We start from the raw sequence: 144,179 nt of genomic DNA, 5'->3' as shown, positions 1-144,179 counted from the left end.
CATGGACGATAAATAGTTTGGACAAGAAGAGAATAGAAGTTTTCAAAATGTGGTGCTACAGAAGAGTGTTGAATATTAGTTGAGTAGATCACACAGCTAATGAGGAAGTATTGAATAGAATTGTGGAGAAGAGGAGTTTGTGGCACAACTGGACGAGAAGAAGGGACCGGTTGGTAGGACATGTTCTGAGGCATCAAGGGGTCACAAACTTAGCATTGGAGGGCAGCGTGGAGGGTAAAAATCATAGAGGAAGACCAAGAGGTGAATACACTAACCAGATTCAGAAGGGTACACGTTGCAGTAGGTACTGGGAGATGAAGAAACTTGCACAGGATAGGGTAGCACGGACAGCTGCATCAAACCAGTCTCAGGACTGAAGACCAGAACAACAACAAAAACAACATCATCATCATCTTATAGCTGGTATGCCCACCTTTGTCATAGCCAACAGTGGCAACACATTGTGGCATGGAAGCAATGACACCTTGCTAATTCGCTGGATGGGGTTGGCATCACATCTGTACACACATCATAAATTCGGGGAGGGAGATGATGATCTCTGACGCCATATCTCAAATGTGATCGATTGGGTTCAGATCTGGTGAGTTGGGGGACCTGCACATCAAGTGGAATTCACCACTCTGTTCCTCGAACCACTCCATCACACTCTCGTTCTTGTGGCATGGCACATTATCGTGTTAAAAAGTGCCACTGCTCTCAGTAAGGACTCGTGGATGCCCATGTGAATGTTCCCCAGGGCATAATGGAGCCACCGCCAGCTTGTCTCCGTGTCTCAGTACAGGTGGCAAAGAACTGTTCCCTGGAAGATGGTGGATTTGCACCCTCCTATTGTCATGACAAAGAAGGTGTTGGGATTTGTCAGACCGTGCAACACACTGCCACTGCACCAGCGTCCAGTGCCACTGGTCACCTGCCCATTTCAGTAGTAGTTGCCGATGTTGTCGTGTTATCATTGGCATAAGCACGGGTCGTCGGCTGTGGATGCACCGTCTGTCTGGTGTGAGAATTGGCAATTGACCCCAAATAATGAAAAGTGTGAGGTCATCCACAAAAGTGCTAAAAGGAATCCGTTAAACCTTGGTTACACAATAAATCAGTCAAATCTAAAGGCCATAAATTCAGCTAAATACCTAGGAATTACAGTTTCGTACAACTTATATTCGAAGGAGCACATAGAACACGTTATGGGGAAGGCAAACAAAAGATGGCATTTTATTGCCAAAACACTTATATAAAATGTAGCAGGTCTGCTAAAAAGACGGCATACACTACACTTGTCCATTCTCTTCCGAAGTACTGGTGCGCAGTCTGGGATCCTTACCAGATAGGATTTTATTATTGCAAAATCGGGGAGAGAGTACCATTGACATGATACAGGATTTGGGGTGGACACCATTAAAGCAAAAGTGATTTTCGTTGCGGTGGCATCTTCTCAAGAAATTTCAATCACCAACTTTCTCCTCCGAATGTGAAAATATTTTGTTGGTTCCAACTTACATAGGGAGAAACCATGATAATAAAATAAGGGAAATCAGAGCTCACACAGAAAAATATAGGTGTTCATTTTTTCCAGCACTGAGAATTATTGTGAAGGTGGTTCGATGAATCCTCTGCCAGGCACTTAAGTGTGTTTTCAGAGTATCCACGTAGATGTAGATTAGGGTGCAGCCTGCAACCTCTGACATCTGTGATGAGGGTGGCCACGCAACCCCACGACATCTGGACGTGGTTTCAACTTGGTTTCTCCATGTGTTTAAAACACTCACCGCAGCACGCACTTCAAACCCCCCCCCCCCCCCCCCCAACATGTCATGCAGTTTCTGAAATGCTCGTGCTGAGCCTCTGGGCCATCACAATCTTCCCTGCGTCAGACACAGATAATCGATTGGATTTCTCGTTCTACATACAGACAGCATGCTCACTGATAGATACTACACTCATCATGCGTGTATCTGACAAGCAGTCATTCCTCACCAAGTGATGTTGCTATCACCAGGATGGGTTTATATCAATAGTATGTCAGTGGTTGTAATGTTCTGGCTGATCAGTGCACAAGCAAGCCACATAAAGCTGCTCTTGGGAGGAACAGCCCTGCCTCATGTCAACTCGTGATTTTTCAGTGTGTGTTATTGTAATTTATTTATCATCACTGCAGTGTACATTATGGGGGGTCTGCAGTCTCCTGAAATTAGATGTTAGGTCACTGGAGATCAATGAAACCCATGGAAGACACACTGTTTCTCAAATAGAACTGAAGAAAAAAAACTACAACCAACCATGTTTTTAAGGAATGATTAATTTCACCATAACCATTATGCAAATATGTAAGAGCTTTTGTAAACAGGAAAATCACAAATATTCTGTTATATTATTAAAAAACTAAAAACTTCTCCCGAACAGGCCATGAAGGCCCAACGGTACTGACCAGCCACCGTGTCATCCTCAGCCCACAGGCATCACTGGATGTGAGTATGGAGGGGCATGTGGTCAGCACATCGCTCTCCCTGTTATATTATCGGACAATAAGAAATTTGTACAAAAAATCTTTGTTGTTGTCTGATGTGTCCAGGCCTGAAACTAGATGACATGAAATAAATCATTCTTTCAAAAAGTGTGACCGGTTGTAGTTTTTCATCAGTGATGTTTACAAAAACAGTCACAGTGTTCTCAAATCATAATATGTGAAATAACACAGTTCCTCTCTTATCGGACTTGGTTTAACACAATGGGCAGCATTACATTACAAGTGAAATTGCACCCTATTGCCATTATAGTGTATCAGTGACTTCAAAATTTTCAGCAAAAACACAAGTGTGAGGATAGAAACTATAAATAAGTGGTGTGGGAAACCTGCAGAATCTAGTGTTCAAAAATTCTAAAGTAATGAACTACTTTCTCTGTGCTTGCAGCTGTATTGGTTAGTTTGTACATCATTTCAGGTGCTTTGTAGATTTCAGCAGCATTGCATAACAGCTGCTTGGTTGTTTTTCTGTACTCGAGGTAAGAATGTCTACATTTCACAATCATTTCATAGGCTTGTCCTTAATGTGTGCAATGCCTGGATCAGTCGTTGGTATCAGATGTGGTCTCTGCAGCGCACAATCTGCTCTGGATAGTTATCACACTGTTTATTTCTCAAAGATCAGTGCTTCCAATCTTGACCAGAATATGTGGAAGATGAACAGCTGATATGTCACTTTTCAGATGTCCTCTTTCCACAGTTTTGGTAAGCACAATAATATTAACTGAGACCCCAAAGAAGAATGCAAGGCATATGTTTATTTCATCAGTTCACATTCCGCTTGTGCAAAAATCTCCTGCTAGTAACACTATGGCACCGCCTATCAAGTTATAGTTACTTTAATTTTCTGCAGAGTACTGCTCAAAACTTCTAGTGGGTTTGCAATATTGCCTAAATAAAGGGGAAGCTGTCGTCAACCTGAACATCAGTCGGAACTCCATAATATGCTGCGAGATGGATTCCTACTGAGGGTGGTATGCTCTTGCCTCGCTCTGACCTGTTAGCCGATTATTGTTGAACTTACAATGTAACATTGACTCAGAACCATGATGTAACTTCACATACACAAACCACTGCCAGAGGTGAAAGAAGTGAAAAGTGACAAAATAATGCCTTGGCTGACTGAGGATTGAACCATAGGTAAAGGATGTCTCGTGTGCCACGAGCTTCACTTCGAAAGTATGGCATACACTGTGATGTAAAATGTGTTCATATCCTTCCAAATTTAGTATTTTCTTACATGCAATAAGAGGACCACACACTAATCACAGAAAACACCCCCATATTTTAAGAGCACCTGCTCCACTGCACATGATGACAGGCAATGTTCTCTAGCCATTCATTCACTAAATCCAGACCCTACTGTTGGACTACCACATTGTATAGAGCGATGCATCACTCCAAATCACTAGTTTCCAGGGGCATCAACTTTACACTACCTCAAATGTCGCTTAACATTAACTGCAGAAATTTGTGATTTACGGAGAACTGTTTACCCATTGTCACACGGTCTGCATGTTAACTGGACTGCTGGCAGTACTGGTCAATAATCTGCAGCAGAACTAAAATCACAATCATTTTCTTCACGACAATCAAAGTAAGCTACGTTATAACTATCACTGGTTACCTGAAACTACACTCACGCAAGCTAAACAAGCTGCCATGTTACTAACCGATGAGCAGTCTTCCTTTGGCATTTGGTTGCAGATTATAGACAACACTGGCATATTCCAAATTGAAAAAGAACGATATGCAGAAAAATGAAAGCAAATAAAGTCAGTACGATGACAAAACTGACGTGGCATAGAATTAAAAAAAAAAAAAAAAAAAAAAAATTGGTATTTTCATTTAGTTAATTGGTTGAAATGTAATCAAAATCTTGTGATTCAACATACAAATTAAAAAAAAAAAGAAGTTCTCTACAGTTGACACATTCTGAAATCACGACCTTTCACATATGAAGTAAATGTGCTAACCACTGCACTAAGCCACAAGACTGGAATAGCCCTCATATTTATGGTTGTCATGGGTTCAGTTGCAGTGATGAACTGCACACTTCAAATATCCAGCTTCTTATAATGTCGTACAAAGATTATCTAATGTAAGCCAGTCTCTGAAATTACGATAACTGTATATGTGGCGATGAATCATGTCTTCTGCGGAAGTATCCAGTATTATTTGGTTAGCACTGTGTATGGAATGTGTGTATTTCATAAGCATCATTTTGAGTGTGCACAATGTTTTCAGTGTGGTTATCCCTGACCCAGGATCCAAACACATCTAGAAATAATGCCGCACAAGGAAGTGAAACTGAAATTACCAACTGTTGCAGTAGTTTGGGAATGGCGAATAGTTCGCACGTGGCATTGAGCGCTCTGATTGGAGGAAACCAGGCAACAACATGTGAATTTTAACTGAATTATAGTGGTCAATTTCACATTACACAGGGATGTCTGGATACTTTTGATCAGATATTGTATAATGTTGTTCATATAGATCAGACAATGTTCCTGTTAAATCTAAAATCTTTATGATCATCATAAATTACATCAGTCTCCATGGTACACAGATTGTCGTGTGTGCATTGTATAAGATAGTAAAACAATAAATGGAATACAGCTGACCACTCTGTAAAATACATATAAATGTTCTATCATTTGTATGTGAAGTGCAATGTCACTTGTCTTAGCAGCCACACTTCCAGGTCATTACCATAATGTTTGTTAGATATGTAGTTTGATGTTCCATGAACCATTTCATGATGCATCCTAATATGGACTAAGCAGGATGTATACGACCCAGGACAACTGGGAGAAAAAAGGGAATTTTTTAGAATTCCGGGAATTTTTCATTGTTTAGCTAAATTTTCTGGTAAGAACAGATACTCTATCAAAGGACATTACTGTATCCCCTCTACAACAGAATAATGGTGCAGCAATAAAACATGAATGAAAGAAAAAACGAAAATAAAGCTTAAATTGCAAATGAAATGCGCCATATATATATAAAAAAAGAGTGCTCGTACAAGCGTCTGACAACAGCAAAATGTTTCAAAGACTTTAGGAAGACTATGCAATGCTTCATAATAAAAAACTGCCTCCGATGAGCGTGACGTCATAACTGTTTATATTAGATTCATTTGAGCAGTTACAAGCGGCCTCATGAGCTTGCGCAGTTAGTCGCGTATGAGTAGTATCTTCTCCTGCTTCTGGCTACAGAAATGTGGCTGTTGGCTGTGTAGGCAGTAGCAGTAAGCAGCAACATGCTACCCGTAGAAATTGGGACATCACACAAATTATGGAAGAATGACGATTCCAAATTTATAGAAACATTTCGTACTACTACTTTTCGATCTCATGCTTGAGAAACTGGAGCGTATGAATGAAATGTGAAACTATTTTCTAACACAAAGCTTTCTGTAAACCAAATAAGCCTTTCATATTGGTACTTCGTGAATCATATTCTGTCGTGTTATAAAAGTGGCCATTGTTGCCAAAAAAAGTCTCGCTTATTTGATGTGTGTTACAGCTGCTGAAATATTAGAAAGACCTATTTTGTTTTATCTAGCAGACTGTGACAAAATAGACGTAGTCAGATCGATAAACCACACCAGTCTTGGGTACTATTTGTATTAACAGCTTTTCCCGTATTAGACAACGACATTTTGATTTTTCATGTAGCAAAACGTTTGACGAACTTTGATGAGGTAATAGATTCTTTTGCAGAAAGGAAAGCACGCTATTTAAAGCTGTCGCCGGATTAGAGAGAAGAAAACACTAGGGCTTAGAGATTGAAGAAATGTTTGTCTTGCTTGTCTCTTATCTTTAATGATTTTATGTATCATATATTTAATTTTATGTCACACAGAACAGCAAGTTATTAGCTAATATGCAATAAAGAGTGAAAATTTTCTGAAGAGTTCTTGTCCTCCTGGTTACAAATAATCCTATTCAGTATTAACTGCGAGATTTTTTTAAAGAGGGGCAGGATGTCAAACCGGCCGACAGGGAAGCAGGAGAGGCACCACAGGACATTTTAATCTGTACTGTCCTGAATATAGTTTGATGACATCCATTACAAAATATACACGTTTGAGTTCCACAGAGCGAAATACAGTGACGTGAGGTAGAAGAATGCTGTGTGAAGAGCGTGGCACTGCACTTTGGAACACGTAAGACCAAATAACATGCCTTACATTTCCTCGAAGATATATGTGTTTTTTTTTAAAGCAGACTCTTCAGAAAGATGTGCGCTACAAAATGAACATATTTTTGTAAAGCCATTTCCTTTTAAATTTTTGACGTCCTGTCTCAAATGGCCAAGCGATGAGTGGCAGGAAGGGGCAGGGGGAGGAGCTAGTCTCCATGTGATCCGTGTTTACATTGTGTGATTTTGCTGTTTCCTCTTCGTTTACTGCTCTCACGTCAAATGAAAACAAAATAGATTTCTTTGCCTGGGAGCTATCGAATGAACACATTCACATAATTACGGAAGGCTAAAATATGTTATTAGTTTCAGATTTTATTTTATTTCCAACTGTCTGACAGTCAAGCATTAATTGCCTTGCAGAACAATGAAGTTAATATTTGTCAGTTTGCTTAATAAATTTGCCTTTTCTTAGTCTTTCCCGCTGAGACAGTCAATTGATTTGAAACGAAGCGTTTATTTCCACACTATTGGCTAGTTTCAACCGTCCGCTGTATTTCAAGAGCACGTTTTCGTATTCTAGCACGTGTGGCATTGCTATAATAAAGAACCAAACATGAGGTAATACAGTACTGGTACTCCAAGAAAATTTACATCCCGAAAACGACAGTGAAAAGCTTAATATCAGGTCAAGGCCTACTTCATTGGGAATCTGGACGTATGAATGTGCACTTTAAGGCGAATTGTGCTTTTTAATATGGTTCACGAAATTCCGACGGTCTTTGAGTATCCTCTGATGTCTTGTTTCTTTTATGACATAATGTAAGATCTTTTAATGTCTTACACGTACGAACATAAGGCCTTCGTACGTCATCGTAGCTGCGCAAGCGCGGTGACGCCTCATATCTGGTGCTCTCTGGAAACTACTGCAAGAATCTATTTCTGACAGGTCGCAGGAAAATATTGCAAATTGTGGAATGAAAAGCGTTATTTTCAAAATAAATTTCCTTTTCCACAAGATGAACTATTTTCGAGAATTTACGATGAATTTCTTAAATCACATAGCGTTTGACTCTCGTTTAAAAATCAACTCTTTCATGACTAGCTATTTAGAAGAATTTCGAGCCCAGAACATCAGAGATTTATGTCGGCATTAAAAAAAAAATTAAAAAAAATATGGCCACATTTGTGTGTATCTTAAAGTGTAACACGCGCAAAAAAGATGAACATTATTTGTGAAAGCTTAGCTTCTCTTGTGGCTTATTATTCTTCGAGAGAAATATTATATGTGAAAACTTTGCTTTTCTTGTAGCAACATTGTGTATGTTAATTTAAACCATTAACTTTTCCTGTTCTGTGTTTTTCTCGCTACTTAACTGTGATGTTGCTGTTGGCTGACTACATCACGTGTCCTATGCTCTGAATATCCGCTGTCATCGGCTGAAGAGATCACGTGACATTAGCTATGACTGGCTTCCAAAAGCGCATGGAAACCTCGATTCCAATGCTTCGGAAAGTAACATGCGGTATCTGATGGAATTCAAATTTACACTTTCGCAATACGAAAATATGCAGCGTAGATGTTGCTGCACATCAAAGATCTTTCCAAAACTTGTTTTTCTTCACCTGTGTCTTACATTCTCTTTTATCTTACTGTTGACACCCGTCTTAATCTGTTACTGAGCGGCAGCTGAAGACCTTGCTGTCGTGCGCCCTTAAAACCCTCTCCATCTATCCATCCATCATCTTTTTCGTAAGTGCCGGGAAATTCTACACCCCTGTATGAAACCATAACAATTCAAATGACTGATAAGTTTTAAAGTTCCGAAGGAGAGTATACTGTCACTTATCAAGGAAAAAGTGTATTTTCACCCAAGAGAAAGTATATTTTTAACCGGAAAATACAGGAATTTTTTTTCCTTGTCCGCGTATACATCCTGATGGAGTCATTTTACATTCGAATAATAGATCAAATTGTAAACATGGCTACACGCTGACCATTGTTTTAATATACAGATGTAAGTTAGTAATTTCTACCCACCAGTAGAATAATAATAGAAATTCTTCTGCAGAGTGGGAGGAATTGTCAAGGAGATTTTTTTTTTTTTTACCATTTTATATGAATGGTTCGGCCCAAGTGACCAAAATTTTTGTTTGCAGCATTGTGCACCTCTTTTTGTTCTAAAGACAAACTTAATGTGGTGTGACGAATGTCATTTTTTTTTTTTTTTCTTCTGGTGTTGTAATTATGCACATCATTGTTCCTTTTGAACTGCAGTGGATTATTTACAACAAACTTCATGAGGGAATAAATGTACTGTGAAGCAGTAGTCCAAGTGTCCAATTACTTAAATGGATGTCTACAAGATGGTAGCAGGTGAGCATTCTGAATTATTTTTACATCACTTTTTGACCAATGAAGACTTTCTTCCTTAAAGATGAGTTAGCCCATAACATTAATCCACGTGACATTATTGAATGAAGATATGTAAAATATGTCAACTTACTGATATGTCTCTCACCAAGATTTGCAAAGATTCTAAGTACAAATAATGTTGAAGTCCGCGGACGTATATAAGGGGGGGGATCCGGACCCATCCCCACCCTTCCTTAGTTTACACAAAAAAACGCCAATATTAGAAGAATACCCGCTTTTGAAACCCGTGCATAAAAATAGTCGCGCACTGCGCTTGGTTGACGTAGTGACAAGCCATGGAGGACTGCAAAAAATAGCTGTGCTCTGCAGCGGGTTGTCTACCCCCACCCTCACTATGTGTCCAATGGAAGTGAGTGCAATCTTGCCAACTGTAGCGGAATTCCGCAAAAGACATTTCATGCCAAGAACAACTACCGTTATGTTTACGATATTTAGACAGCTCATCTGGAAAGTCGATTATCAGGGAGGATTTTCTTGACTTTACCTACGTGGAAGATGTTTCAGCGCAAGCATTGGCAAACTCGATCATAACACATCTCTTATCTTATAACTTGGATGTGGACAAATTGATAGGGCAAGGCTTTGATGGCGCTGCTGTAATGAGCGGCCGGTTACGAGGCATGAGAACAATAATTGCAGAACAATATCCGAGAGCACAATTTGTACACTGTGTGGCACACGTTCTTAATTTAGTTCTTACGCATTCATGTGGAATACCTATGATACGGAACTGTATTGGAACAATAAAAAGTATAGTAAAATTTTTCGACAATCTCCACTTCGGGACAACCTTTTGAAGAAAATTTCAGATCAAACTGACTCATCTCATTCAACGCTAATCTCCCTTTGTGAGAAGCGGTGGACCGAAAAGCATGTGGCTGTTGAGAGATTTGCAGAAATGCTTCCTGTAGTACGTGCAACACTTGAGGCCCTCCAAGACGCTGCTCGTAGGGATGTCGCCACTGAAGCATACCAACTGCAGACTGCCATGGAAAATAGCCAATTTATCATGTTGCTTGTTATATTACGAAAAGTTTTTTCATATACAGCGAGCCTGAATAAAGCAATGCAGAAGGTCAATGTTGACCTGATGAACACTTGCAGTTATGCGAAAACAGTTAAAACTACTCTACAAAATATTCGGAATGAAAGTGAGTTCTCAGTCCTTTTTGAGCAGGCAAAGCAGATGAGCTCAAGTGACATAACTGTTCCAAGGACGACTGGAAGGCAAACCCAGCACAGCAATGTACCAGGAGAAACTGCTGAAATATATTATCGTCGAAATGTATTTTATCCTTTTATTGAACATGTGATCACAGAACTTGATGCTCGTTTTAAACCACATGAAGAAACAATCAAAGGAATTCAGACGCTCCTGTATGGGAAAACCAATAATGACTCCAGCACAAAAGAAAATCTTAAGAAGATAGCACAAATATTTCTTGCTGAGAATGTAGGCACAACAATTCTGAGTGAATACGAGATATGGCACAATCACTGGAAATCTGTAGAGGAGAAACCTGTCACTGCAATAGAAGTTATTGATCAGTGTGATGAATTGTTTTTCCCTTCGATAAAAAAAAAAGCTTCTTATCATATTAGCCAACTCCCAGTGTCAACGGCGACCCCTGAAAGATGTTTCTCGACTATGAAGAGGCTAAAAACTTACATAAGGAATAAAATGGGAGGTGAAAGACTTACTGGTCTTGCTCTAATGAATGTTCATCGTGATCTGGCGGTGCAACTAGATTGTGAAGAAATTATTAGTAAGTTAGCAGCAAGACGCAAAAGGCTAAATATAATACTTTAAATTAAAGTAATTAATGTTTATTTTCAAATTAACTTACAACCTGAAGTTACAGCAAAATGCCAAAGTGTCACAATTTAATAAATAATATTATTGCCTAATCTAAATGATTAATAATGATTTTAAAAAATATATAATTACCTCAAATGTTAGCTTATGATTAATTGCTTTTTCATAAATAAATACCTCAACAGCTACAATACATATGTTTTATTTAAAGAAGCTTGGATCAATTAGTGTTTCTCTACAGTTTTACCCTCATGTACTATGAATGCTAACGTATTTGTGGGTTTTTTAATTTCTGCTTGATTGACTCTATTGGCGTTAACAGCAAAACCTTTTTAGGTGGTGGGCGAAGACAGGTTTACCTTCCTAAATGATAGTGTTGCCGCCGCCCCCCGCCCCCCCTCCATGAGCCACACTGAAATGTGTGGCGGTCCCAGTATTTAAGAGGCAGAGGTCGAATTGCGAGAGTAAAGTTTTGACATCTCTGCCTCGGCCAGTAAACATGGTACCACACCACATGGGGTTATGGGCATTAAAATCTCTCAGAAGTAGGAAAGGTTTAGGGAGTCTATCAATCAGTGCAGCTAATACATTCAGGGGTACTGCTACATCTGGAGGAAGATATACATTGCAGACAGTTATTTCCTGCATCATCCTTATTCTGACAGCCACAGCATCAAGAGGGATTTGAAGGGGCACATGTTCACTACAGATCAAGTTTAGGACATTAACGCAAACTCCACCTGACACTCGATTATAGTCGCTACGGTTCCTGTAACATCTCTTATAGCCACAAAGGGCAGGGGTCCGCATTGCTGGGAACCAGGTTTCCTGGAGGGCAATGCAGAGAGCAGGTGTAAAGCTTAACAGTTGCCGTGGTTCAGCCAGGCGGTGGAAAAACCGCCGCAATTCCACTGGAGGATGATCTCGTGAGACTGGGAAGGCATGGAACGTTCAATGAGGCAGTTTACGCCTCAGAGTCACCTGCTGCCACCGATTTATTGCCTGAGCAGTCTATATCCATTGTGTCTGAGGGTCTGGCGAGATCTAGGTCCTCAGTGGACGCCAACATCTCCACCCCATGCTCAAACGCAGAGCTTGTAGGTAGTGTTGGTGTGGGTGCCACCGCAGTTTCTTTGGTCTTAGGGGCTTTCTTTTTAGATATCTCTCACTGCTCCTTGGGTTTCCCTGGCTGGGAGGACTTCACTGGCTCAGTCTCTGGGACTGAGGATGAGTGTGAAGCCCTACGACCAGCTGCTTTTGGGCTCTTCAGCCACTGGCGGGTTTCGTCTTTCCCACTAGAAGGAACCTGGGAAGGGAGTGACCCAAGGGACCCCTTCCTAGTGAGAGAAGCCGAAGAAGACTTATGCTTCTCCAGCTCAGAAGTGGGGATGGATGTCCCCGATGGTTGGGGGGTTGTTGCTCCCGAAGTAGGTGGTGCAGGAGCAACAGTGAGGGAAATGGCCCCCACCATCAAGGGGGGCAGGTGCAGGCGTTCAAATTTTCTCTTAGCCTCAGTGTAGGCCAGTCTGTTCAGGGTCTTTTACTCCATAATTTTCCTTTCTTTTTGGAGAATCCTGCAGTCAGGCGAGCAAGATGAATGGTGCCCTCCGCAGTTGACACAAATGGGAGGTGGGGCACATGGAGTATTGGGATGTGATGGGCATCCACAATCTCGGCATGTGACACTGGAAGTACAGCAGGAAGACGTATGGCCAAACTTCCAGCACTTAAAGCACCGCATTGGGGGAGGGATATATGGCTTTACATCACACTGGTAGACCATCACCTTGACCTTCTCGGGCAATGTATCATCCTCAGAGCCCAAGATGAAGGCACCAGTGGCAACCTGATTATCTTTCAGACCCCAGTGGACACGTTGGACGAAATGTACACCTCACCGCTCTAAACTGTCACGCAGCTCATAGTCAGACTGCAAAAGAAGGTCTCTGTGAAATATGATACCTTGGACCATATTTAAGCTCTTATGGGGCGTGATGGTTACAGAAACATCCCCCAGCTTGTCACAAGTGAGTAACTCCCATGACTGGGCAGAGGATGCTGTTTTGATCAAGACTGACCCAGATCTGATTTTGAAGAAGCCCTCCACCTCCCCGAACTTGTCCTCTAAACGCTCAACCAAAAAACTGAGGCTTCATCATCATGAAATATTCCCCATCGGCTCTCGAACATACAAGGAACCGGGGCAAATAAGATCTGCTGCCATCCTTAGCCCGATGTTCCTCCCATGGTGTGGCCATGGAGGGGAACGAGTTGAGGTCGTACTTCTGTCCGTTAAAGTGAGCTCATGATCACTTAGAGACTGCTGGTGTTTCACCACCAGACTGCTGGTGTTTCACTACCAGCAGGACCTATTGGACTATGCTTCATTTACATGTCGTCCGCCCTGATGCCACCCACTTCAACCATTGGCACCACCCACCCGCAGCAAAGGCCACCTGGCAGGATGGCCATTGCAAGGAGTCCCGATGCCCTAGAGGGACGGGCATCTATCCCTTGGCATAAGTGGGGAGTTAACGGCGCAGGCATCAGGAGAGCGATCCCTGTGTGGTCAGGGGGCTGCAATGAACAAGGCAATTGGCGGCCCCACCACAACGGACTGGCTACCATGCTAGATATCAGGTGCAAAGAAGTCCATGGTCATCGTCGACGCAAAAATCTACACTGCATAGCGCATGGTGGAAAATGCATCCAAGAGATGGAGAATGGGCAGGACTGCAATGCGATGACGAGAAAGTGGTCTAAAGATCTCAATGCTCCTTGTAAGGCGCCCTTCCCCAACTGGCTTGCTCTTTGGGAAAATTTTGAAGAATGGAGGTCAAACCCTACAGGTGACCATTACATAAAGGCCGAAACATGTGAAAATCCTTTTAGTCACCTCGTACAACAGGCAGGAATACCTCGGCCCTATTCTAACCTCCGGACCCACAGGGGGTTGTGCAATATGGTTTGAAAATTTTCAACTCATGTGACAGAAGAACATGGTACACTTTGGGAATGGAAATCTATGTTGGGGAACAGCCAGAGGGTCCTCTGCACTGTCAAACTTGCCTAAGGAGATAGTAAATAGACTTGTACGGCCTATCGAAGGTACAGGACGCAATGTGACACTAGACAACTGGTTTTGTTCCATACCACTGGCTGAAGAGCTCCTGAAAAAGAAACTTACTGTAGCAGGAATTCTTAGAAAGACTAAGAGGGAGCTCACTCCAGACTTTGTCTGCACAAGAGGTTGTGAACTTAGAAGCAGCCTTTTTGGATTCAGAAAGGATATCACCATAGTTTCATATGTGCCAAAGAAGGGCAAAAAATGTTGTTCTCCTTTCATCTTTCCATCATGATGGTGCCATTGACACTAATACTGCAGAGGAAAAGATACCAGAAATTTTATCAATGTACAATAATACCAAAACAGGTGTGGACACAATAGATGAAATGTGTGCGACTTATTCAACCTCAGGAAAAACTAGACACTGGCCACTTGCCCTATTTTTCCGAATGATTGTCATTGCTCGCATTATCACCTTCATCATATACGCAAATAATAACAATGAGAGGATTTCCCAAAGAATGTATTTATGTGATGTCAGAAGGTCACTAGTATATCCTATAGTGTTCAAGAGAGCAGCCATTCCCTCGCTGCCTAAACAAGTCAGACAGAAAACCACTAAAATGCCAGGAATTGGAGACAGCAACAATGCACCACCTTCTGAACAAAGAATACTTAAACCCAGGTGCTGCACAGTTTGTCCTCAGAGTAAAGATATAAAAGTTAAATCACACTGTGCTCTATGTTTCAAAGTTATGTGTGTGAAACACATAAGAAATGAGTGTGAAAAGTGTTACGGTAAAGCACTCCTTGCAGCCAGCTATAGTGACTGATTTCATAAAATGTTTATACGAGTTGACTGAACAAATGTCTAATTATATGTATAATGTCTTATGCCTGTAATACAGTATGAAGAATAATAGAAATAAATAATCAAACAAAATATTTTAAGAAAATGGGAATTATTGCATATGTTTCAAATAACCCAATTTGATACTACAGTAATATTAAATAAAACAATAATGTACTGGGAAATAACATTATAAATAGTTATTTGTTAAGTAAACATATGAATACCAGTGATATGCTGCACAACAATGTAATAATAGCCACTTTTATTTGGGGTGTCAGCAACACCCCGCATGACTATTAACATTACAAAAAGTCGTGCGGCTGCATAAGTGCTAAATACAGACAAGCTGCAGAGCACCCAGCATATTAGATTTCGAGACCTCTGGCTCTGTAGTCTAACACTTATCCATGACACAACACTCTGATGTCATTGATAAAAAATTGACACTGTAAGGGAGAAAGTGTTCATTTTTTGCATGTAGTATTTCAGTTGCTGTTATAAACCAATACTGCATTAGTTACTAAAATATTTCCAAAATTGATGAAAACCTTTAAGTTGTATAAACTTCCTGCTTCAAAATTCCAATATATACATTTGTTCGTCATAGGTATATTCTCTGAAGACTGAGCTCTGTACAGGAGGCACAATACCACTATTATGTGCTGCATGAAATTATACACTGCCTGACAAAAAAGTGATGCATTCAGAGGACATGCTTGGATGTGAATCTTTGTACACATATACAACATTGGCAAGTACGTAAATGGTTGATTTGCAGAGGGGACCAAACAGTGAGGACATCAGTCCCATTGGATTAGGGAAGGATTGGGAATGGTTGGCCGTGTCCTTTCAAAGGAACCATCCCGGCATATGCCTGAAGTGTTTAGGGAAATCAGGGCAAACCTAAATCAGGATGACTGGATGCAGGTTTGAACCATTGTCCTCCCAAATATGGGTCCAGTGTGCTAACCACCATGCCACCTCGCTCGGTGCAATTCTCTATGACGGGTATAACGGCCACCAGAGTTCATTAGTGTTGTTACCAGGTATAGTAGGTATGTCAGGGGTGCAAACGGCGTCAGATGTTGAGTGATCACTGTGAAAGACATGGAGGCACTTCATACTCTCATGAAACAGCGTAGAAATGTGTTTGAAAGGGGACTCATTGTGGGTCCCCATTTGGCCAGCTGGTCAAATTGTGCAGTATCCATATTTATGGGGCATTTGGATGCATCGGACTGCACGGGAATGTGGATGTGAGAGCAAGTTTACTACTCATCCAGATTCTAGGTGACCACATCCAACTACTACAAGGGAGGATCGCCGTATTGTGCACCGAGAACATCGCAACCCCTTCGTGTCTGCACCTGCCATCACAGAGCAAGTACTGGACTCCTCGGAATGTTCTGTGTCATCTCTCACGATTTTTCGGAGACTAGCAATGCCAGACTGTGGATTACTGTCCCACGCATAGGCTGCCTGTAATAACCCCTACACAAATGGCTGTGCTTGAAGTGGTGCCATAACTGGGATGAACGGTCTGCCGGTGAATGGCACCATAGTGCGTTCAGCTATGAATCGCGGTTCTACACTACCCCAGGCGACCACCTTCAGCGAGTACGGTGCCAACCTTTGGAGATTTCTCATTCCTCCATTAGCAGTACAGTCCCATAGCTACTCCTGGTGGAGGTGGCCATCAGGTACGACTTCTGGTGACAGCTGGTAGTGATTGAGGAGACACTTATAACCAAATGGTATGTCACAGACACGCAAGTGTTACATCTCATGCAAGACTACTGTGGTGCCATTTTTCATTGGACAGTGCTCACCCATACATGGCATGAGTGTCTATGAATTTTCTGCATATTGTTGGGAGGTACTGCCACGAACACCAAAATCCCTAGATCAGTTCCCAATGGAACACGTGGGTCCAGCTCAGACGTCAATTCCGTTCCCTGGCCAATATCCGGGATATCAAAAACCAGTTTCAACAGTTGTAAGCAAGTTTGCTTCAGGAGAGGCTACAATGACTTTATGAAACCCTTCCCAATCAAATCAGTGCACGTAGCCAGGTCAGAGGTGCTGCATCATCATACTGATAAGTAGGATCATGCTGCAAAGATACACTACTGGCCATTAAAATTGCTACACCAAGAAGAAATGCAGATGATAAATGGATATTCATTGGACAAATATATTATACTAGAACTGACATGTGATTACATTTCCATGCAATTTGGGTGCATAGATCCTGACAAATCAGTACCCAGAACAACCACCTCTGGCCGTAATAACTGCCTTAATACGCCTGGGCATTGAGTCAAACAGAACTTGGATGCTGTGTACAGGTACAGCTGCCCATGCAGCTTCAACACGATACCACAGTTCATCAAGAGTAGTGACTGGCGTATTGTGACGAGCCAGTTGCTCGGCCACCATTGACCAGAAGTTTTCAATTGGTGAGAGATCTGGAGAATGTGCTGGCCAGGGCAGCAGTGGAACATTTTCTGTATCCAGAAAGGCCCGTACACGACCTGCAACATGTGGTCGTGCATTATCCTGCTGAAATGTAGAGTTTCGCAGGGATCGAATGAAGGGTAGAGCCACGGGTCGTAACACATCTGAAATGTAACGTCCACTGTTCAAAATGACGTCAATGCGAACAAGAGGTGACCGAGAGGTGTAACCAATGGCACCCCATACCATCACGCCAGTGTGGTGATCATGAATACACGCTTCCAATGTGCGTTCACTACGATGTCGCCAAACACGGATGCAACCATAATGATCCTGTAAACAGAACCTGGATTCATCCGCAAAAGTGACGTTTTGCCATTCGTGCACCCAGTTTCGTCGTTGAGTACACCATCGCAGGTGCTCCTGTCTGTGATGCAGCGTCAAGGGTAACCACAGCCACGGTTTCCGAGCTGATAGTCCATGCTGCTGCACGTCATCGAACTGTATGTGCAGATGGTTGTTGTCTTGCAAACGTCCCCATCTGCTGACTTGGGAATCGAGACATGGCTGCACGATCCGCTACAGCCATGCGGATAAGATGCCTGTCATCTCGACTGCTAATGATACGAGGCGGTTGGGATCCAGCACGGTATTCCGTATTATCCTCCTAAACCCACCGATTCCATATTCTGCTAACAGTCATTGGATCTCGACCAATGCAATCAGCAATGTCGCGATACGAAAACCGCAGTCACGATAGGGTACAATCCGATCTTTATAAAAGCCGGAAACGTGATTTCTCCTCCTTACACGAGGCATCACAACAACGTTTCACCTGGCAACGCCGGTTCACTGCTGTTATGGTATGAGAAATCGGTTGGAAACTTTCCTCATGTCAGAACGTTGTAGGTGTCGCCACAGGCGCCAACCTTGTGTGAATGCTCTGAAAAGCTCATCATTTGCATATCACAGCATCCTCTTCCTGTCGGTTAAATTTCACGTCTGTAGCACGTCATCTTCATGGTGTAGCAATTTTAATGGTCAGTAGTGTATTAGTAAATTTATCTTGATTTTTTTATCACTGAAATAACATCACATACCCATGCAAGCCATTAAGTTTCATTTCATTTCCTCCTCCCCTTCTTGGAGCTTCACTATGTTTGTCAGGCAGTGTATTATGATAGAACAAATGTAAAAAGTAAATGTGAGAACCTCCTGGCAAATTGCACCGTTGACTAGAAAATTACAGTTTCCTTATATTGCGAAATCTATATTGAAAAACTGATTCTACTACAGTTATGAAAAAAATCCATGTCCACACAATTTTTCAGACAGTTGTTCCTTGTGTTAGAGATAAGATGAAATATTTGTTTAGTAAATCCACTCAAAACTACTGACATGACACACTTTTACTATATTGTGACAATCTAAATGTCAAACACAGTTTACAGTAAACCAGTCTCATCCACTACAATTACTTAGCTATTCACGAATTAATATTCACTCCGCCAGGGAGTGTACATTGATATGAAACTTCTTAGCAGATTAAAACTGTGACATGACATAGGATCTTCGGTGTTACACAAGCACCATTCAGATTCCGTCTTCACAGTTATCCTCCTGCAAGTATCTCATTTCCTACCTTGCAAACTACACAGGAGTTCTATGTAATTTGTGGGACTAGCACTTCTGGAAGAAAGGGTATAGAGGAGACATGGCTTAGCCACAGCCTTGGAGATTGTTTCTAGAACAAATGTTCACTCACAGTGGAGTGTGCACTGATAGGAACCTACTCATTAAAGCCGTTTGCCGAACTGGGACTCAAAACTGAGACCTTTGTCTTTCGTGGGCACCTAAATCACAGAAAACAATATGCACAGATTGATATCTTTGATGACAAAACACATTGCTGGTATGTATAATATAACAACAACACGCTAAAAACCAACTTAAAAATCAAAGTAAAATCTCCTAACTGTGAACACATACCAAGTCCGAAAGTATTATGTGCTGTATTCTATAGCATGTACTGTGTTACTGTTTATCTTCTGTGGGACTGCTGGAAACGAGCATACTGTCCAATACCAGTCCAGTGCAAAATAAAAGTAAACCAGCAGTGCTGTGAATAATGTAACTCATCAACTACATTAAGGCTGCAGGACACTTAATACAAAAAATTTTTGTTCGTTAGATTTAAACCAATTGTATAATAGTTCAGCTATGATATGAACTGTTCCTTATTGTAATGCCATTAAAAAACTAAGCATTATAACTTACCTCCCTTTTTTGGATCCGGATTTGGTGCCCTGCTGCTTCTGTTCTGCAATTTTAATCCGGAATTTTCTGGGCTGCCCTCATTTCTTTCCACCTCCTCTCCATCTTCCTATCTGCCTTACATTCCAGCTTCTTATTTCAGAGGAAGAGAAAGGAAAATGGAAAAAGCTAAGGAGGAACACACATTTTTGTGTGTATTTTAATTCAGCAAGGAAGATGATATGTAATAGAAATGGCAGTATGACTTATTGATCCAGTCATCCAAATTTTTCAACATTTTCAAAATCATCTGTCAAAAATCCATGTTAGTACCTTCAGTAATAATCAAGTGTTGCATATGAATTAACTGTATCTACTGTGAAAATCTTTTTCCACACAACATAATTCTTATAATTCGGCTGTGGCATCTTACTTTTCTATTCTTTCTCCACAAACTAATTGGTTCCCTCATTTTGGCAACTGCCTGTTTCCAACAGCACTTTTATTAATTTTGAACACCACACTTCAGTCACTTTTCAGATAGTTCAATTCTTCCCTTGCTTAACAACATGTGTTGTTAGTCTGTTGCTCAGAATACAATTATCTTCAATATTTCAATGAAGTATTCCTCATTGTGCTCAGATTCTTGTTTCTATTTGGCAGTTATGGTTCCACTCTTCTATTACTTAACTTTTCGGACTTTAATTTGGAATTTGCAGAAATGTTATTTATTTTTCAGCACACTGCAGAAGACCTATCCCATGACACACGAGAAGGTTTTCCCTATTTTTCATCCATTTATGTACCATTCTTTACCATACCTCTTTTTTGAAAGGTATGCTATGTTGGAACAATTTACAGGTTACACAAAACAAATTCAGTAATCCCCATTTTACCTAATATTATCGAGTCTGTAATGAAATACCAGACATTAAGTTACTTTGAAGACTATAAACTCTACCAGGACACACAGCACAATTTTCACAGAGGAAAGACAATGGTTACAACAGTACTGGAATTAATTACAAAGATAAAGCAGGCATTTGAAGAAAAAGAAAGTGTGGCACTAACATACTGTGACCTAAGCAAAGCTTCTGACTGCATTTCACACAAGATACTGCTTAATAAGCTACAGTACTGTAATACTGAAGGTGGTGGTCTGGCAACACTGCAATCTGCATTTGGAGCTCAAAAAAGGTAGTCAGTCCACAGACCAATCTTCCGAGAACAAAAATTGGAGCATGCCATAACCCAGTGATCTGTCATAGGACCTCTCCTATGCCTTATCTATATCAATGTTGTAACAACCACACATTGCAGTTTGCTGATAACGCCACCATTATGGCTAAAGGAAAAAAACTGCTGCACAAGCTCTACTAATAACAGGTGTGCTCTCTGTAAATGTCAAGGTGTAGCTCATCAAAAATAAAATTAAAATGAACAAAGAAAACACACATCATCTGATACACAGCCTCAACAACATTGGGTGCCATGGTAATATGGAGGCTGCTAAACTGCTGTGCTTTATGACCAACAGCAAACTGTCAATGAATGAGTGCACTGGGCATGTGTGTGCCAATCTTTCCCATGTGATACAACTACTGAGAAAACTAAAGGCTGTATTAATTTACCAGTTACTCATAACAGTGTATTATGTGCTGCACTGTTGAAAGGAATTAGGGGAATGTGTGTATCAACATCCATTATGTTGAATCTATTTTGATACAGGTGGTACCTGTGGTCTCATTGTATGGCTTGAGATATTTGTTTTCAATGTAGGCAACAATTAAAATTATTTTTCACCTACTGGTTGTGTTGTGCATTACAGTGTCAGTTAACTCCTCACAAGAAACAGAGTACTGGTGTCCCTGTGTTTTCTAGTGAGATACAGAGATGGCAGTTCTCATTTGTGGACATTGTATGCAACCAAGCACATGCGATGCTGCAACATATTAATGCAGCGCAAATTGCAAGGGCAGTTAGTTTGATCCAAGGAGGACAGACTTTCGATCATGTTGCTGTAAATGCTAATGCCTCTCTATAGTCATCCATGGTTTGTGGACATGCTACAGGGAGACAAGACGAGTTGGACAAGGTCGCCGAAGCATTATGACACCCAGTGAAGACCAAAATCTTGCCATCTCTGCATTGTGGTGTCACACATATACCACCAGAGCACTGAAAGATAATCTAGACCCACTGTGACCGATCATACTATAATGAACAGATTACAAGAGAGACCCTTAAAATGCAGATGTCTTGTTTGAGTACTCCATCTGACATCTTGCAGCTCACCCTCAGTTCTGCTCTTCCATGTCAACAGGCAACTTCTTCACTGGTGAAACATGTTATTCATAGACGAGTCCAGATATCCTCTGATGCAAGGTCACGGCCATGTATGTGTGTGAGGTACTGTGATGGTGTGTGTAGGCTTCAGTGTTGACAGCCATATGGATCTTGTCATGGTCCACAGCTGAATTACCACCAGGCAGTACATTGAACAGATCCTTTTGGACCATATGGTGGCTGCTCCATACAGTGGTGGCCCTGAATTCCTTCTAATGCAAGGTTCCACGTGGTCGGTGATGCAGGGATTTCTTGCGAAGCCTGGACACTGAAACGATGGAGTGGCCCATGGTAAGTCCTACCTAAACCCCATTGTGGCAGTAGAATTATTTCGAAGTCAGCTTAAAATGCTGGTTCTCTAAATTATCTCAATAGTATTCCTGAAATTGCCTTCCCTCCAAGGATTCCCATTAGAGTTCCTGAAGCATCTCCATGACACTTACCTGTTGTTCGAACCTACTGGTAACAAATCTAGCAGTCCACCACTGAATTGTTTCAATGTCTTCCTCCAGACTGACTGGGTACAGATTCCAAAAACTTAAGCAGTACTCAAAAATAGGTAACACTAGCATCCTATATGCAGTTTCCTTTATACACTCCTGGAAATGGAAAAAAGAACACATTGACACCGGTTTGTCAGACCCACCATACTTGCTCCGGACACTGCGAGAGGGCTGTACAAGCAATGATCACACGCACGGCACAGCGGACACACCAGGAACTGCGGTGTTGGCCGTCGAATGGCGCTAGCTGCGCAGCATTTGTGCACCGCCGCCGTCAGTGTCAGCCAGTTTGCCGTGGCATACGGAGCTCCATCGTAGTCTTTAACACTGGTAGCATGCCGCGACAGCGTGGACGTGAACCGTATGTGCAGTTGACGGACTTTGAGCGAGGGCGTATAGTGGGCATGCGGGAGGCCGGGTGGACGTACCGCCGAATTGCTCAACACGTAGGGCGTGAGGTCTCCACAGTATATCGATGTTGTCGCCAGTGGTCGGCGGAAGGTGCACGTGCCCGTCGACCTGGGACCGGACCGCAGCGACGCACGGATGCACGCCAAGACCGTAGGATCCTACGCAGTGCCGTAGGGGACCGCACCGCCACTTCCCAGCAAATTAGGGACACTGTTGCTCCTGGGGTATCGGCGAGGACCATTCGCAACCGTCTCCATGACGCTGGGCTACGGTCCCGCACACCGTTAGGCCGTCTTCCGCTCACGCCCCAACATCGTGCAGCCCGCCTCCAGTGGTGTCGCGACAGGCGTGAATGGAGGGACGAATGGAGACGTGTCGTCTTCAGCGATGAGAGTCGCTTCTGCCTTGGTGCCAATGATGGTCGTATGCGTGTTTGGCGCCGTGCAGGTGAGCGCCACAATCAGGACTGCATACGACCGAGGCACACAGGGCCAACACCCGGCATCATGGTGTGGGGAGCGATCTCCTACACTGGCCGTACACCACTGGTGATCGTCAAGGAGACACTGAATAGTGCACGGTACATCCGAACCGTCATCGAACCCATCGTTCTACCATTCCTAGACCGGCAAGGGAACTTGCTGTTCCAACAGGACAATGCACGTCCGCATGTATCCCATGCCACCCAACGTGCTCTAGAAGGTGTAAGTCAACTACCCTGGCCAGCAATATCTCCGGATCTGTCCCCCATTGAGCATGTTTGGGACTGGATGAAGCGTCGTCTCACGCGGTCTGCACGTCCAGCACGAACGCTGGTCCAACTGAGGCGCCAGGTGGAAATGGCATGGCAAGCCGTTCCACAGGACTACATCCAGCATCTCTACGATTGTCTCCATGGGAGAATAGCAGCCTGCATTGCTGCGAAAGGTGGATATACACTGTACTAGTGCCGACATTGTGCATGCTCTGTTGCCTGTGTCTATGTGCCTGTGGTTCTGTCAGTGTGATCATGTGATGTATCTGACCCCAGGAATGTGTCAATAAAGTTTCCCCTTCCTGGGACAATGAATTCACGGTGTTCTTATTTCAATTTCCAGGAGTGTATGTTAGCCACACTTTCCTAAAATTCTCCCAATAAACTGAAGTCGACGATTCGCCTTCCTTAACAAGGTCCTCACATGTTCGTTCCATTTCATATCGCTTTCAATGTTATGCCCAGATATGTAAATGACTTCACTGTGTCCAGCAGGACACTACTAATACTGTATCCGAACATTATAGGTTTCTTCTTCCTATCCATCTGCACTAACTTACATTTTTCCACATTCAGAGCTAGCTGCTATTCATCACACCAACTAGAAATTTTGTCTAAGTCGTCTTGTATCTTCCTACAGTACCTCAACTTCAATGCCTCACCACATACTACAGCATCACCAGCAAACAACTGCAGATTGCTTTCCACTCTGTCCACCAAATCATTTATGTACACGGAGAACAACAGCGGTCCTATCACACTACTATGGGGAACTTCTGACGATACCCTTGTCTCTGATGAACACTTGCCACAAAGTACAACAGACTGGGTTCTATTACTTAAGAAGTTTTCGAGCCACTCCATATTTCTGAACATACTCCATATGCTCATACCTTTATTAACAACCTGCGATGGGGCACTGTGTCAAATGCTTTCCAGAAATGTAGAAATATCGAATCAGCCTGTTGCCCTTTATCCACAGTTCGCGGTTATTACGTGTGAGAAAAGGTCAAGCTGAATTTCACATGAGCAATGCTTTCTAAAACCATGTTGATTCGTGGACATAAGCTTCTCAGTCTCAAGAAAGTTTATTATATTTAAACTGAGAACATGTTCAAGAATTCTGCAGCAAACTTAAGTTAGGGATATTGATCTGTAATTTTGTGGGTCCGCTCTTTCACCCTTCTTATGTACACGAGTCACTTGCACTTTTTCCCAGTCACTTGGAAGTTTCTGCCGGGCGAGAGGTTCACGGTAAATGCAAGAAACTAAATTGGGATTCCATCTGTCTACGGGGCTCCATTACATGCCTAACATTGGAGCTCCCGATAACCAGTAATTCCCCCTGACGGCCTTGTGCCTGCTCAGACCCTGCTGAAGGAGCGGCCATTTGTCCACTCACAGGGTGAGGCCAGGTGGCCAGTTTCCATATCGGCCCTCCGCTTCGAGTGACGCAAATGCGCTACCACTCGCCACTCCCCGTGCTGTTGGGGCAGACCCACCAAGTCGGGTACACTAGGAGATGCCTCTGAAGCAACACAGGCAACACCTGAGGTGTCTCGTGCGACACACCAGATTCTCTGCCACCACCACGCCTCAAGACAGCAGCTCGAAGGTGACTGACCGTAGCCAGAATCACATTGCACAGAGTATAACTTAATCGTAGCTAACACTTGGTTCAAGAATCATGAAAGAAGGTTGTATACATGGAAGAAGCCTGGAGATACTGACAGGTTTCAGATAGATTATATAATGGTAAGACAGAGATTTAGGACCCAGGTTTTAAATTGTAAGGCATTTCCAGGGGCAGATGTGGACTCTGACCACAATCTATTAGTTATGAACTGTAGATTAAAACTGAATAAACTGCAAAAAGGTGGGAATTTAAGGAGATGGGACCTGGATAAACTGACTAAACCAGAGGTTGTATAGAGTTTCAAAGAGAGCGTAAGGGAACAATTGACAAGAATGGGGGAAAGAAATACCGTAGAAGAAGAATGGGTAGCTCTGAGGGATGAAGTAGTGAAGGCAGAAGAGGACCTAGTAGGTAAAAAGATGAGGGCTAGTAGAAACCCTTGGGCAACAGAAGAAATATTGAATTTAATTGATGAAAGGAGAAAATATAAAAATGCAGTAAATGAAGAAGGCAAAAAGGAATATAAACGTCTCAAAAATGAGATCAACAGGAAGTGCAAAATGGCTAAGCAGGCATGGCTAGAGGACAAATTTAAGGATGTAGAGGCTTATCTCACTAGGGGTAAGATAGATACTGCCTACAGGAAAATTAAAGAGACTTTTGGGGAAAAGAGAACCACTTGCATGAATATCAAGGGCTCAGATGGAAACCCAGTTCTAATCAAAGAAGGGAAAGCAGAAAGGTGGAAGGAGTATATAGAGGGTCTATACAAGGGCGATGTACTTGAGGACAATATCATGGAAATGGAAGAGGATGTAGATGAAGATGAAATGGGAGATACGATACTGCGTGAAGAGTTTGGTAGAGCACTGAAAGACCTGAGTCGAAACAAGGCCCCGGGAGTAGACAACATTTCATTAGAACTACTGACAGCCTTGGGAGAGCCAGTCCTGACAAAACTCTACCATCTGGTGAGCAAGATGTATGAGACAGGCGAAATACCCTCAGACTTCAAGAAGAATATAATAATTCCAATCCCAAAGAAAGCAGGTGTTGACAGATGTGAAAATTACTGAACTATCAGTTTAATAAGTCACGGCTGCAAAATACTAATGCGAATTCTTTACAGACGAATGGAAAAACTGGTAGAAGCCGACCTTGGCGAAGATCAGTTTGGATTCCGCAGAAATGTTGGAACACGTGAGGCAATACTGACACTACGACTTATCTTAGAAAATAGAGTAAGGAAAGGCAAACCTGTATTTCTGGCATATGTAGACTTAGAGAAAGCTTCTGACAATGTTGACTGGAATACTCTCTTTCAAATTCTAAAGGTGGCAGGGGTAAAATACAGGGAGCAAAAAGCTATTTACAATTTGTACAGAAAGCAGATGGCAGTTATAAGAGTCGAGGGGCATGAAAGGGAAGCAGCGATTGAGAAGGGAGTGAAACAGGGTTGTAGCCTGTCCCCGATGTTATTCATTCTGTATATTGAGCAAGCAATAAAGGAAACAAAAGAAAAATTCAGAGTAGGTATTAAAATCCATGGAGAAGGAATAAAAATGTTGAGGTTCGCCGATGACACTGTAATTCTGTCAGAGACAGCAAAGGACTTGGAAGAGCAGTTGAACGGAATGGACATTGTCTTGAAAGGAGGATATAAGGTGAACAACAACAAAAGCAAAATGAGGATAATGGAATGTAGTCGAATTAGATTGATGTTGAGGGAATTAGATTAGGAAATGAGACGCTTAAAGTAGTAAAGGAGTTTTGCTATTTGGGGAGCAAAATAACTGATGATGGTCAAAGGAGAGAGGATATAAAATGTAGACTGGCAATGGCAAGGAAAGCGTTTCTGAAGAAGAAAAATTTGTTAACATCGAGTACAGATTTAAATGTCAGGATGTCTGTCGTTTCTGAAAGTATTTGTATGAAGTGTAGCCATGTATGGAAGTGAAACATGGACGATAAATAGTTTGGACAAGAAGAGAATAGAAGCTTTTGAAATGTGGTGCTACAGAAGAATGCTGAAGATTAGACGGGTAGATCACATAACTAATGAGGAGGTATTGAATAGGATTGGGGAGAAGAGAAATTTGAGGCACAACTTGACTAGAAGAAGGGATCGGTTGGTAGGACATGTTCTGAGGCATCAAGAGATCACCAATTTAGTATTGGAGGGCAGCGTGGAGGGTAAAAATCGTAGAGGGAGACCAAGAGATGAATACACTAAGCAGATTCAGAAGGATGTAGGTTGCAGTAAGTACTGGGAGATGAAGAAGCTTGCACAGGATAGAGTAGCATGGAGAGCTGCATCAAACCAGTCTCAGGACTGAAGACGACAACGACAACAACAACAACAACGACGACAACAACGCCTTCCTTATGTGTCACCAATTGACACTGCTGTGTTAATTAGTTATGTAGCTGGATTCAGTGAGCAACTATTGCACTGCAGACTGTGTGAATTTACACTTACAAAGACATGAGATTAAACCACTTAAACACAAAAAACACGCACGAACTGTAATAAATATAATTTTTGAAAACACAGAAAAAGATAAACTTTAACTTGCCCCACTGTATATGTATGTCAGCTGAGAGCTGCGGTCTGACTGACTTACTAATGAAATGGACCGTTGTCTTCAAAAGCAGAACAAATGAGCAACAAGCGCACTACAGAGTTAATTTTATTTACACTTACAAAAACATGAGATTAAACCTCAAGTGAAAGACTGGAGCACTGCAAGCCAGGAATAATGACCATTTTCAGTCAATGTGTTTTATGCAACAGTGTAAAAGAAAACCAAGAGGCTTCCAAGCATGAGGAAAGAAATAGACAATAATGAACCTGCAACAAAAAGAAATAGATAGCTGCTGGCTATCTGGAACACAGGACAATTTTCTACAGGTTCTCTAAACATTTTCAATACACTGCCTCCAGAAGTGCAATGGTTTTGCATCTGTTTTATATATTCTTGTTGCACACAATTTCCTTCATATGTAAAATGATAAATTATTTATTTTGAAGCAGGCTGTCCCATCATAACCGGCAAACCAATGCAGAACTAGTAATAAAGTAATAGATGTTTCTCACTGTATTTTACATCTCTCTTCATGTGGGCATCTTAGTTAACTTACACTATCACTTTCCATCAAACAGATACCTATAACATTGTACAAGGCAACCACACCATGCTTGTCAAATACGCCTCATTAATTCTATGTAAGCCTGTCTTTAAGAAGCACTATGAAAGCATAAACAGAGAGAAGCTGGAGAAGTATCAACTAATTAAATATTTGATTCTTAACATCAACTATATATTTATTCATAAATATTTTACAAAAGTATACAGGTCTCACTGTACCTTAAAATAAACAAACCAACAACTGAAAACAGGATTGTAACTTACTTCTATGCGCATTACTGGTGCTTAAAGAACACAGAATGGCTAGCTGGTACACAATAACTCATATTGTTTTCTGCATTAGAAAAGTGACTAGAAATTTATATGAAGCACTTAATCTACTTCTAAGATTTTACGTAGCACTGTCTTCTGTCACGACACTGCCAACATACATTCAAACTAAACAGCTATTCAATCATACGTTGCACAGAGAACCACCATTACACACATAACATAAAATATTGACTTTTGACTAAAGGAAACCAGTAAAAAAACTGGCTCAAGTAACAAGTTCTTTGACATTCACAGTTCACAAATTATTAGACAATGGTGTATTGAAAAATATGCACCACTGTGAATTTCACAAACACTCTGATAAACACATGTTACTTGCATTGAAGTTAACATTTCTCATTCATATAAAAGCCCCATCTACCATTGGTGTTGTCATTTTTGGACATATATGTTTAGTTACTAAATCTGCAGAATGAATGACAGCTGCTAAGGTCACAGTACGCCTACACATCCAAAGACTGCCAACAGACTGTATTCTGGAAAATGGTTAAAATAACATTTTACAGACCTTCAACCCCACCAACTTTGCATGTACTTTCATGAACTCTTTTTCACAGTTCTTTTTTAACTTATAGGTTTACAGAACACAAACAGTTGGAAAGCATACACTACACTTCATTAAAGGTGAAGGAAAGAGGAGGATGGTTCAACTATGACAACATTAACTGGTGGCAGTTGATTCCTTTAGATGTATGCAACTGGGATCTTTTAAAATATTTTTCTTTCTCCGTCAGGTATACTGAAAAAGTGATATCTGATGTCTGTTCATTTATGACAATACTGTACACATATGTAAGTCACTGTCACTCCTTGACTTCTTGCCCATGTGATGCATAAAAGAACCCACTGAGAGATCAAAAATGAAAAACACATAGAAAATAATGTTGTACCATAATTGTATAACATGTGATGCTACAACTTGAGACCCTCTCCGAGCATCTCTTACATGACAAAAGCAGTCAGTATATTTTGGTCTACAAATAAATAAAACATTAACAGGGCAGTCATACTAACATAATTAGTTTTATAGCTTCGTGTGCTGCTGGATGACTGTATTGTGAACTTTGGTGAATGAGAAATAATATCTTCCAATGCTACATATATGGCTAACCACAACTTCTTTCATGGACATCTACAGTGATTCACCTACTTTCTCTCATAATACTCCAGAACTCGCAAAATTTGGTGCAAGTTACATATCTGAATAGCAGATCTTCCTCTGCTTTCATACAAACTGGTACATTAACAAGTTGTTCTGGTAGTTCCAAGAGAACAGAAGCATATATACACCACCATGTCATACGCAGAATGACATGGAAAACATTGATAGCTTGGTGACCAGATGAACACAATTTTGTGCTCATTGACTTCTCATTTTATATTTTTAAATAGCCAAGCTGAAACTCTACTACATAACTTAAAAGATTTGAGACACGCAATACATACTATTTTTTTTACAGTGCCAATGAATCATTATGTTAAACCAAATGTCTTTTTTACGCACATGCTAAGAAAAGACAACATTGCCAAGAGTCTCTTTCTGGAAGAGCAGATCAATATTTTATAAAAGATAGAATTTTGAAGACTATATTGAAGAAAATGACAAGGGGTGATCAGCTTCAATTTTATCAGTTTCAAACTGTTAAATCATTAACATATAATTAGTTCTATATGTCGCAATTTTTTGATTACATGTCTAACGTATTCTGGCACATGCATTTGAGAATAATGCACATTCAGCAAACTCAAACAAAAATCTCACATAATAATGTTGAACAGCACACTAAACACACAATTTTTTTTTTCCTTTTTTTTTTACCACACAGTATCATGTGAAAGACAGTCCCAAAGCAATGCCCGACGTGCACATTCATCATCCTGCATCAGTCTGTTAATGCAGCATTATAACATAAATACAGGAAACTAATCCATCATTTTGTGATGATATCTAATTTTATTCATCACCCACACTTTCTCTCTAGAAAATTTCCAAATCCACGTCATTTCTCCCTATATCCACAAGTAATACCATCATTGACGGACTCTCTCATTGCTAGAACGGTGTTGCTAACTATTTTCACTTGATGAATTCAGCAACACCCTGCAACATTGTTCACAGTAGAAAATATTAGTAAAGAATAACTCTTTAAGGCAATTTCAATAAAACTCAAATATACAGTTTTAATTATATTTGTTGTCCCCTACACCAATAAATAAATTAACACTCAAGTGAAATAACAGATAAGCATAACGACTTAAAAATTTATAAAATCAGCACAGTAAATTCGACAATAAAGAAACCCAAAGCAGATACTGAATGAATCACAACAATCAGTTTTTAGGAACTAAAATGGGAGAGGGGCTGGGTATTTATCATATAACATCACATGAGTAAGACTTAAATGTGATGAATATGACTAGAAATAAATGCACCACAAACACAGAAACAATCAAAAAGAAGACAGTAATTTTCAATAGTTTACACATTCACAAGTAACAGCTTGGGTTAAGAAACAGTATCAAAAGTTATTCAAAACACAAGATGACAATTCAATTTCTAACGGCCCCTAATACCCAACATAACAAAGTTTGCATTCATTCATAAAACCTGACAAATTTTTTTTGGCTTAAGTGAAGATTTATTGAGTAGTAGACGGGTCATAATAAAGTAGTACACACTGACAGTGAATGGAAGTTTGGAAGACAAACTACAGTTACTGCCACCTTCTCACATGTCATTCCACCACTTAGTGTCATCTTCTCACATTGAATGGAGGTCTTTCCTCGCGTCACTAATTATCTTCGGTCCAGCAGTTTTCCTTATTGTGCACAGAAGAGTACATACAAAAATATGAACTATTTAAGCAGCATCGATAGAAACATAAAGCATCAATTCCCTAATTTTTCAAATTGGCACAAAATAAATAAATAAAATAAAAAAGTAATACTGTTGAGCAATATGCAAGGTGCAAATAATCCAAATTTTTTTGTAATTGCACTGTCTTGCAGCAAAGAAACTGCCAGTTCCAAATATAAGATTTTTTTTTTTTTTTTTTGTTCTTCTGTATTTGCACTTCAATGGTGCATTTCTGCAAAATGGTTTGAGAGTCTGTGCTCCACGAACTGTGGATCTTGCCGAAGTGTGAGGATTTGCATGTCTCTACAAAACAAACAGCTATCCCATACCAGATGAGTATCTGTGGAGTGGTCAGAAAACCTATGGTTCCTGAAAATGGGGCGGCAACCTTTTCAGTAGTTGCAGAAGCAGCAGTCTGTATGATTGATCTGGCATTTTGACTTTAGCCAACGTGCCCTTGCATTGTTGCTACAGCAAATAGCTGAAAGCTAGTTGTTACATTTTCTGAGGTACAACTGTCTCCCATTCAGATCTCCAGGATGGGACAACTCAGGAGCATGCCATCAGGAGAAACAAAACTGGCATTCTACAGATGACAATCTGGAATGTTAAATGCTTTATCTGGGTGGATAGGTAAAGGAATTTAAAAAGAGAGAGGAATACACTGAAGTTAGCTATAAGAGGAATTTGTGAAGTGTGGTGGCAGGAAGAATAGGACCTCTGGTCAGGGCAGTACAGGGGGTCAAGGTCAGTACAGCACCAGAAATTTTCATGAAAATGTGTACCTTATACTTCTGCAAATATAGTAAGAAAGACTGACATTATTAATGATGCACACAAATGAAATTTTGTTAAAGCTGCCAAGTCACTTATTAGTGGTTATTCTGAGCTCAGCTAGAATTTACAGTTTTACAAACTATTCTGAAAGTTATAAGCTTGTGTCATCCCTGGAAATCCATTCATTACATCATTACATCCATCTGTCGCCCTTCTGTCCCGTGTAATGTGATTGTTCAGTTATCTCAAGAATACAAGAAATTCTCATAGTAGCATACTTCAAATTGTTTACACTGGAATGTAATATCAACAGCCTCTGGTACCAATGGTGCATCACATTTTAAAAAGTTTGGTTTTCTGTAAATGATAAATTCACAGTTACGCAACACACCCTCACACACGTTATATTCCATTGCACTCACAATCATGTGATGAGAAAGGAACCAGGCACCTGAGAATCCACAAACAATTACAAAGATTCCTCAAGACTGGCAAGTGTGCCACAGGTAGCTGTGATCTAGTAACAAACATTACAACAATGCAGTGCACTTCTTCACCTTTCCTTATGCGTCCCCACAGCCAATTCTTTCTGAAACAGAATCTCAATTTCATCCTGACAATGAATAGATCTACTCTCCCTAGAGTCTCTCAAAAGGCCCTGAGATTTCTCACTTTTCCAGTAAATTCAGTTCTCCTGAAAACCTGAAAATTCCCAATTTTCCAGACATGTTGCGACCTTGACACAGACTAGTTATCTACTCTGTCACACAATTGAATAGGACAATGAGCAATTATAATCTCATTTCAGTAATGTTATGTTCAAGTTTTACTAAGTATGTCTGCTACTTGCTTACCTTCCATCATTAGTATTCGCAGTAGTCTCCGGATGCACTGAGTTGGGTTTGTCTGTTGGCCCAGATACCCTAAAACCAGCAAAAATAGTTTCATAAATGGCTACAACAGGTTGTAACTAAAACACACACACACACGTATGAATGTGCAACAGGATACTATATTGGTGTATTATGAATGTTCAACAGCATCAAGTGATTGAAGACAGATGCTTCACTTGCACCACACTGGAGAAATACGAAAATAAGGAAAAGTCCTGGGTGAAATACAAATAATGAAGGGAGTAAAAATACACTCAATGTACAGTCAAGGCCCTGAATGGTTAACATGTACAAGTCACTAAACTTTCAAATAATTCACTATGTCAGAGCTAACAGACTCACAAAAACACCTAGATGTACATACCACTGTGTGTGTATGGGGGTGTTTTTGCTTGTCTGTTAGTTCTGACCAGAGAGACTGTCCAAAAGTTTAGTTTCTTTAGAATAACATTAATGTTAATGGGGAAACTCATGGTTTTCGGTTCCTATCACAATGGACAGTGTAAATGTCTTCAAGCATAGCTTAGTTTAGCGTTTCAAATAATGGAAAATTCATGTTGGAATTATGACAGTATTATGATAAGGGTAATTGATACTAACTATATAGAGGAGATGCCAAGACATAGATAGGCACAACAAAAAGAGTATCAAACAAAGATTTTGCCTAAACAGGCCTTCATCAGATACACACAGTGTGTGGCTACCAAGGCCAGAGAGAGAGAGAGAGAGAGAGAGAGAGAGAGAGAGAGAGAGAGAGAGTGTGTGCGTGCGTGTGTGTGTGTGTGTGTGTGTGTGTGTGGAGGGGGGAGGAGGAGGTGTCTAATTGTGATGAAGGCCTGTTTGGCTGAAAGCTTTGTTTGACAGATTGTGCACACCTGCGACCGACCATCTCTGCTATATGATGACTATATCTAAATCTACATCCATACTGCGCAAGCCACCTGACGGTGTGTGGCAGAGGGTACCTTGAGAACCTCTATTGGTTCTCCTCCTATTCCGGTCTCGTATTGTTCGTGGAAAGACAGACTGTCGGTATGCCTCTGTGTGGGCTCTAATCTCTCTGATTTTATTCTCATGATCTCTTCGCGAGATATACATAGGACGGAATAATATACTGCTTGACTCCTCAGTGAAAGTATGTTCTCGAAACTTCAACAAAAGCCCACATTGAGCTACTGAGTGTCTCTCTTGCAGAGCTGTAACGAAACAGGGTTGCCCACTGCTATCCTGTTTTGGTTTTACACCCCTTCAGCAACTTAGTTAAGCAATGAATTTTTTTGTTTTTCCCCATTTTCACTACTCAGATTCTGACTACAGATTCTGTGGCCTTCAGCCTAATAGCACAGAATTTAGAAATAGTTTAAATAAAATTCCCCTAGTAGAATATATTGTTTCAGAACATGCTAATGTCTATTCTGAAAGTAATGTGCTAATTAATTTTATTGGAAATGCATCCCATTAAAAGTTATGAACAATGACGTATATTGTGCAATACATATTAAGTAAAATTTGAGTGAGCTTATAGATCGAATTCAGCTATAAGACTGCATCCAAAAGAAAGCCTAAATTTTACTGATTCCAGCAAAGTGTTTAAATTAACCTAAAGTCTATTAGTTTAATAGATATTAAGACTTGAAATCTGTAGCCTGTATGACTTTCAGTGCCAATTGTGGCCAAACTACTGAATAATTCCGAGATCTGTTTTGATACTTTTGCTACCTTTATTTTTCTACGTAAAATTACTCCAGTCTCAACTTTATAAGTGCATTAATTAAGAATTAAGTAAATTTGAAAAAGTAAAAATTATTGTTCAAGAGGGCTGCCATGGTTATAAGTCGGGAATTCCCACTGCGGATGCATAAGTTAGTTCTGCGTATTTAAATTGATACAGCTCACTCATGTTTTTCAAGTAATAAAACCCAATAGTTAGCTTCAAAACCAATTAGAAAGGATCATTTTAACCCTGGGAAATTATAAACTATAATATATTAACAGAAATAGTCAAATATTCAAGCACTTGTCTATATAAGGTCCGAGGTGGTGCTGTTCTCGGTTAGTTCTCGGTCAGATTCTCATGGAGCAAAAGTGTGGCAAGTCGGTTAACTTTTCCGGTCAGTACAAAAAAAGTGTAATTGTATTCGGCTTTGAACAGTTAACGCATATTGTGGACATTGTTAAAGACTGGAAGTTTTTGACCTACCTAATGTGACGATTACTAAGTGTAAGAGCCCTGGTCACATGAATATTGTGTGTGTGAGTGATAACAAACAAATCGCACTGTGGTTGTCATAAGTATTCAACAATGAGTACGTTTTTGACTTTTGATTTCGGAAAACATAATCTAGGATCCCGGCTTCTTAATTGCAGTGTGATTTAGGTGAGACGGATGCAGCTACCGAGAAGACAATATTGAATAAGCACAGCAAGGTAGGTTAGGAACACTGCGCACTATCTACTGGGTGAGGAAATGTTTCAATACATCCGCTTGTTACGTGAACTTTAATAAGAGGCACTAATAAAAGGATTTAGCCCGGCACGTTACAGAGTCTTCCATTGGAGTTTATCTATCATATCCGTAACGCTTTCACGATTACTAAATGATCATGTAATGAAGCACGTTGCTCTCTGTTGGATCTTCTCTATCTCTTCTATCAACCCTATCTGGTATGGACCAGACAGCAGTTAGCAGTATTCATGCTGTGGGTGAACAAGTGTACTGTAACCTACATCCTTTGTTTTCGGACTGCATTTCCTTAGGATTCTTCCAATGAATCTCAGTCTGGCATCTGCTTTACCAATGATTAATTTTATGTGGTCATTCTAATTAAATCACTTCTAATGCCTACTCCAAGATAATTTATGGAATTAACTGCTTCCAGTTGCTGACCTGCTATATTGTAGCTACATGATAAAGGATCTTTCTTTCTATGTATTCGCAGCACATTACACTTGTCTACATTGAGATTCAATTGCCATTCCCTGCACCATGCGTCAATTTGTTGCAGATCCTCCCGCATTTCAATACAATTTTCCATCATTACAACCTCTTGATATACAGCATCATCCGCAAAAAGCCTCAGTGAACTTACAATGTTATCCACAAGGTCATTTATATATATTGTGAATAGCAACGGTCCTACGACACTCCCCTGTGGCACACTTGAAATCACTCTTACTTATAGTGTTTATGCTTTTCATAATATTGTCATTAGTTCAATGTTTCATGTTAGTGTGTTTTTGACAGGCTATGTGATAGCTGTTGTATGCAATTTGTAACAATAAGGAATGTGGATCAATTTTTTGCTGACCCTGTGACTGCATGGAGCTCAAAATCTTTTGGCTAACGGATAACAGTTCAGGCAGTTACTACCAAAATTGAGAAAAGGTCATTTGTTGTGCAATGACAAAATGCTTTAAAGTTTACTGTTCTGATAAGTTCAATGGCACAAAAAATTTACTAGTATCAATAAACTTTATACACTGAATAACTGCCAACTTTCAACAAAGGACATATGATGGCTGGTGACATTTAATCATAAATATTCTGGGACAAAAAATTCTGTAATTACAAACATTAAGAAATACATCCTTTTTAAACAATGGAATATCCAGAATGGAATGATGACAATATTATGAAAAGGAAAGATTGCTAGTCACCATATAGAGACGTTGAGTTGCAGACAGACAACAAAAGCACTGCCGTACATGTTGAGCTAACACACATTCACGTAAACACAACTTGCACACGTGTGACCGCTGAGAGGCTTCAGTGGCCAGAGACAGTAGTCGTGTGTGTGTGTGTATGTGTGTGTGTGTGTGTGTGTGTGTTGTCTACTTTAGAAAAAGGCCTTCTGGTCAAAAGCTCAATTTGTATGACCGTCTTTTTGTTGTGTCTTTCTGTGACTCAGCATCTCCTCTATATAGCGATTAGCAATCTTTCCTTTTCACAAAATTTGCATTAGTTTTTCTTTTCAATAAACAGAGCAATTGAAAATGAATATAGGAATTACAAATGGTATAAATATTTAATACACAGTGATAGTTTTATGAGAATTACAAAAAATGTAGAAGAAAGTTCAATATTTCATTTGCTGCACGAGTTCAGTGAATTGGAAGCTGGCACACATTTTTAAACTGATATCTTCTGAACATTTGCATCGGTCTTGCTGGACACGACAGCACTGTGTTCTGCTCTTGGCCAACCAGACCCCCAAACCTGACACTCACAGATTTCTTTTTTGAGTTACGTGAAAGACTTTGAGTATGTGCCTCCTTTGCCAGAAACAATCCCAGAACTCAAAATGGGCATTCCTAATGCACTTGCATGAGTGACTGCATATGCTTTGGAATATACAGCACAAAATGGATTTTTATTTTCATGTGGTCTGTGTGACCAAGGGGGGTCATGTAGAACATCTATGAACTATGAAAAACATTGAACTTCCTGCAGTTCTTATTGATGTATTACTATGCATTAAATAGTTACAACTGTTTGTAATCACCAATCATTTGGAATTGTCCCATATCTTTGTGGGTATGATCAGCACATATGAACAACCTTAGGATTTTACCTACTTTGAAAACTATAGCTTCATGCTACACATACCCGACACATCCAGCTTTTTGGTGTGATGCATCCTGGTTGTTCTGGAGAGGAGTTGTCTGCTGACCGATCTGAAACACAAAATATTTATATCACTGTAAACATCTTTCTTAGAGGTACTACCAAAAACATCAACTTCTCACACAAGCAATATGGTACCTTTAATTAAATGCTGAACATATGTGAAATCAGCAAAGGGATAATGTTGAAGCCAGAAGAGTTTGGCAAGAGCTGAATGATACGTTTTAAAGGCAGAATGATAAGTTTTAAATACTCCAAAGACTGAATGAATATACATAATGGATGATAATATTACACAAAGTACAACGAAATGATTAACAATGGAGTGCTGGAAGGAAGGAAAGATAAGTGGAGGAACTGAGTATTCAGTAGCCAGTTACGGCATGCAATATGGGTATCATCCTCTATACAATTCCAATACTATTTATTGCAGACAGGCATCAGAAGATCTGAAAAGCATTTACGATGGTAAAGGATTGGGTTGCAAATTAGACTCAGCAATCAGCGCCAACTGAAGATTACAGTTACTTGTGCATTTCTTATTTTGCAAGACCACATTATATTTTGATGATACACTGACTGAAATGGATGCTATGACCAAGTAATTAGAGGCCGGTGGGATGTGTTAATAAAACTTCATCTTTACGTGAGTTTATTTTCAGTACAGGTGAAACCCATTCCTAACGGATGTGTCTAATATTAATGAAACGTTTCAGATGGCACTCACAATGAAGCATGTCCACAGAACATGCATGTACAGCTTACTGTCATCTTTCAGATCCTGAAAGACCACAAATCATTGGTGTGAGGGACACACAAGTAGCACACTGACAGACTGCAATGACTGCAGAATGAGTGATGATGAGATGGACTGAAGACAACAGTGTGGCAACAACAGCATGCACAGGGTCCTTCCTGAAAGCCTATACTACAAGACTGTCTTGGTTGCAGATTTCTGGACCTGCTTTATCAGGTGGGGAATTGTAGGACTTCCCTTAACTCAAGGGTACACTACACAAAGGAAGCAGCTGCTCAGTTAGCAGAGTACTTGTGGAGAGCACACGCAGGTTTTTTAGGCTAGGTAGTAGTTTGAACTACTCTGATGAACACTCGCCAGTTGATACACAAATAGTGAAATCAGACTGCATTCAAGTAAAGACACTTCAACGGTCAAAATTTTAACAATAAATTGTCATTGTATTCGTATCAGAGTTTTGAATTTACTGCCATCCAGGAAAGTTCTCATATTCACATTATTCTTGGAACCGAGCTGCCTGAAGCCTGACATAGAAAGCTCTGATATATTAAGTGAGTCACTGAACGAAAGAGAGGTTAGATGGCATGGGAGGGGGAGTGTTCATTGCAGTTGACAAAAATATTGTCTCTATTGAAGTTGATTGTGACACTGAATTCAGGTGAATGCGTGTCACAGGTATGAGTGAAACCATGTGAACTGCTGGACGCTTTTACTGTTCACACGATTCAGCCGTGACAGCTCTCGAATCATCCGAAGGAAGTCTGCAGCCAGCAGCACGCCACCATAGCAACTGTGGTTACTAAAGTTAATAAATCACTCAAGAAGGCTAGGAGTGTGTTTCTGATAGAAACAGCAGATGTATCATTGCCAGCATCTCATTTACACAATGAACTGAAATGACTTCGTTCCATTATGAGGGACACACAGGAATCATTGCCAAAGTTTAAACAAATTTTAAATTGCGGTATGGAGAAGGATGTGCCTAGTAAGTGGATTAAGGACAGAAAAGCCCCATCGTGGTATAACATCAAAATTCAAAAAATGCTGAGGAAGCAAAAGCTATTGCAATCTCAATTCAAAAGAGAATGTACAAATCACAACTGGCAACGGTTAGTAGAGACTCGTGTGTCTCTGAAAAGATATATGCGCAAAGCATACAACTGATACAGTCCTGCCTTAGCAACGAATCTGGCGAAGAACCTAAGAAAATTCAGGACCTATGTTAAATCATTAAGCAGGTCCAAGGCTTCCATATAGTCATTCGTCAACCTGCCTAGAGAGGCAGCTGAAGATACCAAAATGAAAGCCGAAGTTTCAAATTTCATGTTTAAGGAACTGTTCACATTGGGAAATCTTACAAACATAGCATTGTTTGACTGACTCCCTTATGGGTGGCACAGGAATAAGCATCCTTGGCATACAGAAACAACTGAAAGAGTAGAAAACAAGTGAGTTGCCAGATCCGGACGGAATCCCAATTCGGTTTTACAATTAGCACTCTGCGCATTGGCCACTTACTTAGCTTCCATTTATGATGAATCTCTTGCCCAGTGCAAAATCCCAAGCAACTGTATATAAGAAGGGTAAAAGAATGGACCTGAAAAATTCTCCATGAAGAGGTTTGCAACAGTTGGAGCCAACGGGCTACCCATTGAGGATATTGCCACAGATACTGCGCCATTGAAGCCTAAGTGTTCCTTTCGATATGTTGACGACACGTTCGTCATTTGGCTACACGGACATGAGAAACTAGACGAGTTTTTGGAGCATCTCAATGGGATCAATATCCAGTTCACCATGGAGGTGGAAAAAGATAATGCACCGCACTTCCTCAACGCCCCTGTCCACCGTAAACGAAATGGGTGCCTTGGCCACAGCGTCTACAGAAAAACCATACACACAGACCTGTACCTGCACGCCACCAGCTATCATCGTCCAGCACAGAAGCGCGTAGTATTACAAACATTGGTGCATCGTGTAAGAGTAATATCGGATAATGATAACCTACCCCATGAACTGAGCCACCTACACAAGGTTTTCAGGAATAACGGCTACAGCGCCCATCAATCGAAAGTAGTGACTTCTGAGAAATATCAGAATAACACCACCGACGAAGAGCAGGAAAAGAAACTTGCTTTGCTGCCATTCTGTGGCTCTGTGTCAGGCAAGATAAGCCGCCTGTTGAAAAGACACAAGATCAAATAAATCTTCAGGCCTCCAACGAAAATGTGTCAATTACTGAGACCAGTTAAAGACGCAGTAGGTCTCAGAACACCTGGAGTCTACAAAATACCTTGTGAGTGTGGCCAGAAGTACATCGGACAAACAGTGTGCACTGTGGAACAACACAGGAAAGAACACGAGAGGTATTATCGCCTGCGCTATCCAGAGAAATCTGCATTAGCTGAGCAAGTGTTAGAAAATGGTTACCACATAAAATTTGACGATACCTCCGTCGTGGCTCACACTAACAGCTTCAGGGACAGTTTAATAAAGGAAGCTATTAAAATAAAAATTACTGCAAACACCCTGAATAGAGACAGTGGCTTGCAGCTCAGCCCTGCATGTGATCCAGCGATCGTGCAGTCGAAGAGGGCACATCGAACACCGACTCAAAATACACCCATATATGGCAATGACACGGGTACCAGTGACGTCACAGCCATCGGCTAGCGTATATAAGGGCGCACCAACAGCCCACTGGCAGCCATACCACTTGACAATGGCCAAGGAGTGCTTGGCCGAAAGCTTGTGTAGTTTTAAGCAATTGACACAATTCGAAACCCGAGAACATTTAATTCAGTATTATCACTGCGAGACTCTGCATTCATTCATCTTGCCCTTTTTTCACAATACACCATGAACTATGAATGAAGGACAACAGGGAGATTCCACATTTCTAGATTTACAAAAATGCTTCACCCTGTGCCCGGACTTAACGAAGGCACGAACATGTGAAATAGGTTCCCAGATATGTGAGTGGTTCAGAGACTTCTTAAATAATAAAATCCAGTATGTTGTTCTTGACGGTGAGTGTTCGTAAGAGTAGGGTATCATCACGAGTGCCCCGGGTATGTGTGATTTCCTATGTACATAAATGATCAGGTAGAAAGGGTGAGCAGCAATCTGCAGTTGTTTGTTAATGAAGCTGTGGTGCACGAGAAGGTGTCAAAGTTGAGTGATTGTAGGATGATACTAGAGGACTCAGACAAAATTTCTAGTTGGTATGATGAATGGCAGCTTATTCTATATGTGAAAAACTGTAAGTTAATGCAGATAAGCACAAAAAACAAACCCATAACGGTCAAGTACAACAGTAGTAGTGTCCAGCTTGACCGAGTCACATTGCAAAGTGATATAAAATGGAATGAGCATGTGAGGATTGTGGTAGAGAAGGCAAATGGTCGACTTCAGTTTATTGGTGAAATTTTGGGAAAGTGTGGTTTACCTGTGCAGGAGCCCGCACACAGGACATTAATGCGAACTATTCTTGAGTAATGTTCAAGTGATGGATCTGCACAAGGTCTGATTAAAGGAACAGATCATAGCAATTCAGAGGCAGCCTGCTACATTTGTTATTGGTAGGTTCGAACAACATGCAAGTATTATGGAGAAGCTTCGAGATTTCAAAAGGGAATACCTGGAGGGAAAGTGACATCCTTTTCGAGGAACACTATTGTGAAAATGCTGAGAACCGCAATTTGAAGCTGACTGCGATACAAATTTCGCCAGTGAACAAAAGATACAAGATATTAGGGCTTATTTGGAGGTATATCGACAGTCATTTTTATCTCGGTCTATCTGCGAGTGGAACAGGAAAGCGAATGAATAGTAGTGGCACAGGACACCCTCTGCCATGCACCATATGTTTGCAAGGTGGTGTCATATGGCTGTTGATACTGAGAACTGGAATTTGAAGCTGACTGCAGAAAGATTCTACTGCCTTCGATATAAATTTCACCTAAGGACAGTGAACAAAAGATACAAGAAATTAGGGCTTATTTGGAGGTATATCGACACTCATTTTTATCTCGGTCTATCTGCGAGTGGAACACGAAAGCGAATGAATAGTAGTTGTACAAGATACCCTCTGCCATGCACCATACGTTTGCAAGGTGGCGTCATACGGCTGTTGCTAAATTTGACTGACATTGACAATTACTTAACCAGCCCATGTCCCCTGGCCATGATGGATCAACAGAGGTTTTGTATTTAAATTGCTCATGCTGAGATAGGTACAGAAGGATTAGTTGTGGGCCATATATGCAGCGCAGTGTGGTTCGAACTGAAGTTTTCGTCTGCATGTCAGTAACCATATTGACAGCTAAATCAATTAAAATCTCGTGTGCTCTGTCAATGATAGGTGAGGTGCCAATTTGTACTGAAAAGTGAAAAAAAATAGTATTATTGTATTGGTTGCTATTTTTATCTGTGCACACTGTGCCATAATCAGGAGGTATCACTTCAAAAGGTTCGAGAAAGCACCCATTCTCAAGACCCAAACCTCTGTCTCTCAGAATCATGGTGTGGGGAACTATCGAATGTGACAACAGGATTGAATTGGTAGTGATCAAGGAGAAGCCGAACACTCAACAGTATGTGGCAAGAATATTTATCTCTACTGAAATACCCTTCAAACCCTTGGTGGGCACATTCTAGCAGGATAATGTGAAACCACATCAGTTCACACCGCAAATGCCTTGACGATTGTACATATCCTTGTACGTCACTTGATTTGCCACCCACAGAGAATGTTTGGGAAGCAATGTTAAAACATATTCTTTCACACCAGCCTCCAGCCAGAATTCTTCATGGACTGACATCATACGTTTCAGGAACATTTGGAGGCTGTTTGCTGCCAACACACACGGGAGTATTTGTCCCTGTAGGAGCTGATATTAATGGACAGACACCATTTCCAAATGGAATAAAAGCTTAACCACATTAGTACCCATTACGCGATAAGCATCTCCATGAAGTTTACTGATGCTTCACAGTGTAACACTTCCCATTTCCTTCAGCATATTTCAAACTTGGGCAAGAACATACTGAGAGTCAGCGATTACTTGTTGTGTGTACGTACTCCTCCTCTCATCACCCATACATTATGTTAATTCTCTCACTGTCATTTTTAATATGCCTCCTCATCACTTTCTATGAACCTATCTTGACATACCGAATCCTACTTTAGATTTTCTCATTTGTCTCCACTGCCAACTTTTATTTCACATTGTAGACTGTCAACTGTCATCTGTGTAGTTATTTAACTAACACAATTTATCTTTTTTGTAACAGATTCCAGTACTCTCCACTTCTAACACAGATCACTTTCTATTTCCTCATATTGTACCATCTTCTCTGGATAAGGTCTTTCCTCAGAGAAATAACAAAGCGCTCACTGTAAGAAAACTATTGATGAGGGGACTGAATCAAAATATGTCAAATGCCATCATCTAATATTGGTGCTGTGTTTATTGCTTTTATATCCACAAAAACAGGAGTGATAAGGGGTGTTAATGATTACTGAAATGTTACCTGTAATTGAATTTCAAATCATTTCATTTATTGACTGTTAGCACAGTGTTGGCCACTAACTGGAATTCTTGAAAATAAAAGAGCAATCAATACTGATCAGTACCAACTGATTGTTATCAATTTAACTGCTCCTATCAACCATTTCACCAAGAGCCTTCTTAGAGTGTGCATAATGCAATAATGACCATAAGACTAATGTAACTCTTTTGAACTTGATACCATACACAAAACTTGAATCTATATACATAACATCTGGACTGAAGTACAACTAAGAAGTCAAAGAATTGAAAAGGTGTCAGTTTATGGTAACTGAGTGCTATCTTCCATTGCAATTATAAAATTAACAAAAATACTAATGCCCCTAAATAAGTTGGAAGAAATCATTTAGGCTAATATATGACGTCCAAAAACAGTCAGTGAAAACATATGTTTAGGGAAAAGAAACAGCAGTAGGAAAGAAAAAGGGGAGAGGGGGCGGGGGGGGGGGGGGGGGGGGGGGGTGGCGGAGTAATACATGTTACAAATTTCCCATGTAATACACAGAAATCAGATTGATCCATTGTTCATTGTGAACCACGCCCTGCACTTCGGCTCCACAGCATTTAGCAAATGCATCTCAAATGTTGTCACTAGTGATTTATTAGCTCAGCAGTAATTTGCTAGCAGCATGCTGTGTCATGCCCACTTCTTACACTGACATTCCTGGTTTCTAAATACCAATTGAAATTAAAACTATTCTGGGTATCAAATTTAGCTGTTACTCTTCTCTTGCCTGTAACTATCATAACACTTCCTTCATAGACTACTGCTGCTAACCCTAGAATAACATCCTTTATTCATTCTTTTATAACACCATGTGACAAACAATGTCTAATACATTACGATTCCTCTGAACAGCATCAAATACGCCTTATTCCCATTCAGTTAACAAATGTTACTGGTATTCTGATTTTTTTGAGATAAAAATATCCCTGTACATCTAGGCACATTTAACATTCCAGATACCTTCCAAGTTTAGCATATGTGCTTTTCCCATATTTTCCCCCAAGTCCCTATGTTCATTAAAATAGACATGTACGTTTTTAAAGATACAAGTTTTCGCTAAGCACAACCCACTGTTCAACAAAGTGGACTGTTTGGTGCTTCCATTTGCTGGAGCTTGTGCATACTACATGAACAGCTGAGCTTCCATCTTAAAATTTCCTTGGAAGGCAAAAATGGCTGATGAGAGTGTATGGGTTATTAGCAAATAATGTTTTATACCCAAATAACTGGAAAATATTATCTTCTAAGAAGGCATAATTAATTTACTAACAAATTAATACAGTTTTTCACAGCTTGTCTTTGAGAGAAGTAGATGTCCATTTTAATGGACACTGGAATTCACTGCTAAAAAGAAACAAATCTTCACATAACCCAAAACTCATCAAACCGCCTAACACCAGAGTGTGTGAAATATTGTAAAGCATTGCAATTCTGATTAGATGCCTGTTTAAAATACGCTATATGTTTTACTATGAAAGAGGCCCTTACAGATTAATCACTAGTAGATTTGTTGGTGAATGGAGGATGTTCTGACCTGAGCGCTCTTGCAATCATGAGGAAGATGACCCTATAGATTGCAGTCATTAGCAGCAAGCAGTTGTGGATGAAATACATCAAGAGCCAAAACATGCAGACGATTCATCAAGTGATGATAGAGCTGAAGAAGAAGAAGAAAATGACGCCAATGATAATGATGCTAAAAGTATAGGTGATGGGATTCCGAATGGAAACATAGGCAATGATAGGAGGAAATTTTTGAAAAAATGTGAGAATATGTTCTTAGAAGTAAACCCACCCTTTATTTTAAGTAGAATGAGATTTAAAGAAATTGTTGATGGTATACAGTGACCAGCCACAAATTGTTTCTAGGTTACTTTATTCAAAAAATACCATTACCAATTTCATATTTTTCAAAATTCATTATCAGATAGTTTTTTTCTTTCATGTATAGTTTTTTTTCTTTAATGTTTTTATCAAAACAAATTATACATGGGTTTCCTGTGAGTTTCCCTAGGAGAAACAATAATTCACAATTACAAACGTGTAACCAAAATAGTTGCACTACAGATTTGTGCCGGAATACAACTTGTATGAAATTTCCATCTGGCGCATTTATTTTTGCAGTTTTCTTGAATTGAAATACACTCTCAAGAATGTTTTTTTACAGTCACAAATGTTGCAGTGCTTTTTAAACCACTTTCTTTTGGTCACAAAATGAATTTTCAATGTGCACAACATGTTTTGATTTGCAACATATCAAACAAAATACACAGTTTAAAAAGTAGAGGAGTGTCAAAGATGCTGCAATGCAATGATACCAAGATACTCCATTATTTTTGGGGAAAGGCAGCCTAAATTACTGTTATGTTAGGTTGAAAAAGTACTTTACTTTAAATCTAGCACATTAAATCCAAACAGAAATGATAAATATGTGGGATTTTGTGAATTATATCATATTTTATATAATGATAGAGATACAAATGTGGGCAAGAAGTGAATGAAAACTGTATGTACTATTTGAACATTGATGATGATAATACATTAAAATTTATTAGTATTTAGTGCCATAAAGAATACTGACTATTGTAGGAACATGCAATATTATAAGATCAGGTACTTGATCTCCAAATAGGTGTACAAATATTATTTATATTGGAGTACAGAAAGCACTTTCTGGAAGTTTTTCAGGAAAGGAGTGTTAGCCAATTCATTCTGCTCATTAATGACATTATCAGGGGAAGTGTTTTTGTGTGTATTTATTTCTATTTCCCTCCAACTTATCCGTAATGACTCCTTTTTCTGTTAAATATAATATTTTCTTGTTGCTTTCAGTGTTTTTTTACTGAATGGTTTTCTTCTGCAATGTGAGCTGCAACTGTAAATTTGTTCAAGTTCCCAAGCCTTAATGCATCAAAGTGTCATTCTGCCTCTTTGACTAATGTAGAATTTTGGGCATGAAACATGTTGGAGCTCATATTCTAATTTATTGTAGGGAGTCCTTGGAAAAATTTATGTCATTTTTTGTTGTAGTTTACTATTAGTAGAGAAGCTGATATTAGTATTTGTCTTTTTAGATAAGTTTGCAATTTGTTACGATATTGGGCCTATGTATGGGATAACTGTATATTTATGTTTGACTTCTGCAGGAAGCTGATGTCTTTTGGATTGAATACTGTGTAAACTGCTGTTCTGTGGTGCTGTGGCGTTTGTTTTTATTTTGTTGTGGAGTTTTTCTATTATGATACGATTATAGCCATTACTATACACAACTGTTTCAATTAAAGTGATTTAATCTGTGTGATCCAAAGGTACCTTTTACATTCAGTGTACCATGGCCTTGAAATATGACATTTTTTGTTGGCTGGGATGACATAAGGAGTTGTCGATGTTGACATCTGTGGTGGTGGGTTTCCTGTAAATGATAAACTGATGTTTATGGTTAATGCTACAGATTTTAAGATCAAGAAAATTTTTGCTCTTATTTGCTTCATGCTCAACAGTGAACTTAATATTTTTATGCCTTTTACTGAGATCTGTTGTCAGTGCATAAATTTCACTGTTTGTGCTATCAAAAAACAGGATTGTATCATCAACTTATCTTTTGCACTATAATACTTTCTTTGCGATTTATCGATTAGCTGAGAAATATTTCTGTTTCCAGAATGAGATTTTCACTTTGCAGCGGAGTGTGTGCTGATATGAAACTTCCTGGCAGATTAAAACTGGGTGCTGGACCGAGACTTGAACTCAGGACCTTTGCCTTTCACAGGCCAGTGGTAGAGCACTTGCCCGTGAAAGGCAAAGGTCCCGAGTTTGAGTCTTGGTCCGGCACACCATTTTAATCTGCCAGGAAGTTTAATATTTCTGTTCTTTGTGGTTGATGTAAATGTCAGCTATTATAGCAACTAAGCTGCTTCCCACTGTCAAGCCATCATGTTGTTAGTAAAACTTGTTGTTGAAGCTACGAAAACTGTGCTTCAGGATGAGTGTGAGTATTTCTATGAATTCATAGGTCTCTGCAGTACTAATTTTCTTATACCTAAGCAGATTTTTTTCTTATATTGTTAACAGTCTCTTTAACAGGAATGTTTGTGTACAGATTGACTATGTCAAGTGATGCGAATTTAGCTGTGGGTGGGATGCAGATGTCTTCAACAGAGGCTATGAGCACATGGGTGTTGTGTATGGTAGTGCTATTTTCAAAGTACAATATTTGGCAATGAGGTCTTCCAGCTTACGGCTTATAAAATATGCAGGTCTGCTACTTTAGTTAACTAAAGGGAGAATAGGACAGCTTTCTTTATGTATCTTTGGCTGCGCTCATACTTCTAGTGCTGAGGATTCATTGTTATACAGCTACACATTTCATATGCGTTCGGTAAAAAGTTACTGTTACTTAGAAGCGTACAAAGTTTGGTATGTAATTTCCTTGTGGGGTCAGACTTTATTTCGGTAATGTTGTTGCTATGGAAAAATTGTGTTTTCTCTATATATCCTTTTTATGTAATATGACAAATCAATAAATGCAACCCACATTGCAGAAGAAAACCATACAGTAACTAAACACTGAAAGTAACATGAAAATATTGCATTTAACAGAAATATGTTACAGAAAATAGAAATACACACACACAAAAACACTTTCTCTGATACTATCCTAAATGAGCAGACTGAATTGGCCAACACTAATTTCCTGAAAAACTTCCAGAAAGTACTTTCAATGCTCCAATATAAACACTTACCTGCAGATCAAGTAACTAATCATATTGTATGTTCCTACAATAGTCAATATTATTTATGGCACTAAATACTAATAAATTTTAATGTATTATAATCATCAATGTTCAAATATAACATAAGGATTTCACATGCTTCTTGACCACATCTGTATCTCTTATGTTATAAAAAATAAGACTGTAGTGCTGTAATAAAAAAAAAGAATGTATTTATCATTTCTGTCTGCATTTAATGCACTCAATTTAATTTAAAACACTTTTTCGATGTAACATAACAGTAACTTATGATTCATTTCCTAAAAAATATGCCTATCTTGGTATCATTGGATTGCAGCATCTTTGACACTCGTGTACTTTGTAAACCATGTATTTGGTTTCATATGTTGTAAATCAAAACATGTTGTGCACATTGAAAACTCATTTTGTGACTGAACAAAAGTGGTTAACAATGCAGTCCATTGTTTCTGACTGTGAAAATACAAACATCCTTGAGAATGCATTTCACTTAAAGAAAACTGCAAAAACAAATGTGCCAGGTGGGCACTGCATCTCAGTTGCATTCAATTACAAATCTGCACTGCAATCATTTTGATTACACATTTGTGACTGAATAACTGTTCACCCTAGAGCACCTCGCAAGAAACCAATGTATAGTTTGTTTTGGTGAAAGCATGGAAAAAAAAAAAAAAAACGTTCTGATGATGAGTTGTAAAAATTTAAAACCAGTAACGGCAGTTTTTCAGTAAAGCAACCTAAAATCATTTTGTGGCTGGTTGCTGTAAGCATCAACTATTTATTTCATGCAACAGTCACGGTCTCCAATCATGTCTTTGACAAAATTGCAGAAATAGATTTGTTTATTGGGCATTAATGGCAGCTTTTGCTATAATAGGTTTTTAATTGATTTCACATTTGCTGGCACCAGTATCCCTTCTTCTGCAGTGAAAGGATACATTCCATGTATGGGACATGTGGGTAGAATGGGACTATTTTTCGTAATATTTTATTGCTGATGATGGAAGGAAAAGACTTAATTTACTAACATGAGCTAAGCTGAAATTACTGGCAAGTCACTGCAATTGACTGAATGAAATGTATGTGTTTTTAAGAGTCATCAAACTAATGTATTGTTCTTTAATACTCAAGAATAACAACGTACTTGAAAAAAGCAGCATAGGTGGCAGCTATAGCCAACCAGTTTATACAAAATAGATATTTTGCTATCTAAAGTAATGAAAAAGTAGTCAATGACCACAGCACCTCAGAAGAAGAGGAAAACAAACTTTGGAAATTTACATCCTTAATGGACAGAGTGAAAGAAGGATGTATAAAACTACCACAAGAAACAACTTTGGCCATTGGAAAACAGATTATTTTGTTTACAGGCGTCTGCACTGTAAAGCAGTTTGCTCAAGGCAAGCCCAATCATTAGGGATTAAAGAAATTTGTTTTGGCTTCTCCTGTAGGATTTGTTATGGATTTGTAGGTGTACCTGGGAAAAGAACATTTCCTTGTTCTACAGATGACAATAATCTGGGTGTTCGAGTGTCCGCAGCACTTAGGCAATTTGAAACAGTCACTTATCTTCTTTGATAAGTATTTTATTTTACTGTCTACTGGAAACCCTAGAAGGAAAGGGCATTGCATGTTCAGAAACAATTATGAAATTTTGAGCACCACCAGAAACACACCTCACAGCAGATAAAATTTTAAGCAAAATGCCCAGGGGGCTCTTCAGTTTGTATGGCAAGACAATGTACTGTGTGTGATAAAATGGTACGACCTGAAGTCCATTCTGCTTGCATCTACAAAACTAAGTGTACAGCCTGAGAATGAACAATTAAAAATAAAATAAATAATTTAATTTAGATTCAGGTGACAAGAAATTACTTGTGTCTCAATACAATTTCAACATGGAAGGCATAAACCTTGCCGACAACATGATCAGCTATTACAGGGACAACACTCAAACAAAAAGGTGGACTGTAAGAAATATTTTTCATTCTCTTGATTAGTAATTGCAAACATCTTTGTGCAATATATGGTGAATATGATTAAACTAAATGAGCCTGAAAAGAATATTCTGCAGTTCATGGCTTGCAAGATAACTTTGGCAAAGGAATTCGTAGAAAAAGATTATGATACTTTCCTTGACACATATAACAGAGACAATGATAAATGAAAATGGAAGAGAAGTAATGACGATTGTACACCACCAAAGAGGAGGAAAAACAATCTTCCAGTCACAAAAAAAAATAAGTGTTCGTTGTGAGTACAGTGGTTGCAGAAAAATAAAAAATGTGTCAAACTTGTGAACCATATTTTTCTCTCTGCATACTGCATAAAAACTGTTTATCAGAGGTGCATGAGAGACTATTTTGGGAAAGAGTTAATGATCTGTAGTGTTGTGTTTAGTGTAACATATTTTTGATATATTTTTCTTAAGCTTAAAATATAAATGTTACATTTCCTTTACATTTTATTACTAATGACTTTCATACTGTGCAGGTAACAACTTACATTTACACAACAAAACAAAAATAAGTTAAAGATCTTGATAAAATATACAATCAATTCATTTTGGAAGAAATATAAGCAAGCCTACTCATCCCTGTAAGTCAAGGAAGAACTCTTTTTAAGTCCAGCAATATCTATCTATTCAAACCTAATGTCCACCACTTTAATCCTCCTCGTACCACTGGGCCCCACAAGCACACTGCAAATGCACATATCCTTGTTTTCAAAAATATTATTTTCAAAATGTATTATTTTCTCACTCTGAGTCCACTGTATCCAAAGATGATTTGTTCATTTTCATATTTACAACACATTAAAATTTATACATCATTTTTGCACTGAGTACCACTGGGGTCAATGTGACCCCATGTACACACTGGGAATATGTATCTCCCTTGTTTTCAAAGTTACTATTTTCAAAATATGCACAATGGAGATACATATCTCTTGTTTTCAGAGCACCTATTTTCGAAATATATGACTTTCTCCCTGTAACTCTGTTGTATCCAATAATGTTTTCTTCAGTTTTATATTTACAACATACTGTATTAAAATTTATTCATTGTTTATCACACTGAATACTGGGGAATTTTTTTTTTATTCTTGAATGTAACATTTATGAAAATACAATGATGACTGTTGCATTAAACAGTTGTAATGTATATTATTATGTTAGATCATTAAAATACTGCAAATACATCCAGTATAAATTACAATGGAACTCAGTGAAACAAAAAAATCTTGGCAGTACAACAGTTAATATGTCGTTTGTAATGATCTAACACAGTTCTGAGAATTTCATTATTAATACGTTGGCAAAATAGCTCTGCTCCTCAAGAGATTAAGTTCTCATGTAATGCTACTTCATTATTTTCATTCAATCATTAATTCATTCACACAAACTCTGATCTGAAAATTCCACCATCAACTGAGTCTTCCTTCTGACATGTGGACTAAGTGAAGTTATACATTAATAGGTGGAAGCAAATTTTCCTGGCTAAACCACAAACAAGTATGACTAGTGCTAATCTACTAAAACTGGTTATAATGAGAATTACTTCTAAATTACTTTATAGGCTCCCCATAAAATGTGAACCCTGGCAAGGTGGGGGTGGCTTATGTGCTTCAATGATACAAAAGCCATACTGTAGATACATCCACAACAGAAGGGTATCTGTGGAGGGGCCAGACTAACTCGTGGTTCCTATAAGCCTTCACAGTAGCTGCAGGGGTAACAGACTGGACAATTGACTGATCTGGCCTTGCAAAATTACCTAATATGGCCTTGATGTGCTTGATGCAAATGGCTGAAAGCAGGGGAAACTACACGTCTCCCTCCCCGAAGGCATGCAGTTCTAAAGCATGGCTTAATAGTGATGGCATCCACACACTCAGATCAAATATTCTGGAGGTAAAATAGTCATTCATTTGGATCCCTGGAAGGGGACTACTTATGAGGATACTGTCACGAGGAAAAACAAAACTGGGGTCCTGTAAGTATGTACGTTAGATAATTTAAATGGGGAAGTCAGATATAGTGGCAATTAGCAAAGTGTGGTGGCAAGAAGAACAAGACTTTTAGTCAGGTGAGTAGTACAGGATCAAATAGAGGTAATGTGGGAGTGGGTCTAATAATAGTGAGTCTAATAATAAATGATAAACTGCAGATGTGGGTAAAATGAAGCGAACACCCACCACAGTAACCCACGTAGTCTACTTGGCAGATGATGAAGAGTTTGAAAGCTGGAAGATGAAATAAAGGAAATTACTCAGACAGTTCAGAGACACGAAAATTTAATTGTGATGGGTAACTGGAGTTCAATAATAGGAGGAGATCTACGGGGACAAGGAATGGAAGAGGAAGCTACATGGTAGAATCATTGCTCTTTATCTGAGAACCATCTATGAAGGTTGAGTACAGAAAAGAAACCGGGAGAGACTGGAATGTTTTGGATCAACTGCGTAATAGTAAGACAGATTTTGAAACCAGACTTTAAACTGCAAACAAAATCCAAGGGCAGATGTGGTCTGACTATAATTTACTGGTTGTCAACTGAAAGATTGCAGAAACATAGGAAATTAAGGAGACAGGACATGGACAAGTTGAAAGAACCAAAGATTGTTGAGCATTTTGGAGGGAGCTTTAGGCAATGACTGACTGAAACTGGGGAGTGGAATGCAACAAAAGATGAATGGGTAACTTAAGAGACATGAAACTGTGGAGACAGCACAGGTTGAAATAGGTAAAAACAAGGCCTTGTAAGAATCCTTGGATAACTCAGGAAATACTTAATTTAATTGATGAAAGCAGAAAATATAAAACAATCTGAAAGGTGCTGTACCCGCAAGTTGCTGGATACCAGTGCACACGACATAGAAAGGGTGAGAAACAATGACCACGCAAGGCGGGAAGACCGTCTGGGGTTGGGACTCAAACCCACGCCAGAGTTGAGCAACGGGGCACATGAACGGTGGACCCAACACAATAAGAGCAAGTCAATAGCAATCTAGGATACAATAAAGTGCGACAAACTTTTGAAACAATGCTGTTGACAGATCAAGAACGAGCCACAATCCAAATCGAGACCAGAGTGGAAAACCAATATCAAGTGAAGTCACCAGCGAGCAGTCAGTAGTATAGTGGAGATATTAATGAATGCTGTCAGATGAAGTACACGACTGACAGAGTGGTCGAGAAGCGGCAGTATTTATGCCAGCCGCAAGGGACACTACTGGCTGGTGTATTCACGTTGCGGGATGGTGGCACACTCACTAGACATGTGCAGTGCCACGGTGACAGTGTCCTCTATCAGCCATCAAGATCCATTTGTTCCAGCAGACATTCAACTTCCGTGTGGCCCGATACCAGTTATGTATATTAGGTTTTATGGAAAGGAAACAACTTGTGGACAATATTAGTGTAACAGAAGAGTAAAAAGGTGACGACGAAATAAGAGATAGAATATGGTGTGAAGAATTTGACAGAGCACTGAAAGTGATAGAGGGGCTGGCCAGTACTTACCTCAGCTCAGTACAGCCGATAGATACACATAAAACAGAACTGAAATTTTCAGTTCTGTTTTATGTGTATCTATCGGCTGTACTGAGCTGAGGTAAGTACTGGCCAGCCCCTCTATCTCTTTGTTAGTATTTGTTTCATATCTTATATGAGATTTTCCATTAATCATTTAGAGCACTGAAAGTGCCTGTCAAAACACGATCCCTGGAGTAGATGGCATTTGGTCAGAAATATCGAGATCCTTGGGAGAGCCAGCCATGACAAAACTTTCTCACAAAGTGTCCAAGTTTTGGGTATGCAAGCAAAATGGATTTCTGGTCATAACACTTTATCACACACAATACATTGTCTTGCCTTACAGACTCATCAGAGATCCCCTGTGCATCCTGCTTAAAATTTTATCTGCTGTGAGATGTACTTCCAGTGGTGCTCAAGATTTCATAATTGTTCCTGAACCTGCAATGCCTTTTCTTGCTAGAATTTCCAGTAGAGATTGTGAAGTAAAATATCTATCATAGACGATAATGCCAAAAGTTTTGGAAACTTTTTTAAAGATGCTGTGGAAGGTAGAATGACACAGCAAGTACCCCACTTTTCAGTCAGAGACTTTTAAATAAACAGGAACATATTCACATTTCTGTGCTCTGATAGGAGCATTTTTCCGCTGGCTAATATATATTTTACGTGTTTGGAACCATTTTCTGGAATTGTGTACCCTTGTATGGTAGCGTAATGTGGACAAAAAGAAATGCTAAAAATTAGATGGGCAGATCCACTAGGTATTGAAGATGTACAGATTTAAACAGGGGGAAGAAAGACATTTTTGGCTAAATCTGACAAAGACAGGACAGGTTGACAAGACACATGATGCAACAAAGAATTGGTGATTTGGTAATGGGAGACTGTAGGAGGAGTAAAAATTGCAGAGGGACACCAAGGTACAAATAAAGAAAGCAGGTTCGAATGGATGTAGGTTGCAGCAGTTACATGGAGATGAAAAGGCTATTGTGGAGAGCTGTCTCAAACCCACCTATAAACCGAAGAAACAACAAACTTGTATATTATGACATAAAAATACCTACGCTGCTCAGGAGCTGTTTTTATCCAATCCTTCAAAGGAAACACTTATGTCACATACAAAGAACAGTAACAGCTGTCAGTATACTGACGAAGTGAAAAATCTATGTAATGCGAATAAATGTTAGGGATGTAAATTCTCTGTGACTTTAAGTCCATTATTTTGATAAATTTTATGAAAATGACTGGTGAGGCACTGTTCTACTTCATTTTTGAAAATCTGAGGATTTTCAATTTCTTGCCTGATGTCCACTGGTAAAAATCTATTAAATTTTTGCACCAAACTACAGTATGTGTAGTCTGTAGGGAAATTATTGTTACTTCTAATACTGTGGTTGTAAACTGCAGCTAATTTCATCCTAAATTCACTCTTATTATTAGTAATTGGAGTACGTGCATTGCCAAATCGGTTCTACTAGTACACTGGTTGACAACTGCCAAGAAACAGAGACTTTGTTGGGCAGGAATAATCACAGACACTGATGAAGGACATGAAACACAGTGCACAAGTAATTGAGATGGAGTGATACATTTATATAGATTTCACCACATGAGAAAATGTGATAATAGTCATGCATAATGTTCCTGTTTGATCCAGATACGACTCAATATAAAGGGACTCTCAGTTAGGAATATGCCCTCCTTGAGCAGTGATTCCCATTTTGCATCTGATATTCATGCTAGTTACCAAACTGTTGAAGAGTCGTTGGGGGGTATTGTCCCACTCCTCTCTCAAAGCAATTTTCAGTTCTTGTACAGTTTGGGGAGGGGGTGGTCGCTGAGGAACATGTCTGCCAATAGCATCCCAGGCATGATCTATAGTGTTCAGGTCCAAGCAGTAAACAGGTTATTCCATAAATTCCATATCTTCACTTTCTAGTGTTTCCGGCAGTGTGGGCGGGCACTGTCAGGACCTACTGCACCCCTGAACAGACGTGATCATAATCATTTGCCATGGTAAAGTGGCAGTCATTGGTGAACATCACTCTGGACCACTGTTGCTGAACCCACCCAACATGCTTCCTACACTAATGAACTATCTCTTGACAATGCTGTGGTTGAAATGGGGTGCATTTAACAGGTTTCCCAGAATACAACCCAATGAGATGTCTGTCCCTTGGTGTCACTAGGGTTGCATATATCGGTTCTCTTGCAGTATAGTGATCCATCTATGATCACCAGTTTGCTTTCACATAGCATTTCCACCTTCAGTGGCCTTTTCTAATCACGAGATGACACTTTTAGGCATACCAATTACTTTGGCTACAATAGTGATATCTGACCAGCTTCGAGCCATCCAACTGATAGTCCATGATTGCAAGCTCTCAAAGGATGTCTTGCAGGCTTGGTGTTGTATCAGATGGAATATTGCCCTAATTGGATCCACTACAACCTTCATTAAATACCACACCGCATGAATTGCCAAATGCATACAAGGCATTCATGCACAGGCTTCGATGTAGTTTTCCTTTTACTATCATTGGTCGCATGTTCCATAGCAATTGCAAGTTGTTCCCTAGCAAGTATCAGCTGTTCCCTCCCAGTGTCAAGCAGTGTATGTAGGCGCACAGACCTGTCTCCGTTCTGGGCGTGGCCGCTTGGCATCTGGTTCGCCACAGTCCGGTGTCCTTTTTGTCAGCTTCTGAACTTTCAGAACATGCTTTCTCGATGAATAATGTTGCTTCGCTTGAAATGGGGACCCAAACTGAAATATAAAAAACAACTGCTTCATTGTGTGCTTCCAATCAACTCCAACATAGCAATGTTGTGTGTAAAATTACTAAAGGCAGAAATTAATTCACTGGAAACAGTGAGTCTACAAAGTTATTCCAAATCGTATCATTAAGGCTGAAACATTGAGTCTATTGAATCTGGAAAACATTTTTTTAAATACGAAACATTTTGAAAACTGAGAATAAAATAATGTGGAATTGATTATAAAACATCACTTTTATTACATGTGAATAATGACACATGATCTCTGGCATAATTCACACCACAAATTATTTGTAAGACATTGCGTGCAAAAACTATCATAACAGTTCTATAAAAGGTCACAAAACAAAAATGAGGAAACTACATGGACATCAATTTACTACATAACACTCCCAATGAAAAAAAGCATGTCACTCTAGTTCCTAAAACAGCAAGAGTTACAAAATAAGCAACACTGATTCCAAAAAGAGATATCATGTTCAGATGCAGTACCCATAGTGAAATAAGCACTTGAAGTAAAGTGATTCAGGATCGTGTATTATCTTCAACTTATTTGAGAGATAAAAGTTTCCAACATATGAAATACTGGATATTTAGTTTCTTAATTGAGGAATTAAGTGTTATTACATCCTATACAAAAAGCAGAAAAAATAATAACAAAATATTCTTCATGACAAGTTAAATTTATAAACTATGGTACTCTCATTCATGAAACAATGAAGACTGAAGACAGTCCTTCACAAATATTCTTAAATATATGTCTTAGAATTAGAAATGTAACCATCAGTGTATTCCACATAACAAATGTTAATCATTTTTATGGAGAGGTAGAAACTTCAGAATAATAAGCTTATGTATGCTGACAAATATGCACCTCAAAACTTTATCAGTAAGAGTTAAACAAATTTGATATAGTTCTTGCAAGTAACCCCTCATTTTAGAAATTTTAGTCATGTGTAATTATTTATCTAAGAAAGTTTACTGTTAGGAAATTTAAAAGGAAGTAAGCAAGGAAAGTTAGTAGCTACCATTCCCAATAACAAAACAACCATACAAACATTAAGAAATGTCTACCATCTTCTCTGCACAATCACCTCTCCCTTATTATTTAATTATCCACAAAAACCTCTGAACATTCTGTACCTTTTTTTCGCTACTGAAGCTTAATTCATTACAAATGCTATGAAGCAAAGTTGTGACTGTAAGAGCAAGAAAGGAAATCATCCAGATCCACCTGCTCTGGATTCTTCCCAGATTGTAACATCCTTGCTCTACACCTCAATCGAGAAAAACCTATAAATAATGTAGAGAATTGTCAGTCATAACTCCATTAATAAATAAGTTTGCTTCATGCTGCATGAATCAAGAGCACTGTTGCCATACAAGCAGTGTCAGTGACAAGCATCTACAGTTTTTGGTAATATTTCTTTCTTTCATACACTACATGGACAAGTGTCACAGTAAAGACATCATTTTGAATGAGCAATTGTATGAATGGTCTTTTATTACCACCAGTTTTCAATCTACATTGATCATCTTCATAATACTTTAACTGTTATACATCTGTGATGTACTGTCAAGCAGTCTTGGCATGCAAAATGAGTATTTGTATATTCTCATTCCATTCACTCCAATTGGGCATCTAACAATGTGTATGGTTGTATTCAAGAACAGTAAACAATACAGAGGTTTGCCTACAGATCGTGGTCTCTCCTTTTCAGCAGATTTATTACTTTAATGTCTTTTTCATTACTACGTAATGTTTATTTCGGTCTTGAACAGAGGCACACATGAAATCTTAGCTATAATGTGTATGGAACCACAAAACGGAATGGTTGTGGTAAGTTCCTACGGGACCAAACTGCTGAGGTCATTGCTCCCTGGGCTTACACACTACTTAATCTAACTTAAACTAGCTTAAGCTAAGGACAAAACACACACACACACACACACACACACACACACACACACACACACACACGCATGCCCAAGGGAGGACTCGAGCCAACAATGGGGCGAGCCACGTGAACTGTGGCAACATGCCTCAGACCGCGCGGCAGAACCGTAAAATTACATGATACACATTTAATTTGTCATCATTAAAGTAAATACATATACATATGTATTCTGTAAATATTGTAATATTATTTTGTTCATATGCTCATTACTTTTTTATTCATGCACAAACGTATATTCTGATGCCACAGAGGTAATCAATGTGTGTCAAAAAAATCATACAGTTTCGTGTTCAAAATAACTTTCCAAAAAATACTTAAAAGCTGTTTCTCAATGCCTCTTGAAAATGTTAACAAATGACAATGTAACAATAGCATGCAGTTACAGCCATGGGCTGAGGAACAGGATTCTAACTGGCAGTTACATAAAAGATGAATGTTACTGATGAGAGAACCTACATTTCACTCTCTCACATGCCTCCTTGGCAGTTCATTAATTCATTCATTCAATCGTTCATTCACACATTGTCTTCTGTAAATCCCATCATGAATGTGAGTCTTCACGAGTGTGGATCCTGTTAAATTGTATATTAAAAGGCAAAAGCAGCCACTGCAGGCTACTTCTAGATATGAGTTATTATGACTAGTGTTTTTTTACTCTCAATGATGATTATTAAGGTTAGGAATGTAAGTTGTAAGGGGTATTACTATCAATAGCGGTATGACAGTCACATGCACCACTGCTTATCTGGAACATACGGTGTTGAGCATGCCTTTTTGGGCAGAAGGCATTCTCCTGGAGGTTTGTTTTGATCAACAATGCCAGAGACCATTCAAGCACCTCCCACGTGAGGTGATGGCCAGTATTGAGGTTTCATGTGGAACAATTGTATGCCAGTTGAGTTGCAGCAAAAAATATGAAGTTAGTAGATGATGATAAAATACAATTTTGGAAATTATCTATCAAATGGAAGGCAAACTGATTAAACAGTTTATTTGCAGAGGTTGTGTGTAATTACACATGCAATCAGTCAACAAATTAGTATTGTCATTCTGAGTCAGTATTGTTTGTTGGGGCTACATTATTAATTCAAGAAGTGTTAAGGCTATGGTGAACAGTTACAGTGTGATAGTTTAAAATGAAAAAAACAATACAGGAATGACAAACTTCAGTATGAAAGTGGATCCAAGTTCAACTGTTAACTTAACTGTTAGGAAGTGTCTTACTTATGCACTCAATAAACAAAGTAAACAGTATGAACTATTGTGTTTTCAAAAGCAACCCTTTTATTGACAGTGAACAACTGATGACTTTAATATACGTAAAGAAAAGAGACTCATTTTCATTTTCGACAACACGGTCAGGTTTCGTACTAAGTGTGTTGTCTCTGTTAACCATCTATTACCCATGTCAAACTATCACAAAGAAAACCATTTAAATTGAGAATCAGCGCAATGTAGTGGGTGGGAGGTTACAAACATTTAGGAAGGACAGCTAAATTAAAGTGGCTGTGAATGGATCACAGAGGGATTTATAGAAGTCAAGGTGTTACACCTGCAATCTGAACTCTACTTCCCTTCATTATAAGAGGTGCACTTATTTATTTTGCATGATCCATAATTAACTTAATTTTGTGTTCTTGGTCTTGAAATACCTGATATATCATGGAACTGTGCAGAGCGTTAAACAAACAGAGGGAACAAATGTATCACTTTCATTCCCCATGTTCCACAAATATCAAATGCACCACATTGTATTATACACTTATGTTTTGTGACAAGTTTTTTATTACTAAGAAATAAATATTTGTTTCAGATTTTTTTTCTTTTTCCTTATTCTACATATGTGAAGATCATTTCACTTAAAGTGTATCTAATCTAATCCAATCCAACCCTTGTCTTCTGTACTTGTTTCTGGCCTGAATATTAAATGCCTCAATACTGGTTTCCAGAAAAAAGGTACTGTATCCAGAAAGTTAACAAGTTAAACAAAAATGCATGTGTACAGTGGGACTTCAAATATGGAAGTGGTGCAGGGGCTCATGCTAAAAATACAATTCAATTCTTCTTCATAAATGAACAAGCAAAAACTGCCTTTTCCTACAATTACGATACAAATATTGTATTGCGTCAAGTATGTGTGTATACTTTTATCAGAGCACTGAAATACACGATTAATTTAGTCACACTGTTAACTCACTATTGGATGCAGAAGTATGTTGAACATTTCATTTAAGATATGCATAGACTTTTTTCCAAATACAGAATACAAAATGTTAATACAGTGTAGATCGCGCAATCCCATTATTTATATTGTTTTAACTCTTTTAAACAGAAAAAGGTCAACAGTCAGAGAGCAGAAATAGCAATTCCTTTACTCAATATTCTGCATTGTCCTTAAATTTCTTTTTCTGGTTATTCTGATACTCAGTTGCATAATGCTCTTACAATAATCCACATTCATAAACTGTAGCTACTTTTTCACCTCTGCTCATCCTCAGCACACAGCTGAATTACACTGAAGAATCAAAGAAACTGGTACACCCATCTAATACTGTGTAGTGCCCCCCATGAGCATGCAGAAGTGCCGCAACATGACGTCCATAAATCAGTAAGAGTATGAGGGGGTAGAGATTTCTTCTGGACAGCACATTGCAAGACATCCCAGATATGCTCCATGCCACTCTGTAGCAATTCTGGATGTGTGAGGTGTCACAGTGAACTGCTGGAATAGCCGTAGTCTGCCGGAATGCACAATGGACATGAATGGATGCAGGTGATCAGACAGGATGCTTATGTGCATGTCACTTGTCAAAGTCGTATCTAGACATATCAGGGGTCTCATATCACTCCAACTGAACATACCCCACACCATTATACAGAGCTTCCACCAGCTTGAACAATCCCCAGCTGACATGCAGGGTCCATGGATTCATGAGGCTGTCTCCATACCCATACATGTCCACATCCATCCACTCGATACAATTTGAAATGAGACTCATCTGGCCAGGCAAGATGTTTCCAGTCATCAACAGTCCAGTCTCGATGTTGATGGGCCCAGACGAGGTGTAAAGCTTTGAGGTGTGCAGTCATCAAGGGTACATGAGTGGGCCTTCGGCTCCAAAAGCCCATATCGATGATGTTTCACTGAATGGTTCGCACACTGACACTTGAATCTGCAGCAATTTGCGGAAGAGTCCCACTTCTGTCACGTTGAACGATTGTCTTCAGTCGTCGTCTGTCCCATTCTCGCAGCATCTTTTTCTGGCTGCAGTGATACTGGAGATATGATGTTTTACCAGATTTCTGATATTCATGGTACACTTGTGAAATGGGTGTATGGGAAAATCCCAACTTCATCGCTACCTCGGAGATGATGTGTCCCATTACTCATGTGCCGACTATAACACCACTTTCAAACTCACTTAAATCTTGTTAACCTGCCGTTGTAGCAGTAGTAACCAATTTAACAACTGTGCCACACACTTTCTGTCTTATGTAGGCATTGCCGACCACAGCACCATATTCTGCCTGTTTACACATCTCTGTATTTGAATATGCATGCCTATACCAGTTTCTTTGGTGCTTCAGTATATTTCTCCAGCCTTTGGCGTTTCTTTAATTTTACAGGCTAATTTTTGCAGAATCAAGAATTGAAACTACCAGCATTCATGACAGAAAAAGAGTACACCTTTTCCAACAGCCAAAACAATAACTAGCAAATGAAAGTTCATAGGAGAAACACAATACCTCAGTTTTAAAAATGTATTAAACAAGCCCTCATCTCCTGCAATATGTACCAAAACCACTGTTTCATAAAGCCATATTTATAAGGTTTTTTAATTTGGTTTTATGATATGACTAGCACAAACAAATTCACCACAATGATATTAACATTAAAAGTCCAAAAAATTTCTATGAAGTATGACAAAAAAAAAAAGCAATTGCTGGCAGTTATTTATTTGAACAAAGGAAACATTAAATGACACATGCAGAGTGCAAATCAGTTGTGATGTGATGATGATGGTGATGACAAAAAAAGAAAGTAACTTTGTAAATAGTACAACTTAGTGGAGAAACAGTGCAAAAAAATCAGTTACAAAAGGCAAGGGGACTTCAGGTGTTTTCACATCTTTTTTCATTAATATTAGAGAAAATTACAACAGTAAGAAAGAATTTTGTAAATGAATGTGTTTGAACTCCAAGGAGATGTACCTAAGAGACCAGAGAGGTGGCAACAGTGTCCTCCTGTTTGACCAGGAAGGTCCCTGTTACATCAAGCTCATTCAATGGAAAGTCACTAAATAAAGTGTAAACACGAAAACAGATACAGCAGCAATTATAAACAATAAAATAAAATTACATGTGAAAAATCAGTTCCACTGAAAAAATCTGTTGCCAAGTATGGAATTACTGATAAATTTTTAATTACCATCTAACCTCAAAGTGATATTTTACTTCAAGGCAAAACATATTTCATAAATGTCATTTCTATAATTAGATACAGAATAACTGTTCCAGTTATTCCAACTGTGTTTATAAAAATAAGAACCATAATAAATTTCCCCTCCCACATGTAAATAAATGTCTCCTTTGCAACCAACACACCACCTCCATGAGAAAAGGTGTGATTCAGCATTGAGCGAGTTTCAGATGAGCCCCTAACCATGACATGGGCTTTTCATATCATATTTTGGTTCACACAGGGTATGAATGTAGGAAAGTGGGGCATCCACACTAGATCTGACAGCAATTTACTTTCAGACTACCATTACTTAGTAAATGTCAAAAATTCTTAACAGGATATTTTTACAAATTCTTATTGCTCCAACATCAGTTTATGTTATGCTTATTTCTATGGAATATTTAATATTGATGAGGACCTCAATATTTAAAATTTAATAGTATCATGTGCTCTAAAAATGTCTAATCAACTAACAAACTTTTGCTGAAACATTGACCTGTACTAAGTTATAGCACCAACTTTCTTGAAATTTGATTTTACTTAATATGCAGTAAGTATGAAGTGACTTTGATTTAAAGATTTCACTATTTACATACCAGCATAGTAATAAATACTGTGTCAATTATGCTACAAAACAGTAGGATCGAAATCATTAATATTTAAAAAGGGCATATGAATTGCTGACACATACAATCAAATGTATTTTAATTATATTATGATAATATCAGATTAGCATAAATCATACAAAATAACCCTATGTAAATAATTATTCAAGTATTGGTATAAATATGCTCTGATTTGGACTATATATTGTAGTGTCACAAAAGCAAACGACTGCACTCTTATTTCTACTGCATCTGTAATGTATGGTTATGAAAGAGAAGAATGTATCTTTTGTATGAGTACTAGTTGGTAAAGCATAAGAATGGATTTCTTGACATGTGCTTTCTATATTTCAAAATAGTTCACTGAATGACAAGACCGAGTCAAGTCCATCCAGTACAAGTCATAGTCTGCCCATAGAGCTGGTCATGATATGAACATGTGGTGCGAGTCTGCAGTTCCAAGAGTGTCAACTTTGTGTGACTGCAATATCATTACATATTGTTCTTTAATCGTTAAGAAATAAAATGTATTATTTGATCTGTAGTAAAGATCAGTTACTGCTTTGTCTATTACATGGATACTTAGTTTCCGGTTCACTGTTGTGATACTGTAACTGGACTGCACTACAATATTTATGCATTTAATGGTTGAACTTCATTTATTAGAAGTGAAAAATGTAACACACAAATATTTTAAATACTGGAACTCACATGTGAGAATGTGGTTGATATTTTAGGAAATAGTAACTTTTCTTTGTAAAGTAAATATTTCTTTAAAAAATTATCAGCCTGAAAGATGTTGACAGAGGTAGTACAAAAGTGAGCTGACAGATAACAAGCAATGTCAAAAAAGAATTGATTTAACAAAAACACTTTCCTCTTATGCTGATGCTTTAATTTGATCCCAGACAAATAATTTATTTAAATACTTACAATCTACTAAATTGAAGGAAATCTACTAAAGAATAACCCATGTAGCATGAATTACCATCACCAACATTATTTCCTTGCTTTGTATAGATACTTTTTGAAAATGGGTGAAGAGAAATTATGCAGTGGGACTTCTTTGGGAAAATCTGTAAGTATTTGCTACAAACTATGCTACCCACCTTGAGGGCAGTTGGGACTAACTAACAATTTTTAATGAAATTGGCAGGCCTAAGGCAGCTATGTAATGTTATTCAGTGCTATAATCATTGAGCAGGGATTAAACACAAGTATCATATGATTTGTGCTTCACGACATCAAGAATTACGAAGCTTTAATACAACCAATTTCTTTACTGGATGCTGAATTAAAATACACCATAAAAGGACAGTGTCCGCATAACGAACACAAACACTATACAATATAAAACCACAAAACAAGGTGGAGTGGCATTTGCTGTAACACACTGTTAGTAACATCAAGTACTGTTAGTAACAGAAAGTACACTTAAGTGATAAAAGTCATGGGGTATCACATAATATCGTATCGTGTGGTTTTTGGTTGGCATAATGCACCAACTCGACATGGTATGGACTCAACAGGTCATTGGAAGTCCCCTGCAGAAATAATGAGCCATGCTACCTCTACAGCCATCTGTAATTGCCAAAGTGTTGCCGGTGCAGGATTTTGTGCACGAACTGACCTCTCAATAATATCCCACAAATCTACACTGGCATTCACATTGGGTGATCTGTATGGCCAAATAATTCACCCAAATTGCCCAGAATATTCTTCAAATCAATTGCAGACAGTTGAGGCCCAGAAAAATGGCGCATTATCATCCATAAAAATTCAATCATTGTTTGGGAACATGAAGTCCACAAATAACCATTTCCAGTCAGTGCAAAGCAGATTTCACCACACTATCACAATGGATACATTCGACATTCATCCCACATTGATTTCCGTGATCATTTCACGCAGAGTTGCTTGCCTACTAGCACCGACAACTCAACGCAAATGCCGCTGCTCTCAGTCGTTAAGTGACGGCCATCAGCCACTGCGTTGTCCGTAGTGAGAGGTAATGCCTGAAATTGGTATTCTCAGCGCATTCTTGACACTGTGGATCTCAGAATACTGAATTCCCGAATGATTTCCAAAATGGAATGTCCCACGCGTAACTCCAACTACCATTCCATGTTCAAAGTCTGTTAATTCCCTTTGTGTGGCTATAATCTTGTTGGAAACTGTTCTTTGTGAATCACCGAAGTACAAATGACACCTCCACCAACACAATGCTCTTTTATACCGTGCATAAGTGATACTTCTGCTATCTGTATGTGTGCAGATTACTGTCCCACGACTTTTGTCAAATCAGTGTAATGATCTTTAAGTTACAGGCACACTGTGATTTGGGGTTTGTTAAGGCTTGGTAAAATCCTCTGTGCTTACCCCAACCAGAATTCTGCATGGTAGCAAATTAATACTTTGTATGGACTATAGCCATTTCAGTGTGCTAGGCTTTGGACAATCATACACGAATGTGCTCACTCAACAAATGCCAGTTCAAGGCATGGTTTATTTAACATTGAGTTGACTGTTTATGAAAACCTTCATCACAAACTGTGAAATTTATTGGAAGAATGCAATTACAGAAATAACTGAACAGTGAACTTTGGAACATTATTAGGTCGGAACACTAAAGACAGTGATGCACGAGTGAAGCAATGGATAGATGGAGTTGTGCACAGTGACAAACGGGTGGTCGGCCACACAACGTGATCGCAGAGTGGGATGCCCGACATGCAATCTGCACTGCTATAATGAACTGTACAGCTGAGTCCAAAATGGTAGTTAAATACTCAAACACAACAAAGGGTATGCGTTTGGCAACTGTGGCTGTTGGACTAAGTTGGTGGATGCATAAACGGTAAGGGACTACAGTGGTGGTGACAGGCTGGCAGCCACATTGTTAAGTAGCACAGTGACTGAATGGTATGAGAAATAATGTGAGGTGCTAGTGGTCAAGAATGGCTTGGATGAAATGATAAAGGCAGTGCTATCCTCTGAGTCGAAATCTTCCTGACCCTCTCATGAGGGATGCACAAAGCTTACGCAACAAGTAGGTCCTTTGATGCACCAGGAACAATATAGAAGAGGCCTCCAGAACTTAAAACATACTGCAGTGTTTTGATGAAGCTTTGAGTAAGCAAAGTTTTGATACCATTGCTCAACCTGGCTCTCCTTGTTTATGCTATGGATAAAAAGAAATATTTGCTTTAGTTGACATACTTATTTTGTCAAATGATTATCAGTTAAATACCAAGTACCACAACAGTTATTTCTCAATTCAATATCTAAAAGAAGTATAGCAACTCCACCACAGGTGCTATCTGGATTAAGTTCAGCTTCATTCTGGTGGAAATTTCTACAACTCTCTACCACTGAGACACCTCACCTCCCTCCAAAATCTGGCTGAAGGAGGAGAATTTTATTATGATTCTGAGAGACATTTTTGACATGAATAAACAAAGTGATGTTTGGAAACACAGACAGAGTGAGGAGATGCACGAGAGTGTAGAACCAATTCCTAGCATGATATAGAAGAGAAGATTGAGATTAACTGGGAATATGAGGAAGGACGACAACATGTTGACCCAAAAGATGTGGAATCTGACATGCTTAACAGAGAGCAATTGGATGAAAGAAGCCTGCAAGTATTGGAAAGTGATGGGGGTATGGGGGGAAAATCCAACAGCAATGCAGTACAGGTCGAACTACGGGTTAAAAAAATTTGAACTGATATAAAGATCAAAACAGAGATCAAGGAAGCAACGAGAATCAGACAAAGCAAGAAAATCAACAGGTACTGGGTTGGATGAAGGTTTACTAAGCAAATCACTCTTGATGGTAAAAGGCTGAAACAATGCAGATAAATAAACCAGAACACTAAATTTCATGATGCAATACAATAGAAGATCTCTCAAGCCTGTATCTCCAATTTATGACATCACACCCGCAGCTGTAAAATTAATCTATTAATTACTATATAGGTGTGGTGTCTGTTCAGTTGGACATGTCTAACAGAACAGACACCACACATATGTAGTATACCTGTAAGCTTGACTGCTGTGGTATCCTCAACGCAGATGTATGATAATGTCTGAACCTCTTGAGGGGAATACAGGAAATGCTGCAAGCAAATCAGGTACACGAACAGGGATACTATTTAGTAGTGTGCGGTAGGTTGAGAATTTGGGTCAGACACACAGTGTGCTTGGATAGCTGAAGCAGTTAAGGTGACCATTTGCATAAAGCAGGAAATCCGGGTTTCAGTCCCGGTCTGGCACAAATTTACAACTTTTGTCACATAACTGATTCAATATTCAATGGCAGCTGATGCCAGTACCTACCTCAAAATAATAATCAATTAAAACCTTACTTTTATTTACTGAGGTCATTTACGATCCCAAACAATATCTAAGAAAGTAATCCAAATAGAAACGTCATTGAAAAAAATATTCAATGTCGTGAGTTACATTGAGTGTTGTTACAATTTGCAGCATTTGAATGTCTTTACCCAATTCTGTATTCTTGTGCATATGATTACGGGACAAACTATAACGAACACCACGAGGGAGTTCAGCATTCAGTTACCAAATTTACACACAAAAGATCAAATAATACCACAAAATGTCACTATAGTTAGGTAAAAAATGTACAGCCACAGACAAGATTAAAGATGCATACAAAGAAATTCTCTAGTTTGAACTATACTTAAATCACATCCAAAAATTATTCAATTTGGAAAGCATTTTAAAATCAGATAACTTGTAAATTTTAAAGACAGTGACTGTCAAACATTCAATGGCAATGCACAAGTGTACTACAGTACACATTCCCTTAACAAGCATCAGAAAAGAAAGAGCAGGGTGGATGCACCATTTAGTAGGAGTCAGAGAGGAAATAAATTGAAAGCCCACATTGGGAAAGTTTAAATAAATTCATATTTTGTTGCTAAAAGTGCAACTTTTTATGCATTTTTAATACACATTGGCATTCTCCTAACAGGTAATTTGCTCCATACCAAAAAAGAATGTTCATCTCTGTTTTATCTGCCTTTTATCTCTTTCCACTTCCCACTACAGTTGAGCTGTTACAAAGTAATCCTACATTCTGTATTTTATCCAAAAACACAACTTTACCTACAAGATTACACTTCCCCAGTCTGGATCGGGCAAAAAATCACCTGAAAGTCTAACTTCCACAAAAAGCATGTAAAAAAATCTTAAATCCATAAATGAATTACACTACTGGCCATTAAAATTGCTACAACAAGAAGAAATGCAGATGATAAACAGGAATTCATTGGACAAATATATTATACTAGAACTGACATGCGATTACGCAATTTGGGTGCATAGATCCTGAGAAATCAGTACCCAGAACAACCACCTCTGGCCGTAATAACTGCCTTGATACGCCTAGGCATTGAGTCAAACAGAGCTTGGATGGCGGGTACGGGTACAGGTACAGCTGCCCACGCAGCTTTACACGATACCACAGTTCATCAAGAGTAGTGACTGGCGTATTGTGACGAGCCAGTTGCTCGGCCACCATTGACCAGACATTTTCAATTGGTGAGAGATCTGGACAATGCGCTGGCCAGGGCAGCAGTCGAACATTTTCTGTATCCAGAAAGGCCCCTACAGGACCTGCAACATGCAGTTGTGCATTATTCTGCTGAAATGTAGGTTTTCGCATGGATCGAATGAAGGGTAGAGCCACAGGTCGTAACACATCTGAAATGTGACATCCACTGTTCAAAGTGCTGTCAATGCGAACAAGAGGTGACCGAGATGTGTAACCATTGGCACCCCATACCATCACGCCATGTGATACGCCAGTATGGCGATGACGAATACACGCTTCCAATGTGCGTTCACCGCGATGTCGCCAAACACCGATGCCACCATCATGATGCTGTAAACAGAACCTGGATTCATCCGAAAAAATGACATTTTGCCATTCGTGCACCCATGTTCGTCGCTGAGTACACCATCGCAAGTGCTCCTGTCAGACATGCAGCGTCAAGGGTAACTGCAGCCATGGTCTCCGAGTTAATAGTATATGTTGCTGCAAACGTCATCGAACTGTTCGTGCAGATGGTTGTCGTCTAGCAAACGTCCCCATCTGTTGACTCAGGGATTGAGACGTGGCTGAATGATCTGTTACAGCCATGCAGGTAAGATGCCTGTCATCTCGACTGCTAGTGATACGAGGCCGTTGGGATCCAGCACGGCGTTCCGTATTACCCTCCTGAACCCACCGATTCCATATTCTGCTAACAGTCATTGGATCTTTACCAACGTGAGCAGCAATGTTGCGATACGATAAACCGCAATCGCAATAGGCTACAATCTGACCTTTATCAAAGTCGGAAACGTGATGGTACGCATATCTCCTCCTTGCATGAGGATCACAACAACATTTCACCAGGAAACACCGGTCAACTGCTGTTTGTGTATCAGAAATCGGTTGAAAACTTTCCTCGTGTTGTAGGTGTCACCACCAGCGCCAACCTTGTGTGAATGCTCTGAAAAGCTAATCATTTGCATATCACAGCATCTTCTTCCTGTTGGTTAAATTTCGCGTCTGTAGCACATCATCTTCGTGGTGTAGCAATTTTAATGGCCAGTAGTGTAGTACAACTGGATCTCTAAGTACATAAATAAATTGTTCTAAATTTTCATCAGGACCAGAATACAGCAATTTACTTTCTTGGAACAGGTGAAATTTTCTTATCCAGAAAGTATCTTCAAATTTGTGATGTATGAGTTATCAACAAAATATTTATTTTCTTCATTGATTAGCAAAATACCTCACTCAGCAACAAGTCATTTTGAGGTTGCATGCCCAAATCAAGGGCACGCGCGAGCACACACACACACACACACACACACACACACACACACACACATCTCCCCTGCCTTCGCTCTAACCTGCAGCACTTCACTGTCCTTTTGTTGTGCCTATCTGTGACTCCACTATATGGTGAGTAGCAACTTCCCTTCTCATAATATTGTTACATTCTATCCAGGATGTTGCATTGTTTGATTAAAATCCACTTTTAGTATAGATCTCTACATTCAGCCCATGTTGTATCACTTTTGAATACCTTCATTGGACATCATAAGGCATACAAAGCTGAATATTAAACTACTCTTCATATTGCAGTGGCTCTTTGATAACGGGATTGCCAACAGAGTGGGAGCCAACAATGCCACGCCCCCATCGGTGTACTGATGGTGCAAACACCACACTATGCTCACTGACAAATGTAAATTACTTTCAATTGAATTTTACATGTTTCAAATTCAATTTTAAAGCACAGCAGTAACATGAAGATGGTGCACACAATTCTAGTGAAACTCGAACGACAACTTCCCTATCAGCACAATAGTGCTTATCTTAACACCTGTAAAAATATCAGACATGACACTGCAAGCATTCATGTAATTGCAATGAGAACATTTGTTTCAAATGCTGCCAACCTTTTTCATTACTTTATAAGTCAATAGAAGCATTACCGATATCATGCAGCTTGTTGGAAAGTCAAGCGGAGAAATGATCTGTTAAAATATTTCTTTCGATATACCAAATCATAAGAATGAACACAGATTTATACAAAAGTGATAAATAAAAGGTCTTAGTAAAAGGAATACAGTATTTCAGTCCAAGCCCTGGATATATTGAAGTTTATGCATGGTAATTTCCAAGAACGTTTAAGTATTTTAGTTGGTTAAGCCAGGTAAATGAAAAATGCAGTGCTGAAAGCTTACAACGTTAAATCTCACACACTTTTTTTATGTCTCTTTTGTTCTAAGTAATTCAAGGTCAATGATGCTTGAAATCAAAATCACTTATAGAAACCACCACAGTCAGGATATTATGTATTCCGTACTTAAGCCATTTGATTTTACTGATGCCTGAAAAGCAATAGCTTCAGTGACGTTTCCCCATTCAAACAATGACATACTTCAGTTCACAATATTTTATAACAGAGAAAGAAAAATGAGAAGGGAAAACACAAAGGAAAACAAAATCAAACAAATGTGTCACAGAAACATTTCAAAATAAACAAAACATTCTGAAATTCCAAAGACAATATTACAAATTTAATATAATAAACAAAACTCTTAGATAGAATACAAATAACAATGGACTGAACAAAGACAGCCACTTCTCATATTGTGAGACGTTGAGTAGTTGATACAAGACAAACAAACTCTAGTGCCATAGCTAAGTTTTGAAATGGCACTTGCATGCAAACCCCTCCCCAAGACAAACCCCCTCCCCAGATATCATTTTCATTCTGTGTCTCGCTCGAAGGACATATGCTTGAAAGCTCAGGTACATGTTCAATACCTATTGCTCATGTGCCTACTAACTATACGACGACTCCACCATTCAGTGAATGCTTGTCTTAAGTCATTCCATGATTCGTATAAATTTATGTCTTTGAACCAGTGTGTGAAGAGAGAAACTGTTCTTGTTTTAAAAAAAATCTGAAACTATACGACACTGGTAACTGAACTGCTTGTATGTTTAACATTCACAAGAAACACGAGTTTGTGGAGCAAAATGTTACACATAAACGTTAGGACAGCCAAGTTGAGATATCACATGTGGTTCTTTAGTTCATGCTACGCAAAACAAAAAAATCAAATCTTGCATTAACATTAAGCATGAGGGACAATTCAGTGATAGTTTATTATAGAGAAGAAAATAATTAATATTTGAGTGGAAGGAGGTGCAATGTCAAACCCACACAAATACTCAGTAATTAAAACTTCCGGGCTAAGAGGCCGTGGTCCAATAGTAGAAATACTTCTCCCTGACGTTTCGTTGCCAGCTGCGGGCAACATCATCTGAGGTGAGTCGTCAGGGAGAAGTATTTCTACTATTGGACCACGACCTCTTAGCCCGGAAGTTTTAATTACTGAAGACGCCGGCCATGAAAGCCTACACGCTATGACCACACAAATACTGTTTGCTAAAACCATGACTGATGTTTACCATTGTTTAAGGATCATTATCCATGTACACAAGAAGGGGAAAGAGGGGAAAGGGGGGGGGGGGGCACTCATTGGAGTATTCACACCAGCATTCAACTGTCATTATTAATGACAAACAAAGAATACTGCAGTCATGATTATAGAATGTGGATTTAATTCCCAGTTATTCTGAATGAGAGTGAATTTTCTTATTTATTAAACTTCCTATTTGAGTTTTTAAAAACTTAGTTAACCAATTAAGGAACAGGGCATAGCATCACAATGGAGAATATGAATGAAAAGACACAGAAATATTCTACCTTACTATTCTGGCTAAAACATAATTCCAGCACAGTAAAAATTACATAAAAAACACTGAAAAAACTAACTTCTTATCATGCTCACAGGCTTTCAGCTATCCATACCTATCACACAGTTTTGTTTAACTTTGAGTACCTTTGTGCTGAGTGAAAGCAAAATTAGCAAAACAAATCTGGTACAAAAACAATGCTTCAATAATAACCTTGCATGGCAATCAACAGGCACATCAGCTTCCATCAATCAATTTTTGTACATTGTTGTCATAGCTTTCTTCAATCTGAAGACTGTTTTGTCTCTGAATAACTATTGGTCTACATCCATTTGAACCTGTATACTGTACTCATGCCTGTGGTGTGGAATCCACATCAGACAGGACTGACAGAGGACATCAAAGAAGCCCAAAGAAGGACAGCTCATTTTGTATTATCACGAAATAGGAGAGATGGTGTCACGGATATGACACGCAAATCATGGTGGCAATCATCAAAACAAAGGTGTTTTTTATTCTGCAGGATCTTCTCACGAAATTTCAATCAACAACTTATCCTCAGGGTGTAAAAATATTTTGTTGGCACCCACCTACAAAGGGATGAATGATCGTCATAGGAAAATAAGAGAAACAAGAGCTTGCACGGAAAGATGTAAGTGTTTGTTTTTCCTGCACACTGTATGAGAGAAATAGCTTGAAGGTAGTTCAATGAACCCTCTGTCAGGCACTTCATTGTGAATTGTAGAGTAAGCATGTAGAGGTAGACTGTATTCCTTTCCCCTGATTCAGCCCAGTGTGGTCCCTATGACAGTCTCAGCAACCTCTGGCTCTTTCAACTTATCCAAGCCCTGTTTCCTTACATTCCTACCTTTCTGTAATTCCTTTAGTTTTAACCTTCAGTTCATAACCAATAAATTATGGTACGAGTAATCATCTGCGCCTGGTTATGTTCTGCAGTTAAAAATCTGATTTATCTGAAACATTCCAGTGTCTCCATGTATCTTCCACATATATAACCTCCTTACATGATTCACTGACCAAGTTTTTGCAAAGATTAAATTATGCTATGTGCAAAATTCTCCAAGATGGTTTCCTCTTTCATTTCCTTACCCTAATCCACGTTCTGCTATCAAATTCCAGTCCCTCATCACAACTAAATTTTCATCTGTCCAAATTGTTTGAATAATTTCTTTCACCACATCATCCAGTTTATAAATACCATCATCATCTGAAGAGCTAGTTTGCATACAAACATGGACTACTGTGGTGGGTGTTAGCTACATGCCTTACAATGTATTCATTATACTGTTCATAGTAAGTTACCAACATTTCTACTCTCTTATTCATTACTAGATCCACGCGTGAATGATCTGTGTTGATAAATCTGTACCAACCTGGTCAGAAGTGTTGTTCTTTCTGCCACTGCATTCACTAATTCCCACTATATCTAACTTCAAGCTATCCATAAATTTTCTAACCTACCTACCCAATTAAGGGATCTAATGTTCAGTGCTCTGACATGTAGATAATCTGTTTTCATTTTCCTGATGATCACATCCTACCAAACAGTCCCCTCCCAGAGATTCAAATGGGGGGGGGGGGGGGGCTATTTTACCTCCAGAATATTTTACATAGAAGGATGTTGTCATTACTAAGCCTTAGAATATGAGATGCATGCCCTTAGCAAAACAATAATGGCTTTGAACCATTGCTTTCAACCATTTGCAGAAGCCAGCACTTCATGGCCATGTTGACTAATGTTACAAGGCAAGCTTAGTCAGTCATCCAGACTGCTGCCCATGCAACTAATGGAAAGGCTCCTCCTCCTTAGGAATCACAGGTTAGTCTTAGCTCTTCCACAAATACCTCTCCTTAGTGGTCACAGCTAAGGTCCACTTATTTGTATTGTTGAGGGATACAAGCCACCTTGTTTCAACAATATCCATTGTTCATTGAAGGGATGGTAGGAAATAAAATGCATATTTTTCATTCAGGGTGTCATAAAATCTTTAGCAGCAAAATTATACAGACGGTACTGGATACTAACTCAGTACACTGAGAATAGTTGGATAAAAATACTTCAGGTTATACAATGTCCTGAATGAGCAATATGTACATGGCACACATTTGTAAACTGCTTATGTTTCACATAGTGTGCTGAACTCTGCTATAATATGGGAGTTCCTGGGAAATATGAGAATTTTTTAATCCTCCGGACTCCCTTATTGTCCACCTGTCTCTCCCATATATTTCATCAGTGATCACTCTTATAAATATTAGTATCGTGAAGTATTATCGATTGTTCAAGTTTCCTGCCTTCAGATTTCTATGTAAAGATGGTTTGGATCAAGTTAATGTGAGGAGCAGAGTCAAAATGACTTAGCCTATACATCTAGAGAAGTTGTGAGAACGGAAATATCATTCGTCAGTACTGGCAACCAACAAATGCACTTGCCTCATCCAATCAGCAGCTATAGTATATAACAGTGACTTGTGAAAGTCGATTGTAGACACATTTATATTTAAACACACTCATTGTATTATTTATTTGTCAATTGACTTACACAACACATGTAACATAACAGACTAAAAGGAACCAAACTATGCCAGTTTTTTTCTAAATGTTTGTATCTACATTGTCATCCATTCCACGAAAATGTGACATGGTTTCGCAGTTGAAATTAACTGCATCTGTATCTCCCCCTTAAACCTCCCTTAAAATCAAGGTCAGATGTTGGTCATCTCTCTTAAAACCATCCCTAGTTTTGCAACAAAAAACTGCCTGCCACATTGATGTCACTAGAACTACCTTAACAACAAAATGAATTTGTCTGCTTGGTCCTTGGTGGAGAATATAACTTTTTATGGTTCACATGTATTGCTCAAAGAGGAGCATTACTTGTAAGGGAAATTGCAGACAAACATTTGGTGTACATTGCAGCAATTTTTAAGCATTGAGACCCCAAAACTTCAACAACTGTTCCTGCAGTAGAATTTGAGGAATACATGAAAAGTTCAGTAATACACTTCTGTCAATTTGTCCACAAAATACAATTTGTCCACTAAATACACACTTCAAGTTTATAGTTGGGTGAGTACTGATGGAGCAGCAACTGTACTGTCACTGCAAACAATGTGTGCAGGCAGTGTGGTGGCTGAATGATTCTGAATGCAGAGCTTATTTCTGACAATGGATTATGTTGTAATGCGTGCGTGGAGACTGGTGGCCATCACTCTGAATGCATGGATCTCTCTCATCCTGGCGTCTGAGTGACCACCCATTTCCACCTAAGCTTCCGTAGTTTATCCCTCTTTCCACACTGGGAAATAATAGTTTTCGAAGATATTATGACCACCTACCTAATAGCTGTTATGTCCAAATTTGGCATGGATAACAACGGGTATGAGTCATGGCCTTGATAAGTCACTGGAGGGAGCTGGCACCACACCTGTACACACAAGTCACCTAATTCCCATATATTGTGGGGAGGGGGGCGATTAGCTCTGAAGCCACATTCAACCACATCCCAGACGTGTTTGATCAGCTTCAGATTTGGTGAGCTGGGGGACCACCAAATCAATTGGAACTTGCCACGGTGTTCCTCTAACCACTCCCATCACACTCCTGGCCTTGGAACATGGTGTATTACCTTGTTGAAAAATGCCACTGCTGCAAGGAAACATGATCATCATGAAGGGGTGTACAAGCCAGCAACCAGTGTACGATATTCGATATTCCTTGGCCGTCATGGTGCCTTGCATGAGCTCCACTGGACTCATGGATGCCCTTGTGAACATTCCCCAAAGTGCAATGAAGCTGCTGTCAACTTCTTTCTGTCCTGCAGTACAGGTTTCAAGGAACTGTTCCCCTGGAATATGATGGACTCATGTCCTATCACTGGCACGATAAAGAAAGTGTCAGGATTCATGAGACTCTGCAATGCTCTGCCACTGCCCGAACATCCAGTGCTGATTGTCGTGCTCATTTCAGACGTAGTTGCCAATGGCAACTTTCGCACATGCACTGGCCATTGGCTGTGGAGGCTCATCGTTAGTAGTGATCGGTGCAATGTGTGTTCAGTCTCAATTCTACTCCGTCCAGCATTAAAGTCTGATGATAGTTCCACAATAGTTTGCCACCTGCCCTGTTCTAGAACACTAGACAAGTTGTGTGGTTTTCGAAATGCTCATGCCAAGCCTCCGGGCCATCACAATCTGCCCTCGGTCACACTCAGATAGATCTGAGTTTTTCCCATTTTATGAACAAACAGCACACTCACTGATACTACATACACTGTGCATGTGTCTGATAGGAGTCATTCCTCACCAGGCGACATTGCTATCACCTGGACAGGTTTATATCAATACTACGCCCGTGGTCATGATGTTCTGGCTGATCAGTACATATACTCTCAAGGTGCTTCTACTACCTCTGTTGTTTTCATCAGGAGTTACCCAAAAGCCATATGGTACTTGACCATGTTACATTGAAAGCAAGTCACTTTGTAACATTGCAACCCAGTGTTACAAATATTTTTCAGCTACTTGATTTCACAAGTGTAAAACCACTTTTCCACTTTTTGTAACTACATGTATTTATGAATTTTGTCAGTAGTTAGTATTTATGAAAATGTAATGTAAGCTAAAAGAATAAGTAAGAAATAATTACATCATATCATTGTAGTAAACACAACGGCAATGTCAGGGACATATATACTATATGACACACAGAGAATCGATTTCATGTAAAAGTAACACCGCTGGTGAGACCTTGCAGTTGTACAAATGAGTACAGAGTTGAGCTGCAAAGCATCTGTGGTGTGGTACAGATGTGCATTGATCACAAATGCGATATGGAGATTGTGCTGGAAATGGTGGTGTATGTGGCAAGGCAAAATATAACTAAGCGAACACCTATGTGGGCACAGCAACAGGGTCACAAGAAGATATTGGAATTAATGAGAAATACTGTGTGACCCAAATTTATTCAAGGTGCTCATTAATTGAGAAGAGCATATTGCCAATACTGAATTTGATAATAAACACTACATCACGTCACAAGCAACTCATCACAATGTCAGATCCAGTCAGTAATTTTATAGTTGTGTAATAGTCATGCTAGTGTAACAAACGTTTTTGGAACACCGGAATGTGTTTACGCAAAGCCTAAAGTTTGTGACAGAAACTTTATAGACCCAAGTCGTTAAAGATCAGCGGGATCTTATCTTCCTTACCACGAATTCCGCAAAAGTTAAAAGAAAACGGATTCATTTAAAATTAACAGTTGATTTTCAATCAAGTGATTCTTGTAATAAAATTCAGTGATAACTATAGTTATTCATAGAATGTTGCACTACTACTGCACACAATCAGTTCAAACTAAAAGTGATTTGTACGCAGTTCATATTTCTATGACAAAAATATGTTGGATTTCTTGTAGTCAAAATTATTTTATGATTTTATGTTGCATTTTGCGCATTTATTTAAATAACATTAGTGCTGATAAATAGCTGCCATGAAAGAAAGTTTTTAACGGCATCATTTGAAAAGTAGTCAGTAAAGAAGATTATTTAAGTTTGGTCATGATTACACTACCATTCAAACAGACAGCAGTACTGTGAGTTACATAATACAGTACAGTTTCTATGAAATGTTGGTTTTCATAATTATAATTAACATCATCACATTACAAATTAACGTCTTTAGTGTTTATGTTACACGTTTTCCACGTCTAAGCTCATGTGAATCTATTTTGTTCAGTTGCCGTAATTATCATTCTTGCTCAGTTTTTGTGCAGTTTCAAAGTCATTACAGCCATTTACCAAATTTAACTTTTGTTCAATTTTGGAGCTGGCCACCATTTTTATTCTGCGATCTAAATTCATTCAAACCATTTTCATATATATAGTTATGGCTAACTACAGTGAAACTTTACCTTATTATGTTCTTTTAACATTTCTATCATTGTTGTACACAGTAAACACTAGTGCGATAGATCAGGTTGTAACTATCTACGCTTTATCAGCAAGCACTGATCTTCAGATTTGATGACTTGTTTCCATTAATCACGGAACATTTAGGTACTCATGTGACAAAAACCTTTTTATGCACTGGACAGTACAGGTACATTATAACTTTACTACCATAGATTACATTGATGTTTATGATTGGAGCAACACTGATAGCGATGATGATTTAGCTAGACAGTGAAAAACTCAAGTTATTTCTCTGTAGCAATTCAGAATAGAGTACTCATTTTCAGGCACCACCAAGAGTGCAGCACCTGTCCCAGCCAAAGTTGCTGTTGCACACCTATATTATTAAATGGTTAAAACGGGCAGACGGATGTGTCATCCTACTTGCACATTGCCCACCTAACAGCTTACAGAAGTAACAAAGATTTGATTTTCAGTATCTTGTTTAATTACTGCCTTTTTACTGCCATAAAGGATTTTTCATATGAACATGGATAATTGAGGTAACAAACTGAATAAGTCATAATTACATTATTATTTTGTGATGAGGCCATGGAGACTGCATGTCCCGTATACCAAAATACTCTGAATGTATCCCAGAACAACCTCCACAATTTTGTTAGTGGAGTTTGGTTTTATCTTGTAGTGGCAACTAGAAATATCTGAGGACTTCATAACAAATAAGAGCATTTACTGTAAAAAGACAAGACATACACTCAATAAATCTGAGTTCTATTACACTCTTGATATTATCAACACTTATTAATAATTCTGCCTACCGAAGTATTTTGTTGTAATACCGTTTAACAGTATATCCATTTTCTGAATAGTCAAAGAGAAAATCTTTCTCAATGTGTGTGTTGCTTGTAATGGCTAATGTTATGTACCCCACTTTGCTGCTGTGGTTTTTGTAGAACTTCTTCAGTAGAAACAGTAGTGAGCACAGAACAAGTGTAGGGACTGACAGCATCAATGTGTACTTAATGTACGCAAGACAAATGAGTTCCAGCATCTTTGACGTGAAAAGCTACATTTGGAGTGAGTTTTTAAAGATAATAGGCACTCTACAAAAAGATGTATAATGGGAAAGGATGTTCAAGGACTGTAACACCCTATTTATAAAGGTAGCACGTTTTCGGAGGAAAACCTCTATTGTAAGAAAATTGCACGATAAGCAGCTACTATTGTTTATAGTAAGAACGATTGTGTAATATATCTGTTCCATACTTAAATGACATCTCATAATGATGAAAGCTGCTCAATTACAGGAAGACTATCTGTGGTGGGAAAAGCATTAAAATAAACAGCAGTTGCAAATCCAGAGAGCAGCAACGCTAGGTCAGAATATTTAATGCATCATACAATAAAGTATAAATGTAGACCTTCCGGCATTTACTATTGGTGAAAATTTCTCACATTTCCCTGGTTGGTGGCAGTGTTAAAATGCTAGGACATTTCGAAGAATGCCACAGTTGCCATCTTTTGCCAAAGTATTGAGAGATTGCTGATGTCTTAATATCTATACGAGCTAATTGCACCCTCCAGGGTGAGGTTGCAGTGCCAGTGAGCCAGAGGCTGTGCTCAAACTTTGTCTGTGTATTCCTGATGCATCTTGGTGCTGGACACTGCTGGGCGCACTCCTATACTATTGCCACTAGCACAGGATTCTGCGCCGAACTCAGTTGGTACTTGTCCCTATGGACTAGATTCTTCTGAATCCTAATTCATAAGGATTACTTTGTAATGCTGTCCCAATAGCCGATTGCTCGGCAAAGTACGTCGGTGTTCTGAAAGACAAAAGTATGGTCTTCCTTTATGCTACACTCTGCTGTCACTGATTTCTCTGTGTGTCTCAGTCGAACGCACCTGATGTGCTCGTCGCAGCCTCTGGCGCACCCACTACCACACTGCTGCAACCTCACAACCATCCCCACCTGACACCAAACAGTAGTCCCTCCCTACTTGACATCAAACAGTATACTCAGCCGCTGCCAACCAGGTGGATGGAGTGCATCCCTAGCATAAATATTACAACATCTGTAATTTCTCGTCACTTCCCCAGATGACGACGAGTACGTCACTCTTCAAAATGTTGCGGTATTTCAGAACAGCTACCTGGCTGGAAACTTGAAAGCATTTCATCAACTCTAAAATAAATTGGCCACAGTTTGCAGAATCATTCAATTGATGACATAGTGACATGTTTTGTTGTAAGGGGGGGGGGGGGAGTCAAAGGGTTATTCAATTTGGCTTAATTTAAGGTTGAGAGAGTCGCCTATACTCTGACACTTCGAGAAGATATATTATTTAGGGAAGACTTGTACGTCTACTTTTCCAGAAACTTATGGCAAATTACAAGGTTTCATCTACACTAACAGAGGGAGTATCACCTGAACTAATCAATATGTGCAGTGTATTTTTGGGATGAGATTAGACTAGACAGAAATGAAATGAAGTAGTATATTAGTGTTTGGTAGAAGAAAAGTGGCACCTCTGATTAGGGATAATTATTTTGCATAACAGTTATGACACACAAGCATGCAAGCAATAGGTATTAGTGGGAATAAAGTTATTTTTATCACACTGGTGAAGCAAGTACTAAATGTACCAAAGCTGAATTTTTAGTAAGTAGATAGCTATCATGAACAGTTTTATCTTTGACTGCTTAAGCCACATGGGCCGGTAGTTGTCTTTTTTGGTTAACACTGATATTTTGATGTTAGATAAAAAGCAAATTTAATAACATTTTGATTATATGAATTAAAATTCCTTACTATAAATAAATGTAATTTAAAATAAAACAAAAGTATTAAAACAGAAAGACTGAATATCCAAGAACCAAGTTTCTACATTCGTGAAATGATGTTAATTAAATGCAAGACAATGATTCTCATAAATGAATCTCTGATGAAGAATCTCCTACCACATTTTATTTGCTTTCACTTAAATATCAATATTAATTTCTATATAGAAAAAAATCAAATGCTTTTTTTCAAGCTAAGTTGGTTAACTTTTAAAAAAATGTTGTGTACAGAGAAATAAAGCGAGATGTGGCATTTTAATAACAAGTTTGCAGAAATTGAAATATTGTTGCTGCTTGGTTGAATAATATCATAGGTGTGTGCGATACAAATAAAATAACATGTTACTTCTGCATTGATGATTAAGGAGAAAAATAGGCAGCAATCCTTAATAACAACCGGTGTTTTGGTCTCTCAACTTATTTCTCCAAGGAACCAAAGAAAAATATTTAGAACAGTAGTGATGTTTAATTTTTGACCTACATTCACTTACCGAACAAATCGACAAAGCATAGTCCTCGTGGCTTGTCGGGTTAAGTCGCATAATTTAGTTTTCAATTAGTCACAGAACAACGGAAATTAGCACCGGTGAGGCAAGCAACAACGCTAGTTCCACTCTCAATGGTAACCTGCATCATTGAAACAAATGATATTTCATAGGTTGTGTGTTACCATTTTGAAGAGATGAATGATGTCTGCATCTTTGTGATTAAACGAGTCACAAAATTTTCTTTGGTCTTTGTTTCATACATCTCTTGTCACTATTCATCAAGCTGAAGAAAGACCACAAATATCCAAGAAGACACAAGTTATTTACAGTGGAAAAGTTAGACACCTCCTCCTGTGTAACTCCACAAACCATTGTACCCGTGAGTAGGATTTCTTCCTGTTTCACACTAGCATGGGGGCACAGGAGGGGTGATTTCTTAAACAACTCTGTGCAGCCCATAATTAGTCAAACCTTGTCTTCTACAATAACAATATGTAGGGGGGTTGTATAGTTATCACTTAAAGGTGGTTCTCAAAACTCTAGAAGTGGGTTTACACGGGATAGTTTGTGTCTACCTTCAAGCATCTGCCTGTGCAGTTTTTTCAAATCTCTGACACTTTCCTGTGAGTGGGAAAAGAAACACCTGTGACCATTTTTGTTGCTTTTACTTTTATACATTCGATATAAATACCCCTGTAAGTCCTGCATGGTATGTGTTGCGCACACTTCAGCTATATTTCCTTCTCATCCCATCCATTAAGTCTCCCATGCCCCCTGTCCGGACAACTTTTCCAAAATCTACCTCTTTTCTTAAATCTCTCCAGTCCTTTTCCTTCCCCTTCAAACCTACTGCCTGAAGAAGGAGCCACTAGCTCTGAAAGCTTGCCTAATTATACCCTCCTTTTATGTGTGTGTTCTGCTGCCACTTGTTGAGTAAATTTTTTGTCTTTCCAATTACATTACACTTTAGTTTGGGTCGCACCAGTGCTTTGCAAGCTATAAATGTAATAAATGCAATTGTATATTTCTAATCATATTTCCTTTCACAAAACAACAAAGTTTCTTATATACACATACAATACATGTCTGCACTCGCCGTTGCTTCCAAACACACCTGTACTGTACAACTGTGTTCAATGAATGGAAGATGCTGCATTAAGAAAAGTCATAACTTACTTCACTAGCAAAGATCACGCAGTAAGACAAACGAACAAATTATCTGAAATAATCAACAGGAAAATGAGACAATATTATTCATATTTCAGTGCTTCGCACGAAATCTGGAAAGTGTACGCACCGTCATAGAGCAGATGTCACACTGGGTATCGGTGCATTTCTTCTTGAGGTCATCTGGCAGTGACATCCTTTCAACCGAAGAGCCTCCAGCGGCACCTTAGACATACGACAGAAAGTATTGCAGGTGAACACTTCTGCTCCCCACTCAAACACAGACTGGGTATCACAGAAGTGGCTTACATAAACAGCCAACAATTCTTTTTTTTTACTGCCTTACTAAAATGAACTGTGTGTGGCAGGAGGAGACAATGCAACATGGTGTAATCGCTTAAAAGGCAGCATCAGGGAGAAGACAGTAGTCAAGGCATTTAGCTGTTCCATGGATAGCCCTCAATGACAGGAAATGTGGCCAAGGAAAACCTGGAAACAGGACATCTACTGAAGGAAACCCCCAGAATTATACTCTTTAAAGGTTTATGGCACCTTACTGTTAGGATCAGTACTAAGAGACCTAAATTAGTACCAAAATTTATAAAATATTACACACAAGCTGTTATAAGACAACAATAAATAATACAAATATTTTATCAAAAGTAAAAAAAAAAATAAAAGAATCCTTGCTTATATGGTTTACTTGACTGCATGACAGAAGCCCTGCCATCAGTACATACTGCATCTTTACATGAATTTCACTCTTTCCAATATTGTTTTCGTTCTACAAACACAACTTCAAACCCTCCAACCATGCGAAATGCATGCTGAGTAAAATCAAAGCTCAATTAGAATCATTGAACACAAGCAATTTACAGCATTTTTCTTGCATGCATTTTATTTGCTGTAAAAGCAAAGAAACAAAGCTTTATGGTCAAAATAATGTGTGAATGTCAATACAAATATTATTACTCAAGTGCAATTTTTGGAATCTGCACATCAGCTGTCAATCATTATTCAAGTTTGCAAAATCATTTTAAGAAAACTCTTTTTGACACTGGCAAAAATATGCTTAAACACGTTCTTTAACAACTGTTAGGTTTCCACTACAACTGCTACAATAATTAACTCTGTGCACCATCAACTGCCTAGGGCAAAAAGTTTAAAAGACAGAGAGAGACAAAGTGAAAAATAAAAATATCGCAGGCATCAAAAATTAACATAATCTCCAAAAGAGGTGGTGCCACTCACTCACCGGGAGGCTGGCCAAGGGGAGGGCACCTGTCAGGAGGCGGAGGCCGAGGGCCGGGAGCCGCCCGCGGGGGCGGAGGGGGCGGTCTCACCAGCAACAGCTGCCGCAGCACGGGCGGCGGCACCCCGCAGCGTGCAGCGTATCCCCTGCACGCAGGAGGTGGGGGCGGAGGGGGAGGTCGTGAAAGGAAGGCTGCGGCAGCAGCTGCGGCCCTCGCAGCACCGGATGAGGGTGGTGGAGGGGGTGGTGGGGCAGGAGGCAGCAGGCCGAAAGGGGGTGGCGGGGGAGGCCGCATAGGTGGCAGAGGTGGGCCATAGCGCGGTGGTGGGGGCGGCGGGTAGCGGCCGGCTGGTGGGCCACTGATCCCGGGCTGGCCAGGCGGGGGTGGCGGAGGTGGCGCCGGAGGCATCGGACGAGGCGGGCCGTAGCCACTTCCGCCACCGGGAGGCATCCTCGGTCCCATGTCATGCCCCTGCCTTGGTCGAGGTGCCTGACGCATATCTGAGCCCTGAAAGAAAAGCAAACAAAATCTCCGTCACAAAAGCATCTCTGTCACAGAAAGCAACTGTTAGATGCCCGGAGAGGCATTCACAATGTAAGCATATCAGTGCTATGATAACAGCAGATACAGTCACACTGTGAGTGTGCATCTGGAGACCTTCAGCAGACAACTTGCTATGTAACATATTCGCATCACCTGACGATCTTTCGGTTCTATGTCGAAAATGGCAATGATATCTTTTGTATCACCTAAGGATGAGAAACACAACAAAATATTTTACAAGGCAGTCACTGTATTTCCCATTAGGGAAAACTTTTTTTTGACAGTGGCAAAAATATGCTTAAACACGTTCTTTCCCATTAGGGAAATACAGTGCCATACACCCAGGTGGTCGTTTCTGATATTTTCCCATCTCAACAATTTTTTACATTATTAGTGGAACAAACAATTGCATATGTGAGCCAGTTAATGGAAGGAACATGGTTGGGGCAATTAAATAGGTTCTCAAGTGAAGGGACACAGATTAGCGTGAAATGAAAGTAGTTCTGCACCAGTTGCTGTACACGAAACATAAGAATATTGGATTAAAGGTTCTTTTTATACTGTTACGACAATCTGTTACAAGCAGGAATATTTTTCACCTTTCACACAGCTCACAGAAATATAATCACCAGGTCTACAAAAGCAACCAGTTGCACACTATTTCAACAGCATCATGATACCTGTTCTTTGACTGGTACTGCCTTTTGTTATCAGTTTCTAGAATTATTCTTAAAGAAACATTAGCCAATGTAACAACTGCCGTCCTGAATGGCTGAGCCAACATGATCACACTAACATAATTTCGTGCAAGTACTTGTTGGGTTCTGCAGTTTGCCGTAATACTGCTACAAATACATCATGTTTGTTGATGTCAGCAAGAAATTTTGGGAACTTGAAAGGAAGAAATTACACAATAACTCACCTCGCACTTCCTTCTTGGGAGGATAACTGTCCTTTCTGTCATTATTATTTCAAAATATATAAGCCACCACAGTAAAAAAGTAAATATGAATAATAAATATTGACATTTGATCCCTTTTCATATGCATTACTCTTTAAGATACATCAATTACATATGTGCAAGTAACACTTTAAATAATGGCATAAATGGCTGCTTTCTTAGGCCTGATATTCTTCTGAGTGGCCGGACTCCAAAGTGTTAACTGCACTACTCACTTCTCTATGTCCAATCCATCTTTAGTTCCCACTCTGTGCTCATAATCTCTGGACTGAAATGACTGAGTGTTTTTTTTTGTCTCCGATGCCTCCCACTGCGTCTGTCTCTCCTCCTCGGAACACAACAGTCCCTTTCTTATCCTGGGGTTAATATGACATTCCCTTCCTTTCTAACATTCTCCAACCTATCCCTCATCCACCTCCACAGCTAAGTGGTCAGCGTGACCACTACATGGATGATTAATTGAGATGGGTTATGGGACCAAACAGCAAGGTCATCAGTCCCGTTCTGAAATTAGTCACACAAGAAAGAGGGTCTGCTAAATGTGGATGGATCCAGTCAGGGGAGTCAAATTACAAAATAAGGAAGATTAAACAGACATAATGAAAGGCAAAAAAGCTGAGACCAAATCTAAAATCTGGAGAAAATGGGGGCAATCTTTCCATGGAAACATGGTCATGGGGTCCCAGACCGAGAAGACTGAAAAAGAGGTCCCAACCACAACTACCTTGCCCCTGCTCCAAGACTAAAGTACAACCTTATATCTGGAAATAAAAACCACTTTCACGGAGGAAAGTGAGGACCAGTTCAAACATCCGTGAATCGTCTCCTAACACTAAATTCAAGGAATCAGGATGACTATACTTAGCATGAAGGGCAAAAAGAAGGAGACATTCCACCAATATGTGGGATACCATCAGTCTGGCTCCACAACCACATCTTGGGAATGGGGGTCATTAAGTAGGAGGAAACAACGAGTGAGCCTTGTATGACCAATATGTAGATGGCATAAAACAGTGGACTCCTTCCGAGAGGAGTGGAAGGAAGAGCGCCAAACTGCAGTAGACTTCTTGATTGTGCCGAGTTTATTACTATGAGCAGTAGCGCACCAGATGTCATTCCATTTTTGGGCGACGAGAGATTTGACATAGATCTGCATATCCGCAGCCGATATCATGAAAGGAAATGAAGGGTACGTACCTGCTTTTCTAGCCAAACGGTCAGCCAGTTGATTCCCTGGGATGTCCACTTGACTTGGGACCCAGAGGAAGACAATGAAACAGGCAGCATGACCAAGGGAAGAGAGAAGATTGTGGAAAACAGAGACCAAAGGGTGAAGAGAGTAGCATCGGTCGTTAGCCTGCAGGCTGCTCATTGAATCTGAACAAATTAAACAACCGTGGAGGGAGGCCTGAGAAACAGAAAGGAGAGCTCTGCGAGTGGCTAGAAGCTCTGCTGTGAACACACTACATGATCCAGGCAATAAATGGTGTTCGAAGCTAGTAGGAAATGTGGAAGCATATCCCACTTTATCGACTGTCTTAGAACCATCAGTGTAAAAGATAGTGGCACCTTACTATGCAAGGATGGCACATACAAGACGCTGGAAAACCATAAGGGCAACAGAGATCTTAGGACCCTAGAATAAATCAGTCCTAATCCATGGTTAGGCACCATCCAAGGGAGGTATGGGAGGAAAGACACGGGGTGCATTCCAGTGAGTGGAGATGGAGATCCCTACAGTGGGAAGTAAGATGCATGTCAACTGGCAATCCCACTCATGGGCAGGTTTCGGGGGGGAGGCATCCCTCATTGCCAAAGAGCACAGGATACATGGGATGATCAGGGAATTGGCGAATGGCAATTGAGTAAGTAACTAGGAGTTGGCCCCATTATATGTGTAGAGGGGGAACCACTGCTTCTGTGAGGAGACTATCAACAGAACTAGTGCAAAAGGCACCAATTAGCGGACACCTCACTGTGGTGAACAGGGTCAAGCAGTTTCAAAGTAGAAAGAGCTACTAAGCCATAAACCTGACCACCACAATTTGGTCTGGATAAGGCCAGAGTGCCGGCCGGAGTCGCCGAGCGGTTCTAGGCGCTGCAGTCTGGAACCGCGCAACCGCTACGGTCGCAGGTTCGAATCCTGTCTTGGGTATGGATGTGTGTGATGTCCTTAGGTTAGTTAGATTTAAGTAGTTCTAAGTTCTAGGGGAATGATGGCCTCAGAATTTAAGTCCCATAGTGCTCAGAGCCATTTGAACCATTTTTGAAGACCAGAGTATGGTAAAGATGGAGAAGAGTGGTACGGTCTGCACCCCAAGATGTGTGGCCAGGAGGCAGAGTGCATTAGGCATATGCATGCACGTAGTCTTTAGGTGACAATATGGGGCAGCCATGTCAGCTTTTTATCAAAAATAAGGCCCAAGAAATGAGACCTTGCTACAACATTGACGAGCTGGTCATCTAAATAAAGTTCTGGATCACAGTGTACTGTAGGTCGACGACAAAAATGCAGAATCCGCATTTTGGAGGGAGAAAACTGGAAGCCATGGGAACTGGTCCATGCAGAGGCCCATTGGATGGCGCCTTGGAGCTGGTGCTCAGCAGGAGCTACCAAGTGGGAGCTGCACGAGATGCAAAAATCGTCGATGTACAACCAGAGGCCCAACAGAGGTCACAAGCCGATTGATGGCAATGAGGAAGAGTGTGTCACTTAGCACAGAATCCTATAGGATACCATTTTTCTGAATCCGAGGGGCGCTGATTGAAGTGCCAACTTGAACCCGGAAGGGCCAGTGAGATAAAAACTCGCAGATAAAAATCTGAAGCGACCACAGAAGTCCCAGTCATGGAAGGTAACTAAAATGTGATAGTGCCAAGTCATTTTGTATGCCTTATGAATGTCGAAGACTGCGATAAGGTGCTGGCAATGAGTAAAAGCCTGTCGGATGGCTGTTTCCAATATGAGTAAAAGGTCTAGTACCTTCCGCCGTGGAAGTCTAACACGCGGCAGAACAAATGGACGTGGTCAGCCCATAGAGGGCTCCGCCTCCGCAGCGGCTATTCCGCGCAGCAGCTCTCGCGCAGCGAGGGCGCCACTGCTAAGCCACGTGCAGACAGCGGTCAATAGCCGCTCCCTCTGGTTTCGTATATAGGGACCCGCTCTGCCCTGGTCAAGCCAGTCTGGTACTCGCTCTGGATTTTGTTTCTCTCTCGGCGGTACTGTGTTCTGGTCATTGCTCGTTGTTGGCGTTTGCCTGGCTCTGGTTCCGAGTGGATTTGCGTTTGGTGTTTGATGTTGTGGTTTCCACAGGCCTCCGTTGTTTGTCTCTTCCTCGTTGTGTCGCTCATAGTCGGTCGTGGTCAATCGTCGTCAGTTGTCGTTGGTCTGTCGTCCGACTCGTCCAGTGTTTGCCCGGTGGTGCATGCTCCGCCGCCGCCGGCTTGCTCGCCTGGTGGCTCCAATCTGCGGCCCGGGGCGTTCCCGCTGTTGGTTGTGGTTACTACAAAAGGTCAGTTGGAGATCGTTCTGCCTGAAAGCCACACTGATACAGGGACAAAAGGCCCGAGATTCGAGTACCCAACATTATCTGAAGCTAACCATCCTCTCACGCAGTTTACATAGTACATTCATCAGGATAGCTGGGTGGTAACTGTCGAGAGATGTTGGGTCCTTCCCACCCTTAAGGACGGGGATAACTATTCTGTCTCACCACTGTGACAGAAAAGCACCTGTGAGCCAAATGCGGTTGAAGTCCCTGAGATGTTGCCTCTGGGGAACCTCCAAGTGTTGGATCATCTGGTTGTGGATGGAATCCAGGCCTGGGGCCGTGTCTCGTGAAGCGGTAAGAGCCTGTACCAATTCCCATTCAGTGAATGGTTCATTATAGAGCTCAGCATGGTGTGGGATGAAACAGAGAGGGCTCTGTTCAACTCAACAATTGGCCCTGCTGAATGCCCAACATTGGGGCCGGTCTGCTTGGCGGCAGCAGGGGAATGATAGAATCACCGGAAAGTGATGACTGTCACAAAGGTCATCATGTGGGTTGGGGAAACATCATTGAGGAGGCACAAATCAAGGTCCTTAATAAGTCGGTCAGTTAGGAGACTCCTACCCATTGAAGTGACACTCCCCCACAATGGGTGGTGGACACTGAAGGCCCCTATGAGGAAAAACAAGGGCGGGAGTTACTGGATTAAGATAGACAGTGCAACATAAGGAAGTGACCTACCTAGAGGGAGGTAGACATTCCAATTGGTGAGTGCTGGAGTCATTTGCACTCAAAATACTATTTCTTCCAGGTTGGTATGTAGTGGGATCCAGTCACTAATAACATCGGAGCGAACCAGAGTGCAGACCCCACCAGATGCTATGCCGGGGCCGGCACAGTTCTGAAAAAATGCCTGATAACCACCGAATGTTGGAGAGTGGTCATCAGGGAAATGCATTTCTTGAGGAACAACACATAATGCAGAATAGGAGACATGACGTTTCATTTCCGGAAGGTGACAATAGTATCCGTTGCAATTCCACTGGATCCTCATGTGGTGAGAGATCAGGTTAGACATAAAGAAGGATGAGGACATTTCACTCAGTCTGTAGTCATTACTGACCAGGATGGGGTGACATCCATAAATAAGACGTCAGACTCAGGTTGTGAGGGGGGAAATGGCAGCTCTGGGATCTCGGGGAGGGGGGGGGGGGGGGGGAGTGGTAGCCTTGTCTTGGGACTTACGTTTCTCCTCCTCCTCCTCCTCCTCCTATTTCAGAGGTGGAGGAGGGCAGGGAAGGGAGTACAAGCATCTGAAAGATCTGGAACCGAAAGAGGGCAACCTTGAGGCACACAAATGGTATGTCTTGTGGCTGAATCTGGTTGGAGTCCTCTGACCTGAGAGACACCGGGGAAAGGGGTCCCCAGGAGGGAGCCCTAACACCGGCAGGTGCTGTAGAATGGGGGCACTTCTTTGGCCGTGGAGGAGGAGCAGCTCCCAGATGGGAGGTCATGGGAACGAGGTTGGGGTAAGGAAGAGGTAGGAGGAGGAAATAAAGTAACAGTGGCAAACATTGAAGAATCTGACACTGGATGGAATCTCTCATATTTTTGGCGAGCCTCAGCATAAGACAAGTGATCAAGGGAATTTTATTCTTGCATCTTCTTCTCTCTCTCTTGTAAGCCGGTCAATCTGGTGAGTGAGGGGAGTGGCCTTCAGCACAACTGAGACATGCACATGGTGGAACACAGAGGCTTCCCTCATGGAGTGGAGGAAGTCTTGTTCAACAGGCAGCCTGACCACATCTTTCTACAAGACTCCACTTCACCTTGGCAGTGAATGTGTCCCCATCTGTCCTAGTACAGACGAGGCAGTGGGGAAAGTGTTTCATCCCAAGACAGCAAGCCTGGCCTTCCTCCCATGGTGTAGCCAAGGAAGGGAAGGTTGACAGCTCATATGAAGAGACGGCTGTATGAGAATGGCCAGATTTCTTCAGCTTGATACACTTCATGTGCCAAGCTTCCGCCCTGATACCACCCACTCTGAGCAGAGGCTCTCCCCATGGGCACCACCCAGCCACAGCTAGGGCTGTCTGGCATGCTCCAAGGAGACAAACAACCACTCCTCGGCATACATGGGGAAGGAACAGTTCAGCTATCAGTAGTGTGATCCATGTTGTCAAGAGGGGAAGGAAGGGGGGGAGAGGAACCCACACCATTGATGCTAGGGAGGACATTCTTCCCCAAATAGCAAGCATTACAGGAAACCAGGTGGATAGCCAGGTTGATATAAATCAGAAAACCACGAGGGGGGAAGGAGGGGGTAACGGGGAAGGAGTGAGGATAGGGAGGGAGAGCAGGGTGAAGGAAATACAGCCAGGGAAGGGAGAATTGCAAGCATTACAGGAAACCAGGTGGATAGCCAGGTTGATATAAATCAGAAAACCACGAGGGGGGAAGGAGGGGGTAACGGGGAAGGAGTGAGGATAAGGAGGGAGAGCAGGGTGAAGGAAATACAGCCAGGGAAGGAAGAATTGGCTGCAATAGCTCGGGGCCCCACGTGCGCCACTCGTGAACTCATGAAAGAACTGTGAGCCCCTGAGGGGGGCTCCTTATGTGGAGGATATGGGTTGAATTCCTGATAAGGCATGGGTTTTTTCCTCACTGGGAGGATTGGGACAGTGTGCACTCATCTTTGTGACACTAGCTGACTGGTGACGTGCTGATCACGTGTCTCACAATCACAGATTAGACTGATCCTCGTACTGTCTTGTAGGCAGCAGTCACCCAGCCGGGACAGCCCTAGGCCTAATTCTTGAGTGAAGTTTACAATTTTTTAACATTATCTTTCAGTCTTCTAGAATGACATTATTTCTTTTCTATAATGTTACCTTATTGTTGTTGTTGTGGCCTTCAGTCCTGAGACTGGTGTGATGCAGCTCTCCATGCTACTCTATCCTGTGAAAGCTTCTTCATCTCCCAGTACTTACTGCAACCTACATCCTTCTGAATCTGCTTAATGTATTCATTTCTTGGTCTCCCTATACGATTTTTACCCTCCACGTTGCCCTCCAATGCAAAATGTTGTTTATAACTCAGCTAGACCTCCAGAATAGAAGTAATGTGTATAAACAGTGTCAACCTACAATTAAAATGGGAAGTAACTCACAGGTGAATTGTGAGGTAGGCTCCCATTAGTGGCTCCGGGCTGTTGTGGCCTCTGGGGCTGTGGGTGTGTGTGTGGCGGCTGTGGTTTCTGTTGTTGATGCTGCGCCTGCTGCTGTGGCGGAGGTGGAGGGGGTGGCGGCGGCGGAGGAGGTGGTGGAGGCTGTGATGGTTGTTGTGGCTTCTGCAGCTGCTGGTGCTGCTGGAGCTGTGGTTTCTGTTGTGGCTGCTGTTGCTGCTGCTTCTGCTGAGGCTGCATTTGTTTCTGCTGCAGCTGGGCCTGTTGTGGCTGGATTTGCTTCTGTTGTTGGGGTTGCTTTGGCTGCTGCTGTGGTGGTGGTGGATGTTGTTGTTGTTGCTGCTGCTGTTGTTGGTGCTTTTGCTGTTGCTGCTGCTGTTGCTGTTTTTGATTATGTTGCTCCATGGGAGAGCACGATGGAATGGGAGGACCATCAGACGTGCCTGATGCTGTTGAGACAGTCATCACTTTACTGCTACCTGGAACAAAGATTTAGTCTGATGCAGGATGATTCTCTCTCTCTCTCTCTCTCTCTCTCTCTCTCTCTCTCTCTCTCTCTCTCTCTCTCTCTCACACACACACACACACACACACACACACACACACACAAACACTCACTCACTCACTCACTCACTCACTCAAATTGCGCCTGTCAACAAATCCACATCTCGGGGAAAAAGAACACCCAAGCTTTCAGGCTGAAGATTTTAGTGTTTTGCAGTGTGGCTGGCTCACCATATTTATTCTGTGGATCAGGAAGCTGCAGTTATTTGATGTAGCATTTTCATTATTTTCAGTGTTTTCTCTTTTTTATTTCAATTTTTAAACCTGACTACATGCATGATATTGTGTGTGTGTGTGTGTGTGAGAGAGAGAGAGAGAGAGAGAGAGAGAGAGAGAGAGAGAGAGAGAGAGAGAGCTTTGTATCTTTCATCACTATAGATTTGTGGAGATTTATTATTAACAATAATATTTTGTGATTCAAGCAATTGTTACAGGTGTACAAGGTGTGATTCAGAAGTTTCAAGACTGATTCATTTCTGAATTGGGGAGCGCGCGCAGACCGGTTCCAAAGGGTGGGGGAAGTAGTGGGGGGTCTCAGGGAATAAACTGACACTGTGGCAGTTGTCTCCAGAAACCTGGAGAGTGCGCATCACTTGCAGCATTAGTGCTTGTCATTGACCTCGGTCAAAAAGTGGGAGAGGCGAAAATGGAGCAGCACTTTGAGCAGCATTATGCGATTAAGTTTTGCGTGCGACTGAACAAAACTGCCACGGAGACTCTCAGTATAATTCAAGAGGCCTTTAAGGAAGAAGCCATGTCCCGTGCAATGGTTTTCATGTGGCACAAACGTTTCAAAGATGGCCGTGGGAATGTTGAAGACGACAACCACTCTGGGAGGCCATCATCAAGCCAAATGGATCAAAATGTGGAGAGAGTGCGGGAACTTTTAAACAATGACCTTCGTCTTAGTACTAGATTAATTGCCAATGAACTGGGACTTAGAGTACGGTGTGGAGGATTGTGATGGAGAATTTGATGATGCGAAAAGTGTGTGCCAAACTGGTGCTGAATGTTTTGTCGATGGATCATAAGAAACGCCGCACGACTGTGTGCCAGGAAATGCTCCAACGGTTGACTGTTGGTCCGAACCTTCTGGAGAAAGCGGTTACTAGTGATGAGACCTGGGTCTACAAACACGATCCTCAGTTGAAGCATCGAAGCTCAGAATGGCACACTGCTTCCTCGCTGAAGCCCAAGAAAGCTCACATGAGCAAGTTGTGTGTGAAGTGCATCTGATTGTCTTTTTTTTTCCTTGATGGTAAAGGAGTGATTCACAAGGAGTTTGTTGCTCGTGGACATACTCGGGAGACTTTTACACTGGGGTGCTCCGCCACTTGAGGGATTGAGTTCGCCGCGTCCACACGGAGATCAAGGGCGACTGGATTCTCCACCATGACAACGTGCCTGCTCACACGTCATGCGCAGGCGCCGAAGTTTTGGTCAAGTTCAATGTGACAACATTGCCACAGCCACCCTACAGCCCCAACTTGGCTCCAAGTGACTTTTTCCTCTTCCCCTAAACCAAGACAGGCCTAAAAGGGAAGCAATTCGACTCCATCAATGCCATCCAGCAGGCTTCGACGAGAGCCCTTGACAGCATGACACTCGAGGCCTTTCAGAAGGGCTACGAACAGTGGAAGATGCACTGGCAGTGCTATGTTGATGCTGAAGGATTATATTTTGAAGAATTTTAGTCCACTGTACTTAAATATCCAATAAATTTCTAGTTTCGAGTTAAGTCTTGAAACTTTTGAATCACACCCTGTAAATATTCTTGACGGACTTTCAGTACTTTAATGTATACACTGTACAGTTATGAACATGAATTCTATAATTTATTTTCATTGTAATACAGATAATTACTTTACACTTAGTCTCAGGGGAAAAAAAATCTCTGCTGTGCGAGGAAGATTGTGGAATGCTTCATAAGCAATGTGCACCTCCCATCTTTTGTATGCACAATAGACAGTGCAGCTGACAAATGGGAAGGGGTTTAGAAGCCTACTGAGACAGTCCAGGTCAAAGTGTTGATCTGTTTAACTCAGCCAATATTCTTGTTAAAGTACTCAAAATCATAATTTGACTGAAAGTTCTGTAAACACAGTCTTCTGTGCAAACATCAAAGCAATTGTGACTGTTACACTGGAGTTGGGCATGTATTTAGAGGTACATATGTCCAAAAAGCATTCCCAGGCCATCAATAATATAAGTACAAAACTAACTTCCCATAAATCCACTGCCAAAGTGAATCTGTACAATTTTGACAACAGTTTTCCATTTTTAATAATACGTAAATCTGATCTAGACGTGACATGCATTCATTTAAATAGCTCACTTTGTTTTTTAACCTACATTCCCTAACATGAACCTGTGTACATTCATTAAACTGTGTTGCATTGTTCGCTACAGAGAAGCTGAAGTAAAATTTAAACACTACTATCCGTGTTTTTCTATTTTTGCGTACTTTCGACCATTAAGTTACAATTCAGAAACTATTCTGAGGAAGGTCCAGAAAAATGTTTTGGCCATACTATGATTTATCTTTTATGTAAACTAGACATACAGCCTTAGAGGAATGCAGTGACGATTTTGTACATTTTTTTGTTTTATATTTTATTATATATTTAAAAAGAAAGAGAAAATGGTTTAGTAAAATTCTAGGAAACTATATCAGAAAATTGAATTAACTCCTCTCGACAACTACAGAGACTCAAATACGTCACATTGTAACAAATCAAAGAAAACCTCAAGCTTGGCCTATCTGTACATACCAAAGACTTTTGGTTACAGGTACAACACTCAGAAAATGCACAGGTCTATTAAAAAGATTGCTTATACTATACGTCTGCGCCCTCTTCTGGAGTCTTGGGTGCAGTGTGGGAGCCACGTCAGCCATTACTGACGGAGGATAGTGAGAAAGTCCAAAGAAGGGCAGCTCATTTTGTATTGTCTTGAAACAGGGGTGGGAGTGTCACAAAAAGAATATACAAAGTGGAATGTCAATAATTCAAAACAATGTGTCTTTCATTGTGGCAGGATCTTCTCATGAAATTTCAGTGACCAACTTTCTCCTCGAAGCGTGAAAATGTTTTGCTGGTTCCCCACTACATACGGATAAATAATCAGCATAATAAAATAAGATAAATCAGAGCTCACATGGAAAGTTTTAAGTGTTTGTTTTCATCAGACTGTTCAAAACTGGAACGTTGGAGAAATAGCTTGAACATGGTTTGATGAACCCTTTAACAGGCACCTAATGGTGAATTACAGAGAAATCATGTAGATGTAGACATGAACGATGCTCAATGACCAATGAAGAGATGGAACAAGAAAGGACTGCCATGTTAGTTATCTACATCCCTCTCTCTAGGTCACTCCCACATTCATGCTCCATAAGAGAGACTGTGGTGCACAGCAGAGGGTACTTTCTACAACTACTATTCCTTCACTTTCCCAATCAACTTACAAACAGAACGTGGGAAAAATAATTGTCTATATATTTGTGCACGAGACCTGGTTTCCCTTTCTTATTTACGCAGGATTTATGCGAGATGTAAATTGGTGGCAGCAGGGTTGCTCTGCAATCTGTCAGAAAACTTTCTCAAGAGAGTTTCAAGAAAAGATCATCATCTTCCCTTGAGGGACCTCTCCGGGGGACACCACCTTGATGAAGCACTGTCCGTGCGGGTGGAGAGGCTGGCATATCCGCAAGAAGCTGAAGGCTATGCCGAAGGTAGAGGACCTACTGCTGGAAAGGCCTCAGCCGATGGATCAGACTAAGAGTGTCCCACAACGTCCCTTCTTCCCTAACCACTCCTAGTCCTACCCTATTCCCTGACCCAACCCAAGGTGTGATGAGATTCATGCTGAGGGGTGCATGGCACATGGTAAGATGTGTCGCAAATGGAGCCTCAGGGTTACCGGGCAACCTCCCTGAGTTATTAGCCTTACACCGTGCGGGGTATTCGTGGTGTGGACCTTCTAAATCCCCGAATCTCGTGGGACCAACATGGACACGACTACAGAAAAAGAAACTGAGGGGCAAATTGAGACCTCAGATACCCAAACATCGGGACTGAATCGATGGGAGGCACTTCCGCTACTGAATTAGGGTCTAGACCTCAGCCAGAAGTGGGAACTGTAACTGAGAAGCTAGACCAGATTAAGATCAAAGGCTTGTCTGAGGCCCAAAGGAGGAAGCTACTCAGGGGACAGAGGGAAAATGAAGGAAAACAACGACTTCCTAAACACAAGTGGAGGGAAGTAAAGGGACTAGAACCCAAGACCCCGTGGAAAAAACTGTCTCAGGTTGAAGGGGACACGCAGACCCCCACAACGTCAAAGACACGTAGTAAGTGGATAAGAGAGGAATCAAAGACTCCCTCCTCCCTGGATAAGCGACTCCAGAAAAAACCGAGGCAATAACTAGGGAAACAGACCTATAGTACTGCAGTCTCGGTTTTTAGGATGGCAGTTATCCAGGAAGTTTATCCACTGGTCAGAAAGTTTATCCACTGGTGGCCATTACCTCGCAGCAGGAGGAACTAGTACAGATGGTCGGTCCTCTTTGAAAAGATTGGGGGGGGACGCTGGCCCAGGTCCCAACTTCAGGCAGGTCTATCTAGATCGTGGTTCACTCATTTTTGTCTGTGAGGGGGTGCACACAGTAGAATGGACCGAGGACAAGGTGCCTGTGATATCCCCGTGGGAAGATGCGAAGCTGCTGGTCAAGACGGCAGCAGAGCTTCTTAAGACCGCAAAGATATCATTATGTGTACCCCAGATCCTTAAGGAAGTCTCTCCAAAGACTCTTGTTCGGGAAAATAGGGGCCCAGAACCCAAAAGTCCCGACAGAAGACAGCAGAGTGATTAACTAGAAGGTTGCTCTGGAAGGACGAACCCTGGTGGTGGAGGTCGGTGAGAAGTCCCTGAAGGCGATGTGGGAGCAGGGCCTGAAACTGTTTATAGGGTTCTCGCAGGTCACCGTCAGGGTTCTCAAAGACCCCAAAGGTGGCAGTAGGACAAAGCCTGGAGGTGCTGAGGATTAATCTGCAGCACAGTAAAGGGGCCTCTGCTGCCTTGAGCCGCTGCCTGGGGAGACAGGAAGTGGATGTGACCCTGATACAAGAACCCTATTTATACAAAGGGGGTGTATCGGGCCTCGGAGGCACTGGAGGTAAGCTGATCTATGCTAGGAATCTAAGACACTCCAGAGCATGCATCTATGTTAGAAACGGCATTTCTTTCATGCCAATGATGGATTTCTGCTCTAGGGACATAGTGATCTTAAAAATTCAGCAATGTGAGGAAGGTATCACGAGGGAAATTGTCTTGGACTCAGCATACCTTCCTTACGAAGACAGTTCTCCCCCTCCCTTGGAGGCGAGGAGGCTGATAGAGACTTGCCATCGGCAAGGTGACCAACTGCTGGTGGGGTGCGACGCCAATGCCCTCAACCTAGTGTGGGGCAGCAAGGACACCAACAGTAGAGGTGAGTACCTTCTTGAATTCCTCTTAGCTAACAACTTAGAGGTCCTCAATAGGGGCAATGAACCTACATTCAGGAATAGCAGAAGGGAAGAAGTAATTGACATAACATTTGGTTCCATGACAATGGGTAGCTATGTCAAACAATGGCATGTGGTGTTGGAGCCATCCTCATCAGACCACATGTACATTAAATTCAAGGTTGAAATGCGAATCAGACAGACCATGACTTATAGAAATCCTAGGAAAACAGACTGGGGACATATAGGAGGGACCTTGACTTAGGCTTATCAGAAATTAAAACCACGATAAGGAAGCCAGTAAAATTTGAGGAAGTAGCAGAGGCTGTTACCTCTGCCATAGTGACCACATATCAGGACAACTGCACAATCACCAGGAAGTGCACAAATAGGAGTGTTCTTTGGTGGAATAACAAACTGGAAACACAAAGAAAATAGGTACGGAGACTGTTTAATATTGCAAGATGTAGAGGATAATGGGCTAAATATCCTGAGGCCCTTGTCAGTTACAATCTTGCAATAAGACAAGCAAAGGAGGCATCCTGGAAGGCATTCTGTGAGGAAGTGGAAGGCACGGCTGCACAAGCCAGACTTCACAAGATTCTCACTAGAGTACCAACTAATCCAGGAGCTACGTTGAGGAAGGAGGATGGGGAATATACAAAGACAGCACATGAGACATTGGAATTGCTCCTCAAAACTCAGTTTCCTCAATATGCTCTGCCGGATAACACAGACCAGTATGTAACACCAGAGAGACAACGGTTCTCAGACACTCGAAGAGAGGACTGGGAATTGGCCAAGGAGTGTGTGAACTTCAACAAAATCCAGTGTGCGGTGGGAACATTCCAGCCGTTCAAGTCACCTGGCCCAGATGGAATTTTTCCAGCTCTCCTGCAACAGGCAGGAGGAAAGCTTATAAGAATCCTATGCAGGCTATTTAGGGTTAGCTTAGCAGTAGGAATCATTCCGAATGTTTGGAGGGCAGTGAAGGTTGTCTCCATTCCAAAGCCATGGAGAATTGATCATACCAAGGCCAAGGATATGAGTCTGTCCTCTTTCATTCTCAAAACATTGGAAAAACTGGTTAATGTAAATGTTGGGGAGAGGAGGCTATGTAAGGTCCCTCTACACCTGAACCAACACGTGTACCAACCAGGTAAATCATGTGAGACAGCTCTCCACCAACTCGTCGGGAAGGTGGAAAAAGCACTTCACTTCCAAGAAATAGCCCTCTGCATCTTCCTGGATATCGAGGGGGCCTTTAGTAACACGACCTTCGATTCCATGGTAAGGGCAGCAGAGGTGCATGACCTGGGGACCACTATATGTAGGTGGACCAGAGCCATGCTTAGTGGAAGGAAGGTAGAGGCTACCATGATGAATGAAAAGATGGTAATTAAGACCACTAGAGGCTGCTCACAAGGAGGAGTTCAGTCTCCTCTATTGTGGAATCTAGTGGTGAATGAACTCATTGAGGAACTAAATTCCAGACAATGCTTCTGCGAAGGATACACAGATGACCTTGTCATAGTAATACTTGGCAAATTCACTGACACAGTCAGGAATATGGCACAAGGAGGGTTGGACATTGTGCAAAAATTGTGCCTTAAACAGGATCTGAGAGTTAATCCTAAGAAGACTGTTGTGGTGCCATTTCCGAAGAGACATATTCAGCATGCAAGTTGGGATCTAAAGCTCGTCGATGAAACTCTACCTGTGAAGGGAACAGTGAAATATCTAGGGGTAACCTTGGATGAGAAGCTAACTTGGACCCCTTATATTAACAGTATCTGCTCCAAGGCAAAAAGCACTTGAGTGAGTACTGGGAGGGCTTGTGGCAAAAACTAGGGCCTAAGCCCCAGGGGTATGCACTGGATATACACCACAGTGGCTAGACCTAGGATTTCCTATGAGGCCGTAGTGTGGTGGAAGAAGGTACAACAGCAGGTTGTTGCTCAAGAGCTTGCAGATATTGGCCTGCTTAGCCATAATGGGTGGAATTAGCAGCACACCAACTGCTGGAATGGAAGCCATGCTGGATATGCCTCCAATTCACCTTTGGGTTAAGATGGAGGCAGCAACTGGGGCATACAGACTCAAAACTGGCCAAAACTGGGTCTCATTCGGATATCCAGAATCACACACTAACATAGTGAGTGAGGTAAATATAGGTATAGTTGGGGAAATGCCCGCTGACTATATAATAAGTCCAAACTGCCAGTTCGACACCGTACGGGGGACATCGTTTGGTTCGCCGATGGGTCAAAAACAGATCGAGGCGTTGGGGCAGGGTTGTATGGGGTTCAGCCAAGACTGGAGAGCAGCATCTCTCTAGGGAAACTGGCCTCTGTATTCCAAGCAGAAATTACTGCAATCAGGGCATGTGTGGAGGAGAATATGAGTATATGTTACAATGACCGTAGCATCTACATCTATTCAGACAGCCAGGCAACCCTGAAATCATTGGCAGCTCCTGCAACAAGATCTAAGATTGTTGCAGGTTGCCACAGGGCGCTGGTGGAGCTAGGGAGAAGCAATAGGGTGTACCTAGTGTGGGTCCCTGGCCACTCAGGGATCTGTGGCGATGAACAAGCCGATAGATTGGTTAGGATGGGGGCAACAACTCCATTTATTGGACCAGAACCTGTCTTGACAATCACCAAGGCTATAATCAGAGTAAAACTGGCTTAGGAAACAGCACAGAGGATATTGGACCAAGGTCCATAAACAAAAACATGATAAGGTACTGATGCCCAAGCCATATTGTAAAAGAAGCTCTGTAATACTGAGATCAAACAGGAAAGAGATCAAACTCATGACTGGACTGATGAGCGGCCATGGAAACTTCAAGAAACACCTACACAAAATGGGAATAATGGAAGAGGACCCTAAATGTAGGATCTGTGATGAGGGTGAAGAAACTGCATCACACTTAATCTTTAAATGCATGGCATTGGAGAGTAAAAGATACAGAATCTTCGAGACAACTAGACCTGAAGAAATTGCGTCTAACAAAAAACTGGTAGAGAGACTACTTGCACTATTTAAGGGCACTGGTTGGCTTTACTAGATATACAGGGAGCGATACCACACAATAAACCTAGTTTCGGTGCGGGCAGTGGCGGGTTAGACCTAAGCTGTTTTAGCTCTCCTGTTAAAATCAATCAATCCCTCCAGGGATTCCCATTTGAGTCCACAAAGAAACTGTTATACTCAGCTATTGATCAAAGACATATGCAAGTAATCTAACAGTACAGCTCTGAATTGCCTTGATGTCTGTCTTTAATTAGACCTGGCAGGGATCCAGAGCACTTGAGCAGTGGTCCTGCAAGTTTTCTGTATGTGGTTTCCTTTATAGATGAGCTACACACAACTGAAGTTGACCATTCACTTTCTCCAGAGCTGAACTTACATGCTCATTTCATTTCATATCAATTTCCAACACTATGCCTCGATATTTAATCGAAGAGCCTGTGTCAAACAAGACCCTACTAATATCATATTTGAACATATGTCTTTCCTGTTCATCTGCATTAACTTATATTTTCCCACTTTTAGTCACGTCAACAAAGGAAAATTAGGGGAAAATACCCATATAGCTACAAATTTTTGTACAGTGCTAGGAGGGAGTGCCATGAACAACATCCTAAAAATCGTCACCAGTAGGGTGTGAGTGTGGGGTAAGGAGGGAGTGTTTAAAGGTCGCTTTTCTTAACTCAAAAACTGGAGCTTCTAACAAAAATATTACCAATAAAAATTTAAACTACATTATGATTCAGCAGACAGACAAACTGAAAAATCCAGTGAACTGATTAAAAGGACCTTAAGCAACACAAAATCTATGGTCAAGTTCAGAGGTAAGGTTTCAGAGGCTTTCAAGTTTAAAAAGTGAAGTGAGACAGTGAGCGACAAAGTGCATCAACGCTACGTGGAATACAGAGACGAGTCGCTAATAATACTAATGTAAGAAAAAATATGGACAGAAATTATTTAAATCGGTGCACACTGCTCTACACTGCCAGAGGGCAAATTGATTCTCAGTCATCATGTAAGGCAGCTGTTGTGTTCTTACAGCAAAGGCAAATTTCCCCACCATATCTGCTGTTCACTTTCCAGTTTACATACAGGCTATACCTCCACAGCATTTCCTGTTCAGTTCCCTTAAAAGTCATCACAGAACTCTTGACATATAGTGGAGTTATTTTCAGTATAATAATTAAGTACTCATTTTCAGTTGTTAAGAGAGTTTTAAGATAAAATGTGTTCCCATAAACAAAGGCTGAAAAGCGTGTAATTTATAAGTGTGATGTTGTCAGTGACATTTGTAGTGTTGGGGGTACGGAACTGGATTGCTAAATGTGGCACCTTGCCGCCATCTGCTGTTGACAGTGTATTGTAAAGCCATGCATTTGTGCTGTAATCACTTGGTGGTAAATTAATGAATGACTAGAAAGTTACTGAACCACACATGATTAACTGTGCTAGTAGATTTCGTAAATCTCTCCCAGTCAAGAGTTGCTGACAAAGTGAAGAGCACCAAGTTGAACCACTTAGCTAACTTCCACAGTGTACCCTGCAAGATGGGCGTGAATACATCTGATGCAATGGAACTGATCATGTTCAAATCTGTAAAAATAGTTCCTAGATTTACAGTGAAATATCTGAAGTTCCATAACATGAAAGGGACCGAACTGAGTTGCAGAGGGAGACAATTTAAGCCCTGGGCCTCTTCAGATGTTGGGTGAGGTATTTGATACCCCTCATGCTATGAAAAGTATCCCAGTCTTTGATAGTGCAGAGAATTAAATACATACTGACAGCATGTTATACTCAGGACAGGCTCTTCAGTGTGGTATTTAGTTGAAATCTCCAGCTGTTGCTAGTTAAAAAGCAGATTTCCTGGGATAAATAATCTGGACAGATAAAAAATCTACTCACCAAGCGGCAGAAGAACACACACATGAAAGACGGTTGTAACTGGCAAGGTTTCGGAGCTTGTGGTTCCTTCTTCAGGCAGAAGGGTTAGGACTGAAGAGGACTGGGAAAAGGGGTAGATTTTGGGAAGGTCACCCAGAACCACAGGTCAGGGGAGACTTACCATGCAGGATGAGAAGGAAAGATTGATTGTTGGGGGCTGCATTGGACGAGAATTGAAGGCCTGACAGCTTAAAGGTGGAAGACAGGGTAATATGCAGACAGAGATTACTCCTTAAAAACCATGCATGAGTTAATAAGAGTGAAAAGCTAAGCACATTGTACATAACAGAGGTGGGAGGGGTGGCTGTGAAAAATAGAATGGTAAGACGATGAAGGAGACTAAACCAGAGTGAAGCAAAGAGTAGTTATTGTGAAGAAATGCTGAGACTGAAGAAATTAACATACATTAAGGCCAGTTGGATAGTGAGAAGGACATGTCACGACTGTCATGTTGTAGAGCATGCTCTGCAAAAAAATATTGCAAGTTACCAGTATACACCCTCTGCCTATGCCCAACCATCACAGTTGATAAATTGGTAGCAGTAATGTCGATGTAGAAGGCCGAACAGTGTTTGCTTAACAGCTAGTATATGATGTGTTTTGTTTAACACGTGACTCTCTCTTCGATAGTATATGTTTTGCCAGTTACAGGGCTGGAATAGGTGGTGGTAGGAGGGTGCAGAGGGACGTCTTGTAGCAGGACGCTCACAGGGGTAGGAGCCACAGGGTAGGGAGATGGGTGCAGAAGGAGCATAGGGTCTGACAAGAACATTGTGGCGATTGGGAGGGCAATGGAAAAGTGTAGTCTAGGTGTTGTGGGAAAATTTTCAGACAGAATGGATCTCATTTCAGGGCATGTATTTAGGAAGTCACAGCCCTTTTGAAGTAGCTGATTAATACATTCCATACCAGGATAATACTGAGTCACATAGTGTACTCCGAAGTTGTGTTTTGGAGGGATCAGCAGTACCAGGATTGAATGTGATGGCCCAGAAAATCTGCTTTTTAACTAGGCTGGTGGGGTAATTGGGTAATTATGTGCACTGGAGGCTGGGAGGCTGAGGTGAGAATGGTGGTGTATTACTGTAAAGAGTCTACATCCGAACAAATATGTTTGCCTCAGTTGCCAAGGCTGTATGGGAGGGAACTTATGACATAGAATGTCAAAATACAAATGCTGTTATTTGTTGGTAGGTTTAATGTAGACGGAGGTGTGTAGTTGGCCTTCAGTGAGGATGAGATCAAATCAAGGAAAGTGGCATGGGATTCGGAAAGAATCATGTAAAATTTAATTGGGAGAAGTTATTCAAAGATTCTGGGAATTTCAACAGGTCAGTCCATGGTAAAGGTCTCATCAATGTATATAAACCAAACCAGGGGCTGAAGACTTATGGATCCCAGGAAGGTGCCCTCCAAGTGATCCATGAAAAGGTCAGCATAGGAAGGAGCCATCCTAGTTCCCATGGCCGCACCCCTGGTCTGTTTGTATGTCTGCCATTCGAAGGCAGATAACATAATAGCTCACTTGACAACTGCAAATAAGTATCCATTCAATAAACTGTAAATAACTCCACCATATAAAAAAAGACATTTTTGTCTATGACATAAGAGTACTGGACAGGAAGTGCAGGGGAAGTAAAGCCTCTCCGTAAACTGAAAAGTGAGCAGCCCCAACGGTGGGGAAATATGTCTTTGGCCGAAGACTGCTACAGCTGCCATACAGGATGACTTAGAATCAGTTTCCCCTCTGGCCGTGTAGAACAGTGTGCAGAGATTTGTATAGATTCAGTCTTATGTGTTTTTTGTGTTAGTATTATTAGTACTGTATTTGTATAAGTCTAATGTACACTTTTTTTTAACCACAAGCAGTATTTAAAATTGGACTGCACTTACAATCTGATGGCACATTACATACAAACTTGAATCCTTCATTCACTGGCAATATCATTGAAACTTGGGTATTGTTTCTCACGTCACAAATTCACTCAATTATCGTTGGCCTGTCACCACCAGTGTGTTAGCATAAGGTGGTCACTAAATAGAAGGCAAACAGAGAAAAACATTGTATGATGTTATTTCCAAGTGTAAAGTAATTCTTTTTGTTGAAAAATATGGTAACAGGAGGGTGGGATGAGAATTCCAATATAGCTGACTAGAGTGTTTGCTCATGAAAGAAACGAAATTGGCAGTATTTGTCACTACTGCTTTTAGAAAGACTGGCCCTCCACAGAAGAAGACATCCTGACACTGAAGTAAAAGTTTTGGAATTTGTCTGTAAAAGGAGGAAGAATGGGAAACGTGTGTCTAGGACACAACCACCAAAGCAAAAGGGTTTGCTGCAATTCTTGGTATCCTGAGTCAAGAGTTTAAGACTAGCCATGAATGGGCTGATCAGTTTATGAAACAGGTGGGCTCACCTCTACAACAGTAAACCAAAACCTTTCACAGGATTCCGAAAAAAAAACTTGGAGAATTTCAGTGGTCTGTCACCATACTTCAAAAAGAGAAGAATTTTTTAATGAGCCAAAGAAGGAAACACTGTTGAGATGCCGATCTGGTTAATATGCCACTTAAATTCTTTTGTCTCCTTCTCATTAATTATGTAATTATCATCAAAACATAAGGGTGTGAGGGAAAAAAGGGCATAACTGTAATGCCAGCAATCACAGCAGATGCGTGCAAACCTCACTCTTTCTTAATCTTCAAGCAGAAAACAAGCCCCAAGACCCATAAGAATGAAAAGCTGTTCCCTGATGGCATCACACTTTCCAACCCTCCATTAACGTTTTGTCTCAATGCATTTCGTGGTCATCTCACATATGTTGTAAGAACCAAGATCCATAGCCTAGCCAGTGACATTTTTCCTGGAGGAATGACTCTGTGTTACAACGCCCACAAATTAATGTGAATAAATTGTTCAACAGCACATTCAGGGACAGTATGAAAAATGGTTTTATGAACAAAACTGTGAACTGACATCCCACATTATTACACACTGGGTTGCCTGGAAAAGCATCGCAGTATCAAAGATACTGTACTTCCAATTCTCTGGATGCCAGTGAAGATGATGTGCTATGGAACATCACTGAGGATGATGGGAAAAGAGTAAATGAATCTGTTTCTGATGTAGACTCCACCGAGGATACCAGTAATAATGACATTAGTGAATAATGATCAGTAATAGCTGTAATTTACATTTTTTTTTAACGTCATGTAGACAATAGAGTTAGGTGTTCTTTTTTAATAATAACTGCCACTTAATAGTGAGTCACTTAAAATTTTTTGTTGTTTCAATAGTTCATGTATACATCCATTGTTGTGTAAAATAAATTCAGCCAACCACTGATGCAACAATAAACTCTTCTTTTTGTGGTATTAATTCTTAAAATTGAGGTATGCGTTACATTCAATGGCACATAAGATTTGTGTACACAAGGTTTCTCATATCTGTATTCCATGTAGTGTTAATCCACTTTGTGGCAAACAGGCAAGCCTGGGGCACACACTATTCACAGCGCATGCTGTGAACGGTCAGTGTGACTTTGTGAAACATACAGTAGCTGCTTCTTGTGACAGAGTGGAGTATATAGAGTGAGGAATCAATTTCTCGATCTTCAGTTTACAGACCTATGAAGGAAGGAGAGAAATGCGTGAGCACAGTCTGGTGACCTACCTTCCCTCAGACTTCATACTGTCTCCCCTCCCTTCACCCTGTTACAACCCCAGAACACAATTTATCCCTTAATGTGACTCTACTGAACTTAGACATGGTATACATATTTAATATTTGTTTTTACCTGACTTAATTTGAATATAAGTATTAATTTTATACTTTTACAACAATATTTTTAATAATCTGTGACTTTGAATTCCCTGCAATGCAGAAACTATAAGTCCTAGAGAAAAATGAATAGGACCCGTTTTGTAAGAAATTTAACATAGTTAAGTTTTTTACTGGGAAATATTTCTTTTAGAAGCCATGGTTTTTGAGTTATTCAAGAATAACGGTCCCTCCTACCACAAAAATTTGCCACTTCATGAATTATTTACTCTATTCGATTCTCATTTGGCTTCGCTGTCACAGCTGATTCAGAGCAAGCTGCCATTCATCATACCACATAGAAAAAATTCTACTGAAATTATCCTGTTTCCTCTTATAGTCATTCACAGACAACAGTTATGAAGAGGTGAGAGAGGTAGCTAGACTAGTGGAAGGCAGATGGAATGAGGAAGTTCTATGCTGTGCTTTAAGGCATAAGAAAACATCAAGATGATGGACTAATTAATGGTCAGTCAATAACATTAGAAAACATGCAACAGCAACATGGATGACTATCACTAATGACTAATGCAATGAAAAGTCAAGATAGGATTTTATCTAAGACAAGCTTCCAAACTGATGACAACAATTCTGTTTACACCTGACACATTCGGATGTTTTGCTTTTGACTGCCATTTTAATAGAGGACAGGCTGTGATTTAAAAACAGTTCAATTGCTGGGCTTCATAAGGTAACACATTTCTAATATTATATGTGACAATTCCTGCAATGTTAAACATTGCAAGCCTATAATCAAATTAAATTTATTTGATTAATAACAGTGTTGCAAGTTCGAACACTGAAACACCTACATTTGAAATTACCACAGTTGTACTTCAGCCTAAATGTGATATGAGTTAGTAAAACTAAATTACCCTTTATACCAAGAAATTTCCACCCATCCATTGTACCAATGTATACTACATAAATAATATACCAAACAATAGAAAGTCCCAGATGGAATATCAATAACATGGAAAGAACAGATTGGTACTCACTGGATGAGGTATTCAGTTGCAGAAAGGCACAAAGAAAAAGACTGCTAAAATATTAAGCTTTCGGACAAAAGTATTTTTTCCAAAACAGAAAAACACATACGCATAACAAGGACAACTCGCACACACATGGCCACTGTCTCCACGCTCCACTTTGCCTGTCTGCAACTCAATGCCACTCCTTTGTGGTGAGTAGCAATCTATCCATTCCATATTGCTATAAATAAAATACCTTCACTCTGCTATTTCTGTCTGTCGTACATACTTCAGAGGGCACATCGTACAATTCAGTATTTTGAGCAGACTTTCAGGTGAAGTACATACAGTGGCAGCTATTTTGCTGGTGGCTGAAATGGATATACGTTATCTTCCAAGAAATCATCTTAAGTTGCTCGAGTATACTTGAGATTTTAAGTTTCTATCACAATAATAAAAACGAGATAACTCGAGGTTTTATGTTGGGTTAAATATTTCTGGTAGTTCTAAATAATGTGGTTGTATCTAGTCATATATAGATAACCACACCTAGAGGAATTGATAAAGCTACAAGCTGTATCAAATATTATGTCTGTCATTTGCTTTTATCAATTTAGCCAGAAGAGCCGAACGGGAACTCGATTCCAGTAAGCCTTTTTGTATAAATATCTCAAAACTTTATAAACACCACATCAGAAAAGGATAAATTATACCGATTTTAGGGCACACAGAAAACAGGAAAAACTTTCTCGCCATTGTTTCGCCATCTTCGGTTTGAAGACTGGTTTTGATGCAGCTCTCCCCACAAAAATACCACGTGCTAGCTTCCATGTCTCTGCATAACGGCAGCAACCTACTTCCATTCCATTTGAACTTGTTTACTGTGATCAAGTCCAGGTATACCTATTCAATTTTTATCTATCTACACACACACACACACACACACACACACACACACACACACACACACACACACACACACACACACACCACACACCTACGAATAGTCAGGTATGGCATATGCTCTGGTGTTTCAACAGGTATTTGCAATTTCATTCCCCCCCCCCCCCCCCCTCCCCTCTCAATGTATAGCTGGATTCAGCCCAAACAGATGCTGCTCATTTAATCTTTCATGAGACATCTAGTGTTGATGGAAAGTGTCTGTCTGCCATTACAAACAAAATCAAAATCAGCTTTAAAGTGGAGCTACAGCAGTCCCAAGTTAATATTGCTCATCATTCATCTTATCGATATGTGTTGACAGGAACATTAAAACACAGAGAATAAGCAATACTCCTGCAGCAAAATGAGCATAGCTGCTGAATGGTAGTAGCAGATAGTGTGGGCCAGGGTGACACACTAGCCGCTACTGGACTATTGGTTATTCTTTGTGGTTTCTTGTCCCTGTTAATACATATTGATAAAACAAATACCGCACTAGACCAGCGGTTGCCCAACATTTCCTCTGACAGACCACTTTGAGAACCCTGGTGCTCTGATTGAACACCTTGTTTATTTTGAAAGTTAATAAAATTCAAAAAAATAAAAACTTTTCTTATTCGGTGATTAGATCATAACTAACAACACACAAATCCAAAAAAATACTATAAAATAAAATGAAATAAAAATAGGAAAAACGTTGAAAAAAGTGCCTTGTTCAAACAGTTTTTTGCGCGGCACTTATTCACTCATAACATCAGTGTTGCACATGCCACAGTTTACAAAACCTTGCACTACACTAATACAGAGCCGTACTATTGAATGAGCATGCAAAATTTGACTAAACAAATCAGTTTGTTTTGTAACAGGAAGCAAACTGACAGAAGTTGCTCATCATCACAACTTTCATGCAATGCTTTGTGTGCGTGTTTTTGCAAACAGTTTTCCAAAATTATTGATTTGGAATTTAGCTCTGGACGGAAATGAAACAAGGATGTCTGAGAAGAAGCAACAGGTTAAAAGGACAAATACTGACCCATTAAGGGATAGTTAATTTGGTCTTTAGAAGGAAATCTGAGTGGTAAAAATTGTATGGGGAGACAAAGGCTCAATAACAGTAAGAAGGTTCAAATTGATGTAGGGTGCAGTAGTTACAGAAATATGAAAGAAACTTGCACAAGATAGGCTAGCATGTAAAGCTGCATCAGATCAGCCTTCAGACTGGCAACAACAACTTCAGAGTGTAATGATTTACTAATAATGAGGAAAAATTACCTAACTCAACAAAGTTTCCAATGTACAAGAAGAGCTGATATTTCCCGGTACGCGCAGGGAGTGGGGGCAACTAACCTGTCGCTATCGTGGTCCGGTATTTCGCCCTGGCAGCAGCACCTGCAGAAGCCTGGCTAACAAAGTTGACCAGTGTGACTGCCGTCCGCACTGTGCCACTGCTCGTCACTGGTGACGTGGAGACGTGCCGCGTGGCGGAACTCGTGGTGGTGGCGGCAGTCTTGCCAGAATTCTCAACAGCTGCAGCCCGGGCAGGCAGGGGCACGGTGTTGGCAATGCAGTTGACAGTGCCACTGGCAACACTCTTGCCAACACTGCTGGTGGGGTTGCTATGAACACTGCCCACCCCCACACTCGCACTCACACCCAAAGTGCTAGTGCCGCCGCCACCACCACCACCACCACCTCCACCTCCAGTGCTGCTGCTGCTGCTACTACTGCTGCTGCTGCTGCTGCTTGGGACACCAGGTGATGCCTCCACTCGAGGCCCAGAATTCACATTTGCCTGGGCTACAGCATGGCTGACAGGAGGCCGAGAAGGCAACGCAACCTGCAACACGGAATAAAATCATGAAATCTGAAGAAAAAGAAGGTGGATTATGATTCTATAGGTGCCATACACACAATAATTAAAATTTGGTGACAAATGAAAATCTGTGCCGATTCAGGACTCGAACTGGTACTTCATGCTTTTCACGAGTAGTCCTCTTAACCATTAGGTGGGGCAAACACTGATGTAGTGTGAGAAGTGACATGATGTGTAACTTGCCACCAGATACACAATATGGGCATGGCACACACGACTTGACACTAATAGAAGTAATTTCGTGAGTAATGTGGCACCATTTCTTTTTTACACCCAGGAGTTATGTCTTTAGTCAACTTAATGTTTTGTGCAGATGAAGCAAATCTGCAGCAGTCTCTATAATTAGTTTCTCAGTAAAACTTTAACTGTTGCCATAAAAAAATCAAAAACACTGTCTTGGGAGTTACATGTGTTCTCTGCTATGCAACTGTTTTCATTCCATTTTGAGGAAATAGTTCAATAGAAAAAATCTTGGACACTCATACTGCAGTTTGATAATGAGCTGGCCTTCTTTTCGTAATTGGCTATAGTTGAGTAATCCACCCTATAAGTTCTTTCTTAGCTCAAGTGGAGCTCATCTTTTCAGAACAAATTAAGTATATAGCTTAGGGTGGCCCTTATTCTTTGAATTTCTTATTCTTATTTCTTCACACACACACACACACACACACACACACACACACACACACACACACACACTCTCTCTCTCTCTCTCTCTCTCTCTCTCTCTCTCTCTCTCTCTCTCTCTCTCCCCGTTAAGAATCAATAACACAGTTATTTATTTAGTTAGTGAAGTTAAACACTAGATCAGTGGACATAAATTACCATCTAATTGATAGGTTTTGTCGGTCATTTTTTATAACATAAGCAAAGTGAAACTGATTATCTGTGAAAGTGCTAATTTAGTCACACGACTTTGTAATAGTTTGGGAGAAGGGCAGCATTCCTACCTCACTGTACAAAGGAACTCATGCATTCAGAGTGACACAGTCAGCAAAAAAGTGCTTGTTGGAAGAAATGCTCAAAAGAAAAAGAAAAAAAAAAAAACAAGAGTATAAGTGTTCCATAAATCTAAATACTCTCTTTGATGATGCCAATGCTAAAGCTTTGAACATGATGAAAATAGAAGAGGATAAACTCCATCTATTACATCAAAGAGCGCCCGCCTGCAGAAGTTATCTGGAAGGTGTTGACTGGAAGTTGGTGGGGAAAGGGGGAAAGTTATAGCTATAAAAGAGGAATCAAATTTCTGACGGTGGTTCAATTTTTACAGAACCCTGCACGAATTCAGCTCGAGTTTCTTGTAATGGTGTAACAGCAGGAGACAATAAGGTGAATTCAAGGTATTTAGAGAGCTGCTGTTATTCTCTTGCCATCATCACATGTATGAGCTAGTGTTATGGAGCGTGTCTGTTACCCCAAGTGGCAATTAGTCCAGATGGATAATTTTTCAAACAATTTAAAGAAAAGTGGAACAGAATGAAAAATAAAAAAAAAATATTAAAAAAATAAAGATTGTCATTAACATTTACATGCGACTTCCATTGATGCTGAAATTGACGAAGCACCTAACTTCTTCCTAAAACTACTATAATAAGTACACCTCAAAAAATATTGTTAACTCCTTTAATTGCGTATCATATTTCTGGGGACTATTGTGGACTTGAATCTACAAGGAAAATCGGGTGGAGCTTCACACAATGCAAGGTGGATAGCCAAAAGAATTTATGCTTTGAATATTTTTTTCTTTAATTGTCACCTATCCTTCAGTGTTAGTGAATTGGATGGTCTGAAGAACACTCATCTGTTTGTGTTAAAAGTATGTGCAAAATTGTGGTTTCCAAGTTCACCACCAAGTGGTGTACCTTACAATGACGTGTGCTTTTTAAAAGAAAAACTTGTAGGAAGAAGTACATGCAAGGATTTTGTCAAGTGCTCTGTAGGCACTTATGGCAGTAAATGTAGAAATTTGTGTGTTATCACTGATGACAATATTAACAATGACACTAAAACATGGTGGTTTATGGTGTGGGTTCCTGTAGTCATGTCCTAGTTCATGAATCACGGGCAACGTATGAGTGGCCAAGTAAGTGGTCCCGACAGTCGGGATACCAGTTACTTTGGAATAAGGCTGGGCATCTCGGACATATTCTGAGTCGTGGTCACCTTTGTGCTCAGACGGCAAAGACTACCAAATCCACCGGTTAGTCCCTCAGCCGTTAGGGGTAAAACTCAATGGGACTCGGGGCAAGTAAAGCTAGCAACCTGCTTCCCTGGTACTTAAATATGATGCTGGCAACAATCGGCGCAAAATGCCTCGGACCTTTGGAGGTGACGGAGTCCCACCTCTAACTGACAAACCAGGGACTCCTAAGATACGACTTGGCAAACAAATGGTAATGAGATGGGGAGCTATTAATATCAATGGGGGCTATTCTGGAAAGAAGGTAGAGCTGGCAGAGGCTGCAAGTAAGATGGGGCTGGACATTTTAGCTGTTAGTGACATTCGAGTAAGGGGTGAGAAAGAAGAGGAAGTGGGAGAATACAAGGTCTACCTGTCAGGAGTTGGTTGGTTGGTTGGTTTGGGGAAGGAGACCAGACAGCGTGGTCATCGGTCTCATCGGATTAGGGAAGGATGGGGAAGGAAGTCGGCCGTGCCCTTTCAGAGGAACCATTCAGGCATTCGCCTGGAGCGATTTAGGGAAATCACGGAAAACCTAAATCAGGATGGCCGGACGCGGGATTGAACCGTCGTCCTCCCGAATGAGAGTCCAGTGTCTAACCACTGCGCCACCCCGCTCGGTTTTACCTGTCAGGAGTCAAAGCAGGAATAGCACAATGGGGTGTAGGGCTTTACATCAGGAAAGAAATGGAACCCAGCGTAGTTGCAATAAGGTATGTAAACGAACGACTGATGTGGATAGATTTGACAGTGTCTAGCAAGAGAATTATGATTGTGTCAGTATATTCACATTGTGAAGGGACAGATCAAGATCAGATGGATAGTTTTTATGATGCACTCAGTGATGTAGTTGTTAGAGTAAAGGACAAGGACAGTGTTCTGCTCATGGGTGATTTTAACGCCAGGATTGGAAATCGAACAGAAGGGTATGAAAAGGTTATGGGTAAATTTGGAGAGGATATGGAGGCCAACAGGAACGGGAAACAACTCTTGGATTTCTGTGCCAGTATGGGCTTAGTAATCACAAACTCCTTGTTTAAACACAAGAACATTCACCAGTATACTTGGGAAGACAGGGGAACCAGATCTGTCATTGACTATATAATAACAGATCAGGAATTCAGGAAGGCTGTGAGGGACACACGTGTATTCAGGGGATTCTTTGATGACACTGATCATTATTTAATCTGCAGTGAAATTGGGATTGTGAGGCCGAAAGTGCAGGAGGTCAGGTCCATATGTAGGAGGATAAGAATGGAGAAACTTCAGGATAAGGAAATCAGGCACAAGTACATAACAGCGATCTCAGAAAGGTACTAGTTAGTTGAATGTAGTCAATTACAGTCATTGGAAAAGGAATGGACAAGGTACAGGGACACAGTACTAGAAGTGGCTAAAGAATATCTCGGAACAGTAGTGTGTAAAAGTAGGATGAAGCAAACAGCTTGGTGGAATGACACAGTAAAGGCAGCCTGTAAAAGGAAAAAGAAGGCGTATCAAAAATGGCTACATACCAGAACTCAGGTAGACAGAGAAAGTTACGTTGAAGAAAGAAACAAAGCCAAGCAGATAATTGCAACATCCAAGAAGAAATCTTGGGAAGACTTTGGAAACAGGTTGGAGACTATGGCTCAAGCTCCTGAAAAACCATTCTGGAGTGTAATTAGCAGTCTTCGAAAGGGAGGTAAGAAGGAAATGACAAGTATTTTGGACAGGTCAGGAAAACTGCTGGTGAATCCTGTGGATGCCTTTGGAGGGAATATTTTGAAGAGTTGCTCAATGTAGGTGAAAATGCGATCAGTAATGTTTCAGATTTCGATGTAGAATGGGATAGGAATGATGATGGAAATAGGATCACATTTGAGGAAGTGGAGAAAATGCTCAATAGATTGCAGTGCAATAAAGCAGCTGGGATGGATGAAATTAAGTCGGAACTCATCAAATACAGTGGTATGTCAGGTCTTAAATGGCTACACAGGATAACTGAAATGGCCTGGGAGTCGGGACAGGTTCCATCAGACTGGACAAAAGCAGTAATCACACCAATCTTTAAACATGGAAACAGAAAAGATTGTAACAACTACAGAGGTATCTCTTTAATCAGCGTTGTGGGTAAAATCTTCTCAGGTATTGTTGAAAGGAAAGTGCAAGTATCAGTTGAGGACCAATTGGATGAGAATCAGTGTGGGTTTAGGCCTCTTAGAGGTTGTCAGGATCAGATCTTTAGCTTACGGCAAATAATGGAGAAGTGTTACGAGTGGAACAGGGAATTGTATCTATGCTTTATAGATCTAGAAAAGGCATATGACCAGGTTCCTAGGAGGAAGTTATTGTCTGTTCTACGAGATTATGGAATAGGAGGCAAACTTTTGCAAGCAATTAAAGGTCTTTACATGGATAGTCAGGCAGCAGTTAGAGTTGACGGTAAATTGAGTTCATGGTTCAGAGTTGTTTGAGGGGTAAGACAAGGCTGCAACCTGTCTCCACTGTTGTTCATATTATTTATGGATCATATGTTGAAAACAATAGACTGGCTGGGTGAGATTAAGTAAGATATGTGAACACAAAATAAGCAGTCTTGCATATGCGGATGACTTAGTTGTGATGGCAGATTTGATTGAAAGTTTGCAAAGGAATATTTCAGAGCTAGATCAGAAATGTAAGGACTATGGTATGAAGATTAGCATCTCCAAAACGAAAGTAATGTCATTGGGAAAGAAATATAAACGGATTGAGTGCCAAATAGGAGGAACAAAGTTAGAACAGGTGGATGGTTTCACGTACTTAGGATGCATATTCTCACAGGATGGCAACATAGTGAAAGAACTGGAAGTGAGGTGTAGCAAAGCTAATGCAGTGAGTGCTCAGCTACGATCTACTCTCTTCTGCAAGAAGGAACTCAGTACCAAGGCTAAGTTATCTGTGCACCATTCAATCTTTCGACCAACTTTGTTGTATGGGAGCGAAAGCTGGGTGGATTCAGGTTACCTTATCAACAAGATTGAGGTTACGGATATGAAAGTAGCTAGGATGATTGCAGGTACTAGTAGATGGAAACAATGGCAGGAAGGTGTCCACAATGAGAAAATCAAAGAAAAACTGGGAATGAACTCTATAGATGTAGCAGTCAGGGCAAACAGGCTTAGATGGTGGGGTCATGTTACACGCATGGGAGAAGCAAGGTTACCCACGAGACTCATGGGTTCAGCAGTAGAGGGTAGGAGTCGGGGCAGACCAAGGAGAAGGTACCTGGATTCGGTTAAGAATGATTTTTAAGTAATAGGTTTAACATCAGAAGAGGCACCAATGTTAGCACTGAATAGGGGATCGTGGAGGAATTTTATAAGGGGGGCTATGCTCCAGACTGAATGCTGAAAGGCATAATCAGCCTTAAATGATGATGATGATGACTAAAACATGTATGATTAGAAATCTGCAGTGGAAAACTTTGGGGACTGAAAATAAGTCATCATGGTACTTGTTGCAGTTCCAAAACCTTTTAAATATATTTATTTTTTTGGCCTAATATAATTTTATAAATTTATATTTAGCATTTTTGCATACACTATTCAGACTATATCAAAACATCTACTAACATATTGTGCTTTGAATCTTTTTATTATTTCAGATAAGGAAATTGGTAAGTTCATTTCACACAAGAGTTTGGCATGTTGAAGTAGTTAAGCACAGATTTAGCTTGCTTAAATACGGTTCCATTGTCTTGGAATTCAAACACTTCCTACGTTAATCCGAAAGAGATTATGAAACATCTTAAGGTGACAGATGAGAGAGGAGTAAAATTAATGTAAGATTTCAATGGACTATTAACAGCCAATGAAATAGAATAGAATTCATTCTGCAATATGAGCAAAATCACCAGACTGGAAAAAAAGAAAAGCCACTGACAAGAAGACCATGCTAAAACTAGCACTGACTTATGTTGCATTCACACATTTTCTACGTTCTGTTACATTGTAATACTTAAGTTTCTCCATTTAAATATGTTTAAGGAAATTTGTGAAACATGAATAGGCTGATTTCAATTGTTTATGCCAACAGAAAAACACACACTTTTCTTCAGAATTTAAGTCTTATTTAGATATTTAAGTGCATTATGGCCTGGGTTAATACTAATTACAAGGTGTAAAACTTCGCTTCTGCCATTTTTTCCCCAACATTTGAGGTTTTAATGAAACAAATTTGTTACATATGTATCATTCAAAGTATTTTCCATCACTGGCCACTACTTTCTCCCATATTTCGGGCAGTGTACGAATCCCGCATCGGAAAAATTGTTCATCTTTTGAAGCAATCCACGAATCGATCCAATTTGTTCTTCATGAGATCTGAAGTGCCAGTCAGCCGGACCATGCGCCATTGATCTAAACAGGTGATAGAGGGAGCAATGTCTGGAGAATACGGCGGGTGGGGTAGAACTTCCCATTTTAATGTTTCCATTTAATTGTGCCTCTCGCTGTATTGTGGGCGTTTTTCTTTTAATGCTCTGCTCAAATGCCTTAACTGCATTTGATAACAAGCACCTGTGATTGTTTCACTTAGTTTTAACACCTCATAGTACATGGCACCGAGCTGGTCCCACCAAATGCACAGCATGATCTTGGAGCTGTGAATATTCGATTTGGCCATCGACGTGGAAGCATGGCTGGGACATCCCCATGATTTTCTGCGTTTAGGGTTATCATAATGAACTCATTTTTTGTTCCCGGCCACAATGCGATCCAGAAATCCCTTCTGCTTTTGCCTCTGAAGCAACTGTTCACAAACATACAAATGCTGTCCAACGTCTCTTGGTTTCAGCTCACACAGGACCCAAGTTCCTTCCTTCTGAATCATGCCCATAGCCTTGAGACGTTTTGAAATGGCATGCTGTGTCACTCCCACTAATCGTGCCAATTCTTCTTCAGTCTGACGTGAGTCTTCACTTAGCAATGTCTCCAATTCTGCATCTTCGAAAACATTCTCTCTTCCACCACTATGTCAGTCTACGACATTAAAATCACCATTCTTGAAGCGTTGAAACCACTCACAACACATTCTTTCACTAACATCGTCCTTACCATACGTACTTGAGGGCATTTGATGAGACTCAGCTGCTGTTTCCTTCATACTGAAACAAAACAATAACACCTCCAGCAAATGATGAGAATTAGGCTCGTAAACTGACGTTTTCAATCAAGAACAACTTTATTATGCAGACACAAATCGACTAATGTATGAATGAGGTTATGGTGACTGAGGTCCAACCTAACTGCCTGACGTCTGTGATCTGTTTCTTTCGACCACTACTTATCGTTGTCGCCACCTATCAGCAAACAGCGGAAGCAAAGTTGTACACCTAATTGTACTGAAACTTGGCACATCATTAAAACATGGCAAAAGTAAAAATAACTGGATGGATGTATGCTTAAATCACCTGACATTTTTTTGTAACCCCCAAATAAGTACCACCCCAATATGGCTACATACCAGCACAATCTAATATTACACTAGATCCAGCAAATCAGTAAAAAAGATTAGCAGATATGTTTTATACAGAAAACTTACATAATTCTATTTGTGTACCATATTTTCATTCTTTGCCATAAACAAATTAAACTTATTTCGATTGTTGTATCTCTCTATGATATTTCACTCACAATGATTTCTCAAGCTTTATTTTGAGCATTCCTGTTTCTGTATTCAGCACTTCTGATCGTAAATACAAGGATATATTTCCATTACACCAACAAAAATAAATATAAGAACTCCGGGTTGTTCCTCATTTTCCTGGGTACAGAGACAATTGCACAACCAAAACAGGAACATTCATAAACTGTTCGCAGCACAGATGTAGCACGCAGAAAAAGTGGAGCACGTTGCATACATCTAGCCACCATGTGGCATGCAATACAGCAAGGTTACATTGTGTCAGTCTGGTAGGCACTGCCTCCATTAGACTGTGTGTGTTCCATTGAAGCTACAAGCTAGATGTTAGCCTTGTGTCATGCCACACAACATTTCACTCTGGTGGGTGCCCTGCTGTAAGCTACCTCAGTATGCCTCAAGTTCTGACTCAAATTTCAATACTAATTTGGTTTTTAACTATTATTTCCAAACATAGGTTCCCCACAGATTATACGGGAATAGCACAAGTAGGGGAACGAAGTCGGCGGAGGGCTAAAGTCAGAGATTGCGCAGAAAAGAGAAATGCAGTCCACACTGACAAGTCTCTGATTTGTATCCACAGCTATTAAAGTTTTGTGTCCAGTGTGAGAACAGGTTTTCTTTTACATGCAAATGTCTGATTATCTTCTCAGTGTAAGAAATGTACACAATTTTCCACCAAACTGAAATGTCAATTACATTTCTCCCATTAAAATTACTTGACCTAACATGAAATTATGTCCATAGTGTTAATTTTATGAATGCACGATAAGAAATGATTGGTCTGATGCTCTCTTAATTTGGTCATCATTAACTACTTGTACAAAGCATTAGCTGAGTGTAGTAAAAACTTCACAACTCGTGCCTCACAAGAAGCTGGCTGCTGAGGAGGTTGTCCAAAACATGCTTCACAGATTGCACTAATGATGAGGTCGTGGCAACATGTAGGCAGTAGGCGCAATAAAAGTGGTAGTAACCGGGAGGCCAGGACGGAAACAGACTTCCGAGATTGCCAACAAGCTAAAATTTTTCAGCTAATCTTACGACAAAAATGCGGTGCTGCTTCCCACAATCTCGTTCCAGTATCTCTGCTTTTTTCTGGCTCCAACATAACAATAAGTCATATTAATATTTAAGTATTAAATAGATTTTAACACCTACAATAACACAGAATAAAGATTCACTTTACTCTCAATGCATTCTTTTGTCTCCCTTCTTTTGAAAGCAGAGAGAGTTGCAGAGGAGTTCCAGTTCTTCATTGAAAACAGGAAGATATTTTTTGATAACTGGTCCACCATCATCAGATATCCGCCATTACAATGTTGTATACTCAACATTACTGTAATGTGGTGTACTTAACATCACTACAAAAGAAGGAATGTATGTTATTACATATGCTGAATAATTCTGTGCATGAAGGACAATAAAAACAATAAGGCAGTTTGAAAAGATGTTCCTGAATATTCTTTGTATTTTACTTAGCAACCTATTTACTTTACACAATCAGGCCCAGAGGACCACGCACAAACTCCTCTTCCACTGGATTCTGTTTTGTGTCTTCTGTTGCCAATCACCTTCTATGCCAATTTGCAGCAAGTTCCCGTGGATTTCATCTATCCACATTTTCTTTGGTTGTCCTAGTGGTCTTTTTCTGTATGGAGTAAAATCCACAGATTTTAAATGCCGACAGTGTTTGTCCATCTGAGCGACATGTTTTGCCTTTACTAGCTGGTTGCTTCTCATCGGGTCCACGATGTTTAGCCTATTGTAGATTTCATCCAGCTTATAATTGTGCTGGGTCCTCTATCCACCAGTGATCTCATATTGTATTGGATCATTGACCTTACTTAAGACTTTTTGCTCAAAAACAAGATTGTTTATGCCTATTTTCCGGACACTGCAAGTTTCAACCATACAGTGCTATGGGTTGTATCAGTGTTCGGCACAACTGGAGTTTGAAATTCCTGCGGGATTTAAAAAGCTGAGTCAGACTGAAGTATGATTGGTCTGCATCTTCGATCCCTGCTTTGATTTCAGCCTCACATGATGCATCCTCTGTAAAGATTACCTCAGATATTTAAAACTAACAACCCCTTAAAATGATCGGTTTTCGACTACCAGAGGCTGGCCTGGGTCTCTTGAATATGTATGGGTCCTGCTCATCCCCAGGTACTTGGTCTTCAACTGGGTCACAAGGAGACCGATTCTGCTCGCTCCCATCTCCACGCTGTCACACATCAGTTCTTCCTTAAATCTGGACAATAGAGCAACATTGTCAGCAAATGTAAGATGTGCAATTTTCTCACCCTCTATATCACTCCCCTCGAAGTTCTTATGGAAAGCTTCCCTCATTATCTTTCTGAGTGCCTAGTTGAACAATATTAGTGACACATTATCTCCTTGTCCCAACCCTACTTTTATGTAGAAGCTCTCCATGACTTTCTTCCTGAACTTCACTTTGCCTCTGGAATCAGTGAGACAAGCTCTAACTCGGTTGACTGAATTTCTTGGGCAAAATCAGTTAGGCAATTTGCTAGGCTCTCCTGGTTCATGCATGTACATGTATTCTTAAACAGCACATTTCCACACCTTTTTCGTGAGCTATTGCAGCACACAGATGTGGTCGACAATCAAATGGTCCTTTCTAAAACCTAACTGATATTCACCAATCACTTCTTCTGTATTCTATTCAGTATTCCAGTATACAGTTGGATAACCCCTTTAGCATGAGGGTGATTCCTCTGAAGTTAGTGCAATCCATTTTATCACCTTTCTTGTGCATAGAGCAGATGGCCACTGTTTTCTAATCTTCTGGGATCTCCTCCAAAATCCAGATCCTATTGATTTAATTGGTGAATTTACTTGTGCAGTCCCTCTCCTCCAGATTGAATGACTTCTGCCTGGACTTCATCTTTTCCTGGACTTTTCTTCTTCTTCAGCTACATTATTTGAATCTTTATGTCTTCCAGTGTAGGTGGTGGATAATATAAATCTGCAGTGTCAGGAGGTTGAAATACAAACAGATTTTTAGGTTCATCACAGTTGAGGAGCTCTTTGAAGTATAATTTCCATCTCTCAGCAATGTTGAGGTCAGTGATGAGTATGATGCCATTGTTGTCCTTGATGAATTTTTGGCTTCTTTTTTGACTCTTTTTCCCAGGAAAACTTGTTGAGCCTTCTCTATAATTCCTTTGACTTATATTCTCTCTGCTCTCTTCAGGATTGCTTGGATAGTTCTCCATACTTCTTCTAACTGTGCTTTAACTTGAGAAAGATCTGCAGTTTGTTGCAGCTCTCCTCTCTGGCTGTGTGTTGTAGCCAGCTTCTTACTAGGAAATGGTCACACTCGCACTTTGCACCTCATGCTATCTTTACAGCTATCACCCAGTTCTTTGCTTTGATGTCAGTTGCAATGTGATACATCTGATTAACCATTATCATCATCTTGCAACAGCCAAGTTCCTTAAGGTATATCCTTCCTTCTGTAGGATATTTGTGTGGTTGATGAAGATCACTTGCAATGCTTCAAAGGTTATTAACTTGATGCCATTGTCATTGCTGAGTTCATGTAAGTTGTGTCTTCCAGTAGTTGAATAGTCTTTTCTTCCTATTTTATCAATCGTATTGCCCAGTAAGAGCCTACATGTCCTGTTGGGAACAGCACCCACGACAACCTCCAATTCTGCATAGAGGAATAACATCCTTAGTCCCACATCAGAGGCTACATGATCCATAATTATTTACTTTATTTGGGACAAAGAATGTAAAGAAAGTATCAACAGAAACCACAGCAATAAAATGAACAAAAAGAAGTAAAACGTAAAGGAGTACTACTGTGTTCATTGATTGCAAGTACCACAATTTCTTGAGACTGTATAACAATACTTATTCTTTCCTTTAACTTTTACTCACAAAGTAGTTGCAGGTACTTGCAGTTATTCACATCTGAGGTTTTATCAGTAAAGTATATATTACTGCAGATACCTGCATCTGCTCAGACCCCTAACTGTGGTTTAATGTTTCACAAAGGGTATAATAATGTGCTTCAGATATTCCGCCAAGTTGTTTTTTCCATTTTATGTACAATATTTCAACGACCGACCCAGGACCGCTATTTACAGCACAGTTTGAAAGGAGCAGAATACAATGGATGCCAACAATGGCTTATCTACCTTGTGCTGGGCCAATATCCGGAAAGATTGGTAGACTCCAATGGGAACAAGGCATCCGGTATATTTTGCTCCCTTCAACTAAAATAACAGGTACTTTGTGTAGTATTAAAGACAATCTTGGTCATTTATTGCAATCCATGTGAATAGGACATGTCTTATGGGAGGGGGGAGGCAGGTTATCAGATTAGTTGAGGAGAGATGCAAGGGACAGCACGACACACCCAACTAAATCAACCAAGCAAATCATCTGTTGTTTAGCACAGCCTCTAATATAATCACAAAATTAAATAAGATCAGCATCATGGTGCAAACACCAAGTTTCTCTGATAGCATGATTAAGGAGCCTATTGAAATAAAGATGTCAGAAAACCTAACAAACATGGATGGTGGTCTAAGATTAAGTACTACTTCTGATCTGATGATGAAGTTAAGGAGTTCTGCTATCTATGCAGCAAAATAACGTAACACACAGAACAAAGACGACACAAAAAGCAGACTAGCACTGGTAGAAAGGGGATTCCTGGCCAACAGAAATTTACTACTATCAAATACAGGTCATAATTTGAGTAAGTAATTTTTAAGAATGTATGTCTGCAGCACAACATTGTATAGGATCAACATGGACACTGGGTAAACCGGAAACAGAACAGAATCAAAGCATCTGAAATGTGGTGCTACAGACAAGTGTTGAAAATTAGTTGGCAGATAAGGTAAGGAATGGGAAATTTCTCCAGAGAATTGGTGAGGAAAGGAATATATCAGAAACACTGACAAGAAGAAGGGACAGGACGATAGAAAATGTTACAACATCAGGGAATAAATTCTACAGTACCTAGAGGGAGTTGTTGTGATTAAAATCTGTAGAGGAAGACAGGTTGGGAGACATCTAGTTTAATGGAGGATGCAGCTTGCAAGTGCTCCTCTCAGATGAAAAAGTTGGCACAGGAAAGAAAGTCATTTTTGGGCCGTATAAAACCAGGCAGAAGACTGATTACTCAAAAAACAACAAAGGCATTCGTTGCGCGGTTCAATAAAATTACTGTTAGCTGAACTGGCACTGATTCTGAGTACAAATGCACCTCCTCTCGAAAAAGACCAGCCTTTTAGTCACTCCGTAAATACATTTTGTACAAATTCGTTATGTCAGAATAACCAAATGAGATTAGTCTGTCTGCACTGCACATAACTGCAGACAAACATTTTTTTCTAAGGGTATTTTAAGTTAATGAATGTCCAAATTACTTAAACAAAAGAATCTGCTCCGTTGGTCAATTGTGTGTGGAAGAATGAGCAGTTACCTCCATTCAAACAAATAATTACAGATTTAATGAAGATGGAGCACAAGATCAGATTGGAGAAACATGGTGGATAAAGGCAGCAAAGTCTTTTTCAAAATGATAATTTAGAGAACCATGGTGAAAGCTAAATGGCTGGGTGGCAATTTGAAGTCCATTCTTGACTAATACACCAAACAATGGCACCACCTTGATCAGTACCAATGAAAAAACCATCCCTGGTTGCCCACTGAGTAATACACAATCCTTGTACCATAATCACTGCTTGCTTAGGTGTGTGTGTGTGTGTGTGTGTGTGTGTGTGTGTGTGTGTGTGTGTGTGTGTGTGTGTGTGTGTGTGTGTGTGTGTGTGTGTGTGTGTGTGTGAAGGGGGGGGTCATGGTGTAGGCAACAAAAGGAGGCTGGCAGAGGGTAACAAAGTGGGTGGGTGGGTGGTATAGGCGACAGAGAGGAGTGGGGTTGGCATGGGTGAAAGAGAAGAGGCAGTGCATAAATGACAGAAGAATGCGGCAGGAGGTGGGCAATGGCAGAGCAACAAGCGAGGGGACACAAGTGAGGTAAGGGGAGCCAACAGAGGTGGGGGGGGGGGGAGAACAAAGTAGAGGGGGCAAGAGAGAGAAAAGTGGGGGGCAAGAGAGAGGAAAGTGGGGGCAGCAAGATGCAAGACACAGAGGGGGTGAAAAGATGCAAGGGAGAGGGAGAGAGAGAGAGAGAGAGAGAGAGAGAGAGAGAGAGAGGAGAGATTAGGGAGGGGGAGGGGGAGAGAGAGAGAGCGAGAGCGAGAGCGAGAGCGAGAGAGAGAGAGAGAGAGAGAGAGAGAGATTAGGGAGGGGGGGGGAGAGAGAGAGAGAGAGAGAGAGAGAGAGAGAGAGAGAGAGAGAGAGAAAGGAGAGATTGGGGAGGGGGCGAGAGAGAGAGAGAGAGAGAGAGAGGAGAGATTGGGGAGGGGCGAGAGAGAGAGAGAGAGAGAGAGAGAGAGAGAGAGAGAGAGAGAGAGGAGAGATTGGGGAGGGGGCGAGAGAGAGAGAGAGAGAGAGAGAGAGAGAGAGAGAGAGAGAGACAGAGAGAGAGAGGAGAGATTGGGGAGGGGGCGAGAGAGAGAGAGGAGAGATTGGGGAGGGGGCGAGAGAGAGAGAGGAGAGATTGGGGAGGGGGCGAGAGAGAGAGAGAGGAGAGATTGGGGAGGGGGCGAGAGAGAGAGAGAGAGAGAGAGAGAGAGAGAGGAGAGATTGGGGAGGGGGCGAGAGAGAGAGAGAGAGAGAGAGAGAGAGAGAGAGAGAGAGAGAGAGAGAGAGAGAGAGAGAGAGAGAGAGAGAGAGAGAGAGAGAGATTGGGGAGGGGGCGAGAGAGAGAGAGAGAGAGAGAGAGAGAGAGAGAGAGAGAGAGAGAGAGAGAGAGAGAGAGAGGAGAGATTGGGGAGGGGGAGAGAGAGAGAGAGAGAGAGAGAGAGAGAGAGAGAGAGAGAGAGAGAGGAGAGATTGGCGAGAGAGAGAGAGAGAGAGAGAGAGAGAGAGAGAGGAGAGAGAGAGAGAGAGAGAGGAGAGATTGGGGAGGGGGCGAGAGAGAGGAGAGATTGGGGAGGGGGCGAGAGAGAGGAGAGATTGGGGAGGGGGCGAGAGAGAGGAGAGATTGGGGAGGGGGCGAGAGAGAGGAGAGATTGGGGAGGGGGCGAGAGAGAGGAGAGATTGGGGAGGGGGCGAGAGAGAGGAGAGATTGGGGAGGGGGCGAGAGAGAGGAGAGATTGGGGAGGGAGCGAGAGAGAAAGGGTGGGGGCAGGGGAGAGAAAGGGTGGGGGCAGGGGAGAGAAAGGGTGCGGGCAGGAGAGAGAAAGGGTGGGGGCGGGATAGAGGAGAGAGAAAGGGTGGGGGCGAGAGAGGCGAGAGAGAAAGGGTGGGGGCGAGAGAGGCGAGAGAGAAAGGGTGGGGGCGAGAGAGGCGAGAGAGAAAGGGTGGGGGGCGAGAGAGACGAGAGAGAAAGGGTGGGGGCGAGAGAGACGAGAGAGAAAGGGTGGGGGCGAGAGAGACGAGAGAGAAAGGGTGGGGGCGAGAGAGACGAGAGAGAAAGGGTGGGGGCGAGAGAGACGAGAGAGAAAGGGTGGGGGCGAGAGAGACGAGAGAGAAAGGGTGGGGGCGAGAGAGACGAGAGAGAAAGGGTGGGGGCGAGAGAGACGAGAGAGAAAGGGTGGGGGCGAGAGAGACGAGAGAGAAAGGGTGGGGGCGAGAGAGACGAGAGAGAAAGGGTGGGGGCGAGAGAGACGAGCGAGAAAGGGCGGGGGCGAGAGAGAAAGGGAGAGCAAGAGAGGAGAGAAAGGGAGAGCAAGAGAGGAGAGAAAGGGAGAGCAAGAGAGGAGAGAAAGGGAGAGCAAGAGAGGAGAGAAAGGGAGAGCAAGAGAGGAGAGAAAGGGAGAGCAAGAGAGGAGAGAAAGGGAGAGCAAGAGAGGAGAGAAAGGGAGAGCAAGAGAGGAGAGAAAGGGAGAGCAAGAGAGGAGAGAAAGGGAGAGCAAGAGAGGAGAGAAAGGGAGAGCAAGAGAGGAGAGAAAGGGAGAGCAAGAGAGGAGAGAAAGGGAGAGCAAGAGAGGAGAGAAAGGGAGAGCAAGAGAGGAGAGAAAGGGAGAGCAAGAGAGGAGAGAAAGGGAGAGCAAGAGAGGAGAGAAAGGGAGAGCAAGAGAGGAGAGAAAGGGAGAGCAAGAGAGGAGAGAAAAGGAGAGCAAGAGAGGAGAGAAAAGGAGAGCAAGAGAGGAGAGAAAAGGAGAGCAAGAGAGGAGCGAAAGGGAGAGCAAGAGAGGAGAAAGCGAGAGCAAGCAGGGGGAATGAGGGAATGGATGAAAGAGGATAAGGGGAAAGAGGAGAAAGGCAAACAGGAAGGGAGGTGAGAACTAAGGGGGCAGAGAGGAAAAGAGGGGAACAAAGAATGGGGAGGGAAGGAGGAAAAGGCGTCAAAGTTTGGGGGAAAGGGTGGATTGAAGAGGCTGCGTGAGATAACTTTAGGGGATAATGTCTGTCGATTACTGTTCATATGATGTGGAATTTCTTTGCTATAATATTCGTTTCATGAGGCAAAAGCTTCAACCTTTCTTTTGTAGGTAACAGGGATGGCGTTCTTTTGTCCAGTCTGACCATGTGCTCCAATGATCTCGTAGAAGACAAGAGGTTAGATAGGCTTCTTTTTGCATTGCTGCTTTCTGGTGGTACTAACCTGCCTGACAGAGGCGTTGCTCGGCGCGGACACAGTGGTGGTGACGGCACCGGCCGCCACCGCCACGTTCGCCTTCACCGCCGCGGCGGCCGCAGTCGCAGGCGTCAAAGTCGCCGCCGCGGTAGACGGAGGCGGCGGGGGGCGGAGGCGGCCCTGGGCCCGGAGAGGGCACGGGCGGCTGGTGCTGGTGCTGCCCGTCGGCGGAGGAGGACGACGACGAGGCGGAAGAGGCCGTGGGCGGCCCGGTGACGGACGCCGGGGGCGGCGGCTTGGAGTGCGGGCAACACGGCGGCGGGGGCGGAGGCGCGGCAGCTGCGGCTGCGGCAGCTGCAGCGGCCGCGGCGGCGGCGGCAGCGGCGGCACCGGCGCCGAACTGCGCGGGCCGCACCGCGCGGAACGGCGACGGCAGCGGCGGCGGCGGGGGCGGCGCGGCGGGCGCGGGGGCGGCGGGCAGGTACTGCAGCGGCACGCCCAGCGGCAGCACGGGCGGCGGTGCGGCCGCGGGCCGGTACAGCAGCAGCGGGTGCGCGTGCGCGTGCGGGGGCGGCGGCGGCGGGAACACGGGCAGGTACATGGGCAGCATGCCGGGCGCCGGCGCCGCCGCGAACAGCGGCTCCACCGCCGCCGCCGTGATTGGCACGCCGCCCACGAAGTACTGCATCGCCTGCCGGCACGGCCGCGGGCCAACAGTCAAGAGGCGCAGCGCTTCCGCAGTGCGCGCTGCCGCCGCCCACAGTTACGACTGGCTCCCTCTCTCTCTGCCAGGGAGGGCGCCACGCAATACAAACGCAGAGATGGCCAGGAAATGGGCGGCGGTATACAGAGGGAGACAACACCGAAGAGGGCAACCCCGCGGCGTTAGGCAACAGACACACACACACTAACCTCCCCTATAACTAGGTCGTATGACGGAGGGCAAAATGCCGAGTTTCTACCATTATGCACTATGAGAAGTGGAGCAGACATTTACAGTTTTGCTAGGTTACTGCTTAAATCGAGCGCAGATTTGAACAATGAATCACTTCTTGCCTAACTATAAGGGGTGTTCGAAAAGAAACGAGCCGGAGGCATAATTACTGCAACCAAAACCTGCATGTTAAAGTATTGACTGCTACGGTCGCAGGTTCGAATCCTGCCTCGGGCATGGATGTGTGTGATGTCCTTAGGTTAGTTAGGTTTAAGTAGTTCTAAGTTCTAGGGGACTGATGACCACAGATGTTAAGTCCCATAGTGGTCAGAGCCATTTGAAAAGTATTGACCCCGGCTGCTGAGACACTTGTCCCACTGTGACACAAGGCGGTGAATGGCTGTCTCATAAAATTCCCGGGGATGCGATGTGAACCAGTTCCACACGTACAGCTGCTGCTGGACGTCGCCGTCCAAGGCGAATCTTTTGCCCTTATGCTGAAGTTCTCCTTTGACCAAGATGGCCCTCTTCTGATTCACTTCCCACAGCACGGGGCAAGAGTGAATGCAAAGCATTACGCGCAAACCTTGACCACCCTTCGCCAAGCGGTGAAATCAAAACCAGCAGGCAATCTCATCCGTGGGGTCATTCTGCTCCACGACAACGCAAAGCCTCCCAAGGCCAACAGTCGCGGCACTCCTGCAGAAATTCAAATGGGAAATTCTCGGCAACCCTCCATACACTCCGGGCTTCCTGTGATTACACCATTTTTGGTCCCCTTACAAAGGGATACTGGTTTCTGTAACTGTGCCTCCGGCTCTCTTTTAGTAGTACATCTAATGTAACTTTCCCGAAATGTTCAATATTAGTGCGATCATTTGAAGCATTGTACTGACAGTGCTTTCTTTTTAGAAACGTCAGAAGTTCAGTTCCTCTGTAAAGTGTGATTTTGTTGCACTGTGAGTCACGCAGCGTCGCATCCACTGGAGAAGAAAATGAAATATCAGTCTGACACGAGGTATTTAGTTTTCTGCTTATACGTCGACAATACGTGCGAATTGTTTCATTATGCTCTTATAAAAATGATACTCATTTCTATTCACAATGCCCAGTTTTTACATATTAAACGCTTATGTTTTATAGCTTTTGTGTAACCAGTACAGATATCGAAAAATATCAAGACGAATTGGTCACGGAGAAAACTTGCACAGCGAGCTAGATTTTTACATTCCGTCGTCTCAAAATCTTCGTCACTACCGAGTTCTATATCTGAGGACCAACGTGTCTTTGCGAGGTGGGTACAGAATGACTTATCATTCAGTTCGTCATATTTAGACACAAATAAGTACAAGCAAACAGAACAGCATTCGCGTCTCTTAAGTAACGATATCATTCCTTTAGCTTGCAAATTCTCTGATAATCGCAAAAATAGCGTTCGCAAATTTGTATTTTTGAAAAACTTTTACCAGTTGAATGAAATCTCACATCCATTTACATATCTTTCGGCGCCACCAAAATCTGCAGCAGTTTTCGCCATTATAATAAACAAACCTTTACAGGGAATATAACCATTGCCATAAAGAAACTGAACAGTATTCCTGCAAATGGATGCGGACACTAGTCAGCAGAAAGAGTTGTTGGTTTCAATATAATGACGTCTCGCGCGGTCTATAAACGCAATGTTTTGTGATGCAAAAGAAAGGGGCCCGGAATAGGATGATGCCGACAATGTACCAAGTAACTACGACACAATATTCGACTGTTAATCTTCAGCCATTACAGCCACAAACGGAATTACTCCTGGTTATCGCTGACTACATACGTATTCTCTCTCAGCGATGTGGTACTATACCATCGCACTGCAGGCCCAGATCATCATGACTGACATTTGCAATGAAAAGATACGGTCTGTAAAATTTAGTTTAAAATCAGTTTTAGGGTTGTTTAAAACACCCTTTTCTACACAAAATGTATCTCAGTAGAAAAAGGACTGTAGCATACGCAATAAGCGCGTCCTTTCTTCCGCAGATCCTATGTAGCAGCGTGAGGCACTTCTTAAAGAAATTTTACTACCTCGGCAGCATAACAGCCCATGACGGACGGAGCACGGACGACATCAAAAGCAGACTAGCATTGGCAGAAACGGGCATTCCTGGCCAAGAGAAGTTTACCAATATCAAACATAAGTCTTAGTTTGAGGAAGAAATACCTGAGAATGTACGCTGGAGCACAGCACTGTATGGTAGTGAAACATGGACTGTGGGAAGAGCGAAAACAGGAGAGAATCGAAGAATTTGATATGCGATGCTACAGAAGATGATCGGAAATTGGGTGGACTGATAAGATAAGGAACCAGGAGACTTTCAGCAGAATCAGCGAGGAAAGGAACACATGCAAAGCATGGAGGAGGAGGAGCAACAGGATGGCAGGACATTTGTTACATTGCGGAATAATTTTCATGGTGTTATAGGGAGCTTTAGGCGGTAAAACTTTTAGAGGAAGACAGAGATTGGAATACACCCAGCAAATAACTGAATACGTAGATTGCAAGTGCTACTCTGGGATGAAGGGGTTGGCACAGGGTAGCAATTCGTGGCAGGGCACATCTAACCAGTCACAAGACTGAGGAAAAAACAATTTTCGTTGAGTTTTGTAATATGTCATGTCGTAAGACTAGACTCTTACATGAGCACTGCTTATTTCCGTGAACGCTAAGTAACCTGTCTCCAGCCGAGCAAATTCTAAAGTAAATGACAGTACTAATCACGATTTCGATTAGCTTAAGTCATTTATATACTTCATTGTTGTTTTCAAAAATCTAGGCGTCCGTGGAATTTTAAATAGTGGTGGTAACTTAAAATTTGGAGGAGGAGGAGGAGGAGAGAAAAAAAAGCTATGAAAAGTCTCTGCGAAAATCTTCCTGTAGGAAGTATGGAATCCGTTGCCCAAGATATTCATCCTGTCGATAAATTCGAAAACATCTAAGCTTAGAGCACAGTACGCTAATGATTATCTACAGGTTTTTGACATCATTGAACTGTAGGCTGGAACCATTAGTGAAGTCAGCCATTTTCAAATCAGAGAACCAACCTTTTTACAACTTGTTTGCAACCAACGGAACACGCAGTGAGTTGCTTTCGGAAGCACTGTTAGTAAACAATGGTTCTGTTTTTACTACCTGCATTACGATTTGACAACCCGGACGATCGAGAGGAAAGAAAGCAGACAGGTCAGCAGCAATTTCACATATCTTTGCGCATTTCATTGGAAATAGTCAACTTTGTTACACGGTATCTGCAACAGTGTGTGTCGATAAAATGCTTGAACCTTGGAAGGTGCGGGCTTAGAACGTGTATGCCAAACAAAACGGGAAAATATAGCTTGAAAATTCAGTGCTTCACTGATGCACGTCCCAAATTACTTGCATGATGCGGACATTTCGTCCGGGAAAGGCAGCGATGGTCACACACTTTCCAACCATGAGAAAGGTCAGTGTTCAAACAGAGACGGTACTTTTCTGGAAACACGCGGATGAATATTACACGTAGAAGTGTCTTCTCAACAGAACTAGTGAATGATTTATTTATTTATTTATATATTTTAAAAGGTGTGAAGACATTTTAAATCATCAGATTACTTATCTACCTAAAGACAGATATCACTTATCCTAAAGACGTGGCACTATTCTTTACGGAAGAGGGTAAGAAAAATATAAGACGACAAAAAAAAGAAAATTTCTGTTTCACAAGTATCCAGGAGATGACTATTTTGTGAAAAACAGCAGGGTATCGCTTGAAATTTTATAGCTCCTGTCTCTACCATTACGAATACCAACATCCTATATTTATATGCAAGACTAATATAACTTTCAACAAGAATATTTCAAAATCTTAAAACCAACCGGCCCATTGTGGTTTAGTGCATCGGTGTGAGGAATATTAAAGATTATAAAAGGCTATTTCATAAAAAAAAGAGTACCATCAACAAACTTCGGAATTCGGCGCAGTTATGATACAAAATTGCAAATTCGCAGTTATTCGTTACCGGATGCGAGACGTATTATCTACTAACAAAAAAGCTGGCAAACAGTGTGCTCTTACGAATGTACTGTGCTGTTATTGGGGCGCACCTATATTACCGAAAGGTTAACACGTGGCACGGTCATCCGCTCCAAGCTGCGGGCTGTCTATCCAACGGCTTGCAGGGACGAAAAAATCTCTTTTCAGTATCTCGTATGATTACTGGGCGAATTTTAAAATTTAAAATGCTGTCATACTCTGCTCATCTTATGTTAAAGGCTTAACTCAGTAGGGCAAGTATTACAGTTCGCAACTGTGTACCGTAAACGAATATGTGCCGAGAGAGCGTGACTCAAGGCGCGCAAAAATACCCGAACTATATTCATCCAGTATTTGAAAATAGTAGCGCTCCACCTTTACGAAACTTTTTCTTTGCCGCATCCACAAACTGGTGAAATGAAGAGTGTTTACGTTTACTACATTTTCACTGTTCACGCAGTAACACTTCAACACCAGGCATGACGCTTTAATTTATTATTTCTTTACTGCTACCTCTCTTCACAACAAATTTTGAAGACAGTATCCACATACACTACTGAAGGTACTTGGCAAAATTAATATCATTGTACTGCATACAGTACAGGAGACATGACGCAATAAACACTGAGATGCATGAAAAACTAGACTATAATCGTCTAGTATTTGATAACGAGAGCACTTAGCGACTTCCAACGAACTCTGAACAAAATTTCATACCTTTTCTAAAAATTTTCTCACTTAAATGCTTAACTTCAGAAATTTATCACATTAACTCATCTGCAATCAGACGTTTGGAGCTGTTTTCTGAATGGGACTTCGATTCTTTAAAGACTGACTGGTTTACTGGTTGGTGAATAAGTTGCCAAGTGCCGTTCCTTTGAGGAAACCCTACGGAAGGCAAAAGCTGGGAAGTATCCTGTAATTTAAGCCTGGATTCTTACCTTTGTGCACTATAAAAGGGTGAGTTGAGGTATACCTCTTAACTACGTACACACTCTGTAAACATTTGAAGTTCACAGCAGAGTGTACTTCCCATTGTCCCAGTTGTTAGGTCTTCATACTGCTCCATCCAAGACTGCAGCATGGGAGGAATGAATGCGTAAATATCTAGGTGTACTGCATTTAGTCTATTCGAACCCTGCGGGGGCGGTGCACAGGGGCTTATAGTATGCTCTTACATCCATCATTTAAAGCTGGTTACTGTTCATAAGTAGGCTTTTTCACGAGATTCTGCGTCTATCTTCAAGCGCCTGACAATTCAGTTTCTTCTCAGCATCTCCGTGACACACTCTCTCAGGTAAAACACACCTGTGACCATCCCGTGCTGCACTTGTCTGTAGCCCCTTGTTAGTCCTGTTTGGTACGGGTCCCACACACACACACGAGCAGTAGTCTATGGTGGGTCGCAAGAGGGTTTTGTAAGGAATTTCTTTTTGTAGACTGTATTTCCCTAGTATTCCACCAGTGAGCCGAAGTCTGCCACCTGCCTTACCTACGACTGAGCCAATGTGACCTTTCAATTTCATACCCGTAAAAACTGTTATTCACACGTATTTGTATGAGATGACCGATTCCAATATCGTGACTTGATATTTTCCGATTTGTGAAATGTACAGTTTCAGTTATAAATGTTTAAAATAAGTAGCCAATCCTTGCACCACTTTGAAATCTTACCAAGATCCGACTGAATATTTGTATAGCTATTTTCTGACAGTACTTCATTACAGGCAACCGTAGAAATCCGCGAAAAGTCTATGGTTACTATTAATGTTGTCTGCAAGGGCTTTATACAACACGAACAGCCAAGTGTCCAAACCCAATTCCCCGAAACACACAGGCCGTTAAATACACCTGACAATCACTCTCCATCCAAGATAATATGCTGCGTCCTCCCTATCAAAAAATCCTCAATTCAGTTACAAATTTCACTTTATATTCCATACGAGAGTACTTTCGACAATAAACGTACGAGTGGTACTGAGTCAAACTTTATCGGAAATAAAGAAAGGATGCATCTGACTGACTGCCTTGATCCGTGGTTTTTAGCGTGTCCTGATCGAGAAGTCCGAGTTGGGCTTCACGTGATCGATGTTTTTGGAATCCACGCTGGCTGCATGGAGGTCATTCCGTTCGAGATACCTCATTACGTTTGAGCTCTCGCAAAATAATCCACAGGCACTATTCCGCCCAGAATGCACTCTCCATTGAAGGCGCACAATATCGCCAGCTTCTATCAAATGGCTCTGAGCACTATGGGACTTAACATCTCAGGTCATCAGTCCCCTAGAATTTAGAACTACTTAAACCTAACTAGCCTAAGGACATCACACACATCCATGCCCGAGGCAGGATTCGAACCTGCGACCCTAGCAGTCACGCGGTTCCGGACTGAAGAACCTAGAACCGCTCGGCCACCGCGGCTGACCAGCTTCTATCGTCAATGGGTTCATGAAGTGCTACGTATCCAATATCCTGGATGGCAGCGAGGACAACGCTCTTTGGAAGTGTGTGCCGAAAACACTGAATTTGTGAAACAAATTCTATACAGCACAGTTAACGGAGACATCTATAAGTACTATGATTAGGAGGCTGATAATTTTGTGTAACTTGTTTACATAGCAACATAAAACAACGTGATTAGGAGTGACCATACTGTGAACAGTTTATGCAAATAGGTAACGAGAGTGTTTTTTCCACCGAGTTTCTCTGTCCCCCACCCCCAACCTCTCCCCACAAGATTAAGTGTGCGGCTTATATTCCGGCCAATACGATATATTTATTAGAATTATACTCTTTCTATAGAGGCTATCACTAGGCAATGTGTGCTATCCACAGCTGGTCTACATGAAAAATTTCAAAATATTAACAGTGGATTCCTCCTCAGGGGACACCGCCTTAACGTAGCACTGTCCATGAGAGCGAGGAGGTTTGCGTGCTCTGGATCCGGAGGGCTTTGCCGGCGGTAGCGCAGCTACCAGCAGGGTCACCCATGCAGGACAGGCCGAAGGGGAGCAGCCAAACAAAGTGTGTCCCACAACGCCCTATCGATAACCTGTCTCCTGTTCTATCCTATCACAAGCCCATCCTTTTTCCTTATCATTCTCAATTTTTTACAACATAGGGCGGGGAGGGCTCAAGAGGCGTGGTGAAGTCAGTCGCCCTAAGAGCGTAAACCCGATACAAATCCAGGCCCTCCAAGATGGGGGTTGATCATGGATCTAACAACCCCATATCGGAAAAAAACATATTGTTACGAAACTCAAAGATACGAATAGCCGGACTGATCATACTGATGAACGACCCATGCAAGGAAAAGGACACCGTAAACCGAGAAATGATATACACTTTGCTACTTGGAATGTAAGAACTTTGAACAAACCAGGAGCTCTACACGGACTCAAATAAGAAATGGAGAAATACCGTATAGGAGTAGCAGCAATTCATGAGGTCAGATGGAAAGGGGGTGGTATAATAAGAAGTGGTAATTACACAATTATGTAAAGTGGAGGAGACAGTGGTATAGTAGGTGGTAGTGGCTTTCTTGTAGACAATAAGTATAAAGCAGCAGTCATAAATTTTAACCCTATAAATGAAAGGATGTGTACTCTGAGAATGAAGGCTCGCGTCTTCAACATCACTCCAGTAAGTCTGTATGCACTCACAGAAGACGATGAGGATGACATGAAAGATGAGTTTTATGGTCGGCTGGAACAGGAATTAGAAGGCATACCGAGGAATGATGTAAAGATAGTGATAGGTAACTTCAATGCAAAAGTGGGAAAAGAAGAAACCTTTAGAGAAACAGTAGGAAATGAAAGCCTGCATGAGGTGTCGAATAAAAATGGACAAAGACTTATAGACTTTGCCATGGGCAATGCAATGGTAATGAAGAGTACATGGCTCCAGAGAAAGAGCTTAGGAAAGCTACATGGCGCTCGCCAGATAGCACTACTTTTAATCAAATTGACGATGTGGTAATCAACAGGGGACATGCGTCTGACATCCTTGAAGTTGATAGCTGCTGGAGGGCTGACTGCGTTTCGGATTATTATATGGTAAAAGTGAAATACAGACAACGCACAGCCGTCTATAGATCCAGAGGGAAGAGAAAAGCTCCGCGAAGATACAATGTTTCAAAATTGAAAGAGAAGGGAGTATCCGAAAAGTGTGAGCCTAACAAAGCCAAGCTCTGGAAAGCATTGAAGGGAAGTGGAGTATGATTAAAGAAGCTCTTCAAGAAACTGCAGAAGTAGTCTTAGGTTTAGAAAAAAGGGTGAGAAGGGCAGGATGGTAAGATGAAGATTGTAAAAAGGCAGTGGAAGAGAGAAATGAGGCAAGGAAGAAAATAATAAATAGGACAACAAGATCTAATACACAAGAATTCACGAAGAAAAGGAAAAGAGGCAGATGGGATTTGCAGAGGAAAGAAGCGAGAATTAGAGAGGAGATGGATTACGGAGCTAGAAGAAGAATGCAATGATCAAGAAGTAAGAAAATTCTACAAGAGAGTTCAGGAACTGAAGAAAGGCTTCCAACAACGTACGGTATGCTGCAGAGATAAAGAAGGCAATTTTATAGGAGGAGGAGAACAGATTGTAGACCGATGGGCCGAATATTTCAGTAAGCTGCTGAATGTCACTACAGAAAGAGAAGTTCTGGAAGAAAATGAAACAAGTCACCAACTGTGGCAGAATGTTAGTCCGGATGAAAGACCTGTACCTATACCAACAATAGATGAAGTTAGGAAAGCAATTAAAAGCCTAAGGAATAATAAGGCTCCAGGTAACGATAACATTTCTGCAGAGATGATCAAGGGTGGAGGTCAGCATCTAACAAGATTGGTACATCAGCTGATGGTGGAAATATGGGAAAAGGAAGAGATGCCAGACCAGTGGAACATGGCCATTATATGCCCGATTCATAAGAAGAAGGACAAAGCAAACACTGAAAATTATCGCGGTATTGCTTTACTCAGCGTGGTGTACAAAGTATTAGCCAAAGCCACTGCTATGAGACTTACACCAATTACAGAAGAAATACTCGGATACTACCAGTGCGGTTTTCTAAGGGGCAGATCAACAACAGACCATATGTTTAAACAGCCCTATGATAGTGTTAAAAGGAAAAAGCTGTATGACACCTTAATGGAATGGGATTCCCAAGTAAACTTATCAGACTAGTACAAATGTCCCTCACCAGCACAAACTGCCAGGTAAAAGTAGAAGGAAAACTTTCTAAAGAATTTGAGGTCAACCAAGAGTTAAGACAGGGTTATCCACGCTAATCTTCAACATAGTGTTGGAAAGTGCGATGCGAAGGGTGGAGATTGATAACCGAGGTGGCACTCTGTTTAACCGTATGCACCAAAATCTAGCTTATGCCAATGATGTGTGTATGCTGTCCAGAAGTTTGAAAGAAGGATATGGCAGACTGGAAAAGGAGGCAGAACAGTTGGGACTTAGAGTAAACAGCACAAAAACACAGAATCTATTTGCTTCCACGAAAAATGCTGTTGTTAAAGAGAAATATAATAAGTTGAATAGAAGCAACCATGAGAGACGTGAGAAGTTCCAATACCTGGGAGTGCTGGTTACCAAGGATAGCAGAATAAGAGAAGAAATAAAATCTAGGTTTGCTGCAGGAAATAGAGCTTACTGGTTCCTGATCAAGATGCTTCAGTCACGTAGCCTGAGCAGAAAATCGAAGGTGACAGTCTATCGAACAGTGGTAATGTACGGCTCAGAAACATTGACAATGACTGTAGCAGAAGAATAGCTCTTGAGAAGATGGGAGAGGAAAATATTAAGAAAGATTTTTGGAGCCGTGTATGAGGCGGGGCAATGGAGGATAAGGAGAAACAAGGAATTTGAAGAACTGTATAGATATCCTGACTTGGTGACTGAAATTAATTGTAACAGATAAAGATGGCTGAGCCGTGTAGTGCGAATGACAGAGGATCGAGCTGTCAAAAAGAGATACAGGAAATACAGGTGGCAATAGGAGCAAAGGGAGACCCCGGAAACGATGGCTGCAGCATGTGGACAATGATTTGAGAAAGATTGGCGTCAGGAGATGGAGGAAACGAGCAGAAAACCGTCACGGCTGGGCTGTGATCATCAGAGGGGCCACGGCTCTGCATGGGCTGTAGCGCCAAGGAGTAAGTAACTGTGGATTACTTTGATGCGTTACTGTATTCCACACTCATTTCTCTTTTAAACGTTTCTAAGCGATAGCAGTAATTTTTTATTTTAAACTAACGTAGCGCCCGCTGCTTCACTTACATAGACTGTACGGTCTGCACAGATTTTTGTTTTTCTTTGTCGAATTATTATGTTGCTCACAAATGGCAACAACTTCTAAACTTTTCACCCTGATTAAGGCCATAGAAGCATGGTCTTTTTCGAATGTAATTCTGCCCAAGAAACGATTCTGGTTTTGGTAGTCATGCCTTTCGCGTTCTTGTGGTGATATTGCCATAGAAACCTTCATCCACTTTCGGTCTAACAGAAATTTAATACCAATTCCTATAAATTTAGGTCTAATTTTTTTTTATATAACGAAATATTTTACTAAAGATTTTCATCTTATTTCACTCCCTTAGGGATAGAATTTCAAGAAACAGTGAAAAACACATTTCTTCATTCCTAACAGAGAAGCCAAATACAAATTTTCATAGATTTAGCTTCAAAAATGCTTGCATAATTAAGTATTTCCGTAAAAACTTTCAACCACCTATTTCACCCCCATAGGAGTTGAACTTCCAAAAACACTAAAACACGTATTTCTTTATTTGTAACTGAGAAGTGTAATAGTAATTATCGTAGATGAAACACTACAGCAGTTCTTTCATAATGATTTATTTTTTTAAAAAAACTTACACTATTTCATCCCCATTGGGGTCAAATTTTCAAAACGCTGAAGAACCTATTTCTTTATTTCCTACCGACAAACGTAAATATCAATTTTCGTACGTCTATCTTGATTGCCTTAAAGCGACATATTTTCAAAAAAACTGCCATTCTCTATTTCATCCCCTTAGGGGTGCAATTTCGTAAAATCCCTTCTTATACGACGGTTACGTAATAAGATCAACGACCTCTCCAAATTTCAAATATATATCCTCAGCGGTTTCGGCTGGGCGAAGATGAGTCATATATTCCCACTAACGTTTGGGAGAGACCTATCCAGTAGAGGTGGTGTTTTTCACTAGGAGCCTTAATAGGACACCACTTAGCCTGTAAAGTGTTACTGTGAAGGTTTTATAGCGATAAAGAACTGTACTAGTGAACCCAACAACAATTATTATTTAATTATCACATTAACTGAGAATGGCAAGGAAAAGTTTATCGGACATGGATGTTCTCTGGATACTTCACTGAAAAGATGAAAGTGATGCTGAAGGTGGAGGCGAATGTGGAGGCAATGAAATTAGACGACGATGATTGCAATGTTGAAGGTAATGTTGAGGAGGATATAACAATCGTCGATGATGAAAATCGCGTTGACAAAATGGAGTCCCTTGAAAATCGTGAGACTAGAGAAGCTATTATAGGGCTCCGGAACGCCCTATACTTGCAATGTTAAAATAACGCTTATAAATTACATCTTTCCTCACAAAGTATTTGAGGTAGGAAGTTGAACTTTTTACAGATTATTTATTGGAATATGGGCTACAACTTAACATAGGGATTTTACAAAATTTTAGTTCAGTTATTAAGGATGATTTTTTTTCAATTGTAATGAAAATTCACAACATTTTTTTGCAATTTTTTATTTATATATTCAAAAATATACAGTTTTTTGGAAAAAGGCTGTGTTAAATTATGCAGAAGGTACTGTGTAACATTTACTGAAAGTTTGAAACAAATATGTTTGGAACATCCTTAGAAAACATGTAATTAGTATGGGAAAATAAAAGTTTTGGGAATCGAGCGACAAACATTGGATTAACTTTTTAGTGCATTCCAGGTCCATAGGATGGATTATCTGCATCCTCTGCAAACTCCTCCTCCAGCTTCCTCTTGTTCCTCCTCCTGTTTACTCTTGCTTGTATTTCTAGACTCTTTACAGCCCTGTCTGCAGCCCAATGGCGTTCCTTGTCTAAAGCAAGCATCGCTCGTTGTTGTGTTCGTAGATTTTGCTACCATTTTCTTCAGTTGCAGTTACTGCAACACTGTTCCAAAAGGTGGTCATGTATGAACACTTATCACATTTCAGTTGTATTTCACTAGCAAGTCCTACGTGCTTTATTATGGAGAGTTCCAGACCAACTTCACTACAATGAATACATCTTACACAGTTTGAAAAAATTCCTTTGAGAACCGACATATCAAATATTTCATTCACATCCGATTCGCCCATAAAACATTCATAGTTTTCACTCATTGAACCAAGCTTCTTCTATGAAGTATTTTCTTTCCCACTTTGACTGCTATGGGCAGGTGTACTTGAGAGGTTAGGTTCACTCACTTTGTTATCGTCTTTATTGTTTACAGTAATAAAACATACCTTTGGCTTTCCAACATTTCTCCTTTTCTTAAAAGCCTTCAGAGGATTTCTAATAACTTTACTTTTACTCATTATTATACTTCAACAAAACAGAGACTCAAGAAACAGAATTAATTACGAATATTTTCGAGATAACGACAGAGTAAATAAACATGAAACAATCGACAATCACACCAGCGATATATATTGAACCATCACAGGTTAGCCACAACACATACTTTATCTCACATCACTAAAATGTACCTGATGAACACGGACGTTAATAATAACACCATTTGACAGCAGTTTAACAGCGCCACAGTGGGTCACGCCCATGTAGAACACATTTCAAAAAAAATTTAAAAATAGTTGTAGTCTTCGGAATTGAATAAATTATATATCTATTAAAAGGTAATAGTCTGCAGATTCAGAAAACGCAAAAAAGTAAAAATCGAACTTTTCATGATTTTGAGCCTTTCCGGAGCCCCTTAAAAGAAGAAGCGTTGAGCAGTATCCAACGGACATAGCTGGTTTTCTCAGGATGGTAGGATCATAACTCCAAATATCAGTTAGCTGACTGGTAAAACCGGTCATCAATGGAGACGGGGCACTGGTTCCCCACCCTCTGGAAACTGGGTTCCAGAAATGTTTTATGGGCATGTGTCGGTAAACGCTTTATTTCCATGTTAGAACTTACTTTGTACAACTCTTTTACATTAATCATGGAAAATACACAGGAAACATATTTTTGTAGTCCTGCCTTCCTCGATTGCGTGTAATATTACGGTATATTGATAATTTTTACTTTATGGACCGTCTGACTACAACTGAATGAAATACAATTTTCGTGCCAAGCGCATTTCGCCTTTATTTTCTGCAAGGCATCTTCAGTGGCAGGTTGCGTGGACAATTTTCTACATATTACGCTCCTGTTGCAATTCTGATGTTGTTCCTCTTCTTATAAATGCCAATTTGCGGTTTTTTTCCCGACATTTCACAGCATTGTTTTGATGCAATGTTTTAGTGTCATAAGTCTGTACGCAGGATTTTCATATCCCTAAACACCCCAATGTTTCCGATGTGAAAGTGAAGTGGAAACGTGAAGGGACACCTACAGCACAAAAGCGTACACGCCGACCTCGTCTGTTGACTGACAGACACCGCCGACAGTTGGAGAGGCTCGTAATGCGTAATAGGCAGACATCTATCCATACCATGACACAGGAATTCCTAACTCCATCACGATCCACTGCAGGTACTATGACAGTTAGGCGGGAGGTGAGAAAACTATGATTTCATGGTCGAGCGGCTGTTCATAAACCACACATCACACTGGTAAATGCCAAACGACGCTTCGCTCGATGTAAGGAGGGTAAACATTGGACGATTGAACAGTGGGGCAACGTTGTGTGGAGTGACGAATCACGGTACACTATGTGGCGATCCGGTAGCAAGGTGTGGGTATGGCGAATGCCCAGTGAACATCATCTGCCAGCGTGTGTAGTGCCAACAGTAAAATACGTAGGTGATGGTGTTATGTTGTGGTCGTGTTTTTCACTGAGGAGGCTTGCTCTCCTTGTTGTTTTGCGTGACACAATCACAGCACAGGCCTACATTGATGTTTTAAGCACCTTCTTGCTTCCCACTGCTGAAGAGCAATTCGGGGATGGCGATTGCATCTTATCAACACGATCGAGCACCTGTTCATAATGCACAGCCTGTGGCGTAGTGGTTACACGAGAACAACATCCCTGTAAGAGACTGGTCTGCACTGAGGTCTGACCTGAATCCTATAGAACACCTTTGGAATGTTTTGGAAGGGCGACTTCGTGCCAGGCCTCACCGACCGACATCGATACCTCTCCTCAGTGCAGCACTCTGAAGAATGGGTTGCCAGTCCCCAAGAAACCTTCCAGCACCTGATTGAACGTATGTCTGCGAGAGTGTAAGCTGTCATCGAGGCTAAGGGTGGGCCAACACCATATTTAATTCAATCATAACCGATGGAGGGCGCCACGAACTTTTAAGTCATTTTCAGGCAGGTATCTGGATACTTTTGATCAGATAGTGTAATTCAATCAAAGTAGCGAACAATGGCCTTTCTTAAGTAGATGACTGCAAG

At 40.9% G+C, this 144,179-nt stretch overlaps 1 protein-coding gene across 1 annotated transcript; it reads right to left on the bottom strand.

Annotated features, from left to right (window-relative positions):
- Positions 1 to 28,525: 28,525 nt before the first annotated feature.
- On the bottom strand, positions 28,526 to 128,847 carry LOC124717123 (formin-like protein 20). The gene is made up of 9 exons (XM_047243855.1): positions 128,606 to 128,847; positions 111,572 to 112,061; positions 93,426 to 93,919; positions 85,264 to 85,768; positions 84,139 to 84,233; positions 57,114 to 57,245; positions 37,837 to 37,904; positions 33,192 to 33,260; positions 28,526 to 30,804 (listed from the first exon to the last, which is right to left on the bottom strand). Exons 3-9 carry the CDS (start codon positions 93,903 to 93,905, stop codon positions 30,771 to 30,773), a joined length of 1,383 nt encoding a protein of 460 aa, XP_047099811.1. The 5' UTR covers positions 93,906 to 93,919; positions 111,572 to 112,061; positions 128,606 to 128,847; the 3' UTR covers positions 28,526 to 30,770.
- Positions 128,848 to 144,179: the final 15,332 nt, after the last annotated feature.

This window comes from Schistocerca piceifrons, chromosome 9 (genome assembly GCF_021461385.2).
Source record: "Schistocerca piceifrons isolate TAMUIC-IGC-003096 chromosome 9, iqSchPice1.1, whole genome shotgun sequence".
Taxonomy (NCBI): Eukaryota; Metazoa; Arthropoda; class Insecta; order Orthoptera; family Acrididae; genus Schistocerca; species Schistocerca piceifrons.
The sequence above is the reverse complement of the archived record's forward strand: the minus strand, read 5'-3'. Positions and strand labels throughout refer to the sequence as shown.

What these genes read in the sequence shown, in the direction of transcription:
- LOC124717123 (XM_047243855.1), bottom strand. Translation starts at nt 93,905, where the DNA reads ATGACTGTCTCAACAGCATCAGGCACGTCTGATGGTCCTCCCATTCCA. An exon ending in GCCTACCTCACAATTCACCT is followed by an intron (nt 85,769 to 93,425) that starts GTGAGTTACTTC and finishes CTTTTCTTTCAG; the next exon opens with GGCTCAGATATGCGTCAGGC. An exon ending in GCGAATACTAATGATGGAAG is followed by an intron (nt 30,805 to 33,191) that starts GTAAGCAAGTAG and finishes ACAATGTTGCAG; the next exon opens with GGTGTTGCTGAATTCATCAA.